This window comes from Platalea leucorodia (assembly GCF_965183815.1).
Source record: "Platalea leucorodia genome assembly, chromosome: 21".
Lineage (NCBI taxonomy): Eukaryota > Metazoa > Chordata > Aves > Pelecaniformes > Threskiornithidae > Platalea > Platalea leucorodia.
Window position 1 is genome coordinate 6811850 of NC_138843.1, and position 142998 is coordinate 6954847.

Genomic DNA, 142998 nt, shown 5'->3' on the forward strand with positions numbered 1-142998 from the left:
TGGATGGCCTGGGGATGGAACCGCTGTTCCTGGTATCCAGCCTTGCACATTAACAGAAAATTTGAAAACGCCATGGGCAAATTTTAAGTATTTTGCGGAGAATCCAGCTCAAGACGGAAGCTGTGCGCAGCAATCTTTTAAATCGCAAAAGACATTTTATCACAACCTGGTGCAAACAATGAGAAGTAAACAACTGGATCTCAAATGTAAAGGTGATACAAAATAGCAAAATTCAGTTCAAAAATTAAGTATCTTTATTTTACAGTTTTAGAAAATTTTTACAGTTTTAAATGAAAACAGGCTAAAGGAAAGTAAATTCCAGTGTTTTTTTAAAAGCAAAACAAAAGGAAAAAAAGAAAACACTGCAATTTCAGTTCACCAGTCATTTTCAAGTCTGTTTTCTTTCACCGTATTTGTGTGTGCCTGAACAGGCTTCATTACTCCATGGAAAATTCACTCTGCAGAAACCCTTGGGATAATTCTCATCTCTTGTCCTAAAATTCTGTTCCCTCCACTGTTAATTTAGAAATCGGGTTTTTCCCCATGTTACATCACAGAAGGAAGAAGCAAATCTACATTTAGTCACTGGAAATGTATTACAATGTATTTACATATATAAAAATATATATATTATGATATGCTGTGCAATCGGGTACAAGGCTATAATTCAGTCAGAAGGAGGCCTGATCTCAGAACCGTGAAAAGCTGTATGGACATAGGGGGGAACGAACCCACCCAGACTGAACTGAAAATCTGACGCATGTATTACAGGAAGACCTACAGTTTTGGAAAACCAGAAATGTTTACCAAAAATGTCTTTTGCTACTTGGAAACAACATTGCTTTTTCTCTTGGTCTTTGCCATGGCTCTATCCTATTGTCAGCACAGGAAGATAGTAGCGAGGTGACATGTTCACTTTGTGGTTGTTACTTGCAAACAATAACAACAACAAAATAATCTTACTTGTACCATAGATATAAGATACTTATATCATAGATAAAGTCACAAAATTACTGATTTCTCTATCCTTGTAGATACCATGCACCATTTTGCAAGTCATCACCTAGCAGATACTACACCTTCTACACTGTGAGTTACCCTCTTCACACAAGGGGGTCTACAGTTCAGCAGTCCGGTGAACTACAACTATGAAACCAATAGGCATCGTGTATGTGATTAACTGACTAAGTGACAGGGTAAATGAGATGCAAGATAGAAATCAGGGAAGGATATTAACTTTATCAGCACCCCTGACACAGCTGTTGATGACCGACTACATCCTTGCAGAGAACTGAGCCCCTCGTGCTTTACATCCCATCTGCGCTGCATTCCCACAGCTTCAGTTCGTTTGGCCATTGCGGCCCCTGCGCAGGAGAAATACTTGAACTGAGTTTTCACAGCAATCTTCCTACGCTGGCCAACTCTTAGCTGGTGGTTTTGGGGGTTTGTTTTGTGGTTGTTTTTTGGTTGTTTTTGTTTTAAATTAAGGGGCCAAACTGCATAGAAGATCTTAAAACAGCAAAACTATATCATAGGGTTTGGACCACAAGAAAATCCTTCCTTCAGCACCCTATGAAATGAACTTAAAAAGTTTATTCCTCATGCGTACATATGCAGAGTTAAACGTATGCATTCGCAAGCGCTAAAATTAACAACCTTTAGAGTTTGCACTCTTCCTAACACTAGCCTATATACTATTCTTGAACATTATTACAAAGTCCTTCCACAAAGACATCAGACAAAACTGTTCTACTTACAATGCTACCTCCCAAGAATAAGCTTCCTCACTAAAAGCAGCTACCATCTAGCATCCCAGAAACCAGCATTAAGCAAATAGGTACCTTATTCTCATCTCAAAAATCCTTTTTATTGCTCTAAATTTTCACCTCCAGCCTCCCATCTGATCCACATACAAAGCACCACTAATTCAGTTTTAGTTAAGTAACCCTAGCGTTGTTCAAACGGGACTCGCACATTGCTAGGGCGTTATAGAGCCCCAGTTCCTCCAGTGCTGGGCTGGATGGAGAAACTGGAGGAACATGGTTTAAAATAACGAGCAGACCATCCACAGTCAGGGCTGTAAATCCCTATTTTTCTTTAAGCAGTTAGGTTTTGCTTTCATATGTAGCTAGGCTGAAAGCATCAGAGCTCATACTTACTGTCAGTGACTTCTATGATCAAAAAGGTTAATTTTTAGCATTAAAACGTGACACCCCCCCGTGATGAATGCAACACGCGGTCCAGGCATCCAGCTGGGCTATGGGGACCGATTCCCAGTTGCATGTGTTTCGGACAGCACTAGGAGCGCACTGTGAAACAGAGATTTCTGTTTGCTCTCCCACAGCCTCTGCTGGCTCTGCGAAAGGTTGAGAATCCAAAGGTTGTGGGAGAGGACAAGCGACAACGCACGAGTTGAAGACAAACAGGCAATAGATGTTCACACCAGCGCACGCAGACCATTGCCATTAACTGGCAATTAGAGCAAAATTAAGGCTATCTCCCCACACAGGCTTGCTGCCACGTGAGTGTCTGTGGTAACATCTGTGACATGCTCTTTTTTTTTTTTTTTTTTGTTGTCCGCTACAGAAAAAAACAGATTCTGACCCAAACCAGACTGAACTGCACCACTGTGGGTTTTTTCGCCACGCTAAACCTGAACCACTTTTTTGCAGTTTTTGTTCAATGTGAATTGGAACAACTTCAGTAGGAGCAGAGTAATAAAAAAAACCCAAAAAACTAGTGGTTTCTTGCTGTGGCAAACACATGCCAAGGATTGTGCTCCCCCCAGCCATCACCAGCTTCCCACCATCCCAGCCATTTAAAGCTTGGATCCACAACGGAGCAGTGGCAGGTTTATGGCATTTTCCTGACTACAGCTACACCTTTAAGATGAAAAGAGCTATTTTATCCTTTACAAACTTCTGGCTTCAGGAGAAGGTTATTGCATTGGAAACAGTATCGCTAGGAGTTTTGGGTACCATCCAAGGCTGAAGGGTTGCTCTCCTGGAAGCACCACTGACCCAACTGCGCAGACTGGCCAGGGCGTTGCTGTTCGTGAAGAGCACCACGCTCTCCGTACGGATCTTTCAGCAGTACCTGACTATGAGGTGTGTTTTATCCGGTACTGCAGGGCACCCTCCCAGCGTAAGTCACTAATTTTTTTGTTAGGAGCTATAATGAGCTTGCTTAATTTGAGACCATGTCTCTGCATTTTTTCAGCTAACCAATGTTTACATTAAACACCCAAAGAAGGTTCACAACACACAGTGCACGTGTGTCAGCAGTGAGCAGTTCTCAACCAAAAATTTCTAGCCTGCAGATCATCTCAAAGATTTCTCAGAGATAGATACCTGGATGAAGTTTGCCATCTGGAGCTAAACTTGCATGCTAACATACAGGAAAATACTGTGAGAAACTTGATAAACTGTAATGCCACCTTCAGCTAAGGAAGAAAATTCAGAAAATCCAATTTAAGCACATTATTTATCATCTATCACTAATCTACAGATGGCAAAACCTCATCTTTACTCCACATAATTTGAATATTTACCTATAAAACTGGACGGGGAAAAGGCAAAGGTGAAACACAGGAGAGCACGTAACTGATAAATGCAGAAGACACAGAGGATCAGCAAAGACACAATTCTCTTGTGCCAGTGCCAAAGGAAGCTTCTGGTCGCACACAGGGCTGTCCTGTTCCAGAAACGTTCCAGGGTGCCAGAAACATTCAATGGAGTTCAACAAATTAGACATACATTTAAAAAAAAATTTCTTATCTCAGTAGAAAGAGCACTGCATCTATTTAACAGGTGCTTTAATGTGGTTTCTTTCCAGAGGATTTATCATCTTTAGATTAGCAAAACAAAACCAAAAGTCTTTGTAATACAAGATCTGAATTGTCAGTCACAATGCTTGTAAAGCACTCAAACTGACAGGTACGCGATGAAGTTGGCACTGAATTACAGAAAGCCCAGCCCTCAGACTGCACCTGGACTGAGGCGGGCCAGGGCTTGTTCGCTGGCCCCCGACACAAGTGGCACGATGTGGCTCTTGTCTATGTGGTTACATTCTTTGCTCTCAGAACCAGATGAGCTCAGCAATGGCCTGCATTGGAAATAGCCCTACCCCACAGAGCTTTCATATGCTTCCCATGGCTAACCACGCAAGTTGTCAGCCGTTCTTAGAGATTTTTCTACCACCAGCCCCCCGATTCCCGTACTGTAATTTAAGTCTATTAATTCTAATGCCATCCCTCCTTGAAAAACAAAAAAATAATTTGTTTTTCCAATCTGCAGTAGCATTTCAGACTTTTGGATACGTGCCCTTAGGTCTTTTCTTTAGTAGTTTTAGACCTCTCTGGAGTAAACGCTTCCACTGCCATTCTTTTTCAGTGTCTCCTCATGCTTTCTGAACCACCTTCACTTTTGTCTTATCCCTTCCCTCTCCATCCTACCCGGCACCATCGGCACAGAGCCTAAATGGAAAAGCCAAAGAGCTTGTTAGTGCGACTGTGCTTCACATCCTGCTGCCAGCTGGGAAACCACACTCGAGATAAAATACCTAAAAATTCATCTTTCCTTGTTGCTGATAGTTTCTGGACCTCTGATTGTAATTCCTGTTCTCTTCTGGACTCTCTAATAATAATGTCCTCGTTTTCCTGAGCACACAGCCCTTACAGAGATTTTATTTTAAAACATCAGAGATCATATTTGTCATGGAAAAAGGCACCACCTCTGCAGGCTTTGGACAAATATTTGGATCTGCTGGTATGTCCACATTTCAAACACTTACTTGTGTCAATGTTATGTGTGTCAAGTGTCAGTACGCACTGGTTGCACATTACTGCTTAGCCAGCTTATTTACCCATGAATGTACTACAAGTAACAGGCCAAATGATGAAAGCATATACAAAATACTCTGTTTTGTTAATTGATAATCAACAAAGCTGCCATTAAAAAGAAATATCACAGGGGTTTACATCCTAAACAGCCAGTGTAGTGCAAGAAACCAGCAATATACGCACTACCCAACCACAGGGCTAAAGAGAAGACAGACAAGAACAAAACTGCAGGATCTTGCACTAAAATAGCCACATGTTAAGCATTTACTTCAAGGCAACACCCAATATAGGCTGCTGCTTTTTTTTTTTTTGTAATTGTCTAGCCAGGAAAAGTTCTACAAACGGTAGGGCGAGATATCCAGGAGACACGGAGCATATATGTGGACCCAAGTATTGTGTTTTGAAAGAGCTTTCAAAGTAAGAACTTTATAGGAGAACGTGGTTTGTGGTTAAGTAGAAATCTTTAGAAACCTTTAAAATCTCTAAGCACTCTTTTGCCCATCAGATACCAGAGAACAAAGTAAGAGCTGCAGGTAAATACACAGCATCTCCCAAACGGCGTATTAATTCATTAATGAATGTAGCCACATTCTTACAGCTTAAAATAGTGTTCTTTCAGTACTGTTTACGAGCTAGTTTCTTTCTGGCTCCACAGGCAGTGCTACTTCCCAGCATAGTGAGAAATCTACAGGCAGGAGGATTACAGTCACGAGATGTTCTCGGTCTGAGCAATGAATCGTGGATGCAAACCCCAAATCTGAAACACAGAAACGGGCACGTCTGAAAAACACTATCAAGACTTGCAAGGCATTCTTAACAAAAGACATACTGAGGGCTACCGTAAGAAAAGAGTAGCTTCTGAAGGAAAAGTTTGATTATCTGAGATCAACATCACATAAAAAGTTCAAGAAATTTGGTACGGTTAATATAAAAGAAGGGAAAAAAATGAAACCAACAGTTTTCTAAACAAAGCCTTCTATTAGACATGGTAATAAACCTATCGGAAAATATGCTGTGCTGCAGATTTTCTGTCTTCTGGCATTTGTCTGAGTTTAGAGAAAACATTAAATATTGTCATAATTCTTACATATTTGGTTGTGCTGGTTTTTACTGCCACTGGTAAAAACAGAATATATTTTTGAATATATTTTTTCTGTTTCTTTTTTATATATTTCATTTAAAGTGCTCTTCATTTGTGACAAGAAAAAAAAAATCCCCCAAATTAAAAGCGGGTTTGGGATACGTCTCCCTTAGTTGTCACCCTTCATAAAGGCTTTCAGGTTACACTCTACCTTCAGCTGCGTTTGCGCAGCCCTTCAGGAGGGCACAGTCAAAACCAAACACTTGGTCCAACACACTGATATTTAGTAATTTCAGACCCAGGAAAGAATCTGATCCTCTCTCCTGTGATCCAAAGAGGTTGGTTTTTTTTATTATTATTTTTTAATGGGTCTTACAGTGGGGTTGATTGTTGTTGTTTTGGGTTGGTTGGGGGTTTTTTTGTTTGTTTGTTTGTTTTTGTTTTATTTATTTATTTATTTATTTTTTAACTAAAACAAGTACTTCCCCTGAACACATACAAGTTTTCAGAAATAGAATCCTTATGATTGAATTTTCAGATCGTTAGCTAAAGGCTTAGTATGTGAAAGACGTAAACAAGAAGCACATCAACATTACTTTTAACATTAACATTACTTTCCTTACTTTGAGCATTTTAACTCAAGTTTGGTGTGGGATGCGTATCTGCAGTCATCACATAAAATCAGTCAGCTACACTGAACATATCTTCACATTTTGCTATACAACATTAAGTCCTACGTTAAGCGAGTCAGGGAGATTTTTGAAAGACAAAAAAGCACAGCCTTGGTTTGCGATGGAAGTGATTGAACTGCCCGGGATCAGGGTCCGAACAGTCGCAGCCAAACTGGTGCACCAGGGTTACCTGATTTGTACAGTACTGGACTCGTCAAGGTATGTAACTCATTGCCAGTTTACATACTTGAACTGGAGATATTGCATTGAGTAGCTATTGGGGTTTTCCTGCATTGATCTTTGTAGCTTGAAAAACAAACAAAAACCCCAACAAACAACCCTCCCCCCTAAAACCAGATGGAAACCCCCAGAAAGAGAAGGCGAAGCAGGTGCTCCAGGCAGACCTGGCTAGAATGCCGTGTGAACAAAGCAACTGCTAAATGCCTACAAGCTCAGTGTTATGAATTCTTCCATTTTAATTGAGTTATAAACAATTTGAGAAAGAAACTGTTTCCTAACCCACAACATAAGAGAACAAATATTAAAATACACTTTCAAGTAGGTGATAAAACTTAATGCTTCATCATCAGACAGCTACTGGCTTTTAAGTATATAAAAAGCTATTCCAAATAACATTATGACAGAAAGACAATCAAGGCAAAAAACCATAGAACTTTGAGTCAGTCTCCAAACTTGCTTCCTTGCTATTTGTCAAGTTCATTATTTAAACACAAGATTGTTTTCTTAATTTAATATACGTACGTATACAATGGCTTAAATTAAGGCATAATCCAGCCGGCTGAAGTTTTCAGTAAAATGTCTCTGTTGCTTTTTATTAGTAATAATTGGTTCAGATTACTGCTGGCAAAAGTAACGTAGTCCATTAAAGAAGAGATTGAAAAACAGATCTCTCTAGTTCTACTATCTTCCATTAGGGTGATTTGTAAATTAAATGTAGCCGAGGCCTTTGGACTCAGGAAGCCTTTCAAGAAACTCACCATTAAATCAACTTATCAGACAGGGCTTGAGGCTTTAAGCAGAAGCTGGTAAAACTCTGAAGCTTGGTGTGGTTTTACAGAAAGCCTTTCACATTCTAGAGAAAGAATCCTATCCACCCAATGTGAAACAGATACGAACAGAAGTTATCATCCAAAAAGCACAGGGCAAACTTTTGGAAGACCTAGCCAGAAAGACAACGGCTGAAATTTAACAGGCAAACATTAAACGAGAGCCCTTCAGAACCCAACTCAACATGCCAACTGGAGACCCTTAATTTAAAGGCATTGCCTCTGATCGTGTCACTGTGATACTTTTGTACCTGACATTTGGGGCTCTCAGATACTCTGCAGACTATGTGTTCCATGCAATTTGGAATCATATTCTAGGCTCCTAGAATACTTCCATTTTCTATTTCAGTTTTAATGTGAAGTCTTGGAGGCTTTCTGGGATTGCAATTTAAGTGTAGAACAGACACCATTGATAAAGCCAAATGTTCTTAGATGGAATAAATAATATGCACATCACATCATCCCTCTATGTGTACTCAAGTTGATGCATAGAAGACTCAATCACGTTATACAGGAAAACACACAATTCCAGGGACATACAGTAAGACCAGCTGCACCCCAAAAAGTTTTAAATTCACAAATTTAGTCCTTCACAACGTCATATAGCAAGAGGTGCAAAATAACAGGCTAGATCACAGCCTCATTCCAGAACCTGGCAGGCCATGCTATGGCTCCTTTTGGGACAAAGACAAAACGTGACTGAGGCAGTTGATTAGTTACTGAGCAGCAAGTAGCTTTAAATCGCACCTGATTATAGCACCATATGTGCTCCTTGGGAATGAAAACACCAGATTATTTTCTTCGGAATTAGAAATTGCAATTATATTCCTTAAACAAGCAACAAGTAGAAGCTCAACCCCCCAAACATATGAACTTCTACTGCATTACTTTAACATTTTCCCAATGAAAATCCTGCCTATTAAGCTTAGTATAGTGCTACTACCTATTTTCTTACCTATTTGGCTTGTATTTTATGCTAAAACATTAAACATTCTTAATATGCTTTTGTTTCCAGACAGCATTCTGTGACAAACACTGCTTATTTTCAGAGACAGTCCCTAGAGTTCATACACGAGTGCTTAGAAAGCTTCCTGTAGCTCCATTCATCCTGCCTTTTAAACTAGACTAGTAGCCAACCCAGGTACCTGGAAGTAAAAACAAAAACAGAAAAAGTTAAGAGATGCATTTAATGCACCATGGTAGTATAAATCCTTTCAGATGCTGGTAATTTAACCACTCTCTGCATTTCCTGAATGTCAGTTTATACTAAAGCATTCTCTTGTATCAATGGCTTTGACAAGTAGGGAAAAGTAAAGTAAAAGGTGACAACAGGGAAAGTGCTAAAAACTCTATCATGTTTCTCTCAACTAAGCATTGTAGCAGACTTGTTCAATGCTTTTCCTCCATGTTAACCTACGCTATGCTAAAGCAGCAAAATAGCCACACAAGCACAGAGTACTGTGTAAATAAAGACTCTTAATACTACCCTGGTATAATGAAAATGGAACGGTCAAAGGCATTCACTAATAAAATGATCATTGAAATCCATACATCAGAACCCTTGTAGAGCACCATATTTCAGAAAGATGTTTGAAGTGTATAGCTGTACCGAAGCCGGAGGCAGAACATTCGTTGTTGGATTTGATGATCAGACTCCCAAGTGAGGTTCCTCAATGAACGCAAACACTACTAAACCAGTCCTAAATACATACTGGTTTTATATGGATATGTTTGTGAGGGAAAATAAGGAGTTCTTATCACATCGTTTATTCCAGCTGTTTTTGCTCTGCATTTAAGCATTTGCTTTCAAGGTCGTCCTTATTCTGACCAGCTGGTTCCTCGCTCTGTGCAATAGAAATTTCTGACTGGTCCGTCTTTGTGTCCGTATCAGCCAGCTCCTCTGCAGCTGAGGTGGGGCCATGCAGCTCCTTCACGTGGAGGGTAGGACTGGTCGTTTGCTCTGTGGCTTGGTGAGAGGCTGGTACACTGCTATCTTTGGGAAGCTCAGGGCAGTTGACAGGAGCTATCACCAAGGGAGGCTGAGGTAGGTCTTTCTGCAAATGGAAGATCACAGTCAGAATGACGGAAAGCAGGACTTACTGCGTCCAGTTATCAGGAGTGATGGTCATACAAGATGAAGAAGTCCATCATCTCCATTATCATTCTCCAGTAGTGGACACATGCATACGCAGTTACCCTGTCTTTGCGTTTTATAGTACACAAGGGGATTTTTCTTCCAGAAATGTGTTTAACTGCTTTCTGCCTGATAGTTCCTTGCTGATTTCAGATGTGCTCTGCTGATTACGCAGGAACAGGCAAATAGCACTTTCGCACTTCATCGTTCTCTGGTTTTGCCCACCTCTGCTACCAGTGTACAACAGCTAGCAACTTTTCCATCACATTTCAGATGATCTCAAATATTTTTCCAACAATTAAATTCAGTTATCTACAGGAAAGTTGTGAAGGTTATCACAAATAGTGGAATAACAAAATAAAACTTGTTGAGGGGAACCTCTAGCTTGATAGATTTGCCCTTCAAGTAATTATTCAAAATCTATAATCATGCATCACAATAGATATTATTCCTTTTGGAATAAAATTAATTTCACTTGTACCACCATGAAACAAAGTGATAATTTACTATAGTTAACTAGATTTCAACCTTTATAAGCAGTAGGCTGTGAAAAAATAGGAAGAAAAATATTTTAAGGATATATTATATAAAATATAATGTTTTATAATATTATATAAAATATTTTAATATTTTACTACTACTACTGCTATACTTTCAGAGATCAAACCAGTAAAATTACAGCAGAATCAAGAAGGATAGACAAGGTCTACTTTATTTTTCACTAGCCAGTTTAAGTGTCCATAAACATTAAAAAAAGAAAACCTTACTGAGGCAAAACAAGAATGTAAAAAAAACAAACAATCAAGCAAAACAAAAATCTTTGGTTTTGTTTGATAATACTGCAATATTTTACTCAACTTTAATTCTAGTTAGGTTTTTATAATATTAGTATTTCTTGAAGACACTCATATCAAACTGGTATTCACCGCAAAGCCGCTGCCCGTCCAGAACATTGCGAGCTCCTTTCTCCAAAGAGCCACGGCAAAGCTTGTGAGGAGAGTACAGGGCACCAGGTAGAGGAGAGCGGGCTGGCCCATCTGCATCAGTGCCAAGGCAACAAAGGTCACAAGAAGGCCTATGCCGTATGCTGGAAGGAAACAAAACCAACAAACCCCAATTATTCAGATATAGCTCTGCTCAAGAACACCTAAGTAATTAGCTAGATGAGTATTCTAACAGGAACTATTTTCAAGTAATATGTAAACAACATCTCCAGAATTTTTTCAGGCCTCTTCACACAAAAGCATAATATACACAATGTAAACTTGGAATAGTGCTTTACTTAACGGAGATACTACAGTCTTTGTTGATGATAACATGTTGTGAAAGTAGTGGGATCGGCCTGGTCCATACTGTGCAAATAAATCATTACCTTAGGCAGTCTGAGAAAGGCAAAATAAACAAATGTTGTGCCTCATACTGTATTTATGAATTCAAGAGATACAGACAATTATTTTGACCATTATAACATGTACTTCTTCTTTGGCTTGGCTTTAGCTGTTTCTTACTATCCTGCAACACCATTAAAAAAACCAAACCAAACCAAGCCAAGCCAGCCGTATAACTTGTTATTACTTTCTATTTAATTTCTGCATATATTCTGCAAAAATTCTTAAGCAGAACAGAAGCAGCTAGGATCTCACATACTTATTTTCAATTACATTTTCAGAATGATGAAGGTAAATCCAACTGATTTTTATTCAGGAACCAGATGAAGAAAGATATTGAGGCGCCGGAGCGTGTCCCAAGAAGGGCAGCGAGGCTGGGGAAGGGTGTGGAGCACAAGGCTGGGGAGGAGCGGCTGGGGGAGCTGAGGTTATTTAGCCTGGAGAAAAGGAGGCTGAGGGGAGACCTTATCGCTCCCTACAACTGCCTGAAAGGAGGCTGTAGTGAGATAGGTGTTGATCTCTTTTCCCAAGTAACAAGCAATAGGATGAGAGAAAATGGCCTCAAGCTGTGCCAGGGGAGGTTTAGGCTGGATACTAGGAAAAATGTATTCTCTGAAAGGGCTGTCAGGCTGAACAGGCTGCCCAGGGAAGTGGTTGAGTCCCCATCCTTGGAGGAATTTAAAAGACGGGTAGATGTGGTACTTAGGGGCGTAGTTTAGTGGTGGACTTGGCAGTGTTAGGTTTATGGTTGGACTCGACGATCTTAAGGGTCTTTTCCAACCTAAATGATTCTAATCAATACTCAATAAATTTTTACAGTTCTTAAAAAAATTTTTTTTCATGGCACATTATGTTCTTAGTGAGAGTTCCTTATATCTAGTTGAAATATTTCTTCTTGTGGCTTAAATCTATTGCCTCACGTCCCTGCACACCTGTAAGAAAAGTCTGTCTGTCTTCTCTGCATCCTCACATTAGGCAGCTGCGGAGAGCAGCAGAATCTCCTCTTTGCCTTCTCTTCTTTTAAAATCATGTGCTCCAGCCCTCAGCCATCTTGATAGCCTCCACTGGCTTTACTCCAGTATGTCAATGTCTGTCTTGCACCAGGGATCCCCAGGCTAGACACAGCATTCCAGACTCAGTCGTCTTAACTGCCAAATGGAGGGGAACAACCACTTCTCTCACACCGCTGACTCAATCTTGCTAACATAGCCCTGTACGTGGTTAGTTTTCATTGCTGCAATAGTACGCTGCTGACTCTTCATTGATAGAACATTTTCCTATCGATTTCTGTAAATGTGTTTTGAAAGTAAGACAACAAAAGGTAAGACAACAGTTTCGTTTAAGTATATATGAGAGGAAATTATTTAAGATTCAGTACATTGAAATAAAGGCATCTCTCTAACCCTGTTATAAGTGTCCAAGAACCTAGCTATTTTTTCAAAAGAATTTCTAAAGCAGTTCTTCATGAAAATTTTTCACAACATTAATTGCAAGCATCTTAAGTCTTTGCTAGCATAAATGGTTTGTAACAAAGCCAACAGAAATCTGTAAGGTCCTATTCATCAGTCGTCTTTAAGTCCATGGCATGTAACTCTGGATTCGACAGACTAAAGAAGAAAACTAATTTGGAGGTGTTACAGCCATCATAACGTAATTCGTTGCACCATAGGTCACAGATTTTTAGAATACACAAGAAGTTAAGAACAAAGTCAAAGGAAAATATCCCTGAACCTGAATTTTCATATGCAATAAAGTCAAAGATTCATGAATCAAAAAACCAGAATGAGTAGCTAAGCATGTATAAAGATGGAGTAGATGTAATGGTTATAGTGAGACAAACCATGATAAGAAGAAACTCCCCTTATATAGGCAGAAAAAACAGCTCAGGAAAATGACATCAGATAACTTGGTGATGGAAGGCCTAGCCTCAAAAGTACTTTGCTAAAATATTTCTGTTTTATAATAAAAGGAAGCGAAGAATAAAAAAACCAAACTAGGTAATATGAGATTGATGGTATGCTTTTAAAGGGAGCAACTGCTGTAGGTACTGTGTTCAAGCGTCACTGTTATACATACCTATTGTGCAGGCCACAAAATAAACTCTGGACGACTGCACCTGAATATCAAATCTATGGCAATAGGCCACCAGTAAGCCTAGGAAAGGAAAGAAAAATTACAACATGCTTTCAACCCATTCATGCATTAAGATACACAAAACCATCAAATTATCTAGGAACTTTTAAGATTTTTTTTTTTTCACCCCAACACTTATGTGGGCACCCCCAGTGCTTACGTACTATGACAGCGTCATTCAGGAAGCCGCACAGTGCACAAAAACAGTTATATGGTAACACAAGCCCAGTACAACAGAAGCACTTATAATAAAATTACCATCTACAAATACTCAGGTCCTAGATACAAAACGTCATCCCATCCCTAATAAACAGTTGTAAAAATACAGTGTTCACAACAAGAATATGGGTGAGTTCATCCCTTCCAGCTCCTAGTAAAGAATTTATGGTTAATGACTATACCTATTATAGGTCGGGGGACAGGGAGGGGACACAGAGAGGGATGACAGTTCATATTTCCCAAAAGACAAGAAAACAAATGATTTCTCAGAAGAAATCTGAAAGCCAGAAGATACATATTGTTTTCGTAGTATATATAAACAAAGTGATATTGTTTTCACCTGCAGTGCTGCCAGCCATACTTCTACATAATACCTAACATCAAATTTGAAAGTGTGGTAGAAACACTGGATGTTGTGTGACTAACGGAATTATGAAGTTTTGAGTGGTCAGGTACGTGTGTACTCAAATCATGTGCAAATGGACAAATAATTTCCTCTATCACTATTAATGATGTTTTATACTATAAAATTAGTTGCTAAATCAGCTCTTGAGATTCCTCTACATTTCTTGACATCACTGCATGTGAAACTGAACCATAAGATTAATGTGCATTTAATTTCTTATGGAAAAAGTGAATAGTGCAGAAGAAAAGAACATAAAAGATATACTTACAGATTTATCAGGTTTACAGAAGTCAAATCAAACTTCCCACTTGAAGCAGAAGCACAAGAGGAATAAACTAATATGACAGCGTGACAAGTAAAATTCTTAACACGCCAAACAAGAAATACCTGGAACTAAAATGTCTCCAAATCCTAGGAGAGAAAAAGGCCGGTCACACAGAGCCAACGGCGAGGAGTTCAGCCGTGGAACCTTCAGGACCATTGGGAGCTGCGAATGAGACATGTATGCCTTATGCAAAGCTGTTTTCTCTACATACTGACACCATCTACCAGAACGTGTGCCTGTTGTACTGCAACTGAAGACTTCAAACAGAGCAAATGTATCTTTTTTTTACATTATAGATCCTTATATTTGAAATCTTTTTTTAATATTGCTGATAACTAACAAAACGTATTTAAGATAGGAGTGATGAAATACTTTCTCAAGACAAACAGCCAAGACAACTCCACGTGACAGACATCTCAAAACACTGTATTAATATCAAAGTCCTCACGTGCAATAGGATATGAACTCTGCTTTAAGTGCAGGAATGTAAAAAATTGAGGTAAGCTGCCACATGCATAAGAAATAACAATTTATATTTCATTCTACTGGTTGCAATAAAAGTCTCAAAAGAGTAAAGACTTGAATAATTTTTAAAAGTGATTTGAAAAAATCACTTTAAAGACTTCCCCCCCAAGTTCCTATTTATTACATAGCTTGCAACGTTGAGACACAGTACGGCAAAGTCCATTGCAAACACTTACTGTCTTTAATACTGTAAAAACTTTATTTTCTTTTTTTTCTTTTGTTAGTGCCAGAATAATTTCATCTACTTATACAATCGTTATTGTTTTATACAATTCATTCTGTGCATAAAACTGAAACTAAAGGGGTACTAAAGGAGTACAAAAGACAAGAACGTAAGACGTTAAAGAAATCAGTATGGATTGATCCACTCGTAGTTCATCCTGCAAACAACTATTTTCTTTACTATACTTCCCCATGCGACAGTATTACATCCATTGCTGAAGAGACCCAACATCCTTAAATTAACAAAACCAGTTTTCCTATAGATTAATTTCTTATTTGTCTTGCACACCGTATCTCACTGTCTCCTACATCTCACGTACTTTCCGCCCCAAGTCAGCCACATCATGTTGTACAGCTCTGTGCACGCAGCTGGCTGCTGTCAAATGGTCCAGAACCACTGAATACTGACCTCTGTTTTCTTTCTGTCTCCAATTCGTGGTTCTCTCCTTTGCCTATAGCCTCAGCTTTTCATAAAGCAAATCTCAGAACAGGGGAGGAGGGGGAAGAGAGACTGATCATGTAAGTTTTATCTCTTTAGGTAAAAATGTATATGCTTCATTAGCAGTAAGTTATACTTACAGATGTGGTCACAGGTTTTTGTGAAGCTGAGCTAACCAGCTTCCTTATACTGAAACCCTTTTAAAGCAAGATAAAGGAAGACCAAAGCTGTTGTGATGAACCACTATAGTCTGCTTTGCTCCCTGTATTTAGTATAGATTTCCAGAGAGCTCAGGAGTGCTTATTTCCACATTTAATTCTTTTCAGACTGGCATCTCCATTTCAGCTTTGTGGTCTTTGAATTTCAGAGAAGTTGAAAGTGTAGTAGCTGAAAGTTAGTGCCATATTTTCAGACCATATACAGTACCTTTTCATGAGTGGCAGAATCAGACGGGCCTGCAGCCACCTCCACCATTATACTCTCCCCAGTCTAAAGAAAAAAGGAGAAAATTGTAAATCACTTCACTCAGCAGGTCTGGGATCATTTAGGAACACACAGATAAACAGGGGTCATCACACTTTGCTCTGTGAGCAGCAGGCACTAGATAAGTACTTCACTTACCTTTGTTAGAAAAGGTGTGATAAATACAAAGAATACATCATACACAAAAAGAACCAGGAGGAGCAAGGTACAACCCTGAAGGAAGAGACAAGATACTTGGTATTTACATACTATGCATTAGTAAACAGCAAAGAATTCATAATTAGCAACTTAAAACTATTCAAGGCAAACACTAACAAGGACTAACACAAGTCACCCATGTATTTTCCTTAATTCCTAAATATTTTCGATGGAGGAATTGGGTCTCACATGCACCATATAAAGGAAATCTGTGTATAATTCTTATACACAAAATTACATGTTAGTCCCTAAAATTCTTTATCTTGTAAAATCTGGAGATGGTGCTGTTTCAGTTTGTTAGGAAATATTAAGAGGGTTTGTATTTTCTCTGGAGGATGCCAGGCATAGCCAGAAACAGTATCCACATTACTTTGGACAGTCTGTACAGGGAAACAAATTTATAGGTGAAGATAACTTGAAACAGAGTTTGAAGAGCTGCCTAAGGAGCAACTAAATGACTAATACTGATTTTTATCTTAGGATACTGAATAAGTTCTGGAAAATTTGAAAAAACACCACAATGATGCATCAATTGTGTGTTAAATTTGGAAAAAAAACCAAAACAAACAAAAACCAAAAACCAACCCCAAACAAACAAAAAACAAAACCCACAAGTGAGTGTGTGGCGTGTGATTTACTAGCAGTCAACACTCTACAGAACCAAACACCATGCATAACAATCACATGCCACTTATTGGTCTATATTATACTCATTAGATCACTCTTTTCCAAGCTACATATGAACGGACGTGCATTTCCAAGCCAATGTACTCCATTATAAGTGGCTCCTCTGTTCAATCACATACTGGCAAACATCCTCTTTTCACATCTGTTTAACGTTCATACCTTAAATGTAGGCAGGCGAATTGTTTTCAACATGTAAAGACAGAAAGCGATTCCTAAAGCATCTTGCAGAACCCAGGCCCACCTAAACAGAGAGGAGAGTAACATTTTTGCAGGAAAGAGTAGGAAAGCCAGACCAAGCCTTGCCCTCACAGGGACCTGCTTGGGACAAAAAACTTTATTAGAAGTATTTGCTTGAAATCAACATTGTTGTCAGCACGGATTCGCAAATGGGAAGTTGTGCTTGATCAACCTGATAACCTTCTACAAGGAAATGACTGGTGTGGTAGATGAGGGAAGAGCAGTGGGGGGTATGGTCTACCTAGACTTCAGTTAGGCTTTCCACTGCCAATCTCCCATAAGATCCTCATAGAGAAACTGGGGAAGTATAGGCTGCCCGAGCAGCCAGTGAGGTGGATTGAAAACTGGCTGAACAAGGTCAGCAGGCACCAAACCGGGAAGTGCTGGGCTCCTCTGGCTTGTGTATGTGTGTACACCCTTGTGTGCTGAGGGAAACCTATAGCTGGGGCTGTTTCGCAATTGGGTTTTGCAAGTTTGGTAAAGCAAGGGCTCTTTCCTTTACTCTTGATTGCTAGGATCAAACAGAAGTAGGATTTGAGATACAAAATACTAAGGTTTCCCTAAAATCGCTAAGGTCTAGATGCAGATGAGAGATTATGCTGTTGAGATCAATACCTGAGCACTTGCTGATGGAGCTTTGTGCAGGGGGACACTTGGGTCCACTCCAGCTTTGAGGCAGCAAATGGATTTCCTAGTCTTAAATATCCCAGTTTGGAATAGCTCTATACTACTTCTGCACTCCTCAGTCTGATACTTGTTTCTCTAAAAGGTGTTTCACAGTTGATGCTTCCTGGATTTATGAGTTCTGTCAGTGAATGATCCACAGCCTTAACACAGAAAATGGAGCCCACCAAGGCAATAACAGGCATTCAAGGCACAAGCAAGACATCTTTGGTACCATCAGCAGAAACACAAGCCAGCATTTCAGATCCAACACAGAACCCCTGATAGAGGGACCAAGAAGATGAACACATCATGTATATATGGGGAAACTGGAGCATCTGGGAGTGAGGTAAGGGGTTAAAAAAAAAAAATCTCTAACAAAAGTGGTAAGAAGAACATGCTATAATTAGGTACCACAGCAATACTGGACACAGATAATTATTTGCTCATACCAGACAGTTGAGAGAAACTAAAGATCTGACAATCTTCACAGCTCTTATTCCCTCTGAGCAAATGCACATGCAGACCATCACCTGAAGAAATAAGTTAGACAACTTGTGTCCAACTTTCCATACCACTTCTGAAAAGCTGTCTTAAGCCAAAGAGATCAGAATATGGACTGGGACTCAGAGAAACTCAAGCCTAACAACAGACAGTTGTCTGTAACTTAAACCAACAAGACAAAGATGAAGTACACAAGGAACAACTAAGAATTTCTGCCCAAGTCTCTAGTTTCTTTCCTGTCAGTCCTAAATTCTGGATAAGTTTAGGTTTCTACGAATGTCAGTTACTTATAGTTACAAAGCATATTACAATTTCTAGCAGAGAAACTAAAATACACACTTACTGATCTTCGTTTCTGAAGATTCCCCAGACTACACTGACAGAGATACAAAATACCGCCAACAGCAACATCCGGACCTGTGGACGCTTGTGAAAATAAGGCAAGTTGTTGTCTGGGATTCTGAAAATGAAACACACCAAAGCTACAGTTGTCTATGTAGTTACCCTCCTCCTTTATAAACATTTTGAAGTATGAAACCACCTTGTAAATCCCACACCTACCCAACATTATAAAAAATTAATTTTGCCTATTAAAAATTTAGAAGTCGCCACATACCTACACTTTCCCAAGGGGAATCTTCTTACAAAGGGAGACAGACAACTGTAAAGACCAATTGAGGCAGCGAGGCAGAATATTCCTATGATAACATAGACTGAGAAAGAAAAAGTAGTAAGTCCAAGCAGGATAAGGTAAGAGATGCTTTTTTTCATATCCCAGCTGAATACACACCAGACAATCAAAAAGCCCAAATGACAAATAAGGCTTACATTTCACCAGTGAAAGGTAAATTCAGAGACTTCAAAGGATTGTTCATTAGATTTACGCTCTTTAAGTATCTAATTCTAGCTCATTTTACTCAGGTGTACTTTATGCAATAGCTACTTCAATAAATCAAAACCTCTGTACTAATATTCTTAAAGTAAGTCATTAAATCATAAGCCTAAAAGGCAATTTACGGTGAAGTGTTTATCTTCTCATTATGAGTATATGTGAGCATTATACGGGGACTATTAAAATCACTCAGCAAAATGAATTAATGGAGATGGGATGCATCTTTCATAACTTCGCCAGAAATATGAGGATGGAAGTTCCAGTGCATTAGGCTCTCATGTTCTTTTGTCAATCAATTTGATAAGAGATCAGTAGAAACTTATCTTTATAAAGATAAAAAAAAAAATTTATCCCAGATCCCATAACCTAACTTCAAATTGAACAACAACAGAAAGACAAGTACAGGGTTGAGAACGCCTTTGACAAAAATAAAAGGTAGAAGATGTTAAGTCTGTGACTACTTAATAGGCTTTAACATTTGAAAGAAGCTCTATGCAACCTCACTAAAAGTATATCTAGAAATCTACTCAGTGGGTTTTCTTACAGGATTTTAAACCATTTTGGGATGAAGAAACATGGCAGAAGACAGCTGTTTCATAATTATTTTCACAGTAAAAATGTTCTTTAAATGATGGCAGCCTTGTGATATCGAAGATTTATCAATACAAAGACAATTTTAAGAGTACCTAAGTGGTCATAGAAGAAATAAAGGAGGACCAGCATTGAGCAGCACATCACTACAAATACACAGATCATTATTGGAGTCACATCAACTGTTTCATCATCATGTTTCTCTGCCCCATCATCACGTTTGTGCTTCATGTACCGCCTGAAAGAGTAACAGAGCTATAATCAGTCCATTCCTGCTACAACAAAATATAAAAGGGCACTGAATCTTCAGCGAGAATGACATGGGGTTGGACAACACGACACGACACCAATACCTGTGTTGATTTCCACTCAAGTCAGTGGAACTCCTCATTTTACATGATGTATGAACATCAGATATAACCCAATGCATAAACCAGCGATCGCTGCATTAGTTTATCAAGAGTACTATTTTTCATTCACTAACGACTCAACAGAAGCCTCAAAATTACCACAGAATAATTTGCTGACTTCAGAAGAAATCCTAAAGTCAGGTTGTGTATATAAAGTAAATGTTAGAAATAAGTGTGGCACAGATGACCTCCTTCCCCCAACTCCACTCACTGGCAAAAAGTAACCACAAAATTTCAATAGAAGATTCACAATAAACATGGTATATGTTAGCCATCTAATCAGTTTGTTTTGCACTATACTAGTAAAACCAATTTTAATTATTTTTTTACAAAAGATTTTTACAGTGAATTTTTGCAAAGTCCAAATAGGAAGCCTACTACTACCCAATTTTCCTCCTGAGCTTTTCAAATGTTTGGCTTTTTGACAAACAAAGGCAAAATACTATAATACTCTGCATGCAAATTATACTCTAATAGACAAAGCCAATACAAGGCTCAGGGCCTGTCAAATGTCACATCAGCATTTTCCTATCCTGGTTATACAGACAGTCTCCAAACCTCATTAGCAGAGCTACCAGGTAATCTTTAAATAAATACCAGGTATTTTTTTTCTGTGAAAAATACAAACTGACATACTACATTTCAGGTACTCACTTTTTCACATCTCTGCTTCCTGCCCAGTAGCCTCCAATTGCAACAGTCCCCACAGCCATGACAAATATAATCACCATGTTATAGTCTAGCACAGGCTCATTTGGTGCATACATCGCCCCTTTCACCGAGCTGCCGAAACTCTGCGGAGGTAAGTACAAGTTATGAAGAACTTCCAAAAAGCTACCTTAGCAAAGGTTCAGTTACTTAGTTTTCACTAAGCAACCTTAGAATCAAGCTTTATTATAAATACTTAGGAGCAATCTATTGGCTCTACTATTACTGGTATTTATTTCCAGCACCCAGCTCCATTTTGATTTTATTCTGAAGATGAGAAAAAACCTCCCAAGAGATTTGCAATTTTTTTTCAAAACATAATAACGCACTCTTAGTAAGAGTACAACAACCGTTTCAAAGCTCCTAAGATGGACTTCAAATACTGTTGAGCAATGACTCATTTAAATGAGATAATACAAATCAGAGCATTTAGTATCGCGTTTACCTTGCCAATATCTAACATATCAGTATAGCTGAGCAGAGCCACAGGAATATCAATTTCTTCATATTGACTCCTGTTGCCCCCAGGAGGAACCTGAAAGACAGTTCAGACCAGGTAAGAATATATTCATTTCTGCAAATACTTCTACTACTTCAAAAGGGTTAAAATTGCAAGCTCTGTTGCTGTTAATTTGGAAAATATTCTAGAAAGGAACATAATGACAGCAAAAACTCAAAGTCAAAATGCATGCCCGTTTCCAGTAAAACATAAGTCATCGAAGACTGTAACAGCAAAATGCATCAACCAAACTTCAAGCAGTATCTTTTGCACATCAGGGTCACGGTTTTATGACTGATGTGTGCTTCTAGTATTGACTGCAGTATTCCAAACTACTAATTTTACAAAACATGCACTGGCGATGCTCCAGCTGAATCTAAAGCACTAGATTCACTGTGCTCTAGATCTCACTGAAGGTAGTAGTATGAGCCAAGAAACCAACCTCCTCCTTTGACTGCAGTATTTCATAAGGATAATTCTGAGCCCTTGACTGGAATGTTACATGGGCTTTATGCAGCACTCTTCCTACTTAAATGAGTACCTCCTCTTGTTTCATTAATCCTTCCTTCAGCTGTATTATTTCCACACATAGCTATGCAATGTATGTACATGCATAAGCACACACACACACACACGTTATTTATTTTGAAGAGGAGCATCAAATACCAGCAATAAGCACTGAAAACATGACAATATCTAACATCAGAGGAGTATCAGCAATATAGAAAGACAGAATGAGACTTACCAGTCTCTCTCTACTAACGATGAGCAGCCCACGAGCTCCGTTTATCTGAGCAAGCCTCACTTTCTCATAGAAGGTGCAATTCCCTCGCATCACCATGGGGATTTGATTATTAAATCCTCCATCGGGTACATCAGAAGGAGAACACAAAACAGATGCTGTCTGATCCTGCAGTTGCAAGAGCGACTGAAAAGAAAGAAATTAGTTAGATATATATATATATATATATATAAAAAATAAAATCATAAAAGAAGACAAGAGCAGAAACCACAGAGTTTCTAAAGGGTAATTGAGAACTTTCAAGTCATGAAGTGATAGAGTATTCTCAGAGAAACTTGAAAGCTGAAACAGTGCTGCCCCCTCTCTGTTACACAGGGTTGTGCCTTGCTTCACTCATTGTACGGAATTCTGCTGGTAATAAAAGTTGGGTTATGATCTGCACTTGCATTTGTTTTCTTCGGCACTGTTGCTGTTCTGATGCACACATCCAGGATGCAGGAGTACAGCAAAGTGTCATGATTGCTAAGGTGGCACAGAGTGGCAGGCTGAGATGATGTAGGGTATGAACAGCTAGAAACACAAACACAGGCTGGGATGAAGTACAAAAGCATAGGCAACAAAAATAAGCTTCCATTTTGAAACCAACCATACCCAGTTAGCTGAGATTTTGGATCCTAAGCACCTGGATACTGGATTCTAAGCTGCTTCTCTCACTGCTTGCAATGCAGAGATGTTGCAGGCCTGCCCCAGTTCCTTAGTTTTGGCACTCCTCAGACCCAAAGACATCTGCTCTGGTGTGTTTACACAGGAACAGCCCAAAGACACTTCAAGGTTTTAGAAATAACACCGGCATAAATTGTTCCTTGCAAAATCCAAACAACAACAACCATCTTTGCCCAGTTCTGTTTGAAAGTCACCTGAAAAATGCAATTATCTACCAAATCAGTGATTCTTGGTGTGAACTGTGCTAACAGAAGCAGGTCACAGCCCCACTCTTGCTAGGAGTTGAGCTGTTAGGTTTGAGAAGTGTCAGGGTAAAGCTTTAACCTGAAAAGCTGACACATCTAACACTTTGTATTTGAAATCCACAGATACGTGACACAATACCAAACACCCGTATAACTGACTCTACCGTTTTAGGAGGGAAAGGTAAGAGTCAAGCTGTTAGGAGCTCCAAGCTTATTCAGAAAACTGCTGTCTCCAGCCTGGCTCCTACTTTAGAGACAGTAAGATGTCTCTACACAGACTTCCTGGTGGTCCAGGTTTCAGGAAAGCTTATCAGCTCTATCGGAGCACAACACAAACGCAGAGTGAGCTCAGGCTGGTGCACTGCATCACCTCAGTTAATAAATCGTACTGCTGGAGTACTGGAGGGAAGGAGAAGAAGGGAGAATGTGAAAGAAGGGAAAGGCAGAGGGAGAGCTGAGGAAGGAAACGGGGACAGGCAAGGGATACAGCACAGGCAACCCACGTGCTCTGTGGAAGGCAGGTCAGAACCTGTTGAGGGCTTCAGTTTCAGTCCAGTGCAAGCTATTCTGCACTACATTAGCTCCTGCAGAGCTACTGAAATATGTCTCCAGTGAATTTTTACGAGACTGGTTGAAACAACATGTCTACAGTACAGTCCTGAGCTCTCACAAATCCTAGAGTCTAGAATGCTAGAGACTCCATGGGAAGTCCGCCTGGCCCCAGCCAAAAGAGACCCTAAGCCTCTCAGACCAGCTTCGTGCGCTTCTGCTATTGATGCAAAGGGATACAGTGCGTATGCGTGCCGACTTCATGTTACACAGAGTCAGGGCAAGTGCAAGAGTTTATTAGCTGGGTCCACACAAGGCAAAGGCAGCTGCAGCATCTGAGCTATCTATGTATGCAGGGAGTAATCTGCGGTTGTGAGAAACCCGCTGTGGGTAATTAAGACTCAATTATACATTGATAAGGAACATTAATAATTCTGTGTAGCACTCAACTGGTAGATTAAGGAATGAATAAAACGAACAGAGAGCTACTCCAAATCTTGCCCAATTAGTAGCTCATTCAAAGTGCATTTGCTGATTTCATCATTCATGACAGTAACTTCTTCTCATGGAATAGAGTGAAGAGTTGACTCAACTGTCAGCTCAGATGCCTTTGGATAATGCAGCAAAAGCTTGACACAGTTTGTGACTACTTATTCTTACACTTGACAGAACTATGGACCACTGAGAAAGCACTAAAGGTCACCGGTCAGTATACTGGCAAGGCCACATTGTATCTTTTTGTATCGTACTGACATATAAAAACTCCTTTCCAACTACAGGTAAGTGCCATTTTCATTTAATTCATCACGTTGGGCAAAAGGAAGATTTTTGTTTTGAACCAGAAATAGTCATTACCTCTGCATGCTGCTTGGAAAAGAATATTACCATCATAGCACTGCCTAGGGTGATCTTCACAGATAAAAATATTTTCTGTAGAGCAAACAAAGTAGTTGCTTCAAATTCTACTAATCCAAGTTAGAAATTAGAAGGTTCCCTGTAACAAAGGCATTTTTTAATACATTCTTCTGTCATTGCTTGGCTAGGTACTTACAGCTTTTCCTAGATCGTGTGGCAAATGGGCCCACTGAGAGTTGAAGAGGATACAGTAGTCTTTTCCTTTGCTGCTCCCCTTCTCTGAAAGGACATGTACCATCCCATACTCGCAGTACACCTGAAAAGGTAGCAAAAATTTCACTACAAGAATTTTGGGGCGCATGAAATAGCAGAATGATGGGCGTAAGTTGCTGTTGACTAGCCTGCTTTGTATTTTAAGGAAAAACAAAAGATTCTGCAAAGTTTCAGCATCTGTGCAGGGAGTACAGTGGAATTTGTTATTGTTTCCGGCATACTTCAAACAAAGACTCAGATACATTAGGCAGATTCCCTCCTACACAGCAACCAGTCAAAGAATCAAATGAAACCTTACTGAATGTTACTGGATGTGTTTAAAAAAAAAAAAATCCAAACCCCAAACAACACAGCCAGAATGGTGCATATATGTATATAACCAGAGCAACAGAAAGAAGCTGGACTAACGCAGAACAGATGAGAGACCTGGAATAAGAGGCCTGGCCCCTACCAAATCCTGAAAGTACAGCCTGAAGTAATGATCAATTCCAGATGCACATTGCTCCAAAACTCAGCCCTGGGCACCTTTGCTGTAGGTCTGACAAGCCCCACCGCATCATCGGCTCTCTTTTATGTCTTAGGTAGCACATGTAGATTCTCAAGACTACATACTGCGTATACTTGTCACTGCTTCAGTGACCGGCAGTCACTGCTGTCAGACTCCAACAGTATTTGCTACAAGTAGTGAAGGTTACACATCTAAGTGTTAGAATTACAGGCCTGTACTGGGTCTGGCTGGGTGGAGCTAATTTTCTTCAGAGCAGCTGATGTGGTGCTGTATTTTAGATTTGTGACCAAAACAATGCTGATAAACTAATGTTTTAGCTGTTGCTGAACAGTGTTTGCACGGTGTCAAGGCCTGCTCTGTTTCTCACTCTGTCCCCCCAGTGAATAGGTTGGGGGGTGCACAAGAGGTTGGGAGGGGACACCACCAGGCAGATGACTAAACAAAGAGATATTCCATGCCATATAACGTCATGCTCAGCAATGAAAAGTGAGAAGAGGTTTTTTTTTAAGGAGGTTAGCCATCTTTTCTTCACGAAGTGGCTGGGCATTGGTCTACCTGTGGGAGGCGGTTATTGCCTTTGCATCACTTGTTTTGTTTTCTTGCTTTCTTTCTTCTTCTACATCTCCTTTGCTTATTAAACAATTTCTATCCCAACCCACAAGTTTTCTGGCTTTTACTCTTCCTTTCTTCTTCCCTGTCTCACTGGGGCTGGGAGGTCTGCCGGTGAGCCAGCAGCTGCATAGTGCTTAGCTGCCTACCAGGCTTAACCTACAACAAGGTCATAGAGGCAGAACACGGCAGCTTCATGCCAGTTGTTTATGGGTGAAATCCCTTAACTTGAATAATGAATCATGAGCTTTGGCCACCTTTAACTTGATGTTCAGCCGCTGGAACAGAGCGGAGTTGCAGTGGAAGGACCACCTGAACCCTACACCCAAGTACAGCCCAGGCTGCAGTCCCGAGCTGAAGAACGAGGAACACCATGCTCAAAGCTGTGTGTACGCCTCATGCACAGGTAGCCACAAACTGCGTTTCAAACAACAGCGTGGCCTACCATTCTTCGCTCGTAGCTCTCTTAAAACTATTACTAATTGCTCAAAACTTCAAAAGGTACAAGAAAAACCCAAATCAAAACAAAAAAACGCCAGAAAACTCCACATAAAGCCCGAGTCTTCACCTAATCGAGGCATGCTTGTGGTATAAGTTAATTCCAGCTGATAGACAGCCTGGCTTCAGGTTGGAGCTACATCAGCCTTTACTGCAGCTGCCTCCACACGGGGAGCAGCCCATGGTAGCAAGAATAACCCTAGTTGGCTTAATCATGGAAATGTCACAATTCTCCTGAAGAACTCCAGGAAACCGAAGTAACAGAACGCAGATCCTGTAGGAATTTGGAGAAAGAGAAGAAGGGCTGCAGAGAAAAGTAAACATAGTAACACGCAGCAAATACACCAGTTTAAGGCATCTTCTCAATTGTGATACACTGTATGAAGTCTGTTTATTCAGCTAAGTGTTCTAACCACATCTAACCGCAAGAAATGCTCCTCTTAGAATCACAGAATGCTTTGGGATGGAAGGGACCTTTAAAGCCCACCCAGTCCAACCCCCTGCAATTGGCAGGGACATCTTCAACCAGATCAGGGTGCTCAGAGCCCCATCCAGCCTGGCCTTGAATGTGTCCAAGGATGGGGCATCTCCCACCTCTCTGGGCAACCCCTTCCAGTGTTTCACCACCCTCACCATGAAAAATTTCTTCCTTGTGTTCAGTCTAAAAATGCCCTCTTTTAGTTTAAAACCATCACCCCTTGTCCTGTCGCAGCAGGCCTTGCTAAAAAGACTATCACCATCTTTCTTGTAGGCCCCCTTCAAGTATTGAAAGGCTGCAATAAGGTCTCCCCGCAGCCTTCCCTTCTCCAGGCTGAAAAACACAAAACCACAAATATTTTCAACTTCCCATCCCTACAAAATAATACATAGCGAACATAGTAATTCCTTCGGCTGGGGCTGCACGGCTAGAAGGCACGTCCCCTGGGTGGTGGATAGGGGATCCCTCTCTGGAGGGTGCACCGGATAAAATTGAAGAAGGTGCCGTGAACCAACGCAGCCTAAGGGAAGGCCACCCTGACAGAAAAACCACTGGCCCTCCAAGTCATGGGGGTTGGGCAGGAGGCCAACTACCTCCTCCCGGAAAAAAAAAAAAAAAGTTGCAGAAACGACGAGCATCAGAAATGGCGGGGATGGAGAAAATCGGTAACGAAGTGAGGAGGAGGAGATGGAGCTGGATCGGTCGTGTCCTGAGGGGGAAACCGACGGAAGACTGCGCTGTGGCCCTTGACTCCAGAGCACGCAGCCGCGGACCGATCGAAGTGGAAGAACGATGTTCGCGCCTTGTGTGCCTCCTGGCACTGAGAGAATTCAGATTCAGATTCAGAACATAGTAATTTCCTCATTATTTTGATTATGTCAGATTGTATCAGGCCATTTTCCAGCAAAATTGAAAGACCTAGGGGCTACACAAGGTGACTGGTCATCACAAGAATTACTTAAATTTAATTGTTTTTTTTTTCCCCTGCTACAGCAGGTAATAGCAAACACTTCCTTATTACAGAGTTATTCACCAATCTTCTTATTCTTCATGATGAGCGCTGTTCTTTTAAATGTTTCCTTCCCTGCGTACAGTGACACAATTTTGTGAGTAGCAGATATATTCCTCATCTTCCACCCAAATAACCAGACCAAAAATGCCTACAAGACCATATATAGAACCTGCAAAAGTAAATATTTTTGTGGAGTTGATGCAGTTGCTTGTACACCAAGTCCTAGCAGGTATTTACGCAGGCAACCAGAAATCAGGGAGACAAACCAAGCAACCGTGGAAATATGTGCAACTTCCCTACCACTAGTGGTGGTTTTATTTAACTTTAATTAGTGGTGACTTCATTCTCATATTAACTGAATGAAAAGAACTGTAAATTCTCCCTGCCCTCAGAAACTGTTGAAGAAGCACAAAGTCTATTACGCTGTCTACTGTTACGGTTCTTGCAGTCTAAGGGCTCTGATACAAGTCCTCCATCCTTTTTCCTCCCGTTTCTGAGTGACAAATGGGTACCTCATTTTGCTTCGCTCTCTGACAATAGGGTCTTTTCCTTGCTGGAACCAGAAGGCATGCAGAATTTAATTTTAACATCATCCAAGTCACTATTAAGCTCTATGGGATACTTCTATGGTCTTCAGGGCAGCAACAAAGGGGTTGCAGGCACTGCCTTGGGCGTAGTGTCTGTCAGGCACCATCTCCACTAACTGTAGAAGTGTAAAGTTTAAGAACGCTTTCCTTTATGCAAAATACTGAACGTCAGCTCCTTGGTACCAAGCCTGCTCACGTGCATTCTGCAACCCATCTGGTAAGGTTTGAACACCACCACATTAAGAATTCAATTTAAGATTAAGTTTTGACCATTGCACAGTTGCTGCAGGAAGCTTTAAATGCTCCAGATAAAAAAATGTTCAGATACAAAAGAAATGCTCAGAAAGTAGGACAAAAACTAACTTTTGAGGGTTGGTTTTGGGGTTGGTTCCCCCCCCCCCCCCCCTTCCTTTTTAAATTCAATTATACAAATCCAGATCAATACTTCTTTTTGAAGAACGAGTGTCTTGCTGATCTTCAATTACTGCTTCAGAGCCTCACAGACCTCTTACAGAGCAACTTCAATGTTTAAGTAGTGCTGTCTGATAATAGACTATAAAAAGACGATGCTGAGAGCAAATGCAAATTATATCTGCCCATTCATCAGTGAACCCAGGACCCAGGATGAGCAGAGGCCGTCAGTTCACCACCAGCAGCAGGTTCAGGGAAAAAAACAAAAACAAAAAAACACCACCACCTCCAAAAAAAACCCCAAAACAAAGGGGAAAAAACCCTATCTTGTCTTTCTACCACCCCTCTTCATGTCCAACTGTCCTCTAGCCACAGATCCAACTCCTCCCTTCCCATTCTTCCTTGTCTCTTCCTCCTGTCCAGCACTCTTCAACAAAACTGAAGTCATTGACTGAAGACTGGTTTAATTGCTCTATTGCTCAGATTTAGTTTTCCCCAAGCAAATCACTTTGTGCCTACCAGAACTGATGAAACCTTGCTCTGGAGAGAAACACAACGTAATATCCCTAACCATCGCTGCTACTGAATTAGACAGAAAGTTGTGACAGACTAATCTGTCAACATCTAGTTTAACATTCATAAGCTAAACAGACTAATGATTTGACAATTATACAGTCACACTCTTACAAATACATCTTACACATTTGTTTCTCCAGGTAGCAGCTGAGAAACAAGATGCTAAAGATGACTGGAAGCAGCAGCAAAGTTGCGTCTTAACACCTTTGTTCAAAAATCCACTAAAAGAATCCATCACTCTCACTTCTCCCTCTTTACTTCAAAGCCCACCACACAGAAGTTACCCTGCACGCCCAGGAGACACCCAGGGTAAAAAGATGCTTTTAAACATAAAGAATCTCCACACTGCCTGGAGGATAAATGATGCCATTCCACTGCAAGTTGTCAGCAAAGCAGTAAAGAAACATCATCCTAAAAATATACAGGAGGCAGAGATTTTTATATTTAGCTCTTTTGTATATAATTGGTCTTCGGTAACTCATGCAGCAACTTTTTCCTTTTTTTATAACATTAGCGTTCATTAAGTGCTCTAAAATCTATTACATTTGTCCTGAAGTGTGCTGGGCATGGCAGGTTACACCGTTTATTTCAGTGCAGACTAAAGCCACTTGAGCAAAGTGCAAGCCTACAAGACACAGCTATTTCTGGAGGAAAGGAGACACTGTTGTGCATATGCAGTGAGGAAAAAATGTGTTTAGCAAAAAACTCCAACTATTTGCCATGGTGGACTTTTAAAGTCACATCTGAGCTATCCAACCATAACGCCTAAACCCCTTTCAACAAAAGGAAGTAATATTGAAAAAGAATCCATTATCATCATCATCATTATTATTATCTTGAATCCTACTTTCAAGAGTAACAAGCCACAGAGACCCAAATACAGACAAAAGACCAGAACGAAAGTGTTTCCTGCTTATTGTTACAGGATCTGACTGGGCTTAAAAAACCCCAAACTACAGAGTAGCTCAGTTTTGAATATTACATGTACAACTGCCTCCAAAAGCATCAGGCAGTTTTGCAGGAGCTAGCTACCTGTAACTGAACAGCTTTATGCATTTGAGAAACAATCAACCTGTAGAGCTAAAAGTTTTACATTTACAAGATATAAGCTACACATCTTTAAAACAAGAGATTAAGTATAGGGTGTGTTGCTACATCTCCATTTAGATAACCATTACTGGAACTCAAATGGCACACTGAAGACACTACCACACAATTATGCTTTCTGTGCAACTTAATGGATGTTCTTTAAAGAAATATTAAGAGAATAAAAGGTTCCTAATGTGAAGTGCTCAAAACATTTTAGAAGCTATGTGGTTTTGTGTGCCAAAAGCCAAGTAAAAATCAAGGATGAGAGGAATTAAAGAGAATATGAGCAGTGCTAACAGCAGAAGAGGGTGTACAGAGTTTTAGAAAGTCCATGGAGGATGCGGATTAACGGACGTTTTTACAAAGCAATTATCCCTTAGCGTCAAAGCACAGTTCTGAAGTCTGTTAACAGCCACTACAAGTTTGTTCTTATCCTCCCACCTAAACAGAGCCACAGGCATCAGTTTCTTGTTTCAGTACCACAGGGCTTTGATGCTTCCCGTTTTGTTTTTATTTATGTCACTAGGTATCAGACAACAAAACTAAGTTCAAAGCAGTGCAGCTGATGCGCTGGGATGGTGGCAACATTTATGATGGTTCTTAGTTCCTAGAGATCACTCTGTATCCTAGATTAACCCATGAGAAAATGTAATCTCCTGTGCAGATCCTATACAATGTTCCCACAGCCCCCAAGGGCTCTTTTCCAAGTGTTTGGATATCAAGCCCAGCCTTCTGCAAACACTGACAGAAAAACAACAGCTGTCGTGACAATATGGTGTTTTATGATACTTACTTCTTACAGTACATATCATTTAGAAAACACTACAACAAGCTTCAATAGGAACAGGCTTCCTAGCCTCAAACAGCAGAAGTAACTTCTCCCAGTTAAGCAGGGAATTACCTATTTTCCATAAGGAGAGAATATTTGTATTTAAACATTGTTACCAATCAGGCATCCATATTCAACAACAGTGCCATGTCACAAGCAAGACCTCTGTAAAGCTGGAAATCTGCTAGAATCACAGCTTTATGAAGATTGTTGTATAATTAACACAAAGCAAAGTGTTTTATATACAGCTACAAAACAAGGCAAAGGTTTTCACGCAACAGAAGAGTAAAGTCTGAGGGCACAACTTAACAGGCAGCTGAGCCAATCTAATTGTGGCATTCGAAGAGCTCTGAACCTCATCAGACCCTTCCCTGGTTTATTTAATGCATTAAAAGACCAGAACACTCCCAAGTTTTTTGCTGAGTTAAGTTTTTTTTGTCAGGTTCAGAGCCAAGCACTGGGGCTTGCAAGTTAAATGATGGAAGAAGGCGGAGAGGAGCAATTCAGCTCACCCGTATTTGAAGAAACTGCAGCGTGAGTGACTGAGCCAACCTAGTGGCTCATTCTTTTTTGTTCCTCCCTGCCTCTGTCCCCAAACTCACCTGGATGCCCCATACACTGTTTCCACTTTCATCGTTGGTGAAACACTGGAAGGGGTTGCCCAGAGAGGTGGGAGATGCCCCATCCCTGGAAACACTCAAGGCCAGGCTGGACGGGGCCCTGAGCAACCGGATCTGGTTGAAGATGTCCCTGCCCATGGCAGGGGGATGGACTGGATGGGCTTTAAAGGTCCCTTCCATCCCAAAGCATTCTGTGATTCTGTCTCAGACAGATTGGTTTAACAGACACTAGGAGCTGTGTTCCTTGAAGAAGGAATGAACGAGCTACGCCTACTCCTACAGCACGTATCATGCAAGACATGTAGCGGAGTTCCCAAGAGCTGCGGTGTGTTCTTTCCCATGAACTGCACTGATCAACTTAGACAATCGATAGCAGACAGCAAAGTTGCACACAAAGAAAACACTCCTTCAACAAGCACTGTACAGCGGAGGGAGTTTCATATTGACAATGAAACAACTCCATGAGACTAAATTGTCAACCACCATCTTAATCCAGAATTTCAGTCTTTTCGACTCTTCGGACCTACATCATAGAGTGCTCTGATTTTAAATACAGAAACCATCACCTCAACTCAATATTCTCCTGAAAGCTAGTGTAGTGAAGGCCAGCTAGATTCAACATGCTCACTGCAGATCATGTTACTATATTCTTCGTTAGTCACAGGCTCATGTCTATCTGCTACTGTTACAGGACAACTGAGAGGTAGCAATGCCATGAAGGAATGGTTAGAATGAGAGGGAAGTTACATGAGAAGCAAGGACTCAGATTCCAAAGCGAGATCTAAGCGCAGATTGTACTTGGATCTCTAGGATCACACCCCTCTTCAAGTGTTCCCAGATGAGGGCCCAGATTTGAGAGAGCCATGCTTCGGCAGCCAAGCTGTTCCTTCTCCCTATATAACTCAAGAGTTTAGAAGCAAATGTGGACACTACCTCCCCCTGTCCCGGGGGAAAAAAAAAAAATCCTAATATCCTATCTCAAGGAGGGAGACAAAGATATATTCCAAATATGCCCAACAGCACGAAGACAAGAGTAAGCCATTGATGATGAGTACAGCTGGTGCACAGCAAATGCACACAACAGCTCATTGCGAGAGTTGTCAGCTTTGTCCCCCAGAATAACCCCATCCATCAGTCACTGGTGTACCACGATAGTACAGGTGCATCAGAGCACTCCTCTCTGCCTGAAGCAGAGGATGATGTACTGCCTAAAACCATACCAACAAGTGCAAGTACAAGAGATGTAGAAGTATTGCAAAATACGAGGTATTAAAACAATTTTAAATGAGCCAGCTTGGCTAACAGAAACATATTAGCAGCATACAGTAAATTCGCTTTTTGCTGCTGCAGCAGGACTGTTTCAGCACTCTGGCCAGCCTGTTCAAGGCTTGCTCAAGCACGTTAACGCTATTCCGCTGCACAAACATACTAAATGACCTGCTTACAGAAAGGAAGGATGCTGCAATGCATGAAGCTAAAGCCAAGATCCCCCAGCATCCACCAGTGGACCATCTCGCCTGCTGTCTTTCCACACTGTGATGTGCTCACCTTTTCCAGACTGATGGATCAAACTGACTCCCTGCCAGTCCTTTACCTGTTCTTATATCTTATTAATTTGTGAGGCCTATGCTGGTACTACCAGTCCACTTGAAACATTAACAGAGATGCCAAAATGCACAGGGCATGTGAGGAATAAGGAAAGGATGATGCAGGAAAAGACGATGGAGGAAAAGAAAAAAAGGGGATGATGCAGAAATAACAAAGTTAACTGCCAGCCAGACCATTCTGTAACTAAAGATCACTGGCAAGGAATCAGTAAGGAGACAGGTATGGAAGAGGGAAAAATTAGACTGTCGTGTTAAAATGTTACACCAATAATGCTCAAGAAGACACACTACCCTCCAAATTACCTAATAAACAGTTAAGAACTTTAAATGACAATTCAACGTTTTCAGAACACAAAACACCTGAACTTAAAATACAAAAGCTGTGTACCATGCAATACAATAACTAAAGAAACACTGTCTCCTGGATCAGGATTACATGCCTAGTTTGTCACACCCTTAAAAATTTATCCCACAAAACTTATCAGTATTGTAAGCAATGAGAACGCAAGACCCAAGACAGGCTACGGGGTCAGGTTCAGCAGAAATCCCCTTTCTTTTCTGCTGGCTGCTTTCTCTGAGCGAGTCTGGCAGTCGGGATGAACCCAAAGCCAGGAGCCGTCCCTGCTGCGAGGATCCCAGCCCCAACCCTAGCTGCTGGCCTGCACACTCTTCCTGAAGGACTGCCAGAAGGGTGCTGGTCCCACGGGGCCTTGATGTTTTAAGAACTATGAGGAATATGCTGTTAACCATGGAAAGAAGAAGAAAAAAAAAAAAAAAACCGAACAAACCCCAATATACATCTATACAAATACTGCTGCACGGCGGAGGACACACGCCACAGAGGTGGGGCGCAGCCCGGGGTACGAACGATGCCGCCTTCCTTCCCCCAGAAGCAGCGGGCCACAGCTCGGTCGTTAACGCCCCGCGGGCCCCCCGCTCTGAGGGCAGCGGCCCCCTGCTGCTGCTGCCGGGCAGCCCGGGGCCTGCTCTGCCCCGGCACCAGCCGCGAAAGGCGACTCTCAGACCGAGAAACACCGTCCGGCCAAGCGAGGCCACCAGCACCATCGGCCCCGCCGGGGCCCCGGGACCAGCGTCAGGCCGGCGCCCGGCTTTGCCCGCGATCGCTCTCTGCCCGGTTGCTGCCCCCATCCCAGCAGAGCTCCCCCCGCGGCGTGGGGCCCAAGGAGCTCCCCGGGCCGGCGCAGCCGCTCACCTGCGGCAGAAAATGCAGGAGCAGCCAGACGCGGAGCCGGGCCCACCGCGCCGCCATACCGGGCCCGCTGCGCCGCCCTCCGCTTTGTTTCCGACCGGGCCGGGTCGGGCCCTTCCGCACCGCGTAACCCAGCAACCCGCCCCGGAAGTCCCGCCCCGCGCCCGTCAGCCGCTAATGTGCTTCGCCGGGGTACGACGTCACTTCTGGCAGCGGCGAATGAAATGGCGAGCGTCGGCGGAGGCGGTGGTGGCGCGGGCAAGATGGCGGTAAGGAGCGGGCTTTCCGCGGGCGCGCGGCCTCGTGTGAGGCGGCGGTCGGGGCCCGGACGCGATCGTGGCCGCTCAGGGGTGAGCCCGGCCCGGCCCGGCCCGGCCCGGGGCGGTTTGTGGCCGCGGGGGTCGTGGCGGTGCTGCGCAGGCCCGCCCGTCCCCTGGTGGCGGGCCGCCACCGTGCCGGTCAGCCCGGTCCTTCTGCTCGTCCTTCCCGTGGAACTGTGTCCTGGGGCGGTTTCCGCGGCCGCGTTGCAAACAGCGTTATAAAAAGAAGCGTTATGGGGTATATGTACCTATGTAACTGGGGGGAAGAGCGGGGCAGGGGAGGGTTCTTTTTAATTCAGGTTGCCTTTGCTCCTCTCGTTTAGGATAAGGAGAAGAAGAAGAAGGAGAGTATCTTGGACCTGTCCAAATACATCGACAAAACAATCCGAGTGAAATTCCAGGGTGGGAGAGAAGGTGAGCCGGTGCTCGGCCCCGGGCTGGGGACGAGGCGCCTGCCTCGGCAGCACGAAGCTTACGCTGCGTTTTGGTGTTTTTCCTTGCTCTTTGCTTGTCGGCTTTTGCCTCCTCTGGTCACCTTGCTTGCTTTCAAGGAAAGATGATGAGTAGTGGGTGCTTTTATTTATTGCTCTTTGCTGTTACCAGTGTGAAGCTTATCTTCTTTAGCTTTTCCATTAATCCCCTAGCTGCAGTTTTATCCTTATGTTTCATCCGTGCACCTTTCTTTCATCTTCTTTTATTAGTTGTTTTCAACTGTCTTGTTTCTTTTGGCTGTTTTTCACATTGAAAGGGTGCACTTAAGGCAGCAAAGAAACATTTATGGGTGTTATGATTAATACACCTGTCATCCCTTTCATCTCTTAACATGCTAAATGTGCCTGGAGTTCATAAATTGTTTCAATATGTTTCACCATGTCTTTTCATCACTTTCAAGGCTCTTACGTCGTCGTTTCCCCACCCTTACGTGCTCCCTTGCTGTATCTACAGCTATCCATCCCGGTGCAGCTGATCGTGCCGCTTGCATACTGCTTGGTTGTCTGATAGTTAACAGCATGCCGTGTGGGAGATGCTTGGCAGAAGCTTTTGCTAAAGCAACTAGGTTTGCTTTTAAAAATCTCTTAAAACCCCACTGGGACCTGATGCTTATGAGGTTTTGGAAGTTGCTTGGACTCCTTACTGATAAATGTGGGTTTTGGGTGGGTTTGGTTTTGGTAGGTTTTTTTGTTTGTTTGTTTTCCAGTTTTTGGGCAGTTGACAATTCCATTGAATCTGTTGGTTTAGATTTTCTTCTCAAAAAATTTCACACCAAGTTCCTTTATGATCTTCATATAACGCTTGGGATTGTAAGAGTCTCTTCTTTGATTTGGGCTGTTAGCAATGATAGTAATGCTGGTAATCCACAAGTATTTTTCAAACTGGGAGATCATTCTGTGTGGTCTTGCGATTTATTTAATGATCAGTCTTCTGGAATCATGTTCTGTTTTAGGACAATGTGCTTGTCTGTCTGCAGTGCATTTCTGTGAAGGCAGCACTTATGCTAAAGAGATTGTGTTCCAAGAGGACACCTGGAAGATGGGTTTTCTGAGGAAAACACTTCAAAATATTACAGTCTTGCCTCATTTTTTTGCCATACCCCTTTGCTAAGGGTGTTTATTTGGTTTTGGGGTTGTGGTGGTTTGTGTGGGGTTTTTTTGTGTGGGGGTTTTTTTTTTTTGTGGTGTGATTTGTACTGATTTGTTATGCTGACGTGTTCTTAAAATGCTGCTGAAAACACAAATGTTAACATCTTGAAGAGGATCTTTAAGAATTAGTTGAAAAACCTGTAAGTTTCAGTTGGCACAACACAAACCAGGTTCTCGTGCATTTGCACTTTGATAAAGAGGGCGCTGTTTAATATCTGTGGTCTTATTTGCTTGATAGCCTTGCTTGAAGGAGGGAACAGAGCTGGAGAGCTGGATGTGTCCTTTGCGTGGGCTTGTGTTGCTGTATACCTGGTTTTGGTCTCTAATCATTGTTTTGTGTGTGGTCTTCAATAGCAAGCGGTGTCTTGAAAGGATTTGACCCTCTTCTGAACCTTGTGCTTGATGGTACCATTGAATATATGCGAGGTAAGTAATATGCTATCTGTGTAAAGCCCCCTTCCCCAATAATTGTCTTAACAGAAATCTTACAGCTCTGTGAGTGAATAACCAGGAACTGCAGGTTGACATCATCCGAACTGAGACATCTTTATGATAACTACGTTGTAAAGAAAGGGATAAGATAACAGATTAAGCACATTTCCTGTGGTAGAATGTTCTTGGTAGTCCTTACTTGAGCTCCTCTAACTCATTTGGCGCTCTTGTCCTCTAAAGCTTGAATAAACCAGTGTCTCTCTTCAGATGAGGCAATTGTCCTTGCCTGTGTTTATACTGCTGGAGGGTTGCCGGTTAGCTCAAACCAGGAAAAGCATCTCGGCAAGAACTAGTATCTTACTGTCTTAAACTCTACTGTAAATGCAGTCTTTGCATTTCTGTGGAACGAAAGCCTTCTATAGCTTCTTGGAGCTAATAGAACTGTAGGGCTTTTTTCTGATTATTTGTTTCTTTTTCCCATCTGAGGATAAATACTCCTATTTCCCTTTCTCCTTTCTGAAACAAAATTTATTGTATGATAGAACAGCGTTTTTGAAGAGTATTCTCTTGCCTGCTTACAAGGAAGCACCTGAAGCTTTAATTTTGCTCTTGGAACGGAGTTTTAAAAGATGAATGTAGTGCATATTTATTGAATATATTGACATCTGAAGGAGGGTAGAATTAGTTATTGCTGTGTTCAGTGTTTGTCTGTCCCCATCCACAGCCTTGCTTGGCTTGGTCTGGGAATGGACCAGTGCATTCTGAAGTCAGGGTCTTTTTCTGATTTGCATTGATCCAAAAGCGTTTGTCTATAATGGCATTTGAAATGGGATCGGGAGCTTTTTTTAATCACTTGTATGTATGCTTGCGGTTAGATGAATGAAAGGGCCTTTAAATTCTTTAAAAGATATGTGTTCAGCTTTGCATACAAAGCGAGGTTCTTTTATTGCTCACTGTGGCATGTGCTACTTTGAAAATTAGTAAATGGGTAATGTCTTGAAGACATCAGATATTACTGCTGATTCACTTTTATAGTCCACGTGTTCAATAAAACAATGCAGAGATGCCTGGGAAAAAAGCGAATGTCTGTGCCTTTTGAAGTTGATGGAATTTGGTTTGTTTTCCTTATGTTGCCATTGTAACTGTGGATCTCTGCTTTTCAGATCCAGATGATCAATACAAATTAACAGAAGACACACGTCAGCTGGGACTTGTGGTCTGCAGAGGGACTTCTGTGGTTCTTATTTGTCCGCAGGATGGAATGGAAGCTATTCCAAACCCTTTCATTCAGCAGCAAGATGGCTAATGCTTTCTTTGGGTTGTCTCTGAAGACTTTCAAGGGTACAAATCGTCGGAGAAAACTGTCATTGTGTGAGAAGCTTCCTGTTTTGGGGGGGAGTTTGAATGTGTATTCGTTAGTGTGAAAGAATGGTCAGCTTTTATTTTTGTGGCTTTCCCTAAATGATGAGAGGATGGGGTATGGTGTGTAAGAAATAAGTTCTGATTTCTGCCCCCCCCCCCCCATAAATGTGTAACTACATTGTTTAGAGCGGACAGGAGAGAATATATTGTCATGGAATTGTCTGAGACCCTCTTGATCTTGTGGGTTTTGAAACAACCACATAAAATTAGTAAAGAATGCCCTGAATATTGGTTATATTATTTACATTTTTAAATACATTAAAAAATGTATTTAATCTAAATGAATCTAAAGCCTAAATACATTAGAACATGTTTTTCTTCCTCATAGATGTCCAGACTCAGCTGGGAAGCATTGTGTTGTAGTCTTCCTGCTGTTGAGTTCAGCTTCTTTTCCCTGCTTGCTCCAGCACATGCAGGAAAATTACTTTCCTTGTGTAGTAACTTGTCATCACCTGTACAAGCGGTGTAGCTAAGAAGGTCTTTTCTAGCACTTGTTCCAGATCTTGTGCGCTGTGATCTGTGTATCGGAAGGCTCCCACATTTCTACAGAAGGACTGGACTAACTTCTAGGATGATTCTTGGCTGAGTGACATGAACCTTATGGAAGTATGTGTTCGATACTTGGAATTTTAGGGGAAGAATATTTAAGATCGTAATGTTCAATTGTAGGCAGTGTCTGGAAATACTGCATATTTTTATATTGTAGGTATCCACTTGTGGTTCTGCTTGTTATAACTTGATTTGTAAGTAAACATTTTTATTTCTTTTATACTGCAGAAATAGCAAGATTTGAGGAGTTTCGAGTGAATAAATACAAATTAATCTGTTCCTAAATGTCTGGTTTTTAGTCTGGAAAAGTGCTCTACAGCTGACATTGCAGTTCTCCACATCTGTAAATCTAAATTAAATTTGTTCAGGAGGTGCCTAAACACAGCAGAATCAGGAGGGACCAGATCAGAAGCCATGCTCCACTCTAAGGCAGGAAATGGAAGAGAAATGATTGAGAGCATCTGGTCCCTTTTCTGAGGACTCGTGCATTTCTGTTGGGCATTTTAAAGACTGCCCAGTAAAGGATATGTGCCTGTAGGCTGTATCTAACCTGCTTCTGCCACCTGCTTTTCCTGAGGACCCTTTATGAGGAGGCTGTGGCAGAGTAAGTTGTTTTGGTGGCAGCAGCAGTCTTGTTCCTAGAGGTTGTCAAGAAAACCTGCCAAGGACAGGTTGTATTGGCCGTTCGTTTTGGCAACAGCACGGTACTCCCATTCGTAGCCTTTCTGGGGCCAGCTCTAAAATAGATGGGACCTTGAAGTAAATAAATTCTAGTTCAGTGTATCTGACTTTTCCAGGAGGCTATGAAACTAGGGGCCAGTTGTCTTGGGTGGCATATTGCCTGTGTAAACTTGAGTGCTTCTGGATTTTCATCTCCTAGGCGTTCATTCTTTGGGTGCTTCACAGAACTGTCTGTAGAGTCATGCTCTTTCCAACAGTTTTTTTTTTCTAACACTACAAAGCTTGTTCTTCATGCAATTGCACAATTCAAAAGACACTCCTTATTTAGAGTGTTTGGAGCAGAATTTGCTTGCCATCAGCCTGAGTAGAGTCTTGAACCCTCCCTTAGGTGGGAGAGAGATTGCTGGTTGTTGATCCAATAACGTGCTGCACCATCTCTGCGCTCTTGTGGAGCATCTGAAACAGACCTGTTGAAGCTCTCTTGAGTGGATTCCAGGCTCTAGATGCAGAGGGTACAGAGAGATCTGCTTGGAGATCTGTCTGAAGTCATGTGTCAAGTGCACAAACTCTGGAGAAGGGCATGTTCCCAGCATTCCCTGCTCAGTTCATAGGTTGCTCAGTCTGCATTGCAAGATGCATGGCGGTCCTTTTCTGCAGGGCAGACTTCTGGGTTATATTTGGGAGTCAAGTACCTGAAAATAATATGAAAACGATAGCTGAATTTTAAATGTGTGTATGCTTTTCTATTGGATTCATTCCTAAATGTGACTCTTTATAAAACCATTTGTAACAGCAGTTTTGCAGAAGCCTCTTCCAGAAGTGCAGGAGGGAACCTCCAGGGAAAAAAGGTGCTCTTGATGCAGATAGCACTATTCTGCTTGCTGAACTCCACCAAGAAATGGGACTGAGCCTTGCTGGGATTGGCTCTTTGGAATAAGGGGCACTAGTTCAGGGTCACTATGCAAATCTCTCCACTTGATAGCTCGGTCTAAACACTTTGGAAGAATTCATGGTGTGGAACCAGTGAGCTGTTGCTTGTGCTGTGACTATATTTGGTGCATTGAGATTGAGGATGACTGAATGTGTGGCAGCCATCGGGGTCTGAATGGGGGCTCATTCCTTCCCCCCATCCCTTACTAAAGTATAAAGTTAAATATATACTAAACACTGAAAGCAATCTGGAATTTGATATTAAACTTGAACTGATGAAGGATTTGGCTTTGGGGAAATCAGTGTTTTTTCCCAGGAAGTCTTAAAGCTTTCCTATGTTTTTGATTTGCAGAAGTGAAAAGTGTTGTAATGGGTACTCTTTTCCAAATGGGTTCAATGTTCTACAACTTCTTGCTATTTAGTCAGTACTTAGGAAGGTTTTTGTTTTCTCCGCTTTCCTCCTTGTAGTTCAGGCTCTTTGCTTGGCTAACAGCTCCCCTGATTTGCTGCGGTCTTACATGGCTAAGGTAGATGCCAATTAAATCTGCGGGTTTTTTTGGTTATACAGCTCTCCTGCTATTGCTGCTCTGAAAGCAGGAGGAAAGCCTGAAGAGCAAAGCAGGAGGGTAGAAAACATTCTATTTTTAGGACAAGATTGGCTTATCTTGTATTTATCCTAGCTAGGGGGATAATGTTTCCAGAGACCTCACATGAGTAAGGGCTGCATAAAGGCTGAGTTAATTTTAACTGCCTGGCAGTCAACAAGCATGGAGTCTGCAGAAGAACCAGAGGAGCTGGGACCTCAGACAGAAGTGATTGCAGACACAGTTCTTGAGGTTGGAGAGAGACTCTTTCAGGTCAGCCGTAGGGCACTGTCAGTACACAGTCGCTATTTCGAAGCCATGTTTTTTGGGGGGGCAAGAGAGAGCTCTGAACACCACATAGTGATCAGAGGGATTGATGCGGTGCCTTTTCAGGCGCTGCTTGAGTTCACTCGCACAGCCCGAGTGCTTATAGGTCAAGAAAATGTGACCAGCTTACTGGAAACAGCTGATTTTTTTCAGTTTGACAGGGTGAAACTGTTGTGTGAGAAATTTCTGGAGAGAGAGCTGCATGTTTCCAACTGCCTGGGCCTGATGACCTACTCACAGCAATTTGCCTTTATAGAGCTGTATGTGTCTGCTATGAATGTGGCTCTCACTCACTGGGGGGATGTGATGTGCCAGGAAGAATTTAAGGCACTACCCAAAGAAATGCTGATGCAGCTCCTAAAAAGCGATGACCTCTTCGTTTCGCGAGAAGATGTGGTTTTTGACAGTATTATGAGGTGGATAATGGAGGACCCAGCAACGAGAGAGGAAGACTTTCTGGATTTGGTGGGCGAAGTCAGGGTCACTTTTCTGAGTTTGTCCTTCCTCGATATCTTGGTGAAACGCAGCAAGCGCCCCGGAGAGACAGATACCTTTTCCAGATTAATAAAGAAGTTAGACAGCTGTCCTCCACCCAGCTGGCAAAATACGGAACTGTGTCCTTACGCTAGTCGGAGCTATGACACCTTATATGTCCTGGGAGGAAAGCATGACAAGGAACAGCAAGAATTATTTCTCTTTCAACCTAAAACAGGGACCTGGCAGGCTTGTTCTCCACTGCAGCGCAGGAACCTCACCCAGTATGCAGTGGCAGCAGTAGGTAACTTACAGAGAAGTGGGACTGAGCAAACGCAAACAGAATTTGAGGCCGAGAGACCCAAATGCAGGGAGTTCAGCTGCTTCTCCTGTAAAACTGCATTGTTCAGCATTGCTAAAACCTCGTTTGTGTTCATATTTGTTCAAAGAATGGTTTTAGTTTCCTTAGTCCTGGCAGAATGTTAGACAAGGCTGAATATTTCTTTTCATATAGCAGAAACTGCTGAACGCCTTACATTAGCTTTGTCTGGAGTGTGTCTAATGACTTCACTCCGAGCAGCATATTTTTTTGGCCTTCTCTTTCATGGTGGTTTTGACAGATGGTGACTTCTGATTTATAGTTGCCATTAAGTTAAACTTACCCACGGATGTTCTGAAACCTTCATGCTTGGAGACTTTCAAGACAGCTCAATACCATGGCTTCCCTTATTTAGTGTTGGTGATAGTCGCGTTTCAAGTGGGAGTTTGGACATGGGATCCCCAGAGGTTCTTTCCAACCAGTGTTTCTGTGATTCTGTTCGAGAGTGGGAGCACTTACTGGAAGGACTTACTGCATCCCGTAGGCCCAGCATATCTGGGCAGATGAGGAATCAAATACTGCAAACTGATAGAAAGAGCAGTAATTTTCTCTGCTCATTTTGCACCTCATTGGCACGGCCTAGGGAGAAATGAGAACCTTAGTTCTCAGGAGCAATTTTCAGCCTTCACGTAACTGATACTTTTCTCTGTCTTTCCAGGGAGCTTCCTTTTTGTGACAGGAGGATATTTTCGGGATGAGTTTGTGTGGTATAGTGTGGATTGGGTGCTTATCTACAATTGCTTGGACAATAGCTGGCTGGAAGGGCCTGCCATGAAGAAGTCCCGCAATAGCCATTGTGCAGTAGGAGCAGGGCTCTACCTGTACGTACTTGGAGGGAACACAGATGAAGGGATAATCCCTGCAGTGGAGCGCATGGCTTTGACAGAGTCAGAGTGGGAAAGCATGAGTCCTATGGCTCAACCTGTGGAGAGAGGAGATGCGGTCAGTGTGGGAACCAGGATCTATGTGGTCTGTGGCCTGGATGAAAATGGACATGTATATGATGGAGTGCAAAGGCTGAACACAGAGACGGACAGCTGGGATGTCATCTCATTCTCCCCACTTCCAAGGTAAGAAATAATCTTCTGGGACCTGGCAGGAGAAGAAAGGTTCTAGTGTTGGTCCTGCTCCAAGAAGAGGTTGGACTGGAGAAATCCAGAAGTCCTGTCCCACCAACACTTCTGTGATTCGCTGTTTAAACAGGACTCTTGAGAGGAGGACCAAAGTCGCACTGAATATTTCAGAGGCCAGATCTTTCTGTTGATTCTGATCAAGGGTTTCTTCCCTCCCAGGTATGACCTCTGCATCACATCACTGAATGGTGCTCTGTACACCATAGGAGGAGGAGCTTTTCGATTTGATGTGGAGACAGATGAATGGACCCAGGTGGATGAGGAGTGCTTGGCCCAGAAGTTCTTCATGGGATGCAGCACTGTGAATGGACAAATTTATCTCCTTGGACAGAGGAAGGGGAACGGTGCCCTCCCCGTTGTAGTCCTCTTTGATCCCTACATTGATATGTGCCAGGTCATAGATTACAAACTCCCTTGCCCCCTTCCTATTCGTGGGTGTGTCTCTGTGCGAAGATTTGATACATGGGCATGAGCGATGCCAGATCCAGCATAACCAGAAAGTCATGTGCTTTACAGCTGATAGGATTTAGATTGCATCAAGTTTGGTCTGTGAAATTTTTTAATTTTGAAAATAAATCTGTTCCTTGGTAACTTTGTCCTTTTTTTCTACCTGGCAAATGAACTTGAAGCAAAAGCCAGTGAAACCTTTGTGTCTACACAAAGGTTGCAGGTCATTATTGGAAACAGCGGTCAGCGTTATCGCGCTGGCATAAACTCCTCAGGGTTGATGTTAAATAAAGGGCTGCTCTGACCTTAAGCCTCTGTGGTCTTTGTCCTTTGAACAGCTGGGAGAGACAGGAAAGTCATTGCATCAATATTGTAGGAGTAAAATAATAAATTAAATGTGGCCTTAATTAAAGACTGCATATGAGGGTTTGATGGGCAGGACTATGGAGTTAACACAGCAGTAGGGGAGAGATCTCCAAGGGCGCTGAGGCCTCCTGAGGATGGAGGAGCTGAGGGAATGGCTGCCACATGAGTCTGCTTGACTGGATGAGAAGGGGAGAGTGCAACAGCACTGACCCAGGAGGTTGCACTACAGCAACATTGAAAGGAAAATGTACTTAAAGAGTTCCTGAGCTGAATGATTATCATCTCCGGAGACTGGGAGAGGCCTTAAAAACTGAGAGGTGTTGGTTAAAAGCAACCCAGCCACTGTTAGAACTATGGCAGGATGGCAGGAGCTATTCTGTTTGGGCCTGCAAATGTGGAGCCCTCTCAATCCAGGCTGGCTTCCGCTCCTCAGCTCTAGTCCATCTCTCGGCCTCCGGTCAGGCTGCAGCACAGCCCGCTCCATGAGCTGAGGGTTGGTGCTTCCCTGGTGATGAGGCTGGCAGCAACGGAAGGCTGGGCCTGTTCTTTGAGTCTGATGGCTGGTCATACTCCTGTGCCTTGGAGGTTATATAAATCTTTTAAAAGCTGAGATTCATGTATCATTTGGGGCTTTAAAAAAAAACATCATCCTTGATAGACAGGGTGAAATAATTCCTGGGCAAACCCTTACACCAGGTATCCTAATGCCAGCAAAGAACAGCTAGTCCAGGCTGGGCGACATCCCTCTCACGGCCCAGGTCCCACAGAGACGGGTGGCTGCCTTTCAGCATTGCTTCCTGCAGCTGGGAATGTCAAAATCCTTCAAGGGAATGCTGCTGGCTCAGTTCCTTCTGCCTTTCTCCTGCACGTCTTTCCTGACTTTATTTATATTTTGCCTGGCATAGGTCTGGGAGATGGACCATGGTTCTTCACAGCAGCGTGTTTTAGTTACCCCATCCTTCGTTCTCCACCTCTTTGCGTTTCTCAGGAACAATTTCCCCTGGTATATGTGTAAAAGGTGTCAGACTCCTTGGAAGCGTACTCAAAGCCTGAATAGAAAACATGTTTTAAAGACAGTATTTGCAAGTTTCTGGGTATTGTTTATGGATGTATAGATGTAGATTTATCCGTCCTCTCTGTTTTCTGACCCTTTGAGTTAGCAGTGATGTCAGACCTCCAGTAAGTTTCTAAGATTTTCCTGCTGACATAAGATCTGATATTCTAAAAAGCTTCTGCAACATGCAGAATCTAGGTGAACCAGACTCTTTGGTTTAGGTGTAATTCATTTTTACATTGACTTTAAATTTTATGTTCTACTATAAATTCTGAAAATGACATCAGACCCAATATATTACAAGGTGAAAAGTCATCCAACCCCTAAACTATCCCATTAAAATGTTAGTATTGTAACACTCCTATTTTCCAATTTGAAAAGGAAACCTCAACAAAATTAATCCATCCCTATAGAAAGTTTCCATTTAGACTAAATTATTATTTCTGGTGGAAAAGTGTTCATTTGGAAGAGTTTCAGTTGCTTTCAATTTTAGGAGCCTTCTTCCTGAGCAGACATTCAGTTAGCAAAATCTTTTCTAAAATCTTTTCTAAAGTCTTGTTTCTGGGAAGCCAGGCAAGTGCAACGTCTTTGAGTGGAGACCTGATGACCCTGAAATTAATTTTGGCTCTTCCTACAGCCCATCTGCTACAGCTTCCCTCACGGCTGTGCACAGCAAACAGGAGCCAGCTCTCCAGGGAGATGGGCCAGCGCTCCCCCAGCTCGTCCGGCCACAGGAGAAAGCCCACGTCCCAGCTGAGGGCAGGTTTGCTGAGCACAGCCTTGCTCCTTCATGTCCCTCCCACCCAAAGTCCTGCTCTGCCTGGCAGGGGAGCGTCGCGGCAGCTCTGCCCACACTCGCGCACTGCCCTGCTTTAACTGATCAGCTCCCGATGTCCTGCGCACGAAGGTGGGTCTGTCCCTCCCCATGTGTCGGCCTCTGTGCTCCTAGAAAAGGGGCCCAAAGCCCAGTCTGAATCCATCTCCCGTGCTGAGCCGTGTGGACCTGCCTTGTTTCCACCTGTGAGTCCTGGGGAGATGCTGGCCGGTCCTCGGGCTCCCCTGGGGAGCACCATTTCCCTCAGCCAGGTGAGTGCCCACAGCTTGGGCATTGGGGTGCATTGATCAATCATCCCTGATTGAACTGGGGATCTCTGGTGCCAGGAGGGGAGAACAGGGCAGAACTGGGCAAGGAGTGGTGCGAGCAAAGTAGTCCCACAATGAGCTCCAGGACCCATGGTCCTCCCCTCGTTCTGCCTCTGTGCTGAGAGTCGGGGCTCACATAACCTTTGAGAGCATCCCCTAGGATCAGGCTGAACCCTGGCTCAGCTGGGGGCTCCAATGCTGATGTGCCCAGCAAATCCCTTCTCTGTTGCAAGCTCCCACCTGGACTCTCTCCAGAGGGACCCTCCACCCACAGCTGAGGTGTGACCGAGGAACGGACTTGTCTTTTCACACCTGCTGGTACAGGTTATGGTACAGGTACAGGAGAGGGAGGGCAGGGCAATGAGCTGCCACACAGATACCACATGCCACAAAGAGCAGAAAGATTCAGTGTTCTTGGGGACAATCCCCTGTCCACTTTGTAGTGGTCAGAAAGCAGGTAAGGATTAGTCTGGAGCAACCCTGCAAGATGCTGGTGGCAACCAGCACAGGAGAAACTGGATTTGCTGCACTCACCTTTCGAAGATGAAAGGACATCTTGGACAATGACCAAGAGCAGGGCACTGGGGATGCACAGCAAGAGGTCCTGAGGCTGTGGGCAGCGTACATCTGCAGGCTCCTTTGTGTCTTCCCAGGTAGCAGCCAGTATTCATGGTGCCAGAATCCCTCTGACGGTCCCATCCTGGTCAAGATGGTGGGCAGAGAAAGCAGGGGCTCCGGGACTCAGCAAGCAGGTAGCAGCAAGGCATAAAACTCACTCCTAAATCAGGATTCCCAGCTCAACAGCTCATCATTCACGCTCCCCACCTCTCCCTCGATCCCACGAACGTGATTTCAGACTAGTTGAAATAGCATCACTTGTTCTGACCTGCCCGTGAACTTGGAGGTGGGGTAGGATGTCCTAGTACAAGAAAGTAATTCAGTGGGTGTCAAGGAGGCGGCTAACTTCAATTACACCCTGCTGCAGAGGTGACTGAAGTCCCTCCCTGGTGACAATAACAGCAGAGCCTTCTCTCTTGCCCCCTCTTTCTTCCAGCCTTTTCCTTCCCAGGCTGCAAAGCCTCACCCATTAATCAGCTCTGACACCTGGCAGAGGGTGTGGATGGAGGTCCCAGCTGGGACTGGCCACAGCCACTGAGATCTTCTGGCACCCTTAGAGCCCCAACAGTCTCAGGTTTGGTTCCTCCCTCTTGCCCAGCAACCTCCCATATCCTCTTTGCATTTTGAACCATCCCATACTGAGCACCAAGTTGATATACTGCTTCCCAAAACTATTCTGAAGTGCTAACGCTCAGCCCAGCGCTTCAGGAGACCTACTCATGTGCACCCCATTGCTCTCCTCCATATCCAATTTCATTTGTGTTTTAGCGCTTGGTCCCTCAGAACTGTAAACCCTTCTGCAACTGCTTGCAGTCAGTCTGCGTTATCACGAGTAACTTTCATTATCAGCCAATTTTGCCGCCTGCCTTTCCCTCCCCCTTTTTGGGCCACCTGCAACAATACACAGCTGCAAAAAATCCTTGTTGGTCTCATGGTAACCTCAGGCAACTTAAAAGTTTGTGGTGAGGGACCTTTCTGAATGCCTTTGCAAAGCTGAGTAGGCAGCAGGTTCCCTCCTCTGCGTGTGCTCACTGACTCTGGGATAACTCCAGCAGAGTGAGACGTAACTTCCTCAGATGCGGCCCCTGGGGACTCCTTCCTATAATATTATCTTCATATGTGTTTCCACAAATTCCATCATTTATGACACTTTCTACCAGTCTGGCTGTCAGGCTACAGATGGCTGTAGCTCCTCACATTCCCACTTGGAACCTTCTTAAATTTTTCTGATAACAAGATTGGAAACAAAAAACGGCATTCCACAATTGGTAGTTTAACTTCTAGTATGAGCTTCCTCTTGACACTTAAGTGAATACCACCCAGGTCTGAAGGTTTGCTGTTCAAGTAGCCTTTTTGCTCTATGACATCTTCTCACCCATCAGCCTGAGATGGATCCTCGGGGGATGTAGCTTCAGCAAGACGGCAGGTATCGGCCCCTCTCCGAGCTTCTAAGCGGGGAAGGCATTTGCAGGCAGCTCACTGCATTTTTTGGCTGTAGCCTGACCTCGTCTCGGTGTATATGCCTCGATTATCTGTGACTCCTGCAGTCTTTCCAATGTTTCAGAGATTGGTGTTGCCTTTCAAGTTGTTTCTCAAGATATTTCTTGGCCTGCTTTCTTGTAGGCTCACATTAATCTGCCGAAGTTACAGGCCTTGTTTAGACATGACTTCAGCTTTGTGAACAATGCCTTGCTCTTTCTTAGGGGCGCCCTTACCTGCAGGCACCGTCTGTCATACGCGTGTAAGTGAGAAAAGCAATGCCTTTCAGAGCATAGCCAGCCAAGCAAAGGTTCCCTTGGGCGTACAGGTCTAAATGAAAAAAATGTGGTAGATGCACATCTCTGCTGTTTCCCAAGTGCGTGCAGGGGGAAGAGAGCAACTGTGCCAAACTGCTCTTAAAGCAAGATCCAAACCAGCACTAGATGTCCACGTCTACGGGAGTCAGCAGATTCAGGTCAGCCATAATTTTGGGCCAGGATGGCCAGATGCCAGCCTGGGGGCCATGCTTTGCCAGTCCTCGCCTCACCAACCACACAGCAGCATGGGAGCACCAGTAAATGTTCTTTTTCTTACGGTTCACCTGGAGCTGGACACCTCATCTACAGCTGCCTGACAACATCACGTGCTGCAGGCGCGGTGTGGTGCACGCCTCCCCATGCACAGGGGGTGATAACGATACCGGGGAAACAGATTCAGTTTCTGCTGTGGTGGCCAGTGCTCCATCAGCTCTGCTGGGTTTTTCAGCTAAGCGGCAGTCTTGCTGCAGGTTTTCTGCAACAGCGTCTCTGTGTTGATACCCTAAATTCATAAATAATATCACAGCACTCACAAGGTTCCCAACACTGGAGCAGACGTAAAGAGAGAAGACAGAGCAATGTGGGGAGGAAGCTGGTTACTCACAGAGCTTCTTTAAGCCTTAGCAAGTTGATGGCAAGAAAACAAATTTGGCACTTGATTTGCCCCAGTGACTCATCACTGCCAGGTTCAGTTCCTCAGCTAAAAGCAGCACTCTGATCTGAATCTGAATTCTCTCAGTGCCAGGAGGCACACAAGGCGCGAACGTCGTTCTTCCACTTTGGTCGGTCTGCGGCTGCGTGCTCTGGAGTCCCAAGGGCCACATCGCAGTCTTCTGTTGGTTTTTTCCTCCAGACATGACCGATCCAGTTCCATCTCCTCCTCCTCACTTCATTACTGATTTTGTCCATCTCCGAGTTGATGCTCGTCGTTTCTGCAACTTTTTATTTTTTTTTTTTTTCCAGGAGGAGGTAGTTGGCCTCCTGCCCAACCCCCATGACTTGGAGGGCCAGTGGTTTTTCTGTCAGGGTGGCCTTCCCTTAGGCTGCGTTGGTTCACGGCACCTTCTTCAATTTTATCCGGTGCACCCTCCAGAGAGGGATCCCCTATCCACCACCCAGGGGACGCGCCTTCTAGCCGTGCAGCCCCAGCCGAAGGAAAAGCAGCACTCAGTAGTTCTTAATCAAGTTCAACAGCTCTCCTGAATCCTTGATGGACCCTTTCACAAGAACCAGATTTGCCTCCTAATGAGCTTATCTCAGTCTTCAGGGGGACAGCAAAGCCCCGAGGATAAAATTCAGCAGGCACCAACGTACGTCTGCACTGGCTCCACAGCGCACTGCGCAGCCGCTGGGAAGCATTCTGCTCCTCACGTGAGAGGTGGTGTGATTTTACAACAGGGATCTTCCCTAGCCTTCTAAAACCTCATGAAAAAGAAGAATAGACATTCTTTTCTCTCCTACCCTTGCAAGTCCAAAGCAGCTCCCCAGTGCTGCAATCTTGGACTTGCCTCGACCCTGGCAGTACCAAGTAACCTGGCCTGCCCCTAGGTCTAGTGTAGGGGTGCCCCAAACTGTCCCTTGTTCCAGGGCCAAACGCAGCTTTACCAAGTAGGAGACAAATCAGGCAGCTGCAGTTCTCTACTGGCATGGCCCGGTATGGTGCATGTCCTGGGTATGCAACACCCTCGCCATGTGCGCTGCGCGTGTATCAACCTTGGCAACGGCACCCACACGTGTCTCCCTCGTCACACATCCACCTCTAAGGTGCAACTAGCCAGGCCACCTCCTCCTAGCTACAGAAGTAGAAAAGAGCCCAGACAATCAAGCCTTTCAAAAGTAATTTATAAAGAACGTTTACATCCAGTAGTACAAAACGATACATAACCATGCCTCCTGAACACATCACCCGCGGAGGAGTGACAAGACTGTATGCTCAAAGGAACATGACAGTATACAGAACATGTACTTCAAACTTCAAATTAGCTCAAGGTTTCAGAGACAAACTATCTTCAGCAAATACAAATTTAAATGATGATGTAGGAACAGATGCTCCCCTCCAGGAGCATGCTACTGCCCTGGAATCATCTGCACTGGAACCACTTTTCCCCCTCTGAAATTATCCAGTGTATTTTGACTGAAACCTAAGAGGAGCACATACAAGCTCAGCTCAAAGCTCTCAGTCACATCTCGGGTGAACGGAGTGGATTGCTGAAAACCCTCTTGTCCATCTATGCTGTCACTTGCTTTTTAATTTTAAACATGTGCACCACCTCCTCAAATCAGGCATTTCCTTGGTCCATGTCCCCCCCCCAGGTAGCACTGGCCCTTACGGGGCACATACAGGGAAGTGTCTGCATGGCCTTGGCAGTCTAAGTCCCTGCACTCATTACAGTGAATCTGTTAATACTTTGGTTTCATAGATTAATTGATCTATAAAACAGAAATTCATGTCATACTAATTTAACTCTTTTAAGGGATTACAGAATCCAAAGTCTAAGACTACACAGGATATCAAATACAGGACATCTAAACAGACTGAATCAGAACTGCATCATGACTTCATGGACTACTGCTTTAAACTTGCTGTTCTTGATACATCTAGGCAAAGGCTCTAGAGTTAGGAGGCCCTGTTAAAGCATTATTCCATAAGGTTCAGCAGATCTTCTCTGGATCCTTTTTCCTCTGAGGATAGGGGGAACGTATTCCCTTCGTGCCACAGGCTGACTCTGTGGACATTTCCCACTGTGCCAATCACACTAGGTGAAAACATGAGCACCTAATCAGCGGTGTCGTCTAGATTATCTAGTTTCTTGTCACCTCCCTTCTGACTGCATTTCCTTCCAAGACAGGTTTAAAGATTGAGACACAGCTGCCTGGATTTCCCAGGTCTTCCAGCTGTGATTTGGGTGGGTACCTCTCCAGTCTGGGCTTTGGAGGTCCCACTTTTATGGCAATAATACTGACAACAGAAGGGACTGAGATCCAAACTGTTACAGAACTGGTCATATGGCACACAGCAACATTTCCTTTGAGACGAAAACGTTTTCTCCTATGTCTTTCCAAAGCTTTCATTCCTCTATGCTCAGTTTTAATTTTCTGAGTGTGTATGGGGCACCTGCCTTCTCAAAAGAGGTGTCCCTGTATTAAGATTTAGAGTCTGACACTTACTTGTTAGCCATAATCATTAGTGGCAATGTGCCAGGGCCTCCAGAGGCTGATCAAGGCTAAACAGGTTCCTACCAAACAACATTAGGTGGTTAAGACTTGACATTGCCAGAGTTTATCCACCTTTTTTTTTTTTTTTAAAGTATTTTTCAAGATTAACACATTTAACAACAACTATGGTACAGTCTAATATAAGTCAAAGCACTTTGATCCCTTTCTATCATCTGCTTCAAGGCTACAACCTATAGTAAGCTTTTATTGAAGAAAGACCAAAAACTTCCTTCAAGTATCACTGACTATAAACACTTCTGTTTACGGGAAGCAGGAATTCAGCTATGATACGGCAATTGCACTCCATTTTATCTACACAATGAGCAAAACTGTTTCTAAAGACGGTGGACTGGATCCATTAAAGAGCAGATCAGAAGCACGTGAACAGTAGCTATCTTTCTTTGACATGGCCGTTGGTGAGGTGGGTTCTGTTGTTCAGTGGCTCAGTCCCATTCCTCTGGATATAATTGTTGCTTGTGACGTTGCTGAAATATGTGATCCCGTTTTTCTCCTTTTCCCTAATCTTTTCTCTTTCTTCATCCTTGTCACTTTCTTCTGTGTCACTTCTCATGTCCTTTTCCATCTACAGAAAAATATAAGTGAGAAGCAATACAAACACAGAAGTCTGCAGAAGCAGCACTAGCTGAGCCACAGGCTAAACATTCATCTGCTACTTCAGCTACTTGCCTTTGGCACACAGCTCTACCATGTCCCTTCAGCTTTTACATCACCTTTACAAACAGATTCTCTCCATCTCTTTGATTTCAGCCTCAGTGGCATCCTAGCTGCGATCCTGATAACCATTAGGAATTACTGTACAGGTTTGAGAAGCAGCACCAAACCACAGATGCCCAGGGCTGAGGACAACCGTGTAAGACTGAGGAGATCCACGTTGCTGCTTTGGGCATCAGCATGTGGAAGAAGGATGGAGGGAGGCCGTTAATCAAGCTCTTTTTTACATTTTCCAAAAGGGACAAGGAGATGGCTTCTGACCACGCTTGGCCTGGGTGGATGCAGGTTGAGCACACTGCTTTGGACAGTTTGAAAGGATATGCTTTCAAACGAATCAATAGCTCAACACAAAGCCGCTCAACTCTGATTACATTCAGTTTTACGTTCAGGTTTTTCCTCTTCCTATTGACTGAGAGATCTGTAACCCACTTTTGTAAATATTTAATTCATTGCTTTAGAAGGAAGACAAAGAAGAAACAATGTGATAAAATGACAGTTTAGAAAAAGCAGCCTAGCACTTGCTGGCTTCCCAGGCTTCTACTCTGCAATACGAGATGCCAAAATTGGGGACAAATTCATGGTGTCACACTCCCTTGTTGGAAAGAGCGCTCTGAGGGAAAGCAGCAAACCCCTTCTGTGACCTGAGCTTTGGAAACTGCTCAGGGGCACGCCAGTTGCTGCATGGACACCTGCAGCCTCCATTTACTCTGTTCTTCTGGGGATATCTTCTTGGGGATATCTATCACATTAAGAAGTCTATTTGGTCTGATGCTCTTTCTAGAGAGCACTAGACTACACCTAAATGCAGACAGCATTTGTAAGAATCTGAACTTGCACTGAATTCAAACTGCCTCCATGGACAACATGGGTAGGAGATGCCATCTTCTGTGAACAACCTGGACCTCATGTCATTCTGCAATTGGCAGTTCAGAACTATGCAGGACTCTCGATCTGCAGCATAAGGACAAACAGTAATCAACATTCCTAAGTTTATCCATTCATGGCCATAGAATGTGGCTGAGACCTTAAACCTAGCAAGATTCACAAAGGAACTATAGAGCTCCGTGAGTTACAACGATGTATCACAGGTTGCCTGTACGAGGGAATGAAACTCGTACTTCAGATCTAGGCTGAGTTGTAATCACCGGGGCTTAGGGGACATCATGTGAGAGGGTGGTGCAGATAATCCTGGAGCCAGAGAGGAAAACTGGGGAGATCAGAAAGGCCCAGGAGAAAATGTGAACTTCTGACTGGAGCGAGAATTTCATGGCTCTCAAAACGGGAGAATGTCCTGTATTCTTGCTGATACTGCTTTGGGCTACTAAATATCATCACTGAAACAGATGTGTTTAGGATGATTTTTCTTTGCTATTCACTGTTCAATATGGAAAGCTCTCAAATGTATTTTTGCATCAAATGTGGCAGATGATTTTTAGATAAAATAGGAAAAATTCTGGATATGCTTCTGTATTTTTCTCCCTGATGGTTTGTATCTTTCTGGTAAGGCTATTTATTACCTCATCATTTTACACTGTAATAACCGTAATGGTAATTCAGCCTACACTAGAATTAGGAAAACAATAAAAGGGCGTCTTCAGTTGCATCTTCATTTTCTGCCCTGTGTAAAGTTTCTACTTCCTAATTTGCAAGTAATTTGCTCTGTGCTACCTTAAGGGAAGGCAGATAAAGAAAATGGGGACAATATGGATTAAGATGAGCCTTTAATGCTTGTTGTCAGTAAGACAGAATTCCCCAGTTGGATACTAATAAAACAACTCATCCTGGGCTATGAGGTCAACTCCCACAAGGCACTGACTTGTTACTCCTGGACTGTGTCCTTGGCATGTGGCCAACCTAATGCCATTAGGTCACGTCTTTGATTTTGGGAAGAATTTCATGCTGAGCAGCAGTTTGGTCTCACAGCAAATACTCCCAGCTATGGTCAGGAAGAGTGGGATGCATTTCACTGAAGTTTATACAGCTGCATCTCAGACATTTGTCTAGGGTTGCTCTATGACTGCTAGAGACGAACAGCACTACCTGGGTGCAATCTTGAATGGATTATGCTTTGGGCATGCCTGTTTACCTCTACTGCTATGAAAAGAGTCCAGACAGCTAGTTTAGACAGAAATATCTACTCTGTAGACATCTACAGCACCGTAAGACAATCCATACGAAACATGTATTAATGAGCTGGATGATGGGGCAGAGTGTACCCTAATCAAGTTTGTGAAGACACAAAACTGGGAGGAGTGGCTGTGAACTTCTGATTGGGGTGAGAATTTCATGGCTCTCAAGGGGAGAATGTCCTGTATTCTTGCTGATACTGATTTGGGCTAATAAATATCATCATTGAAACAGATCTGTTCACCAGAGGATCGTGCTGCCATCCAGAGGGACCCTGACAGGCCAGAAAGTGGGCTGACAGGAACCTCATGAATTTCAACAAGGGGAAGTGCAAAGTCCTGCACCTAGAGAGGAACAACCCCAGGCACCAGTACATGCTGGGGGCTGAGCAGCTTTTCTAAGAAAAACCTGGAGGTCCTGGCAAACACCACACTGGACATGAGCCAGCAATGTGCCCTTGCCCTTCCTGGCCAGCATTAGGAGGAGCGTTGCCAGCAGGTCAAGGGAGGTGATCCCTCCCCTCTACTCAGCACTGGTGAGGCCACACCTGGCGTGCAGTGTCCAGTTCTGGGCTCCCCAGTACAAGAGAGGCATGCACGTACTGGAGAGTGCAACAAAGGACCACGGAGATGATGAATGGACTGGAGCACCTCACATATGAAGAAAGGCTGAGAGAGCTGGGACTGCTCAGTCTGGAGAAGGGAAGGCTCGGGGGATGTTATCAATGTATATTAACACCCGAAGGGAGGGTGTAAAGAAGACAGAGCCAGGCTCTTCTCAGCAGTGCCCCGTGACAGGACAAGAGGCAAAGGGCACAAACTGAAACACAGGAGGCTCCCGCTGAACATCAGGAAACACTGTTTTTACTGAGAGGGTGACCAAGCACTGGCACAGGGGAGAGGTTGTGGAGTCTCCGTCCTTGGAGATATTCAAAAGCTGTCTGGACATGGTCCTGGGCAACCTACTCTAGCTCACCTTGCTTGAGCCAGGGAATATGGACAAGATTTCCAGAGGTACCTTCCAATCTCAGCCATTCTGTGATTCTGCGATCTCAGTAACACTGTAATTAAAAATCCTGTACTATAAGGGAAGCACTTTTGCACTGGCCTCACCAATCATAACAACTTTCCCTGCCTTGATTTCTTAGTTTTGTTACAAATGCAAATCATACTGGACCAAATGTTGGGATCCTTACTCAGATGTCACTGGCTTTGTTCATGGAAATCTCCCCTGGAGTCCAATTCACATTTTTCTTGAATACAAGCATCAGAAGTGGACACAATATTGTAGTGACTCATAAAAATTTTACTTTCTTTTGGTCAACTTTCCCTAATAATACTGAGTGTTCCTTTCACCTCACTGTTAGCAATGTACGTGTATAATTTCACTAGGGCAAGAAGGAATCCATCCCAATAACCCCCTGTGCTCCCAAGCAGTCTAGGTGGACCCTCCCTCCCCATGTGATGTACAAGGGACTACAAACTGATCCATACCGTGCCCTGGAGGATGAACTTGTAGACCATGTGAATAATTAGGCAGGACCAGAAGACATGGAGCAGCTGCAGAATTATCAGGAGAGCGTTCACGAAGTAGTATCCAAAGAAGGGCTGGAATATCTCCATGGAGTAATAGTAGGTGTTATAGAGCACTCTGCAAGAGAGAGGGAATTGCAGTGGAGGGGAAGTGTGTTGTTAGCAGGGCTGTAATTAAGCCCCAGAAAGCTCTAGCCACAGAGGAAGCTTCAGGTCAGTCACCTGCTTCTTATATATATATATATATATAAAACATGTGAGCCAACTCTCAGCTCCCCACCAGAAACAAGCAGGGCAGACCCACAGGCCAAGGACTCCTCCTCTGCAGTGTACTTCAGGCCTTTAAGACTACACTGTGAACTCCAAGGCAGAGCACCCCAGTTTACCCCAAGGCAGGTGCAACAGCCATGTGGCACAGCAGCCTATGCAAAGGGCAGGGACGTATGCTCAAGGATTGAGAAGCAAAGGCTGCAGCAAAAGATTCAGCACCCAGCTGAATTATCCTGTCTCTCAGAAGGCAGCTTTTCCAGTTCCCTTGACTGCAGCAGACTCACGTGTAGGGGAAAATGACCAGGCGGCTGATGAGGAAAACAGCTGAGAAGATCATAAAGAGGCTGTCACAAGTTTTTTTCCACTTCATGTAATTGAATATCTTAGTTGGCTGAAAGAAGAAAGAACAATAAAACAGCAGGCCAAGACAGTGCATCTGCACATGCTCCAGGTGGCTAACGAGCCAGATACGATACAATCTGCATGCAGGTAATCGTGCCTCTTCCTGGCTCTCTGCAGGGCACCCTAGGCCGGGTCAGGAGATGGGTACTGAGTTATTTGTGAAACACCATAATGCTTGGCCCATACTGTGCTGATCAAAAGACACCCCTTGGCTGAAGAGCACCATTGCTAACTAGGCTTTGCCTGATGTGTAAGTTGTGGAGCTCACCTCCAGGAAGCAATCAGAAGCATCGTGAATCACCATCACCAGTGTCCCAATGCGGATGTAATTGGCACAGTATGAGAAGCTGATCAGGAAGATGGTTGCAGCGTGATGGACTATCTGCTCCTTGAAGTCCTGATGGGAAAGGGGACAGCAGAGAATAAAATACATAACGCACCTTCTGCCCTGGTTAAAGCATGCCTCCTGCAGGTAGCAATGAAATCTCTCTACCCAATGACTAAGAAACCTCCCACTCTAAGGTCTTACCCATATAATTCTTTTACCAAACACATTCCAGAAATGTAGGCAACCAAGAGACCCAGGAATGAAGAGTTTATGGTGTAAACTGAGGATCTCACAACAAAGAACACTCTCTCCCTCTGCCAGTAATGGTCCGACAATGGTGCAAATCAGAAGACAGAGGAGCCAATGATTCAGAACAGAAAAATTCAACATAAAGAGAGCTCCCTTTCTGTCCCAAAGCAGTGCCCATATCATCTCTGCTCTGTGCCTCTGCGCACGCCTACCTGTTTGTACAATCATGTCATACCCCCAGGCTCGCTGGTGGTGACTCCCAACCACCCTTTACTCGTAAGGGTGTATCTGCAGCCTCAATGCACATGTATGCCTACGTAACCATGCAGCACCCCGTCTGTTGGGGCACTGGCACCTAGGAACACATGCAGCTTAACTGGCAGAGAATCATCTCTTTTCCTATCTCTACAATCGATGCAGCTTAGAAGAGACCCAGAAGAGCAATTTTTAAGTTTGGATTTTAAGTTTGGACTGAGAACTCTGCAGTAGTTTCTACCTTTCTATCTCAGGGTTTGTGTTCTCCACTTCCAGAGGAGAGGGAAGCCAGTGACTGGGAATGGAAATTCCTGGGAATGAGCAAGGACAGAGTCCCCCCAAACCTCAGACTAGCACTATACACGTGCTCCGGGAGATCACTCTTCTGAAAGTTCAGCTTGGGTCCTGTTTGTGCTTGATTCTTCCCCAAGGCTGGCACTCACCTTCCTCTTCACATCAAAGGGCAGGGTGAAGACCAGTGACCAGTAGAAGGAGAGCTCCAGCAGGTAGTACCAGAACAGGGAGGGTTGGAGAGGCTGTGAGAGAGGGAGAGACCCATCAGATAAAGTAGAGGAAGGGCTGGAAGTGAAGACTCCTTCCTCGGCAAAAGAATATCAGACAACCAAACCAACGAAACTCGTTCTTGCAGCTTCAGGGGGAAATACTTCAATGGAACAACATGGTTACTTACTAAATGTCATCTGTGCTGAGGCGAAAGCAAATAGCAGGGGGAATTCCACTTTGCTGCACCATGTGGAACATTTAGGGAACCACCAAGAAGATCCCTAATATTTTTAGGAATTCTTCAGCACTGTGCAGATTCCTGAGCAGTCAGTACAGAGCTTTAAAAACTATGTGAAATTTCACTATGGTGAAATAGATAAGTAGTAGCTGAATAAATCATTCCCTTTTTACGATTCAAGGAGATGCTTCAGATACCTCGTACTCTGTCACAGATTTATCCGTTTAATCAAACTAATAGGGGGAAAGTGCAATCCCAGTGCGAACAGTAATCTGCATTCTGCTGGGTAATTTTTCTGGGGTTTTACAACTGGAAAACTAAAAGCTTAGACCCACTCAGCAAGATATGTGCTACTTAACAAGTAATTTTTCACTGTTGTGGCACTATATGGCCTTTATAAACCTAACCTATTTGATAAAAAAGCTGGTATAACTAAAGGGGCTTTGCAACTAGCATTTCCAAAGAATCATGGAGTATGGTGCTCCCAAATATCGATTTATTTGGGCTTTCTCTACCCAAAGTGTTGATTTACGGCCTTCATAGATTTTAGTTTGTTTTCTTTGTAGCAGCAGTGACTGGCCACAAGAGGAAGCACAGCTGGATGCACTGGTGCTACCGGTGGGATATCCGTATCTCCCAGGCTGGCATGCGCTGTTCACATTCTGGTTATCCAAACAGGAGCTCTGCATCAGAAGGGATTTTTTCCCCCAAAGATAAGATTACTTGGGAGAATTGGTGTTTCTTTTGTCATTGTCTGTAGCACAGGGCATGATCTGTTTAGTAGAAATTGTATTGAATACATTCTTTATTCCTGCTAATACACAGGTTTGTCCTTGACCTTTCTTGCTCTTTGCCAGTGGGACTTTATGAGCTCTGGTTTTTGCCTTTTCTGTTTGTTACAGGTGTTGGGAAGTGTGTGTATCAGGTTTATGTGGCAAGACTTTGGTAGCAGGGGGGGCTGCAGGGGTGGCTTCTGTGAGAAGCTGCCAGAAGCTGCCCCATGTCCAACAGAGCCAGTTCCAGACAGCTCCAAGACAGACCCACCATCAGTCTCCCTCTTGCATGACTCACCTGTTGTGGATATCCTGTCCAGCACTCTCTATGGTCCCAAAGCCAAGGCTTCTGGAAAGAAAATGCAACATCGATGTGAGACTGCCAGAGGAATTCTTCTCTTATCAACTCTCTAACTCCTTTAGTTTGTTACTGCTACAGACTTTGTTGTGTTTTATTACAGGCAGAGCTGGTCACACTGTCTGGAATTCAGTTGCCAAGAGATTTCCACTACAAGAACTTGCAGTTGCTTGTGACATTGCCAATTTGTGGCTCTCGCACTGAAATTTCACATGCTGTTTAGCCCAGTTCCAAATAACATAGCTCAGGGAAGATTTCTACCAACTTGGTGCAGCCTTCTACAAGTTTGAGTGGTGGTGGTTATGTTTTGAATATATTAAAATATTCTTACAACTATTGCATTAAGAATCTCTGGGGTTTGGACAACAACACTTAAACATGTTAAGAAGGTTGAAAACTTCTGTGTCAGGAACATGGTTTTTCTTCTGATGGTGAGGATCGTGCTGCAGTCTGTTAAGTAATGAATGTCTGAAAAGATCCTACTTTGCTCATACTTCATAGAAAATTGGTAGTTTAGAACTTGGCAGCTTAGAAACTTTCTTTGAAACACGGCAACTGAAGTCCCCAAACGTCCTTTCTGCATGGAGCATGCTCTGCCCCTTCGCTGTGCCCCGGTTTGATCAGAGCGAGCATGTCCCAGAGCACACAGTGATGGAACACATCCTATGCCACATCTGTAAGGGTAATTTTCTGTAACAGTTCTACAAGGCTCCAGATAGTGGAGCTAAGAGCAAGAAGGCAACATTCCTTGTTCTCTCACTGGGCACCTGCTGGTGCATGAGCGATGCAGAAGGGAAGCAGGACACAGTGGTTTTTACGAGCGGTGGTAACTGGGAGCAGACACAGCCTCCTCCTGGCTGGCAGTGGGCTTGGGAGCAGGATTTACAGCAAACACAGGTACAGAACCAGGAGAGATGTGCGATATAGAATCAGAGAGGACAAAGCAAAAACTCCAAAACCACTATGGTACACCGTGTTACCTAAACTAGAAGGGAACCCCAGATCCCTGAATTTCATCATTCCTCTACTCTCAGCAATTAAGGCTGTTTTCAGTGGCCTGCTGTGAGATAACTTTCCATTGCTACGTGCTATTTCACTTGACGCACGGGGCAGAGGTTTTTCCTGTCAGTCTAAAGCTACTAATACAGAATTTGAACATTTGCTTTTTTCTAAAGAAAGAAGGGTGTTTCACAAAAACAAATGTATGTTAAAATACTACTCAGATTACAAAGTAAACATGCAAAAGTCAGGAAATGCCACATGCAAATAGGCCCTGTCACTTTAATTCTTTGTCCTCCTTTTTAATGTAGTCATTTTGGTACAATTTTAGATACCAGAATAACATGGTATGTGCTACGGGATCTAGAGGTGCTGTCCATAGGACAGATGCCTCCTATGTTTGTGAAAATTGGAAGATGTGTACTGAATAAAGAAAAGACTTTCACGAAAAGTCAAGATGATCCTTCATTCCTAGAATGGTCAGATAACATGCAGCAGAACGGGATTTTGCCCCTTCTGTTGCCACAGGGCTCTTGTACTATGCTAAGCAGGTCATCCATACCAAACTTTCATAGCTGGCCTCAAAGAACAGCCTTCTGTTTTGATGTACAGATCCACGAAACACTGCAGTTGGGATGTAGATACCTTCACTCCTCTGCTAGCTCATCCTGTAATCCTCATACTCCTAGAGTACCTTAAATTCTGACTTGAAAGTCAGTCTAAGTTCAAAATTTCTTCACTTGTTACAATAGTGAGCAGTTACCACCATAGTTTGTGCCTGCTGTCTTGGGATCTGCAGGTTTTCCATTACTTAACCCCTCAGAAGGTGCCAGCATAGAAGACTTTTGCAAAGCTCACCTAGGGAATTGGATTCAGTAAAAGAGCCAGGGGAACCTTTAAAACACAGCCAGAGGATGACCGGTGCCCCTAGTCCCAGCTTAATGACCACAGCTCAGTGACCAGAGCACATGCGTGGCTTCTATTACCTCTTCTGCCTGTTGAGGCAGTTCAATTTGTATCAAGAGAACTCATTATTTATCAAATCAGAGAAAAGGCAGAGGCATGAGCCTGAACCAATCACACCTTGGGTAAGGAAAAGAAAATGAATAACTATAATTATTAAATCACAGTCCATGCTCCAAAGGAAGCCTGAGTTTTTTACCTTAAAAAGGTATTGGATACAACACACAAACAGGCCCTGCAGCTTCCATCTCAGGTAAGTGTTCCATCTCCCACCCCACAGAAATGTATTTTTACACAGTCCCAGTTGTCTTCTGCTTTGCCAGAAGAAGAGGAAACCTCTTGGTTCTGAGCCGGAGCTTTTAAAATAAGCACGGTCCAATATGTTTGTGGTCTTGTAAGTGTGCTGTGAGGAGGATACGCACTGACCTGGTGGGAAACCCACTCTAAGAAGGTCTGAAAGGACATGTTTGACAACAAAATCTGCCACTCTTGCAGGCACTCTGGCTAGGTGGAACAGCAGGTGGCACTGCTTGTGTACTCACATCGTACAGGACAGCCAGTCCAGTGAAGAAAGAGATGATGTAAAATGTAAACCTCCAGCTACAAACAAAACAAAGTACATTAGAATCCATTGATTAATCACCAAGCTGCAATTCTGTGTATCAATCACACTCATTCCAAGAATGACACTATTAAGGCAAACCCATACATTAATGTGTTCAAGGTTTGCCCAGACAGTAACAGGAGTGGCTCTTTGCATGCCACTAGCACATTCGACAGACTTCACAAAGAGCAATTATTCTGCTTTAGACATGGCAGAAAATACAAGAATCCCGCTGACTAAAATCACCCAGCTAATCATCCCAAACCTTCCCAGCACTAGCAGATGCATGGTTACAAGTCAAACGATGCCAGTCTCTCTCTGAGGCTTTTGGAGATTAGGCATGCTAAATTCATTATCATGTAAAATACTGAATTACTGTCACATTTGGTCTCGGTTGGGAGCTGGTAATGATTTACCCGCATTAAACCCACGCAGAAGTACATATGACCTGTTTGCCAAGTTCACTGGACAGAGGCAGGTCACACTGAATATACACACATATAGTAAGGAATGAGGGGAATTTCACCCCAACAGAATTAACAATTTGTTAATAAACTAAACACAGGAAATCTTCAAAGGAGTAAAACTGTCTAAACCAGTCCTTTAATTACCAAAAATCACCATAACAGATCAGAAGTAACTATATTTTGAGAGAGAGAGACTCCACCTGTCCCTGAAACCCCCAGGAGCTCCAAGACAGACATAACCTGTACAAAGCCACTCCGTCACATCGGGAAGACGTTCTTTCTACAGACTGCAAATGGTGACAGAGGGCAGGTGGAAGGACACCATCCTCGGTGAGTTGAGTCAGAAAAGTATTTACTGGTTACTATTTACTGTTACTATTTACTGCAAGTCAGCTGAGTGCAGGGAGAACTTAGATTTCATCTTGATGGAAGCAGATTAAGCATGGTTGCTTTGCAACTCTTTGTCCACAGATTTTGTAAATATTTCTAACTGCAACTATCTAGAATATTATAAATAAATAATACACATCCTTTTTTCTTTTTCAATTAGGGTTTTTAGGCAGGGGTTTTGAATTACAGGTTGAGTGCTAAATGGAGCACGAGGTGATTAGCTCAGAATTGATGCCTACCCTATGGATACACATTTTTAGTCAGATGAATAGCACTGCAGGTATTTAATGATTTCTTTCATCTCTGCGGCTTTCCTCAACCTACTTCCTTGCACAAACAGCAGAGCAGCCACTCATAAGTAAGGCATTTCAACCAAGCTCAGGAGAATCCTCCTTTTCTGTGGGAAGCTTAGCCAGGACTAATGTTCACAGAACCGGCTGACATGAGATTTATTTTGTGCCTCCACATTGTAAGGAGGATTTCCACACAGCTGTTTCCAAGAAGAGTTTTGTTATTTGGAGAACACGAGCTTTCACACAGGCCTCTTTTCTGCCTCTATAAAAGGGTGCTGGTTTTTGACTTTCAGGATGCTGAAGTCAACTGACAGCAGAATACAACCCAGCCCGCTCCCTGCGACTTTGGAAAGCAACAGTGTGCAGAACAGTTGCAGAAAAGATGCAGCAGAAGGAATCAGCTTGCAGTGAGGCAAAGGGAAATCATGGGAAAGGCAACAGAAAGGCTGACTATTTTGGAGGCACCGAAACAGCAGCAAAGCAGCAAGAAGCAGTAAGATGCAAAACAGCAGGGAGTTTTTCAGGTACAACTGTGTTTCAAAGCAGAATGCCAGTCAAGTCAGAAACAGAGGTCCTATAAGGAATAAAGGTGAGACAGGAGTAAAAGGAGACTTAGGAGTGAAAATAAAGAGGAAAAGCAAGGAATGTTTTAGTAACAGAGAAGCAGCAGAGAGTTGCAGAAGAACCAGGTGGGGCAGGGAAAACCCAGGATGCTCTTTGTAGGGGCGGAGGGTTTGTCCTCAATGTCTGAAGATCCCAGGCTGGGAGGCAGCGGAGCTGGGATGCAATCTGTGCAGGGGCGGAGCGCAGGCTGGGAGGCAGTGAGCCGCCTGCGGAGCTCAGCTCCAGTGAAAGGCCCTTGCTGCTCATGGCTTCTGCTCCCGCTCACCAGGCCTCGCAAAACTTCTTTGACAAGCTGGGTCGGTCTGTGTTCCTCCGGCGTCGGAACCACCTCTCCACCTTCCTCACCGGCAGATCGCACTGTTTGGCTAAACTGATCAGCTCACCCTGGAAAACAGGTGAGGAAGCAGGGTTCAGATCCAGGTTTCAAGGTCAGAAGGGGCAATATGGGCATCTCGTCTGACCCACCACAGAGCCCAGCTGGAGGCTCCTGGCAAGCCCAAATCTGTTCAAGCTAAGGCATCTTTCAGAAAGCTGTCCATTCTTAGTGTAAAGACCTCAGATAGTAGAAAATCTTTCCATTCCCCCTGTAAGCAACTGGTTATTAACGCTAAATGTTGAAACTTTACATTTTTTATGTGAACTTCTCCAGTTTCAAGTTTCAAACTCTGGTCTTGTTTCCTCACAGGAGTTTGTTGTCAAATCACTTCCTCACCCTGTCTTCGGAGACCAAGTCCCTTAAATCTGTCACTCCAAGAAAGATTTACTGAAGCTTAAATAATTTTTAAAGTTCTGCACCGAATCTTGTCATGCCTTTCAGCATTCGGATGTGGTATCAGCCAATAACCTGACTGATGTCATGAGAGGCAATGCCATTTTCCTACCGGATAGTCTCCCGTTGTGGTAAACCTGTTAGGGATAATTTTTCAATAGATTACCCACAGAAATACTGCAATTACCTTCCTTCTTGTCCTTAGGCTCTTAAAGTGTTTGGTATGTGACATGAAAAAAGCTTGTCATGTTTTATATTCCTTCTGGCAGTATCACCACGGATAGCCTTACTTAAGTAAAGCAATAGTTCCTCACGGAATGCACTTACCTGATACCATTAGTATCACGCGAGACTGACACAGTCCGAGTATGCTGTACAAACGTATGTCCATTACCAATTTTCAGATGTGCTTCTTTCCAGTCTTACTTAGTGACTTCTGTTGTTGTGGTGGAGACAAATGGAGACACTGATTTATGTTCTCCAACTGCTCCATAATGTGGAATTCCTCCCAAGGAGAAGGCTGCTGAGAGCAGCAAAATCTCATCCTGTATTGGACAAGTAAAAGCTGACTCATAAGCAGGTGTCTGAGAGCTCATGGGAGAGGGAGGAAGCTAGGAGACTGGCTGAGGTGTAACCGGTGAACAGAGAGAGCAAGGCAGCAGCCAGCTGCACCGCTCCTGCTCCGTGGCACACTGCTGTCAGGAGTCTTGTGGGGAGGACGTGCTCCGGTATCACAAATTCTCTGGGATAAAACTGCTGGCTTCAGTGCAATGTGGGTGCAAGGAGAGCTGTGATGAAATCCTGCGCAAAGCTAGGCCTTGAGTTACATCTCTGCGACAGTAGTTTCACTGAGAAATGTGTGGATTTTGCAGACAGGCAGGCAAGAGGAAGGTTAGGGACCACCAAACTGGCAAGTGTTCCTGAGAACACTGCTTCCCATTGCCGGGGAGAAAGGCTGGCTGCGCAACCCAGATGAATGCCTGCATTTTTATTTTAGCCTCCATTCTTTTACTTTTAACCTGGTACTGAATGTCCTGAGGCTCACATGCCCCACTGCAGTATGAACCATGCCGCAACAGCCTTGTCAAGGCAGCAACGTGTTTGCGCTAGGACGACCCCGTGGGACTAGCACCACAGCCCCCTGCTCACACATCCTGGGTAAGGGTTAACAGCTATTGCTTCAAGGCCAAGAAAGCCTGCAAAAAGGAGCTGAAAGAAAATCCGATTCCTTTCCCTACCACACAGGTCACATCCAGGGACTTCACTGACAAGGTTAAATCCTAATACTGCCTGACAATTCACAATCCTGCCAATGCTTTTTCCCTCAGCAGCAGCCATTATAACGCTGGATTATCCTGCCAAGTTCTTCAAGATCACTCTTTTTATCTCTCATGGGGAAGCTACCCATCGTTGGTGTTTGCAGTTTTCTGATGCTCCTTACAATCTCTGTGATGACGACCAAGACTTTAGTTGGCTTCCTGAAAGGCCAATCTCAAACTCATGGATTGCACAGCAACAGAATGACCCACCCCAGAACTAGGAGCACCAAGCGATCCACGCCTGCTGAGCTGCAAGGACTGACAACTTGGAAGTCAGTTCAAGGCAGCTGATGTGACAGGGATTTGCTGATATATGGAAAGAAGCTGTCACAGAATCACAGAATGGCTGGGGTTGGAAGGGACGTCCGGAGGTCATCTGGTCCGACCCCCCTGCTCAAGGAGAGCTACCTAGAGGTGGTTGCCCAGGACCATGTCCAAGGATGGAGATTCCACAACCTCTCTGGGCACCCTGTGCCAGTGCCTGGTCACCCTCACAGTAAGAAACTGTTTCCTGATGTTCAGAGAGAGCCTCCTGTGTTTCAGTTTGTGCCATGTGTAAGGCAAACGCAAGAGGGAACAGGAGTTGTTGTTATTTCCTTTGGGAGAACAGCTTCCTGTCCATAGAAGTTTGGGATTTAAATTTTTTGAATGCTACCTGTAGAAAGCTGCTACTCCCACATGTTCAGAAGCAGAACTGATAGCTGATGGCACGTGCAGAAGGACCCCTGTGGCTGGCTGGTGCCAGGCGGCCAGTGCTATAGTGGTTCCTGCTGCTTTGTTGAGCTTCCAAATATGAGTGGCATTACCAAACTTCAGGATTCCAAATGTGATTTGATTTAGCTAAAGACACAAGGGCTAAATCTAGAGGAAAGCAAAGGAAGAAAGGACTCACCTCTTCAGGGTTCTTGCAGCGCCTACTGTAGAATGCTTCCAGCATGGGGTTGGGCTGAGCTTTTGGTCTCTGCTTGTCTCTCACACCCAGTTTGCTGCTGAGGGGCAGGGCTATGGCTCTGCAAAAGAAAAGATAAAGCTTCAGCTAAAAATAGAACAGTGATTTCTTATATTGCAGCACTGTTAAAACACGATGTAGTACATAACAGCTGCCTCCCACATTTTGAATATAAGCACAAGTATCATGGCAAGCAGGTAAGACAGATAAAGAAACTGAGAAGGAAAAAAACCACAATTTACAGCAGAAACAGTGGGACTTGTATTCTACTGTCCTGAGCTCTGTGCTGTAATATCCAAACTTACATGAGGTTGGGAACTTCTGAATCCGCTGTGCTTGGGTGTCCAGGATTATGGCATGAAGCCCTGGCTTGCAGATAGCCATGATACCTATCACTGGTCTTTGGCTTGCTTGCAGCTTATGCAGAGTACCACATTGATGATAAGGCTTAAATGTTCACTGCTCAATCTAGAATACTGAACATACCTGGCATCCACTTGAACCAAGAACTTGGCTCAGGATCAAGAGGGAGGCTCTATCAGATGCATGGTATTAATGCAGAAGAAATGTCATAGAATCATAGAATCGTTAAGGTTGGAAAAGACCCTTAAGATCATTGAGTCCAACCGTTAACCTATCACTGCCACCACTAAACCATGTCCTCAAGCACCACGTCTACCCGTCTTTTAAATCCCTCCAGGGATGGAGACTCAGCCCCTGCCCTGGGCAGCCTGGGCCAGTGCCTGACAGCCCTTTTGGTGAAGAAGTTTTTCCTAATATCCAACCCAAACCTGCCCTGGCGCAGCTTGAGGCCGTTCCCCCTTGTCCCATCGCTTGTTCCTGGGGAGAAGAGACCAACCCCCCCTGGCTCCAGCCTCCTCTCAGGCCGTTGCAGAGAGCGATGAGGGCTCCCCTCAGCCTCCTCTTCTCCAAACGAAACAACTCCAGCGCCCTCAGCCGCTCCTCGTAAGACTTGTTCTCTAGACCCTTCACCAATTTCGTTGCCCTGCTCTGGCCACGCTCCAGCACCTCGATGTCCTTGTAGTGAGGGGCCCAACACTGAACACAGTGCTCGAGGTGTGGCCTCACCAGTGCTGAGTACAGGGGCACTATCACCTCCCTCGTCCTGCTGGCCACACTATTGCTGATACAAGCCAGGATGCCATTGGCCCTCTTGGCCACCTGAGCACACTGCTGGCTCATGTTCAGGAGGCTGTCAACCAACACCCCCAGGTCCTTTTCAGCCAGGCAGCTCTCCAGCCACTGAAACAGGAGGCCACTTGGTCTTTACTGGAGTAACTTACCTCCGTTTTTCCTAACGCAAGTCAAACATCAGTTGTAAAATAGGACATAGCAACTAGAAACCTAGTCACAAGGAACAGATGCTTATGCTAGCTGTGCATCTTCAGTCTTTCAGTGAAACAATGCAAAGAAAAAAACTGCATATATAGAAAAAAGTTATCAAGGGGTAACAAAACTGGGCACAGAATTGCTGTGCTCAACAATTCAACTCCTCCACTACAAACACTCTTCTCCCCCTTGGCAGTAGGAAACAGCCTCACCAACGGTGTGAAGTGAGGTCCTGCACGAACACCGCACAAACAGGAAACCTGGCAAATCAATGTTTAAAAAAAGGCCCAAATTAACTGCATCCTCCTTGAATTTCTGGTGAATTAGTTGTTCCTTATAGATTGCTACATTTTACACACTGCCACTGGCATGCAATTAGTCTCATTAGAAAAAAGAGCAGACTGTCTGCCTAGAAGCATTTTTCAGCACTGTTGCTAAACATCGAACATGCAAGATGTCTGGAAAACCTTATCTCTGCATTTTGGAGTACACGTTTTTTGCTTAGGGTGCTAACAGCTTGCCTGAACAGTTATTGGGTTATCAACCGTAAACTGGTGTTGAGGGTGGTTACGAGGTGACGAATGCCACGCAGAGGAAGCGAGTGCTGAGACCCAGGACTGCTCTGCCTGGTCAGTCCTCCTGCCAAGCAGAGGCAGGTCCTCCGATCAGTTATCCCTCCTGATTCAGACACGGAACAAGATTCCTTTTGGTTTTTTTTTTTTCTTTTTTTACTTTGCAGCAAAAAACCTGCAGAAGCTACTTCACTATGTAGGTGTTTAAAGATGTTTAACTTAAAAATAGCATGGGATATATTTATGACTGTGATTATATGGTGTGGTTGCCTGGCGTCTCCTCTAGCCACTGCGTATACTCCATATGCACATGTCCTTGGGGGCTACTGTAGTTCAAGCATCCTTCCAGAAGGGTCTTTTGGAGGTTTTTTTTTTCAAGAACCTATTTCTTAATTTAATTAACAGGTATCAAAAGCAGTTTTATAAACAGACCATGTACCGAAGGAATGTTGTAGCTTCTATTACATTAAGGCATAAACCACAGAATGGTTACACATTTTGCTCACTCATGGAACAGCTGATCTCCACCTTCCCTTGGCACAGCCAGCCCACTGGCCTGTGTACCAGTTGTTCTTTTTCATCATCTCTGGGAAATTCCTTTGGCATCACCGGCTACAGGACCAGTCAAGGATGTACCAAGACCAATGAAAAAGATATTTCTACCATGAGAGAAGGGCCAGGGGTAAGTGTGCTTGCTAGCTACTTTCCAACAGACACGTAGTTATCGCAAAAGCTATGTGTAAGTGTTGACTAGTTTCAGTGAAATTCAGCAGCCCCTTGGCATTGCTGCAACCGGCAGACTGCTGGATGGCAGAGGAATATAGCCATCACTGGGAATTTTGGTTTTTAGCTCTGATTGCTCTTAAGAAATGTTTCAATTATATGTTATATTTGTTTAATACCAAAGGGGTTAACAGTGACATTGGACCAGCAGGTCCTGTGCTAAGAACAATGACACAGTATTTCAATGATATCCCTAACTACACCGAAATTGAGAAAACATTTACCTTAAGCTCTGCTCGAGGTCTTGGTTCTTAGATTAAGTGGTTCCTTGAAGTGGGCCTGATCTCTCTTTTTTAAAGGTAAGTCATTCGACACAAGCTCCTCTGAAGAGGAAGAGGTAATCAAGTTCTGTTGTTGAAGACAACTTCTTATCAGCTTCTTATCAGTCCACATTGGGAACTGAAAGGTCTGAAATTTTCCAGACACATTAAAAGGAAAGGGATGTTTCTGCCAGGTGTCAGGGCAGCCTGCCAACAAGTTTTTACTGAAAAATTTGAAATTATCCTGACTGATTTCTTAGTTTTGTTTAATCCCTGTCTGCTCTCTCTTTCCTGCTGATTTGTTATGGTCATGGCATAAAATCTTACTATAACAGAAACAAGCCAGTTGCAGTTGATGAGGACAGGGTGTAATTAACCACAGTTACAATTACTTTGTTGTTGAGGTTTTGAGTTTAACCATGAATTATGGGACCAATCCTACTTTTATGAACATCATTGGGAAATCGAGGCCTGAAATTCTTCCTAAGGGATGTTAGTACATGTTGGATGTATGCTCTGACTCAGTTTTCAGTTGAATCTTGTTCCAAGCACAGCCCTAAGAGGATGATGCTTGTACTGATTTCAACATCAAAGATTCATCATCTCAGTTGCAGGGATGGTCTCATCACGACAGTTTATCTGCTGTCTGCAAGACAGAAGGAGAAAGTCTGAGGACTAAACTGTACCATTCTCCACAGCTAATAAGGCAAGGTACAGTCAGTGAGATGATTCTCATCTCAAGCCTACTTCATCAGTGAGCTTCTCTCACTTCACGGTTCACATGGGAGAGTTCACACGAAGGCATTTTACTCAGTAATCGTCAAAGAACAAACTGTCTTGTGCAAAACCTGCTGAAGTTGAAACTAAACGGATTAACCACGAAGGGGCATAAATTGATACTCCCCCACCTTGCAAAAGTAGGCTACACACCTTCTGTGGAGGCTTTCAGCGCTAGCGTGAGATACAAGAAATAATTTAACTTTGGGGGGGGTTGGGTTTTTTTTCCTCCCACAAATGTTTTTGAATTTATACGGGGGCCACTCTGCAAATATCTTCTAGTACTAAGAAATGCAGAACCAGTGACAGCAGCAACCTGAACTTCTGTTCTTTGAACTGCACAATCTCTTTTAGCCTCATGCTTTCCTCTGGCAGAGGGTTATCCCTGTGCTCCTGGAACAGTCTCTGCCTTCTCTTGCTTACAGGAGAACGCTTCACATCAAAGTTAAACTGACTGTTCCATTTGATGCAAGATCTCAAGTCACTACAGTGCTACTGTCCAAATTGAGTCAAGTTCAGTTCACAGTTTTCAGTTAAATACTGCAACATGTCCTGCATCTTTGCCCCAAAATCCTGCCTATCGGACCTAACAGGAAGGTGTTTTCAGATCCTTCCTGACTATTGATCAACAACAAAAGTCTCTGTGCAAAATGAATTTCAGAAAGACACATTTCAAAATAAAATACTTGAAAAGGCTGTCCTCTTCTATCTTTCTTCTGGTTCCGAGTTCAAGTATCTGTTCCCTGCAGATCAACAGTATCCCCTCCTTTTAACGTACAACACGCGGCTCCCGTACTGTCACAACCCTCCTAAGAAGAGACCGAACCTTTCTGACTAAAATCTTCCTCTAGTACAATTTGGGAACTATTTGGATTCAAATTCACTGACGTTGGCTTTCAGTTTCCCAGCATCCAAAAATCACTGGTGAAGTCCAAAACTGGACGATTTCATTAGATGTAAATTCCGGTTTTCAACTTTCTGCTTTACTATCCCCTCAAAGCACTTCAGCTTCCACATCTTCCTAACCATACAGCCAAGAAACACATCGCAACAGAAGCTGTGATTCCTTCATAGTCATAGTGCTCCAAGAATTTGATTTTTACGGAAAAGGGTCTCAAACATTATAGAACTAGAACAGAATCCGACATCTCTGCTTGCAGGCATATGTCAAGGGAAAAGTTCTGCTAAGGTATACAGGTACTTAAAATCAGGCTCCCAAGTTATGGGTGCAGGACATATCTCCTACTCACAAGCACAATCTGGAAACATCAAAGGAAGGGGAAAGGTTCCCCACTTCTAGGTCCTCTCTTTTGTCAGGACATCATTACCTACCTCCGCCAGCACCTGCTTTAGTACTGGGGCAAAGACTAGGAGCGCTGCAGCAGTAACAAGCTTTCTGCCCTCCACCTTTTCCCACCTTCCCCAGAGCAAAGTGCCTCACAGAAGAGTTGCTTCACCGAAGCGTGAGCTGTTTCTTCTCCCCCAGGGCTGCACCCACAACCTCCTCAGCTCTCCCAGGCCCCACCCAGCTACTGCATGTCCTCTTCCCACAGCCACCACCTAATCCACAGAATAACTGGTTGTTAAAGGGATGTCGCTGTCTCAGTTTTTCCCAGTTCAGCCAGCAGGTGCCAAGGAGAGGAAAATCCAGGCTCGAGGAAGCGGGGTCTTTCCCAGGTTTAATCTCCAAACCAAGAAGATGGAACCATGGGCCAAGCATGGTGGCTGATGCAGTTGCTGAACGAGGGATTGCAGAAAATCCTCTGGGCTTCTCCTGCCTCTTAGTATTTTCCTGGAGTTCTGACACAGCTAAATGACATGAACACATTACAGCATTTCTCAAATCCCAGAGCAGGCACCACCAGATGTACAGAGCCTATCTAGCGAAAAAAACTCTTTGCACCTAATGCACAGTTGCAAGTAATAGGTGAGGGTAGAATAAATTGCCAGAGGCCAAGCTAAAGCCACCAAAATCAAACTTCTATACTAGTCACACACACTCATTTTGACCCACAGACCAGATGCACAAAGCTACAAAGTCAAGGCTATCTACATGGACAATGAGATATCACACATACACCCTTTCAGTCTGTAATTCTCAAACTTTGTGCAAATTATTTTAAACAGGGCTACCACCACTGTAATGATGGTAATGAAGCAACAGAGGACTTGATTCATACCTCCCATTCACTAGGGGAAGCTTTCTACTCCAGGATGAACTGACTGTGAAAGAGTAATGATTGAGAATGAGAAAATGTCATGCTGAAATAAATGACTGCAGAGAGTTAGGACAAACAAGAACGCAGCTCAGAACACTGGCTTGTAATTGGCATAGGTAAAGTAAAGGTATGATTATAGGTTTCTTGGACCTGCACAATGGGCTTGTGATATTATCTTTTTTTAAGGGTGTGACAAGAAGCTTTTATGTAATGAAGTTTGTGAATCAAAACAGCTTTAAAGTTAATGAGTAGGACCAGGCCTGTGGAAACTCCCCCAGCTGAGGCAGTGCTTGGATGGGAAAGAAAAAAATCTTTTTACCTGGCCACCGGCATCTTAAAGCAGATGGAGAAGACATTTAGATTGAGTAGGAGCAGCGTGGCAGGAGGAAGGGGAATAAAGGGACAGAGTCAGAGAAGCATGGAATTGATGCTGAAAGGGACCTCTGGAGGTCTTCCAGCCCACCTCTGCGGCTCAGGCAGGGCCAGCTACAGCAGGCTGTGGAGGGCTGTGTCCAGCTGGGTTTCGAGCATCTCCACAGATGGAGACTCCACTCCCCCTCTGGGGAACCTGTTCCAACATTTGACCACCCTCACAGTAAAAAAGCATTTTCTTATGCTCAGATGGAGCACCATGCGTTTCCGTTTGTGCCCACTGCCTCTTGTCCTGTCACTAGGCACCACGGAGGAGAGTTTGGCTCCTTCTTCTTCCTCTTCATGTCTTGTACTGGGGAGCCCAGAACTGGACAGCCCTAGGCAATGCAGGACATCGGGGCTAATCTCCAGCTTCACACTGGAAGTGTGTCCAAGTCACCGACTGACAGTGCCTACCTGAAGGAGTCCTGTATCCAGCCATGTCTTGCAGATCAGCAAGGAAGAAATGCGAGTCACTTGTGTTTTAATGGTTACCTACAGTGCCTTGTTTCCCACGTCAGTGGAAGTAACAGAGACACCTATGTCCCCAGGAAAGTGCAGGATAAAATCCATGGCATTTATGGAATGCACATTAAACATATTGTTTACAAAGAAGAGATTTGGATTCCAATTTTGTATCATCATAAAATGATTATTTAAAGAATTATTCGTGCATCTGTGTTTACGTAAAAATACTGGCTATAATTTGGGTTTTTTTATTAAAAACATTCTCACAGCAGAGCTCTGAATCATTTCAATTTCTATAAACTTTTCCAAGCTGTCCTTGTATCACAGAGAATCTGGGGAAGAAAACATCTTTCCAGCCTACAGAGGTCTGCTTCCATTTTCTTGTGCAGCCACTTTTTAGAAAAAGATGACAAAAACATTTTAATTGTCTTTTTTCCCTCTTTCTAAGCTTAAAGCCACTGTAGATTTGACTAAACTATCTCAAAAGATTAGCTCTTCGATCAGCAACTAGGAATAGGGATTTTTCAATCCAGTGAAGACCACTTTGAAGAGTATTCAAAATCACGAAAGGGGACTTATTCCGAAGTCTTGACAATGGCTGACACTATGGCAAATATCAGTTATCCACCAGCAAATCATGCCGTGTTGCAGACCACACTATTGACTAAATGGCATAAAGCAACAGCACCAGCTCAGGACCTTTACGGAGCTCAATGAAGCCTGCAGGACTTCTAGCTATGCCTTTGCCATAATCCCCCAAATTTTCTGTGCTGAAGAGTAATATGCAAAACACTTAAAGGGCTCTGGCCAGAAAGAAGCAGGTACAAGTGTCTCTACATGGCACTCCCAAGGCAATGACACTCCTGAGCCCAGAGCAGTGGTCAGTGAGGCACACGTTCGTGTGGCTACGCAGTGCTGATTCTGAGGTCAGATAACTCAGCCCAATCTAATGCATCTTATTCAGGCTTGTCTGTCAGGTGTGATACCTCAGATCCCCATTACCCAAGATAAAGGAGACTTAACCGTATTTGGGTAGTCTAAACATCATTTCCACTGCACTCGACCCAGAAACAGCAAGTAATGTGCAACAGAACACAAAACAGCGTGTCTGCCTTCTAAAACACAAGCATAGACCTCATCTAGGGCCTACCTGTTTTAAGTGTAAGAAGTCACATTGCTTAGAATTAGACCTTAAGGGTAGCGTTTTTGTTCTATATTCAACACACTTATTTTGCCAGCACACAGGGCTGGAAAGAAAGAGCTGAAAAATGTAGCCCAGAAGACGTTATGACTTGGAGTTTCTGTGGACCTCTTCAGTCATACATTGGCATGGACAATAAAGCCAGCTTTTGGACTCAAACAGCTGGTATTATCCCTAAATAACCCCAAACAGTACTAAATAACTTACCTTTCAAAGGCACATCGAATGACAACCAAGGTTAAAGCAAAAGGGATACTGAGCAGGAGATCACGAGGCTGAGGGTAATGCACGTCTTCAGACTCTTGCATGTCCTCCCAGGTGATTCCTGGGGGCAGCCAGAACTCGTGCTGCCACAGCCACTCGTTCAGAGAGCGTGCCATCCTGGAAAGAAGAGAGACCAAAATAAACTGAGGACAGCCTCGCACACAGCAAACCTGTCAGCGCAAGCCAGTGAAGCAGAGGAAGGATTACACCCTCGCTGAGGTTGCGTCTGGCTGTGAAAGCAGAAGAGGTGTGGAACACATCAGTGCCCAGGGAACTGATAACCGGCTTGCAGATTTTTATCGGGCGCTCGGTGACTGCTGACTCCTGGCACAGAACCAAAAAAGGGCGAAAATGGAGATAAGTGCCTCAGAATTCAACAGAACATTACTGTCATTCTCAGCAAAATGTATCGGAAAGTTTTAAGCTTAATACTGCAGCTTCTCAGGTTCATAGGTTCCTTTGCACAGGACTGACAGCTTGGTATCACAGGGATGTGGCAAGTCTGCTCCAGGGCTGGCTGCCAGCTGTCCTTTTATATGTACATATCCTTATTTTTTGGTCTTTGATATTTTGCATTTATTTGTTTCTATTTACACATTGTAATTCCACGGTGCGCATGTGTGCGTGTATGCATTATAATCGATATTATACTGAGACTTCACCTTAAAAAAAAAAAAAAGAAAAGAAAAAAAGATCTATCTTCTGCTTTCAATGATTAAGGAAAGTACTTCCAGGTAAGAATTTTTGTGCTAAGTGGTAAGCTGGATTCTTAATGTAATTTTAAAGACCACGCCTGAAGGTGGGATTTACCTACATGATCAGAATTCAGCAGCATAAAAGACAGCGGAATGGGTGTAACAAAGCATTAACATGAAAATACTGTTGCTAGATAATTCTAGCTCATACACAAATATGAGCCGCGCTGCCCTCCAATACAGGCTGCTCATTCGAGCTGGTAACAACAAATATCCCAAACCCAAGCTCTGAACAGCAGTCAAACAGACCCTGCGCAGGCCCAGGCTAAGGGAAGGGGAAGCGTGGGAATGAGATGCCCACTGACATCATCCGAGCAGCACACGGGAAATGCCATCTTACGAAACCAAGGGAAAAAGCATATAATTTAAGTGTCTGACCCGAGTATCATAAAGCATCTCACCCAGCGGAGGCCCAAACCCTGGCCCATTTGTTGCAAGGAGAACTGCCTAACAAATCAAAAATGAATCATACATTTGATTTTGAAGATATCTTTAATTCAGAAGTAGTTTCTTTGTTAGTTAAACTGAAGATCTGCCTTATTCCAGAATTTTGCAGAGTCTGAGGGATATTGTCTGAATCATAACGTCTTTTCTTGATTTGGACATTATTATTCATCTCAGTGTGTCTTTTGATCTGAGTACAACAGGGAAGAACAGGACCCTATTTCTGCAAATTTGACTGTCATTTCTCCTGGAGCATGCACAGCCAATTCAGTACGATGACAAATATATGTGTAACTGATACCAAGTGGATGCAAACTTTCTGACCGTTTAAGATCTACAAATCAGGAAAACACTTTCCCCTTTTCCCCAAAGAAAAAGGAAAACCATCTTACTAAAAATGCATTCTTCTCCTCCTCCCTGCATTCCCTGATCTCAGCTTTTGATACCAAAACCCACAACACAAAAATACCTCCTAAAAATCAAGACCCTGATATACTGCAGAACTGCAAACAAAAGCAGTGGCAGTAAGGCTAATATCCAACTTCACTAGCACCAAAAAGAACATCCAGGTCTTTTACCAGCTTTCAGTTTGACAATAATCACAGTATTTTCTGTCTGGTGCAGCTTCTGGGACTCTGGAAACTGCGGTTTTGCTCCCACGTCCAGGCTGTTCTCCATTCCTTCTGCTAGCTCTCCTTCCAGTGCAATGGCTGGACAAAAGTCATTGGCACATAAAATGAAGATAAACAGAATTTTTCTTCAAATTCTGTTTTAAGAGCCTGACAATCAAGATGCAACAGTGTTTAAGTTGCCTGCCAAATCTCAAGGCTCTACAACTCTCTGGGGACTAGAGTATAACCTAACTTCCCCCATCAAGGCTGTTTCAACGTGGGAACATCTGCTGCCCGCTCTCTGTCCCCTTCTCCTCTGGCAGGGCTGTAGGATCCTTTAGCGCTGGTTCCCTCTCCATCTTGCCTTTGGTGATTCAGCAAGGGCACCTGAAGCCAGGACCATGGGAGAGCGGTAACAGGGCTCGTTTTGCATTAAAAAGAGAGAAGCTAGCTGAAGCACACATACATACATGCTAGAGAAAGCTTTTCAGACTACTCAATAAACATGCTACTCATAAAACCAGTAGAGCTCCAGGACAGGCTGGCTACCGTGCTGAACCTCAGAGCCTCGTCGAACCACGTTTTCAGGACATCCCCGAGTCTCCTGTAGACTGTGTGAACACAGGTTTCTGCACAAAACTCTACCGTTATAGAGCAGAAAGTGTCTATGTAGAAGCAAACTGTATGAGTATGGGCTTAGCCTACGATGAATTCAACATGCTCTCACTATGAAGAGTGGTGACAGTGTTCCAGAACAGCTTGTGCACTTCAGATAAGTACTGGATACCAGCTTAGAAAAGTCAGGTAACCTAAGTGAGGCGTCTGAATTACAAAGAGCTTCACAAGGCATGCAAGACACCAACCTCAAAAGTGTTGGCAAACTTTCTCAGCTGTTAAAAATCTCAGCTCTAGTCAGTAAAAGCATGAGGACATCAGGGACACCTAGGAGAACGATAGAGAGAAGTGACGCTTGCTCCCTGCCTCAGCTCCTCAGAAAACCCTTCTTCAGTACCGCAGGCTTATCCCGCAGCGCAGAGGCGCCGGCGCACTGGGGAAAGCTGCCACGGTAGTCAGCTTTGCAATTACACAGCCAAGGATTCTCCCTTCAGAACTCTACGTATCTGGCAGCAACACAAAACGATGAAACACGCTTGGTAGAGGACAGCAGCTGAACTCTCTGTGGCGAGTATGTAAAAGAAGTCTTCCACTTTGCTTAGGGGGAATATTCTTAGATTCAAAGTGCTAAGGAAGTAAACAGTCATTATCTAATCTACTCTCATGTGCAAACTATATATAGTCAGGATCACCTTCCTGGAAGATTTCTTTATCTCTGCAGCTAGCTTTACACATTGCAAAAATATAGAAACGAGTACAGTATTTATCTTTTGCAATTTACACAGGCCAAGTTCCCAAGTCGAAGCAGCTGGAAAGCTGAAGACAACGGTGTGTCTAAAATGCCCTTTGAGGACCCACAGAAAAGCATAAATGGGCCCACTTCTTTCTCAAAAGTCCTTCATGCCTCTCAGAGCACCCTGTGTTATTAGTTGTAGCTTTGTAATAGTATACAGCTCTGAATACCAGGGTACCAGAGAGGCAGCCTCTCACACAAAGAAGAGTTTGGTAAGAACAAAGGAAAACCAACGCTGCACAACACTCTCCCATACCTGACACTAAACAGATCAGCATTAGGATTACACAAACAGTGAGCAAAATAGTAAATGCTGGAAAAACAGCATTAAGTTTGTCATAGAATATACATGTTGAGCATGAAATCAGGAACAGCGAAGTATCACAGCTATGCCATGGGGTCAGGGAGGACAAGGCTGCGGCACTCGCCGAGCCCATACTGTGACACGATCGGGCACTCACTATCTAACCCAGCAAAGCTCCTTTAAGTTGACACAGCCAGAAGGTCTTGAAGCAACTGGCCTTGCTGCAGCCCAGCAGCCCTGTCCATTATATTTACTTTGTTAAATCTTGCCTTTCCTGATTTTTTTTTTTTTTTAATAAACTTGTTGGTTTTATCTGAATCCTTAGAGTTACAAAGGTCTCTGCTGTCAGGCTGCCCTAGGCTGCTCCGAGGAAGGCAGAAATTGCTGTGCAATGTCCCAATATTGGCACGCTGCAGCAGAGAGCAGCACTGCAGGGCTCCCTGAACCCTCAGCCACAGATGCTTAACCCCCTTAGGCACATATTTATATACAGTTTCACTTTCAAAGCAGAACTGTTTGAGAAGAAGCACGGAATCTAGCTAGAAAGGTTACTCCGTGTCTCACAGGTAAATGGCTAAGCAGGTTTACCCAGAAAATGTAACTGCTGCTTACACCTTCAAAGAGTTTTTCTGCTGCTTCATGTACAGCATCTATTCCCAAGCTAAACATTAATATATAGGTACATGAATAGTCATGTAAATTTACACAGGTGAATGCAGGAGATAAGGGTGGAGGAGAAACAGAGGGAAAAGACTTACGAGCCTTTGTAAAAAAACTGGGCAACCACCCTCTCACGCTGAAGAGGACGAGGTGCAGGTATCCGCCCCGCAGCTTACAGCTACGGCGCTACGCTGGACATTATCGCATGAGCCACTGCCCACTGCTTATACTGGTAAGGTGATACAAACATCCGTCATAAAAGAAAAGATTATACTGGTGTTTCCAATTTGCTTTTAAAACAAGAAAAAGATCCATAATTTTTTTTTTTAAAAAGCTTATCCTGGAGTTTTTAATTTGCCTTTTGACTAACCAATATTTCTTCCCCCAAGCCCTGCCTTAAGCTTAGCACAGCAGACCCTGGTAACACTGATGTGATGGTAATTTTGGTCTTTGCTGTAGGAATTCTGAACCCAAGAGCACAGAACTTACAGCTTCTTTCCAAATTCCAACATACAGCTTGCTAATTGTTTCCTCCTCCTTTCTGCCTCAGGAAGCCATTAATTTTAGGACTGGCCAAGACTTCACTGGGCCACTTTCAGCTTTTTGCTATGACAGGCAACACTAATCCCTTCAATCAGGGTACCAAACCATATTAGAGGCATCTCAATGTTTTTACATCAATTGCTCATAGTAGAAAGCTGTTCCTAAACCCTCTGGTGGGTACAAAATAACCACAATAAAGAATTTAAATGCCATTTGCTTTTGCATTAACACTGGGTGCGCTGGTTTTGGCTGGGATAAAGTTAATTTTCTCTGTAGTAGCTAGTATGGGGCTATGTTTTGGATTTGTGCTGGAAACAAGTGTTGATAACACAGGGATGTTTTAGTTATAGCTGAGCAGGGCTTACACAGAGTCAAGGCCTTTTCTGCTTCTCACCCCACCCCACCAGCGAGGAGGCTGGGGGGCACAAGGAGCTGGGAGGGGACACAGCTGGGACAGCTGACCCCAACTGACCCAAGGGCTATCCCACACCATATGGCGTCATGCTCAGCATGTAGAGCTGAGGGAAGAACAAGGAAAGGGGGGACATTCGGAGTAACGGCATTTGTCTTCCCAAATAACCATTACACATGACGGAGCTCTGCTTTCCTGGGGATGGCTGAACACCTGCCTGCCAATGGGAAGTACTGAATGAATTCCTTGCTTTGCTGGCACGCACGGCTTTTGCTTTCCCTATTAAACTGTCTTTATCTCAACCCACGAGTTTTCTCACTTTCACTCTTCCAATTCTCTCCCCCATCCCACCGGGGGGGCAGTGAGTGAGCGGCTGCGTGGGGCTTAGGTGCTGGCTGGGGTCAAACCATGCCAGTCCTTTTTGGTGCCCAACGTGGGGCTTGAAGGGTTTGAGATAATGACAGATTTGATTGGAATGTGCTAGATTGAATTTATAGCTGTTATTGCTGTTTAGCTGTTAATTGACAGGCTTCTGTGCTTGCCATGGGGCTTGCTTGCCTTACTGTATGTTAGAGTCTCGTGCTCGTTAGGGGCTGCTTTTTGCTTTTGCTGCCTGCTGTGCTGCTGATAGTCTTACTCTGCTGTGCCTGGGAACAGCTGGATAACAGCAATGGCCGTGCGCCTAGGCTGGCAGATGGCCAGGGCATCGCTGCTGTCTCTGTGCTGCTGTACTGGACAGGCTGGAACTCCAGTGTGAACTTGAGTTGAAGGGACTGTGACCACGTGGGAGCAGGACACCCTGAGGCGTCTGTGGCCATGAATAAGTTCACACCAGAGCAGGTACATCTTGAAACGTCTGTGGCCATGGTTATGTCTGTGCCGCAGCAGGTATACCTCTTGAAGGGATTGTGGCCCAAGGATAAGTCCATGCTGGAGAAGGTACACCTCGAAGCATCTGTGGCTGTGGATAAGTCCACACTGCAGCAGGTACACCCTGAAGCATCAGTGGCTGTGCATGAGGTCATGCTGGAGCACCTCAAAGCATCTGTGGCTGTGGATAAGTCCACACTGCGGCAGGTACACCCTGAAGCATCCATGGCTGTGCATGAAGTCATGCTGGAGCACTTCAAAGCATGTGGCCATGGACAAGCCCACGACAGAGCAGGTACACCCCTGGAGGGACTGCAGCCATGGGTAAGGCCATGTTGGAGCAGGTTTACTTCTGAAGGGACTGTGGCTGTGGGTAAGGCCACGCTGGAGCAGGTCTATCTCTGAAGGCATTGTGGCCCATGGAGAAGGCCACGCTGGAACAGGTGCACCTCAAAGCGACTGTGGCTGTGGTAAGTCTATGCCGCAGCAGGTACACCCCTGGAGAGACTGTGGCTCATAGATGAGGCTCCACTTGGATCAGGTAAAGCCCTAAGGGACTGCAGTCTGTGGATAAGTCCAAGCTGGAGCCAAGAAAAGGAGAGGAGTCCATTGCAGTGTTAAACCCTATAACCTGGCCCAAAGGGACCAGGGGTGGAGACTGTAATGGAAATACCTTTAAATTGTTGTAATCCATGATCTGAGTTGCCTATTATAGGAATTATCATAGCAGGAACCACCTGAACCAATGGAGGACAAGCCTTACAAGAAGCAGTGCAAGTGCAGCAGTGACCTGACCGGAGCTGGCTTTGGTGCCCAATAACTCCACGCAACACACCACCGCTCCTGTCCTGAGCGACCACCATCACAGATGGAGCCCAAAGTCATGGACTAAATGAACTCAATGGACATTTTGTGGACATTTGTGGACATTTTAAAGACATTTTATAGGGGTGGTCCATAGACTAAGGGAATGATAGCTGTGTATTGTATCAAAGGATGGGATGGGGGGTGAGGTTAATGGGGTTGTAGTGGATGGTGTGGGACCTGTTCAGCTTGGTTGCTGGCTGGGGTTAAACCACAACACTGGGTTTCACCACAAACAAGTTGTTATTACTGTTTATAGAACAATACTTTTCTCTCATAGTTCATTGTCTAGGCTAAACAAGTCCACTGCTTCTAATCCTCTCTACATTGCATGTAGCTAATACAGCTAGCTATAGCCAGAGGAATGGAAATCCTTTCTTTGCACATTCCTCTGTTTCTGAACAGGATTTCTGAGAGATGTGTCTAGCATTAACATCTCCATTTCTTAATACAAATTTCTGCTGTTAGTCCCCAAATATGCATATTGTGCTATTCAAGGTCACCTCATTCCTCTTACTCTGGCTACAAAGGCCTTCCAGTTCTTGATTATACCAGAGACGGTCCATTGTCTGCAGGTGGTTTATACAGGTTTGTGGGTGAACAATGCCACAGGTACAAACATCCCCGAAGTGGCTCTGGGCCAAGCCGTTTAGGTCTGCCAAGTGGTACTAGCTGAAGTGCAGCATCATGCTAATGACATTGCTGCCAGAACCTGCACAGGTATTCCTGCAGAAGACTTCCTGGTATAGCCAGTTTTCCAAGGACTTAATTAACCACCGGCAGCACAGTACCGCCACAGGGGAAATTGTTAGCTCATGTGGAAGCACACCACCGTAAGGATGCAGTTACGTTGCTTCTTCATTCCAGGTGCTTTATTTTTGACATGGGGCTATGGCTGAAATAATGACAATCAAAAAAGCCTCTTAAATCTTGATATGCTGGAGGTCAAAATGGTGAGGCTTGTCCTATCTTTCTGAGAAGCAGCTGGGGTCAAGAAACAGAGTCCTCTGCATATTTATACAGGTCCCCTGTTATTCCAAATGGGAAAAGCCATTGTATTCTAGTCCTACTCTGGTCCATACTTCCTGAATTTGGGTTACCACTGCATATTATGCATTTGAACCTTTAACTAATTAGAAAACTAAGTAACCAGAAGTCAATTATTCAAGAATTCCATGGGTAAATTCTCTCCTGATAGCTCTTCTAGGCAGTTTTTTACCTTTTTGATACTTCCCATAATCCTGATGTCTTCCATGTTAACTAAAACTACCTGCTACAGCTGCACAAGACAAGGTACAAGTTCAGACATGAAGTTTACTGCACCTCTCTTATGCAGAAATAAATAATTTTAACAAAGAAAGCTCAGATTAACAAGACATAGGCTATCTTTTGAACACCCATATTATATTTAATCTCTTAATCTCAGTCTCCAGGTGTTTTTTTTTCTTTTTTTTTTTCTTTTTTTTTTTTTTTGGTAAAACGTTCACACTGAAGATCACAATACTGGGATTATAGTTGCTGGGATAATTTTTTCTTAATGTATTTTTTCTAACATTTTTTCATACATTTTTTCTAACATATATGAAGTATTGTCACTAAAGATTTGGTAAAATTTACAGATAAAAAAATCTTTGCTCCAAAATTCTTAATTACATGTACCATTATTTTCAGCACGCTGAGACGGAGATTACCTAGTTCCAGTCTCCTGCCTGAAGGGAATACATTAACCTTTTCAAATTTCACTTCACCTTTGATATGTTCATTTCCATTTCCTCATCCCTGTTAGCTATCATACCTGCTTTCTGATATAGCCTTAGCTGTAACAACATTTCCTTTGCCTGAGATCCCTCTCTTGTCCTATCCCTCTGTTGGCTCTTCACTGTTTTAAGGCTTTTCTTATTATCAAGCAAATTTAACCACGGATGGACAGTGTCCGAGGGACTCAGCTGAAATTTATCAGTTAAGAAAAATGCCTTTCTAAGAATGTCCTCCCATGGCAAAAAAAAAAAAAAAAAAAAAAAAAAAAAAAAATCCAAATCTTTCCTTATAGTTCCAGTCCATGAACCACCTGTTGACCTTCATTCTCTTGGCATGCCTTCTCCTCACTCTCTTTGTCAAAGTAACTTTCCTACAATCTCCCCCTCCCCCCATCTCCATTTCTTTGAACTTCTTTTGGAGATTATTATAAGCCTGCTTGCTCTGGCCATAACTGATGCAGAATCTCCAATCACATGGACGGATTCTGGTATGAACCTTGGGTACGAATCTCTTTTCACCTGCAGTTAATTCTACTTTATTTCTCCTCTGTTCCCCAGCTTTCTCATCTCTTTTTCTTGTGATTCTGAACACCCTTGTCTTTTCCCTAAACCTGCAACTTCTGGCAGAATCTCCCCTTTGCTTTCGCATGAAATAAAACTGTTTTTCAACTCTGACCAGTAGTGAAAGGAACAAAATCACAATCTCTTTCCCTTTGTAAACATCAACACTATGGTCCCCAGGCTCACTCTCCTCATCCAGACTTTGTTCTCTGCATCCTCTTCTTTGGAAGCTGGCTGAAAATTAGAAATTATTTGTGCAGCCTTGTTCCTGCACCACTGACCAGTTATCCTCAGCTTCCTGGCTTTCAGATGTTCTCCTCACTTATATCTACCAGCTGACATTTCCTATCAAATTATTTCATGCCTGCTGCCCACCCACGAATAAATTCATTTTGCAATTCTTCATCTTTTTCAAGGAACTTTTCACTATTTGTTTACTTCCACTACTAGTCCAACACAAGCTTGATTCTTCACTCCTAACTTTAAAAGCAGAAAGGCAAAATTCACCTCCACAACTCCAACATCTCTTTTCAGCCCACTGAGAGAACGGGGTTGCTCTGCCTTGGTTCCTACACTCTCCAGTTTTTCACCAACATTAGCCCTATATCATACTTTGGTGCAGGCTGGCATGACCTGCCCTGTTCAAAGGCCACAGTTTTCACATACACTCTCTTTTGGGAGACCTCTGTCCCAGAAAAAGCATAAAATGCCCAAACAATCGTTAGAAGCCGCAAATAGAAGTCCAGCAAGCAGACAAACTTGCTTACCTAGCTCTCCAGTGAATATCTTCCTTACCCAGCATAAATCACTCACTCACTTCCATACCTTGTGCTCCGCTTGCCAGCTCCTTCGTTGCTAGGCTGCTCCGACTGTCGAGTGTTTGGCTCCCAAGCCGACTGCCAGGTATGACCCACAGGACAAGTTCAGGCTGATGTCACTCATCCACGTCAGAATGCAAATCAGACAGCTCTTCTCACTTGATCATCCCTCATTGAGGGGGATGAGTACAACTCCGTGGTTTTGCTCAGTAAAAAACAAGTACTGGTTTAACCAGTTAAAAACAAGGCCAGAAAAGGCACTGAGTACCTCCAGCTTCACCATGGTGAAGGTACTCAGAGCAGTGGGCCCAAATTTTTCTCAGCCTTCCTCTTGCTGCAAATGTACTTACAGAAGCCCTTCTGGTTGCCCTTCACATCCCCCGCTCCAGCTGAGCTTTGGCTTTCCTACCTCCATTCTTGTACGCTCAGGTAACTCTTCTATATTCCTTCTGGCCATCCACCCATACTTCCACCTTCCTGATACTTCCATTCTGTGTTTGAGCTCAATCAACAGTTCCATGTTCATCCCTGCTGGCCTCCTACCATTTTTGTTTGCCTTCTTGTACGTTGGGATGGACTACACTTGTGCTTGGAGGGGGATGTCCTGGAAGATCAACCAGCTACCTGGGCCCCTTTGCCTGCCAGGACAGTCTCCCATGAGATCCTGCCAAGCAGATCCCTGAACAGGCCAAAACCTACCCTCCTGAAATTTAAGAAAAACCCAAGAACTTACATGCACATTTTGAAATACCACGGCTGTTTCTGCTGTATTCTTCCTCCAGGAAGCTGGAAATGCTTCCCTACTAAGGCTGAAGAAACCCGGGTTGAACTGCACCCGTTGTCAAACTAGTCTCAAAAATCACCGAATGGTTTGGGTTGGAAGGGACCTTACAGATCATCTGGTTCCAACCCGCCTGCCATGGGTGGGGACACCTTCCACTAGACCAGGTTGCTCAAAGCCCCATTCAACCTGGCCTTGAACACTTCCAGCGATAGGGCATCCACAACTTCTCTGGGCAACCTGTTCCAGTGTCTCACCACCCTCATAGTGAAAAATTTCTTCCTTATATCTAATCTAAATTTGTCAGGCATGATTTGCCCTTAGTGAAGCCATGTTGGCTGTCATCAGTCACCTTCTTGTTTTCCATGTGCCTAACATAGTTTCCAGGAGGATCTGCTCCATGATCTTGCCAGGCACAGAGGTGAGACTTCCTGGCCTGTAGTTCCCCAGGTATTCCTTTTTTCCTTTTTTAAAAATGGGGGTCATGTTTCCCCTTTTCCAGTCAGTGGGAACTTCACCGGACTGCCATGACTTCTCAAATATGATGGATAGTGGCTTAGCAACTTCATTCGCCAGTTCCCTCAGGACCCACGGATGCATCTCATCAGGTGATAAAATAAAGTGCTGTGTTAAGTTACCAGTGTAAAAAGCAGCAGAGACAAAAGCTGAAGACCTTTGCAGGCTTTGTCTGGCACTTACCCCATGGCTGTATTATTAAATGAAGTAACATTCCTTTATTACTTCCAGGGCAGGGTGAGGTAACATAAACCTCGTTGTCCTGACACTTGGGAACAATCAGTATTCTGCTACTGAACGCTAACTCTACAAACAAAAAAGTTTTCAACAAAAAACCACTGGAGACCGCATGCTGATTGTTTCGGTAAGGCACAAGAACACCATGTTCTACCATCACTGTGTAAAAAACTATAGACCACACTACATCTTAGTAAGAACATCAGACATGACTAGCGTCCAAGTCAGGCAACTGAGGCATCCCAAGTACCAGCTAGAATATCTCCACAAAATACATAAATCCACATATTCCCAGATCTACGTGTGTTTCTTGAGAGAGTACAAATGTAAAATGCAAGAAGGAGGCATCTAGAATATCCAAATGAGCTACTCAGCAATTTCTTTGGATTTTTTCCTTCATTCTTTCTTCTAATGCCTGCTATTTCCTCCAGTCTTGCTGTAGAAATAGTAGTCACTGGCTGACATCACTTGATAGAACCGAGGAAGAAAATCAAGTTATTGGCCTCAGGCCACAGTGAGCTAAGAATTCAGGCTGGAAGATCACACAAAGAAACCAAGAGGGAGCTTACTTCCACCTGAACTGCTCATCTGTCCTTCCTCTGAATTCATCAGTACCAAACAAAGCACGAGTCGGGCAGTCTTAGTGAGACCTTCTTCAAACTGAGTTAAGAGACAGTAAAAACTGCCAAAAAGCCCTCTAAGCAGAAATGCTACATATCCCTGAAGACTGTACCAACAAGCAATTTGTACACCAACAGAAGCATTTTCACAGATTTTGGAAGGAGAAAGGGACAAAAAGGAATCACACACTATGAAAATACACACTGAGTAAGGCTCAAAACTTTTAAGCATGAGTAGCAATAACTTTGCGAGATCCTCGAAACTCTTCCAAAGGCAAGTTCTGGCCTTACAACCTGTGCATGGAGGTTCAGACGCTGGAGAAACAGCAAATATTTGCCCAAACCTTTCGATACAATACATACCCCAGACAGCTTTTCTACTGCCAACTGAAATTTTTCAACTGATCATCACTACTGCTGTTACTCAACAATCACATATCAGGCCTCAAAAAAGTTTAATTCTAACTTAAAAACTGGGAAAAATAAAAAGCAGGTAGTAGATTCAAGTTTCCAAGCCATACTCAAGTCACATTAAAACACTGCAGAGCTCTCAATAAAACCGCTTTCATATAAGCTCACGGGACAGTGCAATGCTTGTCCAATGCATTACCTGATTCTTCAACCCTTTCACAGCATAAATATTCCTAAAGTTGTACGGTTCTTGCCTGATGGCCCTCTCCTAATCTGTCCTCTAAGAATCACCCTTGGCAAGCAGAACAGAAACTGTTCCGTGCCAGGAGAGCTCTTCCTCTTCTGCCCTGCCACCTCTGGCCACGCGCTTAATTCTGCAGTTTGCAGCAGCCCTCAGAAGCTCTTCATCCCCAGTTTCATCTAAAATTCCTACTTACCTGCAGTCCAAAGCTTCACTATTGCTCCTTATTTGTAGTCAATCCCTACAGTGAGTCAAGCACTCTTATCCTTCTCTCTCCCACAAACGAGCCATTTCCCCAAAGACGTGTCTTCTACTTCATCACACCAGCAGCCACGAGCATTCAGCTAAGTGAAGGAATGAACTCCTGAACTGCTAATCTTAGGTCAAAATGAGAGAATCAGTTGTGATAAAATAGGGAGACAAAGGGACAGATGTGCGTGACTTTTCTGCCACAAATCTAGCAAAGATAAAACATCAAAGTGGAACTGGATCATCTTGAATGCCAACGCAGATTAGAAAAGCGCCTTTCTATCAGCTGGGATGAATTTGTTTGTACGAAGTTGAGGGAGACATCCTATATTACGACCTAATACACCTACGAGATGCGGAGCATGACATTTCACACAATCCTCGTTCTCCTCCCTCATGCAGGAAGCACACAGGCTTTAATTGCTCTGTGTGAGCTGGCTTCGAATTTCACTATCAACAGTTCCATCGGTTTCCCAAGTATTTGCTCCCACAAACTCCCCAGGCTGTTCCAAAGCTTAGAGAAAAAAAAAAAAGAAATTTAATTAGTCTAAAATTAAGAGTGTTTTTAAACGATACTCTTACACTTCTGAAACTAGTATGTGTTTTCATTATTTTTCATTTCAAACCACAAAACTTCAAATCTTATCCGAGAATAACATCTACATTCCCAAAATTATCGCAAAAGCAAAGCACATGAAAAACATTGAGAAAGAAACAGCAACTGATAGATTTATCTTTCTCCAAGATTAAAAGAATCGTGACTCACTTTTCACAATCATTACTGCTTAATGAGTAATGCAATCTATCATATGATGATAGTTATTTAAAAAAAAATTTGAATATGAATTATTCTTGATTAGAACAGATAACTTAAAAACCCTGTAATACACATAGCTTATAAAGCAGAATGTAAAACTCAAGTGCTTTCAAGAGGCCCTGCCCTTCTCTGTTCTTTGCTGGAACGGTATCTAACATCAAGAGAACCTGTCTCCAACTGAGACGTATTTGCCTATTACATAAACAAATCATATGGGACAGTATATCATTTGTCATGATACCGAAGGCTGCAACCACACCGTGATATTTATCCAGCAATTCTGGTGTTACGGGATGGTTTCTGAATTTGACGTGCAATGGGCCCATTTTAATGAGCAATCCTGCCGAACGCAGGCAGAGCTTTGGTTTCAGACTGCTTAGCCCAGGTGGTCGTCTCGGTCTTCTCGGTCTTCTCCTTATTAACACGGTCATTCCTTAAGCTGCAGATTCCACCTCCTGCTCTGCTGACACGAGTCCCTGCGTTACACTGCAGGCGTCAGGGGACTGTGACAGAGAACTCAAACACCGCGTTTATTCCAGTATCTCTACAACACATCTATTAATTTATCTTCACTGCAGCCAGTCGTTCTGCCCTGCGTGAGCTGAGGCAATCACGCCTACACCAGCTGTAGAGGGGGAGTACGCCAGCCCTGAGCCCAGGCCAGAGTGACAGCCACAGCCATTTGGATCCCCCGGCACCAAGTCAGCATCTCTGGCTCTCGCAGCACAGCCCTGATTCATGCTGGCTGAGCTCAGCGTTTATTTTTAAAATACAGATACTAAGGGTCACTTTCTCCTTGCTTCAATTCACCACAAATAACTTCACAAGAAAAATCACATAGAAATTATTATTTTGGGAATTCTGCCTTCATGCTTTTACTTTCAGCATCATCTCTAAACAGAAAGATTCCTCTGATCTTTTCTTGGAAAACATTAAACACAAACTCTGACATACCACCATTCAAATCCTCCAGAAAGAGGCTATCTTTCATATACGTATGGAGAAAGACAGATGAACAACAAGGAAGCAGTTGCCCAAAAAGCTTTGATAGTAGCCCAGGGGTAAAAATAACACTGCTTATTAAAAAAAAACCAACCTGAATACAGCCTGTAGTTTAGCTCTTTCGAGATTTTTTTTTGGCTTTACCTATTTCAATTCAAAGCCTTGGCACTTCTTGGGTTGGAAGGCAGATGCCATACCCATGTCTGTGGCCATCTGTGCAGCAACCTCACAAAGCAAAATATTTGAAGAATTTCTTGATTTTTGGAACTGACTATTGAAACAAATAAATTAGTTGTTATCAAAACCGATTTTGGTAAAAGCTGAATCAATCTTCAAGTTAATGGAGTTACTGTAGTTGGTCCTCTTTGAGCATACTTCCTATTTTTTCAAATGAAAGCTACTCTTGAATTAATCAAAACTAAAGCATATTGGAAAAAGGAGGGGGAACATGCACTGGATTCTTGACATTGCTGTGTAATTATGGACAAACATGCTGAGGTGTCCTCCTCAGTAAACATAATACACCACAGAAATTACCCCCAACAGAACAAAGAGCCTTCAGTGGGTTTTCAAAACCGGGAGAACAACGACATTTGATTTCTCTTTACTTAAGAAGAACCTGTCATGGAATGCCAGTGGAATTAAATATTAAACCTTCAATACAGATATACTAAAGGTTAATACATGCATATGATAGAGACCCACAATAAAATGAAAACCTTTATTTGAAAGAGGAGGGCGGTCAAGGACACGGAACAAGGACTTGCAATACATTTCAGCAATCTGTGGAAAACAGCCTACAGCTAGAAGGTCAGTGCGCGAGACCGGGACCACCACGGAGTCACACCATGAGTGCATAGCACGACCAAGGAGCGTAGCTCTGTCTTATTCCTTTGATGGCAGGGATGCAACTGGTGGAGAGCAACGCTTTGCACACCTCAGCCCTTTATGGTAGCTTTGCACCAGGCATCAGCAATGGCTCCTGGAACTGATCTCCCTGACATAACGAAACAAGAGCCTGCGCTGCGTATGCCGGAGCTTTCTACCCTGCTGGGCAAGGATGCCGTGCCCCAGCTCTTGGCAGAGTTTCCTATATACCTCTTTATCAGATGTACTCCAGGTCTAGAGACTCTGTTAGCTGGAGCTTTTACAGCACAACCCACAGTGTGTTGCACTGCAATGAAAATGGTGGTATAAATTCTAAACCTGTGACATAGTCCATTGAAGTGTTCAAGTACTCTCTTAATATTAACTAGAATGAGGATAATTAATTTTACTAGTAGGAAATAATTACATGATTTTGGCTTTCTAAAGAGCAATCTATTTTTAAGTAAGTTCTTGTATTAGATAAAGTCTCTTGGCTTCCCCTTTCCCTTGAGGTGAAAGCATGGGTTTTCTCCTACAGGGAAAAACAGACATTAGAAATACAAGCCGGAGATAAAACACAGAGCACAATAAGCAATCCTGACTCTGGAAATCTTATTACACTTTCGTTCTTATCAACAGGCTCTAAATTCACAGCTAAAGTAGAGTCAGTTCAAAACTGCACTCCCCTCTTTAAATTGTATTTTAGTGTGTGCTTGTTATGTCACAGCAATGTTTGGATGCATCCAGAGGCCAAATTTTAAAAAATGTGGTTTTCCAGATAGTGCTGTGAGATACAGACTCAATTTTCAGCATTTCAGAGAACAAATCCATGTTAATTACAGCCCACAGTACAGAAAATCAAGACAGACTATTTGTTTTGACTTGTGGATGTTAGTCCTTTGAGATTCTATAATCTCATTTCTTCTAAGTTTGCTTTCACCTGAACAAAGCCAAAGACCGGAGCACAGGCGACCACACTGAGGGAAGAAACAGATGCGTTTCCTTTAAGATTATATCAATAGGTGGAGAGATCCACTACAATCCTTAAATGAAACTGCTGCTCTTTCCAGTGTGAAAAGATTCCCCTGCTGAGACAGGTTCTTTATAACTTAGAGCCAGTGTAAACCAACACGGCCATCAAAGGCTAGACCCTGGCCTCCACCCGTTCCTGACCAGCACTCCCACTTCACTGCCATTACCTCCCCATACTACAGAAGTTTGTGAGGCTTCACAGAGAACCAGGCTGAAAAAAAGATTTGGGTTAAAACTTAAACTTTTTTTCTTTTTATTTGGGGTTGATTTTACCCCACACCGGTTCCTCAGTGCAATTCACTACCTGGTTTCAAAATCATTGGTGCAGGCTCAATGCAAGGCACAAGAGAAGAGCACAAGTGGCTTGGGGCAGGCAAAGGTGTTACTGCTTCTCTCTGCAGAAATGCAGCTCAAGCTGATCAGACTGTACCATTGCAGAAAACACCTCCACTGAGCTCCAATTGTCCAACTGCCCCGCCATACCTGGAAATATTTGGATTCATGTCATCAAGTCCTTACTGGCTTCTGCAAAAGGAACCTGAAAAAAAAAAAATCAAACCACAAAATTAAGCCTAAATATATCATATATGCAGCCCAAAGCAACTTCTGAGTGTACATATGCAACTAACTTGCAGGGACCCTCAGCATCACATAAAACACTCTGTTCCTGTGTTCTCCCATATTTCTCTTAAGGGTGAGTAGCAAGCTTGTAAACCCTTCCCCTATTCACCTTAGACCTGAAATAGTAGTGCACGATAAGATTCTAGCTGCGTTTTACTCTCTTGCAGAGAAATTGGCTATGAATTAAGATCTGAGGATTCCCTGAGAGATCATTCGTTCAAAACAACTGCTTCCGAAGTCTTGACAAATCACCATAACCTGGATACGTGGCAACTCAGCTGCTACAGAACAGATGTTAGATTACTCCACCTGCTGCAAGCAGTGGTCACAAACCAAACTCTTTTATACTGGTTCTGTGTGCAGTGCTCTCCAGAAAGAGAGGTCCCATGGTTGCAAACTACCTTGGAAGAAAATGAGGCAAAGCTCAGAAGTATGCCTAGATGGCCACAGCCTTACCGCTTGCAGACTAAACGCTCATATATCATCATCACTATTCACAAGCAGAAATAACTGGCTTGCAGTTTGGTTTTTGTGTATCGAGCCCATATATGCTGCTTCCTAGAATCAGAGAATGCTAAAATGCATGATCTACAGAGGCCTGCAGTTCCTTCCCCGGCCTGTCAAGTATTATTCTCTGCCATAAACATTTAGACAAGTTTTTCTTTTCTGAAATCTATGAACCCAAAAGCAATTTTTTCTCCCAAAAGCTCTGCAGGGAAGAGTTTAGAATAATATAGAAGCTGGTGTTATAATACAGAATAAAAATTTAGAAAAACAATATTCATTTTCTTGATATATGTCTCAAAGGACAGAAAATAATCGAACTTTCCTGATGCTTTTTTGCTTCTTGAGCCCTCTTGGGCTCATGAATAGAATCAAAGATCCTCATCAGCTGCCTTTCAGAAAAATTCTCAATGGCAGGAATGACTGATATAGCTGGTTTTGTGTTTACTGGACACTGCTGGCTCTATTAAAAATTGGCTGTTGTTGTGATATTGACTCTTCAGAGCTCATGCTCTCCTTCAGACCAGGCACCATTTAAGTTCTGCACTCAAAAGGATGTCAAAAAACCATAAGTAGCCTTCAAAAACCACAATAAAAATGCCTTCTATCAAGCTGGTGACCTCATGAAGAGAAGAAAAGGAACTCCCTCAAGTGGAGAAGTTTTAAAAAGAAGCCTTCTTTAGCTCTATTTCTGCCAAAAAAGTGCATACTAGGCAACTGAACTTCTAAGGCTGTGATGATGTCTGAACAAGTACACAGCCCCAGGGCTTCAGAGTTCAGACAGGTCGGTGTCCCCAGGTAGACTTGGGAGGCAAGAGCAGACAGTTTAGGCATCCCCAAGCACCATCATCTGCTCTTTCTTGGCAGAGTAGGGTCTCCCCAGACGCCGTCTGAGAACATGGGAAAAGGGCACCAACTCAGAAGAGACACTGTTCTTTTGATCAGAGCTGAGATACAGCATTAGCTCCTCAAGCATAGCCTGCAGAGCTGGCAGCAGGAATCTGATCTTTGCCACACGGCAACGGAGAAGCCGAGCCCCTCTGAATTACCTGTGTGACAGGCTGCAAAACCAAACCCAGCTTCTGCGGATTTCGGTGGACTACAACAGAAGGACAATGTAATAATTCACTTTTCATTGCAGGTATTTGTTCTCCTTCCTGACTGGAAGCAGCTATCAATCTGAGAAATCTCTACTCTCTCCTTTATCTCCTTAATATAACTCTAACATGAGACAGGAATTAGATTAAGAAAATTAATATTTTATATGAATTTCACCAGTTTGTAACAGCTAATAACCCAGAACAGGTATTCCTCACTCAGCAGCATCGATTCTAGGTAAAAAGCACTTTTGGCTTAACATCAGATGCACTTTTCAATTTTGCCAGCTTCTTTGCTGCTCTGAACATAAGTATCTCACAAAGTTCGTTATCTTCCAACATACCACCATAGGTTAACAACATAAAAGCTTCTTCCCTTTTTTTTTTTAAACAGAAATGAGGAAAACGCTCCTATGCATTTTTAAGTCTCCATAAGTCTCCTGATTATCTTGATAAACCTCAGCTTGGAGACACATCAATCACCAGCGCAGTCTCACATCCCACAACCAGTTGTCCCAGTTGGCCAAATGGGAGACCGGCTCCTTTGGAGGACAAACAGCACCACGCTTGTCCTCTCCAACACACCTTCCATCTGGCTTTGCAAAACTCTCATAAAACTTCACATTGCATTTGCAAAACAAGGCATTACCTTTCCATGCTGATAAATGATGTAGGTAAATAAGCATTTTCAAATCTGGCTAGCCAAAATTCAGATGCCTGGCTTCACGTTGCGCATCGTTATCTATCCCTGAAACACTCACCGCACGCTCTGATACCTGACTTCAGTCTCGCTCAACTGCTGGTGCTTCCTAAAACCTCCCATCCGCTTCTGGCGTTAAACAATTCCAGAAGTGGAATTGACCATCAAGCATTTGGTTTGGGTTTTTGGCATCTTTAACCTAAGATGAATTCCTTTTGTCCTTGTACTACTTGAATTTTGACCATTACACAAATCTTTTTAAAAATCATCATCATCACAAACACGTTCTTCCAGCCTCGCAGCCAGCTTTGCCATCCTTTTCTCTGGGAACAGTTTTCAGTGCCAGCACGAAAATCTCCCCTCGGTTTCATCAGTTTTCATACAAAGGGCTAAGAGGGAAGCACCGAAGACTCAGCTACGAGCTACCCACGGGAGGACGGAACGGCTTCGCACAAAGCACCGCTACGATCGCCTGCTCTGACCTTCCCGGCCGCAAAGCCAGCTCCGTGCAACCCCTTATTTCTGCACGGATCCCACGCGATCCGGCTGCGCGGGACCAGCGGCGCGGAAACTCCTCCGGGAGAGCTGCGCCAAGGATCCTTCCTCTCCTCCCGGTCGCCGCGGCCACCAGGAGCCCACCCGGCCCCTCCCCAGCCCCCCAGCCCCTCCGGCTCTGCCCTGAGAACTCGGCTCCGCCGGGGCGTGAGGCGCCGCTCCCCAAAACCCCCCTCCCCCCGCGGCTCCTGCAGGCCGAGCGGCAGCCCCCGCCCCTCGGCACCGCTCGCAGCCCAGGCGCCACGAGCCCCCGGCCCCGCCACCCCCGCCCTCCTCGGGCGCTGCCGCCCCCCCGCCACCTCCCGGGCTCTGCCCGCCTCCCCGTGCGCCTCGCAGGCAGCCCCCGCCAGCGCCCCCGGGCTCCCCCCACCCTCCCGCCGCCGCCGCCGCCGCCGCCGCCAGCCCCACGGGCTCCCGCCCTTACTTCGCCCGCCGCAGGCGGCCCGCTCACCTCCAGCCTCCCCGGCCGGGGCGGCGCCGACCCGGTCTCCGCGGAGACCCGCGCCGCCTCCGGCCTCTGCGCGCCCCGGGCGGAGCCGGGAGGAGGCGGCGGCCGCGGGGCGGAGCCGGCCCGGGCGCTGCTCTGTTCCCCCCCGGCGCCGGCCCGGCCTCTCCTCGCTCAGCCCGGCCCGCCGCCTTCCCGCCCCGGCCCCCCGGCCTCAGGGCGGCCGCCGCGGCTGGGAGGGTCCCGAGCCGAGGGCCCTGCGGCCCCGGGCGGGGTCCCCCTCGGGCGGGAGGGCTTCGATGGGCACCCAAAGCCGGGGGCCATGAGCAGGGGCACCCAGGCCTGCGGGGGACGGGGCACGCAGGGGGCTCGGGAGGACGGGCAGGTGCTGGTGGCCCTGGAGCGCTGCACCCTGGCTCAGCCTTGCCAGGAGCGATGGAGAAGCGTGTGATGACATTAAAGGAAAACTTTGCCTGTTCGCCTTCCCCCAGAGGGTATGAACGTCTCCAGAAGAGCAGGGCTGGAAGGGACAGCCGTGCTAGGACATGGATGAGGCGACATAAATGACATGGCAGCCCTAATGCAGATGGAGTCCTGGCAAAACAACCTCACCAAAGACCCAATTTTCTGTCATACGGCACTGCAAGGTAATACTGTCATTTGCACGTGCCATTTATAGCTGCCGAAGTGAGAATGAAATGCTAATGAACTAGCCTAATGGTTATTTTATATGCACCTTTCATGAGTGCAAATGAAAAGATAAAGATGGTGACTCTTCATCACAAGACCCTTGCTCCTGTTGCAGTCTGCTGGAAGAGACAGCCTGCAGCCACCCTGCCACTGCCCCGTGGAACCAGCTTCTGCTCCTTGGCTTGTCGTGCATGCTTCCCCCACCTTTTCTTCTGCCTCTAACCTCTTCTTTTACCTCCATTGCTCTCCTAAAGCTCTTTACAACAAATCTGCTCGTTTCATGCCCGAGTACCTGCTCTATCACTTGTGTAAAAATAAATTTTAAATACACGTAGGAAGGCATGCACACACAATTCTAAAATCCGAACATCGTGCATCAAACAGGACACAGAGCAGCCTAGAAACACTTGCGTGGATGATGCTGGAACCCATTTCTGCAGTGCCACATTTCATCTTTTGCCAACAATGAATGGGTTTAGTTTAACCCATTTTTAACCCATAAGGTCCTTCAGCAAATTGCAACTGCTCTTTATATGGAAAAACAGTGGTTAAAATACTGCATATTATTTCAGCCAAAACAAGGAGAAAGAGCTAAGACTGTGGATCACAGCTTTGGAATCACTGCAGTACAGCTGTGTAGATTTTAAGGCCAGAAAAAAACCCCTGAAGATGATCTATTCTGTCCTCCCGTGTTACATAGGCCAAAAAAAATTCCACCCCATCATTCTTGCTTTCAAGCCTCGGGAGTACAGATCATGTGTACTATTATTGTTTGTCAGTGTGCTGTAATGCATTCTTGGAGCACTTAAGGCTGTTCTCTCATCTTACTAAAATGCTGTCTATCAGCTCTTTATTTGCAGGCTTTTCTAAAGCTGTAGTCAGCACGGTTACGATGAGCATGGTTATAATACCTGTGCAGATAGAAATGTTAATTTTAAAACAAATACAGGGACTTGTTACAGTTTTCTCGCTTCCACATTTTAGTCCACCTGCTCCGTTCCAATCAAGCAATACACAATCAAGCTCGTAGCAGACCGATGGCTTGAAAACAGTTTCTGCTCTAGTAGCCAGGTTGCCGCAAACAGGTTAGTATCTGGGCAAATGTATCAGTGAGTATATTTGCACGAGGTAGTAGGGCCCTGGAGTTACAATCACATCAGGAATCTCTGGCCATATCAGAGCCCCTTGGGGGGACCCCAGTGCTCCTGCGTGCAGGTCGTGGTCCTGGAGCTCGTCGTGTGGTATCACCGAAACCAGCTTAAACCAGTGTTTGACCTGCAGCGCCTGTATTTATAAAGCCAGCTTTTCTGGGTCTGATCCAAAGCCCACTGACGTCAATGAAAAACTCCCACTGACTTCCAAAGGATTGGGATTCGGCCTTCCACAAGCCAAAATCTGCTCATTTCAGTGTGTCCAGAGGGTGAAACAAAACCATCTAAGACCACTGGAGCGAAGGGGCTGTGTTCAGGGTGTTATTTGTCTTTTTTTCCTTGGGTTAGCTGCGACTCTCTGGGTTACAGAGGTGGAATATGAGGAGCAGCCTCTGCGTAACCACCAGAGGCACCAGCACAGACCCGCAGCATCCTCAAAGCACAGCACGAACCCGCAAGGCTCCACACAGCAAAGCGGATACGACCCGTGTGTGCCTCGGCAGTTGTATAAATCATAGTCATGGTATAAATCATAAATTTTATAAATTTATACATCAATCGTATAAATCATAAGTCATTTTGAACTATGACTGTGAGTGCTGAGCACTGCCCCTCACTCCCACTGTAGAGAGTGCTCCCTTGAAGCCGTACAAGTTACCGGTCTTTTGGGGATATGTAACTCGAGACATCCAAAGGGGTCTGAAACACAACGATGGACAAAGGGGCTCTAAATATCAGGCTTCTTCAAGTGGTTTCATGAAATAATCAGGATTTGAGGTACTTAAAACTCACTTATCATTTCAGAACATAGGCTGCTGAAGCCCTGACGGGTTAGTATTTATATTACAATATGAATAAGAAAAATGTTTTTTTTAACTGTAATCATTTATTCCCCAGCTGCCTGCTGTGAACAAGACAATACTGTGTTCAAATGTCCAACAAGTCCTCTAGTTATAGCCTATGAAAGAGTCACCCTCCGAAATCCCGTCCAACAAGTCCAAATAACGCTCTGACCGGGCCTGAGGGTCAGTTTGGCCATGACCTCTCTGATGCGATGCTGGGTTATGATGTGCTCGATGGAAAGCCCCAAGTGTGGCCTTTGCCAACGTGGAGAGCACCCTCGTGTGGAAAACCAAGGTCCCTGCACACGCAGCCTGTCTTGGTATCGGCAAACCCCGAACATCAACGGATGCTACGAGCGTGCGGTTGGGCGTGCGCCAGGGTGGGTGATGGCGAGGAGGGCACAACTGCGTGATGTGGCACACGGTGTGGGACAGAGCTGCTGGGGACTGCAGCCTCACTAGTCCATCTTCCCCCAACACATCTCACCTTGGTTATAGCGTGGAAAATAGTTGGATCCTTTCTTACATTTAAGTTCAAGTCACTGAGTCCCGACTCTCTCATGACACCTCATCCTACCATCCTCTTCATGCACCTCTCAATCCTAAGGATCCCCAAGCCATTATACTTCCAGACCAGAACAGAGCATATCCATGGGACTGGTTCATCTACTCCTGAAATAGATTCTGTTTATGAAGAAAGGGGGAGGCTGTCTTCAGTAGACATTGCAATTCCTCAGATCTTAAGAGAGGATGCTGTGAGACGGTGCCTAACTGGAACTGCACAGATAGTTCAGGGAAGAGCATGCAATTATATACACCTGAAATCTGACAAGATGCCGTTGCTAACACAACTGTCCTTTTGGACATGCCTTTCTGATTGTCACTTCGTGCCTCTTTGTCAAAGCAGAGTAAGTGGGGAAGTTGGAAGGAGTCATCAGGAGCAGACAAACTCAGAAATCTGCTTTCCTGTAGGTTATGGGCAGGCATGTGGTTATGGGCAGGCAATGAGGCTGACAGTGGACAGGTACCGTGCTTCTCAAGAGGAGGCCCAACCATTATTAACTGCACCAAACCTCCCTTCTAGTAATGCTCTTGTTCTAAATCGGTGACATTACTCATGCCAACACTCCTAACCCTAGCAGGCTAAGGAGTCTTAAAGTCTTTATGTAATCAGCTAAGCTAGGTCATTCAAAATAAATCCTCAGGTGTCTTCACAGAAAGCAGATAACTGTTCCAAGTCTGCTGGCCACCCCTTCGTTAGAGACTATGAAGTTGAGCTCCACTTGGGTGCCTCCACATCTGCCCGCTCGCTACACCTGGCTCAGCACATTTCAGCATTGGCTGGGATCAACAGGGGAATGGGCATTTACATGATTAAGGCGTCCCAGGAGTCCAGCTCCATTTGCAGTTCAGCAAAATATAATGCAATAATATAATGCACTGCACACATAAATGTCTCAGATCCTGTTTCTCTGAAGGCCATCGGAGCCTGCACATCACAACAGCAAGAGCTTAGTTTTACATACAGCACCTTTACAAATGGCAAGGCACAGGTTGTTCTGACAGTGCAGTTGGTTTTACCAGCTCCTGGGTGTTCGCCATGCTGTCTTACACTGGAAGTACCCACTTATATGCAGCATGTGTTGTGCTTACACTGAAAAATCTTTGATTCAGCGACTTATACCCAGATCCTTGACTTATTTTTATATTCTCACAAAGTATAATAAGCAACATGAATACACCAAGAAAACCTGTTTCATATACCCTCCTAGGTATAATGTGCTCAGAGTGCTTTGAGTAGGTCTCTGCCATCTTAGTTACCCTGAAACACAGAAGAGCTAGTGGGATTTCAAGAATGTCTCGATTAGGAAGAGATTATATACATTTGCAAACCTTCTAGGTCCCTTTCTCTCTCCATCCACCAACGGCTATTCCTGTAAAAGCAGTGTCTTCTATGAATTTCTCGGAATAACAGCTCCCTTTTCAGGGTCAGCGCCATCCCAAGAGATTCCAGTACTGTTGATCACACTATTCCCTAGGAAGATAATGTGCAGCTCCCTGTTACTACCATTGCATGGGTATTTTTGTTAATCTGCTTTCCTTTTTCCCACTTAGATCATCCTTAACTCTTGGTGCTGTTCAGTTTCTTCACTTGTTTCAAGCAGACAGAGGGGCCTCAGACACACCGTGCAGAGCCAGCACGTCCCAGTGCTTATTGCAGTCTGCTTACCCACTTCTGCTGCCGGCATCCACTGCACGGCCTCACTCACACGTTTTTCTTGCCATGTATCAGCCCGACGTGGTTGTCCTTGGGAGTCCTTACAATCTCGGGTATCTGGAGAAGGTGGTTTATTGCCTGGTGCCAAAGTTCAGTAGCTTGAGCCAAAGTTACGGCTTTGTAAGTGTAACAGAAAGAAGAGATGCAGACACCATGAGCACTCTCAGATGCCATGCACCTCCCCTCACCCCCCTCCCGCCCTGATCCCAGGCCCTGTGGGGAGGCACATGGGAGCAGCTTTGTTCCTATTTTAAGTACAGACCAGAGTAGCCAAGAGCCATTTTGTCTCCCCTGTGCAGCCTGGCAGGATTTGTGTTACGGACCTCAAAGGACTGCTACTGCGTGTGCTGCTCCAGGGATTACAGACAGGAAAGCTGTCCCTCGATCTCTGTCCTTCTTGAAAGGGCTTCTAAAGTATACGACCTGTGGCTAATATTAGACACCGCAACTTCAGCAAGCAATCCAACGCCCTTTCTGTACCGCTTGGCTCTGCCCACTCCCGCTGCAATCTCAGCCTGCAGCACCATTTTCAGGGTGAAGGTCAGGACCCCAGGACTCCCGTCACGAGGCACTTAAGGGTCCCTTGCTGGGGTCCCTGCTCCTCCAGCCCCCTGCTCTGCACACCTTGAAGAGAGGGAAGTGTCTTGAGAGAGCCCAGCAGAGCATCAGAGCATCCCCCCCTCCCCTTGCACAGCCAGGGCAGCAAACCTCAGGGTGATACATGGAATAGGTGACTTTTATTTTAAACAAAACTGATATCATTCACACTCATTCTCTCTTGAATTTCATTCACTGGTTCTCTGATACTCACATACAAGTACTGCGATGGATGCATGCAAGTGGTTCGGCTAGGGTCACTTACGCTAACACTGAGTACAGACAACACATACCGGCTGCTGAGTCCTCATCACGTCTCTCAGTTCTTCATGAATTGGTGGCCATGTGCCGGGGAAAAGCCTCCCTCATCTCGCCAGGGAGCTGCTTGCCTACCTCAGGGTACAAGAGGTGGCAGCTGCCTGGCCCCAAGCACAACTGCCCTGAGGGGTCTTGCAGAGGAGACGGGGTCATTCAGCCTGTCTGAGTGCCTCAGCCTTTTTCTCAGGAGTGTTTAACCTGTGTTGCAGGGTGTGACAGGTAATGTGAAGACGGCCGCTAGCAATGTCCTGCTGGCACTGGCCTGCTCCCACTTCCACTTTGTCATGTCCGAGCTCCAGAGTCACCTAAAGGCCATGAGGAAGGTCCCTGATGAGATTGCGCTCCTCATCTTGGGCAAAATGGTCTGCAGCTACGGTACGGCACCCTCAGCCTCCTGGTTGGGTAGGGGTCTGTGACAACAGGGAGAAGGGATCCTCTCCCTAAATGCTCTGTGTTGAACTGGGGGGTATGGAGTTGTCGTGCCTCCTTGCTCTGTGCCAGGGCCAGCTGGCAGCTCTGCCTTACCAGCCTGATCCCAGTTCCTGAAGGGTGGGAACCCATTGGAGACAAACCCATGGGGTGTCTGCCCCACACTGTCCTCCCCATTTCCCCAAAGGGCTTCTCTTTGTCCCTCTTGGGGAAGGCAGCCCTCCCCATGCCGTCTGGCATGTCCTGCATGGCCCACCAGCCCCAGCCCTGCCAGGGATGGACCCCAGTCTCCTGTGTCTCTCACTGACCCTCTCGGTTCCTCTGTCCTGTGCCTTCTCTGCAGCCCTGCTGTGTATTCCCTTTGTGGGAATGACGCTGCTCGCCCTGCGCGCCATGCTGCGCCGGGTGGGGAGTGGCCATATCCTGCGTGCCATCTGCAGTGGTGACTGTGGGCTCCTTGGCTGGGTCCCAGGGGCAGGGGCTGGGGTGGTCTTCGATGCCTCCATGTGATCTCAGAGGGAACATGGTGGATATCAGCCCGCAGTGAGGTCAGGTCTTGGTGATTTCAAACTGCTGTGAGTGTGTAGAAGGAGCAGGGGAAGCCCGGGAGGTTTTTGCGGGCAGGATGTGGCGGTGCTGCACAGAGGAACTCCTGGGTCCCTTCCCAAGGCTTCTGTTCCCCTGCTTGCCTCTGGGATTAAAATCCCTGCTCTGAAAGGGTGTGTATGTGGGAAGGGAAGGGGCTGCCGTGAGAAATGCTGGAGGGGAACAACACGCCATTGAGGAGGAGAAGGTGCGATGGGGAGAAGGAGAGAAACAATGGGGTATTTGAATCCAGATGCCTCAAGAGCACAGATTGCCCTCGGATCCAGATCTGGTCCTGGGCTGAGCCCTGCCAAGCCTGGGACTGTCCTTAAAGCAGGCTCGGGGGAGTGTGCAAGGTACCGTTCCTGCTGCAGACTCTCATATGCTCCCTTTTCCTTTCTCCTGATGCAGTTCTGGAGCAATGGTCGAAAGGACTCAATACGTACTTCAGCAACCGGGAGCAACGCCCCTTCCCTTGCAAGGGGGTAGCAGAGTTCTGTGAAGCCATTTACCCGGCCTTCCGCGATGCGGTGGTAAATTGGCTGGACTGCAAGGAGGAAGAGGTAAGAAGTGCTGCTTTCCATGCCTGGGGCCGCAGCGGGGATGTCCGTGTCGGTGCATCCATCTGTGCCCAGTGGGGTGCGAGCAGAAGGGTAAGGGGAGGGAGGCTCTCCATCAGGAAGCAGCTGAGTCCTGGAGCCTTTCTGCAGGGAGGGCTGGGGTACCAGCATGGGGAAATGCCCTCTCCCCTCTGGAGTGAGCCCTTCTCCTGCAGGGCAGAAGGGAAAGGGAAACCTCTCCCAGTGGGAAGGGCAGACTGGTGCCCAGAGGATGCAGAGAGCTAGGCAGACCAGAGGGCAGTCTGCCTTGGCTACCTTCTCCAAATGCAAGGTGAGGAGAGCAGGTGCTTCCCAGCCTTGCTCAGCCTGATCCTCCCCCTTTCCTGGCCTGGCACCACCAGTGCTCCTCCTCTGCTCACGCTCTGCTGTGCTCCACTTGGGCTTTAGGGCCACCAGCAGCTCGCTCAGCCCAGACTAACTCAGTGGCTGTCTGCTGCTGCCAGAGGTCGGTCACAGTGACGTCAACCACAGGTGGCAGCCCACAGGATTGCGTCCAGCTGAGCTAAAGCTCACCCAGCTGTTAAGCTGCTGCTGTTACAGCCAGGGCAGGGTGTCCCTGTGCCGTCCCTGCAGAGCCCGCAGCAGAGCCCCTTGGGAAAGGAGGGTAGAGGCAAGGAAAAGTGTCCCTGGAGAACTGGTTCCTCTGGAAGGAGTCACGTGCCCTTGCAGAGGCTGTGCCAGGCATCTTCAGGATCTCGAAGAGTGTGTTTGGTCTTGCTCTTGCATTGCTACAGACATATGGGGAGAGTTATTCAGGTGTTGGGTGTGAAAGATGTCCATGTCCTCTGTGTGCACACAAGGCACACAGCTGCTCATACGGCTGGGCCCAGGCACATGCAGTGACTGAGACTCTGCGTGTGAGTGTGTGCACGCATGCGTGTCTGCGCATGTGTGCGCACAACTGCCAAGAGCAGACTCAGCTCCAGATGTGAGCCAGGGTCAGGCAGGGTGGAAGGGGTGAGGTTTTGAGCTAGATCTGGACTCTGTGTCAGGGGAGTAGGCATTGCTCATGTGCTGAATGACTGTGTCTGCGCCCCATGGGAGGGGGTAACGGATGCACCGAGCCCTTCTTTCTCCTCTTCTTCCATTCAGGTGCCAAAAATCCTGAACACCCTTTACACCTACATGCAGCAGAGCACCCACAGGCCCTTCCTGCTCCGTGTGGTGTTTCTCCTCACCAGCTTTCACCAGGAGCCCGTGATCAGCAGTCTCCTCCAGAAAGGTCTGCCCATGGACAGGTACGTACACTACCTGTTTCCCCCCATTGTAGTCAAATAGAGACCCTGCAGCTTGCTTGTACTGGGGAGTCTGGTTAAGAAGCAGGTCTTTTTTTCTGCCTGAGCAGTCTTGAGTGTTGCAAGACTGTGTGCTTGTGTCTCTGCCGTGAGTGGGGCGTTGTAAGCCCCATTGCTGGTGACAAGGTTTGAGGGCACTGCAGGACTGTGAGGGTATGGGCTCAGGGGTGAACATCTCTTCCCTTGCAGTGACACGGTGGAGATGTGGAGGAGCCTGGGGAGAAGCATCTCTGGGATTCAGATCCTGAGGTGCTTAGTGGAGAAACTAAACGGAGCAAGAAACAACCACCTGGGGACTGACTCCTCCGCTTGTGAGCGGCACACCTGTCAGACTCCTCTGGAGACTCTGATGGTATATTCTACAGCAGACACGTTTCTGCAGCTTTGCATCTGCTTTCTAACTCATGCTTCAGCATGAGGGAGTCAGGTGCCCTTTGCAGATGCCTGTGGAGGCTCCCAGGGTGCTGTGCTGGGCCGGTCTCAAGGAGTGTGAGGAGCTGGGACAGTTTTGTGCTCCTGAGCCACAAGGCTGTTGCAGAAGTGACAGTAACCCCCACCCCAGGCAGGCGGGGGAACCAGGCTGGTGGGAAAAGGCCTTGCCTGAACAGATGGTTCTTGGTCATGTTTCTCTGCAGATCACCCGTGCCATCTCCGAGGTGGTGCTTACCCTGAGGAGCTCAGACAAATGCTTCCCCACCTCCTTCCCAGCCTCCTGAGGTGGGCCAGTGAGACGCTGGGCGAGGAGAGGCTGCTTTCCCCCCCGAGCAGCTGGAGACAACTGTTCCTCGAGGGCCAGGTGCTTGAGGAGAAGCTGTGCAGGTAAGGAGCTGAAGGGGCAGATGGAGGGGCTGGCTTCAGTTCCCCTCACCAAGGCATGTGCCTTTGTGGGGCTGAGGGAGTGCTTTGCCTGCCCCGCTTCCTAAATGTGGAAACCGGTCATCATGGTTGGTTTTACTTCTGTTCCTTCATGGAGAAATTCCAGCTCCCAGGCAGGAAGGTCTTACACAGCTCATACTGTGGACAGCTGTCATCTTGCTTCCTGCATGCCCTTGCATGCACAATAGCATTGCACTCCCTCAACAGCCCCCCGCTGGGAGCAGTGACTCTCGTGGACATTGGTGTCATTCTTTGCAAAATGCTGGTGGGAAGAGGTGTTGCCTTGGTAGGTATTTAGCATGGAGTCAGTGTAGGGGGTATTCTTCAGCTTCAGTGGTTTTGGGGCATGACAAAGATGCCAGTGTCATTAGCTGCAGTCTTGAAGGCTATGAAGCATCATTTGAGGGATATTTAGCTCTGTTACAGATAAGTATTCCCCTGACCTGCCGTGATTTGAGATTTCTTTGGGTTTGTGGTGTTGTTATTTTGTTTTGTTTTGTTTGTGTTTATTTATTTTGTGTTTTGTTTCTTCTGCCAGGATTTTCCTTTCAGCTATAGAGTTGGTGCTAGGCATATGCATGGCACAGAAATGGATGCGGCTGCTCATGAACTGGGCAGTGTGGGCTCTCCTGGAAGCCCCCCTGGCTCACCCCAAGGGGGTGCGTCTCCTGAGCAGGTAAGAGCCCGAGGGATGCATCTGGCCGCCTCCTGCAGAGCTGTGTGCAGGGAAATGGCTGCTGGGACCCTTCCAGCATGCCTGGGAAGCCGTCCTGAGCTAAAGAGTAGTGTATGCACCAGCGCAAGTGAATTTTGGAGACCTGGCCTGTGGCCTTCCTGGGTAACTGTGTGTCCCTCTCTTGCGTCCCCTGTGCAGCGTCCTGCTCCACGGTGGGCTTGTCTCCCGCTGTCTGGTGAAGAACCTCTTGCCACGGCTGGATTCCTGCTCAGTTAAGCTGCAGGTGAGAGCTACAGCTTTCTTTGCTGAGGTAAGGCAGGGGTGGGGAAGGAAGGATTCAGAGGGGTTTTACTGAGATACTGCTGCTTGGGACGTCTAGCTCACTAGACTCACTAGTGTGAGTGGCAGAGGAGCGAGATTCTGCCACCCAAACGAACATCTGTCTTCAAACCCAGCTGGACGAGGCAGAGCGCGAACTGAAAGCCATGAGAGAAATGGCAGAAAGAAGTCAGCAGCTGGAGAAGGAACATGAGGAGACAAAGTTAGCGCTCCAGAGGAAAGATGAGGAAGGCGAGTGTTTGCAGAGGGCTCAGACAGAAGTACACAGGGAATGCAAAGAAACCCTGCAACTGTTTTGAGCCCAGGTGATTGAACTGAATGATTGGTGTCAGAAGCTAAATGAACAATGCTAGCAGCTATTTCAGGAACTTGAATGGCTGGAAAGAGAAAGATCCAAGTGTATCATTTCCAAGCCGTGCCAGGCTAACCTGGTACCAGACAAGGAGTCCATCCTCCTGGAGGCTATGAGACAACAACCGGCCGAGCTTCGAGCATTCATAGCTCGGTACAGCTATGATCCTTTCAATGGTCCCAGTGAGCAGCCTGAACTAGAGCTTCCTCTGGTTGCTGGACAATGTGTTTACATCTTTGGAGACGTGGATGAAGATGGCTGGTATGTGGGAGAACTGACCGACAGCACAAGAGGATTTGTCCCTTCTTCCAGGGAGGGCTGTAAGAGTGTGAGTCTAGGTGTGCACCCAGAGATGCCCAGGGCCGTCCTTCAGAGCAGGGTCCCCGCACCTCGGGGGGCTGTGTGCTGGGGCAGGGGCTCTGCCGCCTGCCAGCGGCAGCACTCAGCCTGCCCGGGGAGCTCCTCACAGTGCTGTGATGAGAAGCTGTGGGTGGAAGGAGCGACCCCTGACAGGGCAGGGTCCTTCTGCTCTCGAGAGGGTGCTGTGTGGGTCAGGGCTGCTCACAGCTCCACACGGCCCCCAGGACATTTCTGAGGGCAGTTTTAAAGAGGAAGTTCAAGGTGGGGGTTACCTGAAAGGGAAGGTTTTTGTGCTTAGAGTTTTCTCCTCTTGGTTGTCTGGGGGGACAGCTGGTGATGGGAATTTATTTCTCTGTTCTGGAGAAGGCACTGAGGCCCCAGCTCCCATTAGGACTTGTCTGAGCTGCTCCTTCACCCCTGCACACACAGAGATGCCCCTGGGCAGTGCCCTGCTGCCAGGAGGTGTCTGCAGGGCAGAGCTGAGCACACAGTGAGTGGGATGGGGTCTGTGAGCATGGAAAAGGAGGAGACCCAGGGATATCGAAACAACTCTGTTAGGGAAGCTCCAGGCAGCAGAGACATGGGCAGGGAATGAGCAATCAGTGCTTACAGAATAATCTGGCAGGGCAATGGGAGAAGTTCCTTGTCAGCCCTCAAAGGTATGGTTTTGAAGGACATCAGTCAACTCCTTGGAAGCCAGACCTCCAGCAGAGCAGACTCTCCTGAGTGTCCATCTTTCCCTCCCTGGCTTTGCCTCCCCTGGCAGAATCATTGTGGTATTTTCTTGTGTCTTCACCTGCCCATGCTGTTCTATTTGAGGCTCTCTGGGGATGGGAGTTTCAGCTGCAGCTCAGACACTCACCCTGTGGATCCCGCCATGCAGATGTCTCCATGGTAGGAAGATGTCCAAGCTCCCTTCTAACCAGTGGGGCTCTGGGCAATGTAGTGCATGGGGTGGGAAAAAGCTAACTCTCCCTTCAGGACACCCCACCTTTAGAATATCCTCATGGAAATGCACAGCTCTCCATCAAGGTCGTTGTCATACATGGGAGCCCAACAGAGAAGACAGGGCAGTTGCATGTGGGCAACTGGAATGAGCCCGAGTCTGAGATCAGGACTGATGGACAGACTGGCTGTTCTCACTCCACACTAAGGGACAGTCCCTTTGTCTCCCAGGACTCTCAAGATTTCACTTGGAGTGCAGTACAAATGCCAGGGTTGTCTACCTTCAGTAAGTGCTCCCAGGAGTGACATAGGCAGCTAGAACAAAATAAACAGCCAACACTGTTCTGCAGTCAAGTGAATTGAGAGTGAATATGCTGTAAAGTCCACCATGAGTTGATTTAATCACAGGTCATGCCTGATTCCTATTTACCTATTAGGGCAGGACTAACTCCTCCAGAGCCCGCTGCAGAGTCCCCTCCTCCCAGTGGCACCCTCAGCCACGACAAGCCAGCACTAAGGTAAGGAAGCTGCACAAAGGTCTCTGAAAGGGGAGAGGCAGGTTTGCGGGGTTTATATGAGAAATGACGGATTTTGCTCAGAGAAATCACCCCTAACTTGTCACTGCCAAGAGCACACCCCAGGTGAGATGGGGGGGAGCTGTAAAAATACCCACTCCCTCTGAAAATGTTTTCTGCCATTCCTGTTCCTTAACACTGGGAGTGCGGATGCTGTCAAGCCCGTCTGAATTAGGAGTGGTTTGATCTGACAAATTCAAAGACCAAGTCTGGCTCCTGCCCCTACCATTCCCGTGAACCCACTGCTGCTCCCAGGGCTGACTCCTGGGTAGCCAATGAGCAGAAGCTCTGCTCCTTACAGGACACTAAGCCAGCACAATCCAGAGCTCCATCTCTACAGCACTGATGTATCCACCTCTCTTGTGTGATCCAGAGACTTTGTGTAAATGAGGAGCCAGGCTCTCTATGTATTTAAGCAAAATAAATGGACCTGCAGCAACATCTTTGTCTAAGATCCGTCCTCAGTGGAGCAGGATTGAATGGGAAATGAAAACCTCTCTCTGGCTGCACCAGCTCAGGGCAGGCTGCTCTGTCCCAGCAGGGGCAGCCTGAGGACCCCCAGAGCCAGGGCTGTTGTGCTGGTCTGGGGAGAGGGAAAGGCAAGGAGAGGCTGCAGCCCTCTTAGAATCTCCTGGAGAGAAGAGCAGGGGACACAGGGTGTCATTGACCTCTGTTTCCTTGTGCTATGGATGTTCCATTTCTGGGGCTGACCCCCAGCAGCTGCTGTGCCCTGCAGAGGGGCTGAGGCTGTGGTGGGAGTGCCCAGAGGTCTGCAGCACCCTGAGGTGGGCAGTGCCGTGGGGCCGGATGAGTGCGCTGAGCAGAGGGCAGGGGAGGTGGAGAGAGGACAGGGCAGGTGGGAGAGCTTGGACACAGCTGGGCTTGGCTAGACTGTGCCCAGGAGAGAAAAACATCAGTGTACAGCTTGTGACCGTGCAGGGTGAGGGCACACCCCATTGGGTTTGTGCTGCAGAGCCTGGTCTCACGGGGGGGGGGATCGAAGCCATGCAGGTTCAGGAGAAAGGAGACTAGTCTGTGCCCTTGGTGGCATGGACAGACCAGGAAGGTGGCCCAGGGCACTTGTCACCCCCCAGCCTCTCTCATCGGCCTTTTCCATACTGACCCTTGTGAGGTTTAGTTATTGCTTGTCAGAGACCAAGGCTGAACAAAGAAAACGCAGGGCTGCTGCTGAATGGGGAAGGTGATTTAGTAACAGCAGCCACAGATGGGGCTGGGGGACTCAATGCCTTCTTTGCCTTAGTCTTTACTGAAAAGGTCTCCAGGACTCTGTGCTTAGGGAAAAGGTTCAAAAAGGAGGAGAGCATGTATTGGCAGGAACCTCATGACATCCCACAAGGAGAAATGCCAGATTTTGCCGCTGCGTGGGACTAACCTTGGCAATGGCACAGGCTGGGGGCTGCCTGGCTGGCGAGCAGCCCTGTGGAGAAGGTCTTGGTGGTCAGTGATCTGGACAGGAACCAGCCGTGTGCCCTGAAGCAAGGGAGGCCAACAGTGTCCTGGGCTGTATGACCAGGAGCATGTCCAGGAGATCAAGGGAAGGGATTATCCAGAATACTGCATCTAGATTTGGGAACCCCAATACAGGTAAAATGTTGGCAAGCTGGAGGAGCTTTAGAAAAGGGCCCCTGAGATGGCCAGGGGCTGGAGAACTTTCCCTTTGAGCAGAGGCTGATCAAGCTGGATTTTTTCAGTCTGGAGAACGGAAGGCTGAGGGGGACCTCATCACAGCCTACCAATACCTACGAGGAGGTTATGGAGAATACAGAGCCAGGTTCTCCACCATGGTGTATGGTGGGAGGATGAAAGACAATGGGTGTGGGGTGGAACAGGAGATATTCAGTCTAGAGATAAGGAAAAGATGTTTCACCAAGCTCAGGGCTAGTCCTGGGCAGGGTGGCCATGAGCCCTGCCTGCTCTCCTGTCTGGCATGGGTGGCTGTAACAGAGGTGCCCCCAGAATCAGCACCCAGGCGGGTCTCCTTCTCCTGCATCACCCCACATTGGACCCCACATTCAACAGCCAAATACACCCCCTTTATTGGCATCTCCATCCACTGTTCCATGGGATGCCAGAGCCACAGTGGGACATGTTACATTGTACTTGTACAACAATGTGGGTGCTGAGATTGGACACTGTGGAGTGGAGCTGACCCCACTGAGACAATATGTTGTTAAACAGCAGATTTGCAGTGGTGGCCACCGTGTCGGTTTTGCAAGGGAGGGCTTCTGCCCATTTACTAAAAGGGTCTACTCCTACCACGATGCATGTGGTGTTTCAAGCTGTAACTGCAGAGGTTCTTCAAAGTCCATCTGTGGTTGTGTCCATGGGCCTTCAATACATTGGTGCTGGACGGGGACTTTTATTCCAGCATAATCTGTGTTGGTCATGGCATAAGAAAGATGGTTCTTACACCAGCAATCTACACCCTTCTTCATGTTAGGCCACCACTCAGTGACCTTCACTGTGCTCGGAGTGTTTGCCTTAGCTCGTGGATAAACCAGATTAGATCTCCTCAAGTATTCTGAGGAACAATCCAATGCTTATTTCCTTTTGCATCTATGGCATAATAAATATTACTTTTCCTTAATAGGCAGATTGACCTGATGGGTCTTTCACATTACTCCCTTTCATTTGCCTTGTTTGAAGGGGATGTTTTCCCAAACTGGGGCAAGCTGATGAGCTCCACCACAGCCACCTGAAATGACTTGCTCTTCAATTTTTCAGCCTGAGTTGGCCACATATGTCCCAAGAGTGTTCATGGATGCTCATGTGTCTACTAATAATCAAGTCAAGTTTCTTGGGTTCCCAATGGCCATTTCAACTCTTTCTCCAAGAATCCACTGGCAAGGGTGCCAGGATCTGTGTCCCCAGCCCACAGGAACTTGGACTTCCCCAGCAGAACATACAGACCTTCTCCAGGGCTTACTCTTGAGTTCCCAGACTTCAGTGATTGCATTGCATTGATTGTGTCTTATGTTAGTGACTTGACTTTGCTCTGCTAGAAACTGAGTTGCTGTTCTAGCTTCCTCTAATGCACTTCCTAAAACCTTTACTTCTGTTTCTAAATCTTGTACTTTTCCAACTTGTAACTCTAGGTGTGTAATTTTTAACCAGACACTATACCTGTGGTCTCTAAGATCTTCCTCTCTTCTGATTAAGGTTGTTCTTTTAATTTGGGAATTTCCTTCTTCACTTTCTGGATGTCCTTTTTTTACGTTCTTCACCTTCTCATCTGCTTCTCTCAGGAGATCCCGTGAATCACATCAGGGTTCAAATGTCACCAGCTTCCTTTTTACTGTTTTCCAGTTTTAAATGACTAATGTATGCTTCACAGACTGCAGAGGTGGAATCCGCTACTTTAAAACAGTTGCTCCTCCAAGGGCATTTTCCTTGTTTAATCACTCACTTATGGAGTTTTGTAATATTCTTTTCCTTCTTAACATATTTTCTAGCTCAAGCTGCATGGTCTGTTTGATCCAGTACATTTCCCATGCTGCCATTACACAAGCAAACACTAACAAGAAATTTGCTGCCTACCAGGGTTAAATCACTACACACCCTCACTCACAAGCCTTCCGCTTTCACGGCAGTGCTTCTCTCTGAGTTTATGGACCATGGAATGAAATTGGGATGAGGCTGTTCCTTAAGATGGCATCCCAGGAAAAATGCTGTTTGAGTCCAGCCAATGGTGTGTCAGCACCTATTCCTGAAGTCAGACAACTAAATATTAAATGAACAAAGAGTTATTTGTCAAGGGATGTCTGTGTGTGAGACTAAAAGCTTCCTTCCATCCAACAACACAGCATCTTTACACTACAGGGGTGGGACACCTTAAAAGAGAAATTCTACACTACTGATTTACTGCAATACATCCAGGAGCTTAAAACCAACCAATGACTTAGACCCTCATGCTGGGATAACATATTTGGGATGAGTCTTGAGGAAACCAGAGGGTGAAGGGTTAAGATAAATATTCAAAACCACAGGTCTAGCACAGTAATTATCAGTTTTCCTGGCACACAAATAATACTTGAGACATATATCCAATGATCCGGCCAATCCTGGATCAGTCTGAACCAACATACAAAGAAAACCATTTTCCATTCTGTGAAGCAAGCGGCAGTATGAAAACTCTCAAAAAGGAGAATTTTTACTCCAGCACTGCAGTACTGTACATAGGTGTGCTGGGTTGACCCCAGCAGGCACCTAAGCACCCCCACAGCTCCTTGCTCACTCTCTTCCAGAGGGATGGTGGAGAGAATCAGAAGAGCAAAACTGAGAAAACTCATGGGTTGAGATAAAGACAATTTGCTAAGTGAAGCAAATCTATGCACACAAGCAAAACAAAATAAGGAATTTATTCCCTGCTTCCCATCAGCAGACAAATGTTTATCCATCTCCAGGAAAGCAGGGCCTCAGCATGTGTAACAATTACTTGGAAAGACAAACACCATGATCACAAACAACTACCCCTTCCTCGTCCTTTCCCTGAGCTCTAATTACTGAACATGACATCATACGATAGGGAATATCCTCTTGGTCGTTTGGGGTCAGCTGTCCCAGCTCTGTCCCCTCCCAACTTCTTGCCCACCTCAAGTCCAACTCACTGTTAGCAGAGAGTGGTAAAAAGGGACAACCTCAGTGCTGTGCAAGCACTGCTCAGCAGTACTCAAATTGCTCAAATTGCTCAGAAACGTCAAAAAGCTCCTGCCAGGAGCCTGCTCCAGCATAGGCTTTCTATGGTCTGCAGTTTCCTTCAGGGCACATCCACCTGCTCCACAGTGGACCTCCATGGGCTGCAGGGGGACAACATGCTTCACCATGATCTTCACCATGGGCTGCAGGGGAATCTCTGCTCCAGCGCTTGGAGCACCTCCTCCTCCTCCTTCTTCACTGACCTTGGTGTCTGCAGAGTTGTTTCTCTCACATATTCTCACTCTTCAGCTGCAGTTGCACAGATTTTTTTCCCCCTTCTTAAATATGTTATCACAGAGATGCTACCAACATCATTGATGGGCTCAGCTTTGGCCAGCAGCAGGTCCATCTTGGAGCTGGCTGGAACTGGCTCTCTCCAACACTGGGGCAGCTTCTTGTGCCTTCTCACAGAAGTTGCCCCTGCAGCCCCTCTGCTACCAAAACCTTGTCACGTAAACCCAATACGGCTGCATTATAAACAGTATTCATTTTGAAGTGCATTATGAAGGCTCAGGATAGGGATCTTGTCGTCTATAAATACCTGACGAGAGGGAGTGAAGAAGAGGGAGCCAGGCTCTTCTCAGGAGTGCCCAGTAATAGAACAAGAGGTTAAAAAACATGAAATTCCACCTCAACATGAGAAAACACTTGTTGAATGTGAGGGAGGTCATGGACTGGACACGGTTGCCCAGAGACGTTGTGGAGCCTCCATCCATGGAGATACTCAAAATCCAACTGGAAATGTTTCTCAGCAACCTGCTGTAGCTGACCCTCCTTTGTATTTGGACTAGGTGATCTCCAAAGGTCCCCAACTATTTTGTGATTCTGTGATTCAGTAATGTCTGCCAGTGTTTCTGAGAACTTTTCTGTGGTATCTCCAGATCAGTTTTAGTCCTGGTGTCCATGGAGCAGAGCCTCCTTTTGAGGATGAACTTGTTCACTATGTAACCCTGAGGACTCAGTGAACCAGGGATTACAAATGCCAGCAAATTCTCAACACACAGCAGTGTTCACTACCCTCACCTTCGCTGTCCAGCCCCTCCCTCTACAGGGATTTGGGTCAGAAGGGACCTCTGAACATCTCTAGCACCATGGTCTGCTCTGAGCAGGGATAACTTTACAGTTAGATCAGATTGGTCAGTGCTTTCTCCTGATGCAGTGCTGATCCACTATTATATGAATTTTTTCCCCCTTAAACTCATTAGAAATCAGAGTTTTGAAAGTCACTGGCCCCTGATCCAGTGCTGGTCCACTGCCATCATGGGTTTGGGTTTTTTTTTCTTTCCTTAACCTCATTTGAAATTTCCCCTACTGCTTCTTGTCCTCGTGATCTCGTGCCCTTTCCTTCCCTTCATGATGATCACCCAGATCACCACACCTACTCAGACCAACGATAATCACAACCTTCTCTCCAAGCATGACCTCACTGGGATCCTCTAGGACCATGCAGGCACGCTTTGTGGCCAGCTCCACGCTGGAGGACAACAGCACTAAGAGACTCGGGGGCACCAGTCCTTCTTCAGCCACTTCCCAGGCCTGGTGGAGCACCAGGGCAGCAAGGACTTGTGGCTCTGCACCGTGAGCATGCTGTAGGCTACCAACAGACCCAGAGTCTGGACATTGCCTTGGGTTAGCTGAACACCAGAATTTTTCTATTTGAGGCAATTTCCCAGCCCAGGTCACCTCCCTTCTGATCTCTCCCCATCCTGACTCTGACTGGGCAGCCTCTCCTGGTCCCCTCCTTGCGCTCTTCATATGGCCCCGAGCTGTATAGGGATCACTTCTGCAAATCCCCCTCCCTAAGAGTCTGTGGATGTGGCAGCTGCCTGAAAGGACTACGGTGCATTTCCAAGGAGAGCAGATGTGTTTGGTTGTCCCTGAGGGTGAGAAAAATCACTCTCTAGACTCCTTTCCTTGTGCCTGCTGGGTCCCCATGGCTTCCTCTGGGATTGCAGATTCCTTGTTTTCCTGAAGATACCTGGATTTAGCGCTTTCCCTTTGCGTGACTCCACCTTGGGTGATCTTTTTGTGACGGTCCAGTCACTGCCCGCTCTAGACACATGCTGTCCATGGAAATACCCCGTGCTCTTCAGGCAGCTCCAGATTCCCCTCCTTAAAGACATCATCTGCATGTCACATGTGGGACATTCATGGAAATGTAATTCAGTGACCATTTACCATCTCCAGTCACTAGACACCGATGCGTTAGTCTTAAATCCAACCTTCGGTCTCTAACAGGCCATAACATGGCATTGACCTCTTGGCTCCTGAATCCATGGAGCAACAGGCCTTTTTGGGAAGCAGTTGCTTATGCCTATTCCTGGCACCAACTTTGGAAGAAGAGCCCAACCTTCTGGCAGTGCACTGGGGAGATCCCATTTTATTATAGACATCCTATGAGAGAGTCACCTCTGACCTAGTGTTAAACATACCTTCATACAGGCTCCAGGATGCAGAGCAGACTCATTTCTCAGTAGAACTGAGTTGAATCTAAACATTTGTGTAGGAACAGAATAACCACAGATTACCAGGGAATGATAATGATATGATAGTGATAGTGATAATGATAACAATAATGTTGATGATAATTCTAATGATGATAATTATAATAATAAAAAAGACAAAAGTACAGGCCTGGAATGAGATACTCTGGGACTCATTTCTGCAGAGACAAGGGAAGCTTATCACTATTGGGAAACATCCATAAAATCACTTCCCTAATGGCATCCTTGATCTCCTTGTTCCTCATGCTGTAGATGAGGGGGTTCAGTGCCGGGGGCACCACTGCCTACAGAACTGCCAAGACCAGGGTCTGGCCTCTGGGTCAAGGGGCAGCTCAGATGGATGGAGCTCCTCTATGGGATGGGTGTCGTGGTTTAACCCCAGCCAGCAACTAAGCCCCACACTCGCTCACTCCCCTCCCGCTGGGATGGGGGAGAGAACTGGAAGGGTAAAAGTGTGAAAACTCATGGGCTGACGTAAATACAGTCTAATAGGTAAAGCAAAAGCCATGCGTGCAAGCAAAGCAAAATAAGGGATTCCTTCACTACTTTGCATCGGCAGGCAGGTGTTCAGCCCATCTCCAGGAAAGCAGGGCTCCATCATGCATAACGGTAACTTGGGAAGACAAACGCCATAGCTCCAAATGTCCCCCCCTTCCTTCTTCTTCCCCCAGCTTTTATTTCTGAGCATGATGTCATATGGTATGCAATATCCCTTTGGTCATTTGGGGTCAGCTGACCCGGCTGTATCCCCTCCCAACTTGTTGTGCACCCCCAGCCTACTCACTGGTGGGGTGGTGTGAGAAGCAGAAAAGGCCTTGACTCTGTGTAAGCACTGCTCAGCAGTAACTAAAACATCCCTGTATCAACACTGTTTTCAGTACAAATCCAAAATGTAGCCCCATACTAGCTACTACAGAGAAAACTAACTCTATCCCAGCCAAAACCAGCACAATGGGCCACTGGTGTGGTTTCTTCCTGTGAGTCTTGCCCATTGACTTCATTCACTGCCAAGACTTCATATCTGTTGCTGGTTTGTACATATGAGGAAATGGGGGGGATGTGATATCCTGTTGCCATGCCTCACGAGAGACCATGGTGCCTTTCTCCAAGGTGCTGTCTGTCTGCTGTTGACACTCCTTGTCTGGTTGTCCCTTGGGGGTCAGTTCCATGGGGCCTAATATTTCTTCTTGCAACGCCTTGAATAATACTCTACCTGTTTCTTGTTCCCTGTCTCTAATACAGCGTCACCTGCTGACTTCCTCCTACAGCTCCTCCACCTGCTGCCTGAGGTACTCCACCAGAGCACACCTTGCACAAGTGGAGCTTGCACCCTCCTCCACCCTTCAACTTTACAGCCCTCCACCTGTACAGCAGCTTCCCTGAGAGGAAGCCCTGTCTGGGTGGCTGCCTCTTGGGTTAGTCTGGCTAGGTAGATAGTGCCCAGCTGCTGCAGAGCACAGCCCTCTCCTGGTCTCTGCCACCATGCTGCCGAAGATCTCAAAGCACTGCCTAAAAGAGACCTGTCTAATCCCTAGGAGACCTCAAGCTGCTGGGTAGATTTGCACTGCCAGCAGCTAGCTGGCGTGACCGTCGGGGCTGCAGCCTAAGTCTGCAGGTGAGCAGGCAGCAACCCTACGACTGGAAAAGTGTGCTGCCCTTCTCACGCGTCATCCCATGCAAAGTGCTGTGCAAACTGCTGCGCAAACTGCTGCTTGCAGTGCTCCTGGTCACTGGTGCTCCCGGGGGCTGATTATGTGCGGCTTCATGGAGGAGGAATCAGCAGTGTCCATGCCACCTGAAGACTCACGGGGTGAGTTTTGCAAGATCACCCTCTGTCTGATCCATTTTAGATGTGCGCTTTAGGATGGGAAATCATGCCTGGTGTTGATCATATTGATTGCACTGAAAAGATGCCTGGTAGGACTAACGGAGATGCAGCTTGCTATTTTACAAAGATATGTCTTAAGGCAGATTAAGACTTGTCTAACGCAAACTATACAGACACCCCAACAATTACAGTCTGGAGCTCTAACAGATGTGCTTCCCAGGGAATGGTATGGCAGAGAGGTAAAAAGGGATGGCTTGGCAACCACCCTGGGATTTGGGAAACTAAAGAATGCTCTCCTCTTTCCCACCACTGCTTTCCTCAGTGAGATGTTTAAGAAAATTCTACCAGCTAGGTGTGAATTCACAGTAGCGTCAGGTAACCCGTGTCTAATTGCAGCCAGTGTAGTGGTGCTAGTTCAAATTTGGAGCGTCCATTGGAGCCCAAGGCATTTCCTCCACTCAAACTATCTGCAACCCCACCTGACTCTGTCTATCATACGAAACAAGTGTCTTGGCCCTCCAGGCACGATGGGGAAAAGCTTGAAATTGTCCCTCATCCTGCACCATGCACCATACAATCATAGAATTGTTAAGGTTGGAAAAGACCCTTAAGATCACCGAGTCCAACCATTAACCTATCACTGCCAAGTTCACCACTAAACCATGTCCTCAAGCACCATGTCTACCCGTCTTTTAAATCCCTCCAGGGATGGAGACTCAACCACTTCCCTGGGCAGCCTGTTCCAATGCTTGACCACCCTTTAGGTGAAGAAGATTTTCCTAATATCCAACCTAAACCTGCCCTGGCGCAGCTTGAGACCGTTCCCTCTCGTCCCATCGCTTGTTACTGGGGAGAAGAGACCGACCCCCACCTTGCTACAACCTCCTTTCAGGTAGCTGCAGAGAGCAATAAGGTCTCCCCTCAGACTCCTCTTCTCCAGACTACACAACCCCCGTTCCTTCAGCCGCTCCTCATAAGACTTGTGCTCCAGACCCTTCACCAACTTCGTTGCCCTTCTTTGGACACGCTCCAGCACCTCGATGTCCTTCTTGTAGTGAGGGGCCCAAAACTGAACACAGTGCTCGAGGTGCGGCCTCACCAGTGCCGAGTACAGGGGCACTATCACCTCCCTGGTCCTGCTGGCCACACTATTGCTGATACAAGCCAGGATGCCATTGGCCCTCTTGGCCACCTGAGCACACTGCTGGCTCATGTTCAGGCTGCTGTCAACCAACACCCCCAGGTACTTTTCTGCCAGGCAGCTCCCAGCCACTCCTCCCCATGCCTGCAGCGTTCCCTGGGGTTATTGTGCCCCAAGTGCAGGACCCGGCACTGAGCCTTGTTGACCCTCACCCAGTGGCCTTGGCCCATCAACCCAGCCTGGCCAGGTCCCTCTGTAGGGCCTTCCTACCCTCCAGCAGATTGACACTTCCACCCAACTTGATGTCATCTGCAAACTTACTGAGGGTGCACTCAAACCCCTTATCCAGATCATCAATGAAGATGTTGAACAGGACCGGCCCAAACACTGAGCCCTGGGGAACACCACTGGTGACTGGCCGCCAACTGGATTTGACTCCATTCACCACCACCCTCTGGGCTCGGCCGTCCAGCCAGTTTTTAACCCAGCTCAGAGTGCACTTACCTAAGCCGTGAGCAGCCAGCTTCTCCAGCAGGATGCTGTGGGAGACAGTGTCAAAGGCTTTACTAAAGTCCAAGTAGACAACATCCACAGCCTTCCCCTCCTCCACTAAGCGGGTCACCTTTTCATAGAAGGAGACCAGGTTAGCGAAGCAGGACCTGCCTTTCATAAACCCATGCTGGCTGAGCCTGATCCCCTGGTTGTCACACACGTGCCATGTTATGGTACTCAAGATGATCTGCTCCATGACCTTTCCCGGCACCAAGGTGGAGGAGCAGGTCGGTGACTGCCACCTCTTTGACAACTGGGACTTCATTCTGCATCCCATCTCCATCTCCCAGCACAGGGGCCTGAAAACCCTGAGGATGACCAGTCTGACTATTAAAAACTGAGGCAAAGAAGGCATTAAGTACCTCCGCCTTCTCCTCATCCTTCGTGGCAATGTTTCCCTCCGCATCCAACAAAGGAGGGAGATTCTCCCGGGCCCTTCTTTTGTCACTGATAGATTTGTAGGAACATTTTTTGTTATCTTTAATGGTGGTGGCCAGTTTAAGTTCTAGCTGGGCCTTTGCCTTTCTAATCTCCCTGCATAACCTCACAACATCCTTGTAATCCTCCTGAGTCGCCTGCCCCTTCTTCCAAAGGTGGTAAGCTCTCCTTTTTTTCCTGAGTTCTAGCCAAAGCTCCCTGTTCAGCCAGGCTGGTCTTCTCCCCCGCCTGCTCGACTTATGGCACATGGGGACGGCCTGCTCCTGCGCCTTTGAGATTTCCTTCTTGAATAACGTCCAGCCTTCCTGGACTCCTTTGCCCTTCAGGACTGCCTCCCAAGGGACTTTGTTAACCAGACTCCTAAACAATCCAAAGTCTGCCCTTCTAAAGTTCAGGGTAGTGGTTCTGCTGACCCCCTTCCTTACTTCTCCAAGAATTGAAAACTCTATCATTTCATGGTCGCTGTGCCGAAGACAGCCTCCGACCACCACATCACCCACCAGGCCTGCTCCGTTCATAAACAGCAGGTCCAGTGGGGCACCTCCCCTGGTTGGCTCGCTTACCAGCTGCATCAGGAAGTTATCTTATCTTCCACACACTCCAGGAACCTCTGAGACTGCTTTCTCTGCTGTGTTGTATTTCCAGCAGATATCTGGTAAGTTGAAGTCTCCCACGAGAACAAGGGCTAGAGATTGTGAGACTTCAGCCAACTGCTTGTAGAATACTTCATCTGTTTCCTCATTCTGGTTGGGTGGTCTGTAACAGACTCCCACCAGGATATCTGCCTTATTAGCCTTCCCTCTGATCTTTACCCATAAGCACTCAACATTATCATTACTTTCATTGAGCTCTAGACAATCAAAACACTCTCTAACGTACAAGGCTACCCCACCACCTCTCCTTCCTTGCCTATCCCTTCTAAAGAGCTTGTAGCCATCCATTGCAGCACTCTAGTTGTGTGAGTCATCCCACCATGTTTCCACGATGGCGACCACATCATAGTTTTCCTGCCGTGCAATGGCTTCCAGCTCCTCCTGTTTATTGCCCATGCTGTGTGCATTGGTGTAAATGCCCTTCAGTTGGGCTATTGATCTCTTCTCCAACACAGGCATGCATGATGAAGAGTCTGGCTCTGTCTGCTACAAAGATGCAGGCATTCAAAAGCCACAGGCTGCTATGAGGTGACCCTGAAGCCTCCCCTTCCAAAGGTTGAACAAGCTCAGCTCCCTCAGCCCCTTCTCAGAAGGCAAGTGTTCCAGCCCTAGACCATCTTGGTGACCCTCTGCTGAACTCACTCCAGTTTCCTGATCCCTCTCTCTCTTTTATTGAGGGCCACAAAACTGGATGCAGTACCTAGATGTAGTCGAATGAGTCCTGAGTAGAGGAGGATCAACAAGTAAATCCCAAGTATCCTGCCTATGCTTCTCTTCATATAGCCCACCATGCTGCTGGCCTTCTGTGCTGCTGCCTTGTGTTTTGCCTAATGGCACTCAGTAGCTCCAGAACCTTTTCCGCAGAGCTTGCTCCCAAGCAAGGTAGTCTCCAGCAGTCACTTAGTCCATCCTGGGTGCAGGACTGTGCATTTGTCCTTGCTGGCTTTCATGAAGTTCCCATAGGCCCATTCTTTCAAGCCTACCTAGGTCCCTCTGGATGGCAGCCTTGCCCTTGTGTGTCAACCAGTCCCACCAACTGGGTATCATCTGCAAACTTCACAACCAAGACCTCCACTGGCTCTCCCAGGACATTAGAAAGATGTTAAACAGGACAGGTCCCAGGACCGTTCAGGACTCCTCCTGTCACCGGCCTCAAGGGGGAATATTTCCCATTAACTGACTCTCTGAGTGTGACTCTCTAACCACTTTTTACCAATGTACATATTCACCAACCCAGCCCAATATGTGCTACCTTGAAGACAAGAATATTGTGGGGGATGGTGTTGAAAGCCGTGCTAAAGGCAAAGGAAATGACATCTACTGCTCTTCCCTGATCCAGAAATCCAGTCCTTTCATCATAGAAGGCATAGAGGTAGCTTGGGTGTGATCTACGCTACATAAAACTGTGCTGGCGATTCTCCATGACTTTGTCCTTTGTGGACCCAGAATGTGATCCAGGAGGACATGCTCTGGAGAAAATCTCCTCACCAAAGTGAGGTTAAACAGCACTTCATTCCCCAGCTCTGTCTTTGGGCCCTCTTGAAGATGCAAGCAACATTTGCTTTTTGCCAATGATCAGATGGTTCTCTTCATCTCCACGACTGTTCCAGGATGATACAGAATGGCCTCACTGTGACATTGGCCTCTTCTCTCAGCACTCTTGGTTGTAGTTCCTCCAGTACCATGGTCAATCATAGAATGGTTTGTGTTGGAAAGGAACCTTTAAAGATCATCTAGTCCAACCCCCTGCCATTGTCCAGGGACACCTTTCACTAGATCATGCTACTCAAAGCCCTGTCCACCTGGATGAAGGGGGCTTTTTCACTTTTCTCCCATCCCGCTGGGGAAGGGGGGAAAGGAGCAAGTGAATGAATGGGTGGGTGCTTAGTGGCTGGCCAGGGTCAACCCACCAAACCCCAGAAATGTCACTAAGTGGTTTTGTGTGAGCAACTGACTCCCTCCCTCCATCTCCATTGACTAGTGGGAGCTTAGTCAAGGAGCTTCCATGCAGACACCTATTTTATGTGCACCTGAACTGAAGAAAAGGGAATCACAACTCCTGTGGGTTTGTGGCATGAACTGGAGGGAGATGAATCACCTGAGAGCCTGGAAACCTGTAACCAAAGTTTGACTTCTGCATTGACTCATTTGCATCATTTTGTTCCATGGGGAAACAAACCCCTCCTTCTCACTGCCTAGTGTTTGGGGAGGAATAGGGTTCTCAAATGGAGCACCCATTGCCTCTCTTAGCCAACCAAGCCCTGGTAGGACAAATCACGTGGCTGGACTCCATCACTCTCCCCACAGATTAGAAAGATGATGTAGGTGTTTACTTCAGTCTCCTTCCAAGAAGGTTCCCCAGGAGGGACCCTGCTGCTTTGTCAGCACTGGAGACCAGGGAACATCTCGAGGGAGTCTGTGGGGCAGAGAAAGTCACACCTTCAGCTGCACTTGTGCTCCTGGGACTGAGAGAGCTCATGGCAATGGATGCATGGCACCTGCAGAAAGACAGCTCAGTCCAGGAGCAGGTCCTCTGCAAAGAGCAGCAGGGCTCAGGGCACTGCCTGTAGGCAACAAGACAGGATGGGCAACTCAGAGAAATAAAAGGCAGCCTGGAGTGGGAGGACAGAGGAGGGCTCATAGCAGGGGAGATCTTCCCAGTCCTTGGCACAGTAAGTCTCTGGCTGCAGGGCAGTGCAGCTGATGTTCCCAGAGAGGTCTTCCAAAGCTGCCACATCTGATGGCCAATGGGATCTATCAGGATGGCTCTCACAGCTTCTCAGGGGTGCAGGAGAAGGAGGTGCTCTGGAGCAAGACTTCCTTCCCCACCATCAGAGGGACAGGGCATCACTGCCACCTCTCCTAGGGATGGTTGCAGGGGTGTGCAGGTAGGGTGTGCACCCAGGTCTGCACAGGGCTGTAATTCAGAATGATTCCTCCCTTCTCCAGAGATGCTCTGTGCTCGGGACAGTGACTGTGCCTCATGCCGTGTCAGCACTTGTCCTGCCCTGGGAACTCCCCACAGCGCTGCAGGGAGAAGGTCTGGGTGGAAGGAGCAACCTCTGGCAGGGCAGGGTCATTACTCCATCTGGAGGGTGTTATGTGGGATGGGGATGCTTACAGTTCTACCTCACCATGGGGACATTTCGAGATAGGGTTTTCATAGGGAAAGGTAAAATCAGCAGGTAGATGAAAGGTCTTTCCTGACTCTGAGTTGTTTTGTGGTTTGTTTGTTTTTTTTTTTTTCCCCCAAGTTTTCCCACATTGGCAATAGGGAGATGGAAACAGTTCTGGGGGTTTAGATTTGGGGGTGAGACCCCTAAAATGTTACTCTGAAAGATCAAGAGGTGTGTGAGGAACCTCAGGAATTCCATTCACCCTCCCCTGCCCCCCGCCCCCCTCGCCTACAGGCAGCACCAACATCTCCTTGGCAGTTGCCATCATTCTCATCAGGGCATTTCTGAATTGTTCCTTAGCAGCTGCAAACACAGAGATGCTCCTGAAAATTGTCCAGCCCTGGGAGGTTTCTGGAGGGCAGAACTGAGCACGCAGAGGGTGGGATGGCGTCTGTGAGCATGGCCAAGGAAAAGGCACAGAGGCAGGCTCTGCTTCTCTGTTGTGGGAGATGGGGTCCAGACGATTCCCTTTCAGACTCTCCAGTGCAGATGCCTGCCTCTAAGCATGCCTCCCTTGTCTCCTCTCCTACTTGTTGTGGTTTAACCCAGCAGGCAGCTGAACACCACACAGCCATTCACGCACTCCCTCCCTGCCCCAGTGGGATGGGGGAGAGAGTCAGGGGGAAAAAAAAAAGTAGAATTCATGGGTTGAGATAAAGACAATTTAATAGGACAGAAAAGGAAGGGAAATAATAGTAATACTAACAATAACAACAACAATAATAATAATAAAGATGATGATGATGATAAAAGAATATACAAAATAAGTGAGTCAGTATAGACTATACCATATGTATATATATATATATATACACATCCATGAGTCAGTATAGAGATACAGTACCAGCCATTTTTCTTGTTCAGTAAGCTGGATGGCTTCAGCCTCTGCAAACTGACTCGATTCACCTTCTCCTTCAGCAGTTTCTGTGACCTGTCGTATAGGACTCCATACAGCAGCCTTCCACCTCTGATGCTTTCCCACAAGATGGCAGGACCCATCAGTGAATAGGGCATATTGCTTCTCATTTTCTGGTAGTTTATTATACAGTGAGGCCTCTTCAGCACGCATTACCTCCTCCTCTGGTAATATTCTGAAATCTTTGCCTTCTGGACAGTCCATGATCACTTCCAACATTCCTGGGCAAGTGGGGTTTCCTATTTGGGCCCGTTGTGTGATCAGTATGACCCACTTACTCCACGTAGCCTACGTTGCATGATGTGTAGAGGGAATCCTCCCTTTGAACATCCAGCCCAGCACTGGCAGTCAGGATACCAGGAGGACCTGTGCTTCAGTACCACCCACTTCCAAAGTGGCTTGAACCCCTTCATACACTGCCAATATCTCTTTCTCCGCTGGACTATAGTGGACCTCAGATCCTTTGTATCCCCGACTCCAAAACCCCAGGGGCTGACCTCAAGTGTCCCCTGGTGCTTTCTGCCAGGGGCTCCAGATAGGGCCATTCTTCCCGGCTGCAGTGTAGAGCACATTTTTTACATCTTCCCCTGCCCGGACTGGTCTAAGCACTACTACATGGACTATCTCCTGTTTAATTTGTTCAAAGGCTTGGTGTTGCTCAGGGCCCCATTTGAAAACATTCTTCATCCAGGTCAATTGATAGAGAGGGTTTACAATCAGACTGTAATTTGGAATATGCATTCTCCAAAAACCCACAGTGCCTAAGAAAGCCTGTGTGTCCTTTTTATTAGTTGGTGGAGGCATAGCTGTTATTTTGTTGATCACATCCATTGGGATCTGATGACATCCATTTTGCCATTTTATTCCTAAAAACTGGATGTCTTGTGCAGGTCCCTTGACCTTACTTTGTTTTATGGCAAGACCGGCTTTCCGGAGGATTTGGACTATTTTCATCCCTTTCTCAAAATACTTCTTCTGCTGTGTTGCCCCATACAATGGTGTCATGGCTGAGATACTGGTCCATACAGGTGTGAAGTAGGACCTATCCTCTTTGAGTTGCTGGAATTCCCAGAACAGTTTTTTGGACAGTATTTCCACAGCTGAGATGCAGGCCCATAGGGCGGAAGAAAGACTTTCTTCATATTGCTGGAGTTGGCCAGCCAGTTCATCCACCCGTGGTTCCTCTCCGTCTTTCCAGGTCATTACTGCCAATGAGGTTGCATGCGACGATGGTGCGCTCTGTACAAACTTCTGCCACATGGGTCATGTGCACCTGACTTCGTCTGGATCTTGGGATAACTGTTGTAACAACTGTCATTGTTACGGTCATCATAAATTACCTCCAGCACAACTAATTCCCTGATACTGGGTACCTCTCTCCATGGTGGTCCATTTGCCTGGGCGATATATAACATCTTCCTTGAAGGGATACCTTTCTTTCATACCTGACAGTAATCACCACCAGAGGCTGAGTGTTTGTGCCCCTTTACCAATCACTTTGTCAATGTCCCCTTCCCTAGAAAGGGATCCTAGTTGCTTGGTTTCCCTACCCTCTAATTCCAGGCTACTGGCCCTGTTATCCCAGCATCGAGCAGCCAGGTGATGATGTGCTCGCGTGGACGATGACTCAAATCTCACATACGTTCCAGCTCACTCAGGGATAGGGATCGGGTGATTACCATCTCATTTATGGGTTCTGCCTCTTCCTCCTCCTGTTCTCGTGATGGCCCTGGTTCATCTTCATCCCTTACTAAATGAGCTGAATTTCTTGTGTATTTCTTCTTGTGTATAGGGGTGACTGATACCGGCATGGGTTGGTTCTCTGGTTCAGCTGCAGTGCGTGTCGCTGGGGTTTGAGTAGCTGCAGTGTGTGTTGCGGGGGTGAAAGGAGAAAGGGAAGGTGAAGGAGCAGGGGAAAGTGTCCCTTCCTGCCTCCCCCATATATTGGTTCTCTGAGGAGAAGAGGTAAAAAGTGTAATTATTAATAGTTTCCAAGAGATGGCTCCCGAAGTATGGGAATGACGGCAGTGCTGAGTACAACCACATGATTGATAATTTTACCATACCATAAGCCAGTGTAACACAGTACAGCAAAGTGATAACTTTAATCCAACTCCCACAGGTGATACACAGCACCACAGGGAGTGCAAATGGCAAATAAAGTGTTAATAACTGTCCTGGTTTCAGCTGGGATAGAGTTAATTTTCTTCCTAGTAGCTGGTACAGTGCTGTGTTTGGATTTAGGATGAGAATAACGTTGATACCACACTGATGTTTCAGTTGTGGCTGAGCAGCGCTCACATGGGTCAAGGGCTTTTCAGCTTCCTGTGCTCTGCCCGGTGCCCAAGGAGCTGGGAGGGGGCACAGCCAGGGGGGCTGCTGATGTGCGGAAACAGACTCCACAACCCGTAAGGTTGTAAAGTAGGTATGTTTATTCAGTGCTGGGCAGCACGGGGGTCATCCCGCCAAAGTCGTGCGCGCCCACGTGGTGGCTTGTCCTGGATCTATACGACAAAGTATTACATATACATAAGGTTTCCCAATACGCCTATACATATGCATTACCTGTCCCCGCTTTGTATTAAAATTAGCCCCAAGAGGTCGTTTCCATAAACCCCTCCCAACTGCGCTTGCGCGGTGCCTCCTGGTGGTGGTCGCAGGGGGTCGTGGGGATGAAGGCTGATGACTCTTCTTCGTCACCGCTGGTAACCCCTTGTTCTTGCGCAGACTCAGTTGCTCCTTGACTCTTGTCCAAACTGCAGGGTCGGTTTCAGCTGGTTTTCAAGACAAGTTGCTGTTCTTATCAGGAACTGTCCTTCGCTGAGAGATTACAAGACTCCTTACTTCAATCATTTTGTACAATAGTTAAACTTTTATAGTTACACTCTAAAGCCCCTTTTCAGTCTCCCCTTTTCTATACAGTTAGTAAATTCTTTTACATATCTTATTTTAATATAATGTTTCTTTATCTAACATCTTCTCAAAATATTTGTTAGATTCAAGTTTTTGTCGAAGTTGGTTCTTCTTCCATTCGCTGTAGGAATCCCCTGTGCTCTGGAAATGCCACCAAGCACACCGAATTATTACACACAGGGCCACAGACAGAATTGCAACTATAATTGTCACAATAAACAATTGTTCCAACCATGCCAAGTTTGGTAACCAAGATGTTAGTTTTTCTATTAAGTCACTAAATCCCCAAGATGTATTATCTTGGGCCGCTTCATGCAAGATTTTGGTTTTTTCCCAAATTTGAGATAAATCTTTTTCAATCCTCTTGTCTTGGTGAACACAGGTACAGCAATGTTCACCAATAACTGTACAGAAACCTCCTTCTTTAGCAAAAAGCAAATCCAGCCCTAGCCTGTTTTGAAGTGTTACTTGTTTTAAGGAAGAAATTTTTTTCTGTAGAGCCGTGAGCGCATCAGCTGTAGCATTATTAATAATTTCCGTTGTAGCTGAAATGTTAACTAAGGCCTTTTCTAATTCACTAACTCCTAACCATGGAAGAAACCACCTCGCAAAGCTATGAAACCTGGTTGGCCTCATCATTAAAGGGTTTAGTTTTCTCTTGATTGGATGGGTTACAGGTTTCATATAGGTTCGTAATAGGCCAAGTGTGCGTAAACTGGTTAAGTCTTGTGCAATAGTAATGTTAGGAACTATAGTCCCTACAGCACATTGGCCCTTCCACCCTAAAGGCAATACCTTATATCACCACTTCCCACAGACCCAATACCATCCCTGACCTACAGGAGTTGGCCAGCCTTTGGGGATATTGCTGGCATTTTTCTGAGTCTGCTTGCTATTCCACATATTTGTACCTCCATACTTGATGTAACTAGTGCAATTGCAGTAGGCCCCAATAAAACTCGAAATTCCACAATGTCTGTCTGTGCTATTCCCTCCCGTATTCTGGGTGGTGTTTTCTAGGTAGCACCTCTGGACACAAGGTACTCTTTCAATCTTGTTCCAGAGTAGGCTTAAATCTATCATCTGCCATTTGAGATTCCTTTTTGGTATCTCTGCGTGCTTGGGGAGGGATATATTGTTAAAGGCATTAGCTATCTCCGAAAAATTGGGAAAAATGGTAGTGACCACGGGGTGGCCATGTCTTGCGTTTGTGGGCAAGTGTGAGCAAATCCAGCAGTTTATGGCACTAGCAATTTTGTCATGTAGCTGCAAAAAGATATTACTCTCCCATGCCCCCAGTCTTCTTATTAGGTTTACAATCAGCGTCGTGACAAGGTAAGCTTTCCTTGCTGTACTTGCACGAGGTAAGGAGCACCTGGGAAGATCCTTCCCACTGTGGCTCCAAGTTTCTTTCTGCAAGAGACCTTATATAGACATAAACTCCAGGTTGGATGTTATGTACAGGTCCATCTAAACACCTACTTCGAGTCCCGACCACGTGTTTCTCAATTTTGTTGAGTTGTTTGCTGAATACTACCATGTAAGAGGTTATAATTTCATCCCCAGCCTGTGTGGACATCCCTTTCTGTATTCCATAGGGTCGTCCATATAAGATTTCAAAAGGGCTCAGTCCTTCTTTTGCTCTTGGCCTAGTTCGTATGAGCAAGAGAGCCAAAGGGAAAGACTGAGGCCAAGCTAAGTTATTCTCCTGTCCCAATTTCACAATCTGCTGTTTGATTAAGTGGTTCATTTTTCTACTTGGCCACTCGACTGAGGGCGATATGGGGTATGAAGCTGCCAATCTATACCCAAATAGCGGCTAATTTGTTGTACTACCTTTGAGATAAAATGTCGTCCTCTGTCAGAGGGTACAGTTGCTGAAACCCCAAAACGTGGTATTATCTCTTGCATTAATATTCTAGTTACCTCCCAGTCCTTGGCTGTCCTGGTAGGGAATGCTTCTGGCCAACCTGAAAAAGTGTCAGTTAATACTAGCAAATACCTATAACCCCCTTATCTGGGGAGTTTCAAGAAATCTATCTGCCAATTTTAACCTGGAACATTTCCTTTGCTGATATTTCCAAATTTCACATGGTTTTCTACTTTTGGGTTGTTCTTTAAGCATACTTCACATCTATTAACTACAGTCTTTGGAGTCCGATATAAATTTCTAGCTACTATTTGAGAGTTGTATAAGGCTTCAGTTCCCCAGTGAGTTTTGTTGTGCTCTGTTTTCATAAGTTACCATAATATGCTGAAGAGAACTATTATTTTGTTATCTGATGGACTGATTTCAGCTCCTAAGTTAATGATCAGCTTTTGATCCTTTTCATCATATTCAATTGTTTCAGGTAGTGGCAAAGATTTTTCAGGATTTATACTTAATACCTCACCTTGTTCCGCAGCTCGCCTTGCCTCGTAATCAGCCAATTTATTTCCCACTTCCCTGTCAGTGTTACCTTTCTGTTGGCCTTTGCAGTGCATAATTGCCACTGCTGATGGAAGTTGTACAGCATAAATTATATCAGCATGTTTTATACTTTTCCCTTGAGCAGTCAAGAGTCCTCATTCCTTCCAAATTGCTCCATGGGCGTGGACTACACCAAAGGCATATTTTGAATCCGTCCATTTACTCGCAGCCCTTTGGCCAGCTCAAACGCTCTCGCTAGGGCAATTATTTCAGGTCGTTGTGCAGATGTGCCCTTAGGGAGTGACTTTGCTTCCACCAGTTGGTCTGTGGTGGTTACAGCATATCCTGCCATTCGAACTCCATTCTTTACGAAACTGCTCCCATCAGTATACCACGTTCAGTCAGCTTCCTCCAGTGGCTCCTCCTTCAAGTTTGGTCTGCTTGCATATACAGTTTCAATAGTTTCTATACAATCATGCACGACAGTCTCCATTTCCTGTTTATCGCTTAAAAAGGAAGCAGGGTTGATAATTGTAGATGTGTCTATATCATCCTGTTCCATCAAAACTGCTTGGTATTTCAAGAATCTTGATGTTGAAAGCCAGTGTCCCCCTTTTTGTTCTAAAACAGAGGTTACACAATCATCTTTTGTCCCAAAGTAAATTTTCGAGTTTCTTGGATAATCAAAACAATGGCGGCCACTGCCCGAAGGCATCCCGGCCATCCTTTGCTTACTTCATCCAATTGTTTAAAGTATGCTACAGCTCATTTATAAGGACCCAGCTTCTGGGCCAGAATTCCCAGAGCCACCCCTTGCCTTTACATCTGGTAGGTCCAAAGCTGGAGCCTTCATTAGCTCCAGTTTCAGTTCCTTGCAACCATAATCAGCACCAACCTGTCATTCCCAAAAAGGTTCGAGGCTCTTTTACTATGGTCGGTCCTGGAGTCCTGCAGATATAGCTTCCTTTCGGTCATTCCCGAGCTGTCTTTGTCCCTTAAAAATCACGAATCCCAGGTATATCACTTCCTTCTTCAGAATTTGGGCTTTCTGTAATGAGACTCGATAACCACTTAATCCCAGAAAATTCAACAAGCTCACAGTCCGTTCCTTACACTTTTCATCCTTTTCTGCGGTTATTAAGATATCATCCACATATTGCAAAAGAATCCCATTTCCTGGGGGCCTCTCCCAGGTCTCCAATTCCTTAGCTAATTGATTTCTAATAATGGTAGGGCTATTTTTAAATCCTTGGGGTAGCACTGTCCATGTCAGTTGGGTTTTTCAGCCTGTATCAGGGTTTTCCCATTCAAAGGCAAATAAATTGTGGCTTTCTGGAGCCAAGGTAAGGCAAAAGAATGCATCCTTTAAATCTAATACAGTAAACCATTCATAGGTCAGCAGAGTATATGGGTTTGCCACTACCGGATACAAATCTTCACCTATTTGATTTATTGCCCGCAAATCTTGCGCCAATCGATAAGTTTTGCCATCAGGCTTTTTGAGAGGCAGAATGGGAGTGTTATATTCTGAAGAGCATTCAATTAATAGTCCAAATTTTATAAACTCTTCTATAATACTTTTTACCCCTCGCCTATCTTCCAATTTCAAGGGGTATTGCTTTAACCAAACTTAAAATTTCAATGTGATTTTCATCTGGTATTTTAAATTCAATTTCCCCATTTCTAAATTTTTTTTTGGCATTTAGTTGTTCTAACAGGTCCCTCCCCAGTAATGGTCTAGGAGCCTCAGGCAGGTAGAGAAATTTGTGAATCCCCACACTCTTCCCAATTCTAAATTTTAATGGTCTCAAGAAAGCCTTTTCAACCTGTCCAGTTGCTCTCACATCATTAACATTTTGTTTAACACGGTTTGATTCAATACAGAGAATGTGGCACCTGTGTCTATTAAAAATTCTACAGGTTTCTCTTCTTTCCCTAGCCGAACTTTTACCAAGGGTTCCGCTAGGGAGGATTCCCCTGGTCCCCGTCAATCATTCTCTTGTACTTCTGCCACAGTCTTCAAATTACGTGTCTGCTGGGGGCATTCTTTTTCCAGTGTCTGAACCCTTTACAATAAGCACATTGATTATATCTCAAACTACCCCTTCCTCTACTGTTCATTCCTCTCCCTATTTGCCCAGTTCCTCCTGTTTGCATTCTTTCCAAATTTTGCTGAGCTAACGCAACCACTATCTCCTTTCCTAGTTTCCTTCTGTCCTCCCCCTCCCCATTCCGATATACTCTCCATGCTTCCTCCAGCAACTTTCTAAATTCCTTAGATCTGGTTCCTTGTTTCTGAAGTGTCTTTCTGATATCATTAGTGGATTGTCCCAAAAACGGATACACCAGCTGCTGTGTGGCAGCTTCTGACTCTGGTTCCATAGTAATAAATCTTCTCACAGCAGCCCGTAAGCGATCTAAAAGCTCTGTGGGCGTTTCAGTCTGCCCCTGCTTGATAGCATACAGAGCAAGGCCAGTTAACTGCCTTTGGGCTACGTGAGCTCGGGCTGCCTTTAATACAAGCTGCTTCTCAGTTTCAGTCATAGCATCTAATATAAGATCCACATCTTTCCAATCCGGGTCTAAATTCTTAGTAATCCACTCAAACCTTTTCGCAATCCCACTTGGCTCCTCCCTGTACCTCTTAACTGCATCCTTCCACTTCTCCACATCATCCATCTGGAAAGGCACTTTTCTTCCACCTTTCTAGGTTTCTCTTTCACCTTCAAACACCTCTGTCCAATACTACATGCTGAACAACATCGCTTCAACTTCCCTAACTCTTTCTGATTTTCCTTTTCCAAAGCCAACACCATGGTATCTTGGGGAGCAAAATTAAAACCACAATCTTTCTGCCACTCAGGGTGATTTCGGAGGGTGAAAAACATATCTGCATACATAGCTTCGTCTCATTTTCCCTCCCTCCTTAAAAATAAGAGGAGTTGCAGCAAGACATTATACTTCATCATCTAATTTATACAATGGACATCACTGATTACAATACTTAATTAGAGTTTTCTTATTCACATTTCCTCCAGGAGGACCCCCTATGTCCTTCCAGCGATATAAAATACAACCTAATGGAGATTTCTTTGGTATCTTTTTACTTTGCTGGGACCCTCCCATTTTATTGGTCCCAGTTTTCTCCTGTATTCCCACAGTATCTTAACACTTAGTTCCACAGTCCACACGTTACCACTTAGAGGGTTACAGAATTACTGTTTTACATCCTTACAACCTTTTTCTTTTGCTTCATCCGTCTCCGGCCATTTCCCTCGCGGGACAACGAAACCGCGGATCAGGACTCCGCACTCATTTCACAGTGATGCTGTATCTCAAACACACATACACACAAATTTTCATGCCATACATACAATACATACAATACATACATATAATATGTGCAATAGCCGGGTAAATGAATGATTGCTCCAGTTGATATCCCTTCAGCAGCTGCAAAGATTTAAATAATTTTTGTGAGAGGTCTGCTTACCCTTCTCCTGCTTCTTATACAGTCATTAGCAGGTCCGTCCTGGCTCCCGACACCGGGATGCAGCGGTGACCTCAGATTTGCTCGATCCACCCCCAAGATCGCTAGCGGCCGCTCTATCAGTCAGCAAATGTCCTTGGCCGCTCTCTCAGCCAGCAAATTTCTTTGGCCACTCTCTCGGCCAGGGTACCCTCCTCCCCTACGGGGACTATGCTGCATGCCAGACGTCTCTGCGCGGTTTACCAGCAGCCCCGGCCAAGAGTACGACTTACTGGCCCTTCTTGTTAAACATACCGTTTAATCCACAGCTTCAGGAGGTTGTTGTCTGCTCCCACGGTGAGTGGCTGGCAGCAGAGGCTCCTCCGAGGAAGGTACTTGGGGCGCGCCTAGGAGCGTCCGCTCCGCAGTCGGTCCCGCGGTTGAGCAGAGACTCTCCTGGGTGGCTCGTCAAACTGATGTGCGGAAACAGACTCCACAACCCGTAAAGTTGTAAAGTAGGTATGTTTATTCAGTGCTGGGCAGCACGGGGGTCATCCCGCCAAAGTCGTGTGCGCCCACGTGGTGGCTTGTCGTGGATTTATACAACAAAGTATTACATATACATAAGGTTTCCCAATACGCCTATACATATGCATTACCTGTCCCCGCTTTGTATTAAAATTAGCCCCAAGAGGTCGTTTCCATAAACCCCTCCCAACTGCGCTTGCGCGGTGCCTCCTGGTGGTGGTCGCAGGGGGTCGTGGGGATGAAGGCTGATGACTCTTCTTCGTCACCGCTGGTAACCCCTTGTTCTTGCGCAGACTCAGTTGCTCCTTGACTCTTGTCCAAACTGCAGGGTCGGTTTCAGCTGGTTTTCAAGACAAGTTGCTGTTCTTATCAGGAACTGTCCTTCGCTGAGAGATTACAAGACTCCTTACTTCAATCATTTTGTACAATAGTTAAACTTTTATAGTTACACTCTAAAGCCCCTTTTCACTGCCCCCAACTGGCCCAAGGGCTATTCCATACCCTGTGGCGTCATGCCCAGTGTCGAAACTGGGGGGAGTTGGCCAGGGGGCAGCGATTGCTGCTCAGGGAAGGGATGGACATCAATCAGTGGGTGGTGAGCAATTGCATTGTGCATCACTTGTTTTGTATATTCTTTTATCATCATTATTATTCTTACTTTTTTTTCAGCCTCTGCTGTCCTATTTAAGTGTCTTTATCTCAACCCGTGGGTTTTACTTTTTTTTTTTCAGATTCTCTCCCCCATCCCACGGCAGGGGGGGTGGGAGGAGGGTGAATGAGTGGCTGCGTGGTGCCTAGTTGCTGACTGGGGTTAAAACACGACAATAACACAACTCAGAGAACAAGCACAAAACCACTGAGAGCAAATGAATCAACAGTGTGACCAGTGGCTATCAAAATAATATAATGAATGCTTATCACAGATTTGTTTTAACACACTCTGGTCAGATCTGTCATTATCTCGAACCATTGAGGCCCACATTGGGCACCAAAAAGGACTGTTGTGGTTTAACCCCGTGAACACCTTTTACCCTCTTTTCCCCTCCAGACTGGCTGGAGTGGGCTCCCACCCCCTCCTCAACATGAGAAAGCTGGGGGATGTCCAGGGCACAAATAGCAGTTGGGGCCTGCGGGGGGGCTGCCTGTGGGGGTCGGCCTAGGAGCTGCCCTGGGCCAGCCACAGCCGGTTCCAGCTGGCTGAGCACAAGACACTCCACGTCAGAGCTGCGGCCAATCGGAGAAGCTCATGGCACAAGAGCTGCGACCAATCAGAGGAGCGCATGGCTCTGCTGCACCAGCCTATGTGGAGCTGCTGGGGCAGGAGGCGGGAGCAGACCTGAGGGGGCTGACGGCCTGTGAGCACACGTGAGGAGAGAGATGCAGGAGGGGCCAGAGACGAAGACATGGGAGGAGGCCCATGGAAGGGGACACTGTTGGGGACGTGCTCTGGAACAGGGGCCCTCCAAGGTGTCGGCAGCAGTACCTCTGTGGTCCACAGCCTGCGGCCTGTGGAAGAGTCCTGCCGGAGCAGAAGGAAGAGGTGAGGGGGAAGGGGGAGGAGAGGGGCAGAGGGGAAGGCAAAGAGTGCAGAGAGAAACCATCCTGCGCTGATGCCGCATGTCCTGCGCCGCCCGTTGCCTACCAGGAGGAACTGGGAGGGAGCGAGGGTGCCGCACAGCAGAAAGGAGGTTGGGGGAGACGGGGAAGGGGCCAGAGAGGTGTGTGGGTTGAAGGGGAGCCTGAGGAAAGGGGAGGAGAGGGGTTGCCTGCGTTCTTTGTGTGTCTCAATAATAGAGGGAAATCGAGCTGACAACCAGTTCCACCATTCTCTTCCTTTTGGGTCCCATCTTATGCTTTGTACTAAAGCTTTCCAGTTTTTCCATTGGGCTTCTGCTGGTTTCTTGTTATCTGTGAGCCTGAACCAACAAAGTCCTTGCAAATCTTCACAGCCGTGGGTGGCCCTAAGTAGCAAGCAATCTATAGCTGCTCTGTTTTGTAGGATGGTTTGAATTTGGTTGAATGTTGTTCCTCTTGGAGGAAGGCAGTGCAAGTGGAGGTGGCCTTCAGAGTTTTTGCTGGTGTACAGGCCGCCTTTGTCAGTTGGAGGTTGGCACGTAGTGCTAGTGCAGGGCCTGCCACTAATGCCAGGCTTAAGGCTACTGCTTCCGCCTTGCTCCAAAGATGTACCTTTGAGTGAGAATCCGGTGGCAGAGCCTGAGACAGGCTCCTTCTGCTTGTTTTTTGCTTGGCTGAGGTATTTCTTTTTAGTAGGGAGCCTGTGAGTCTTCCAAGTGTGCACGGGCCTCCGGCTGCGTTTTTGGGTATCTAATTACATAGGGGTAGGGGTAGGGGTAGGGCTAGGGGTCAGGGTTAGGGTTGGGGCGGGGGTTAGATCCTTTTTCCAGGGCTCTTTCTCCTTAGACCCAGAAGCCCTGCAGGAAGACTTGTTCTGGCTGCTCGTGGGAGAGAGAGTGGTGTCTCCGCCTGGGAACCGCTCTGCCACATGTTGTTTGGGTGTCGTCTGTCTGGTGGCGGGAGACTTGTATATTGTGGAGGCCCAGAATGGTGCCCGTCAGCAGGTTCAAGCCGCTTGTTCCAGGGCTCAGGGCAAGGGGAGCTGTGGGAGCAATTGCCTGTCTTTCCCGCGAAGTCAGTACCCTGCAGTGGCCCTTGACCCTCTGCCATGCAGCATCCCCTGGGGAAGGGTGGCCTTCAGTCCCTCAAGGAGACAAGTCAAGTAGTTGGCGGGCTGCAGAGCCCTCCCTCTGCCTTTCTCTATGGCCAGGGAACTCCTTTTATCCTCCTTTCCCCTCCAGACTGGCTGGAGTGGCCTCCCACGCTGTCCTCTAGAGGTGAAAGCTGGGGGAGGTACAGGGCAGAAAGGGTGGTTTGGGTCTGGGGGGCCAAGTCAGTGCAATTCCCCGAGTGGAGGCTGCTTTGGCCGTGAGAGGGCAATGGTCTGAAAAGGGTCTCCCAAAGGCAGGATGCCGGCGAACTGCTGGGAGGGACTGATGTTTCTCGCCTGCGAGAGTGGCTGCTGCAGGAGCAAAGAAAGAGTTTGCCAGGTGGCGAGAGGCAGAGGAGGCAGAGGTAAGCAAAGGCCAAGCAACGGTTGCTCTTGAAGGGGGCGCGTGGTCCCTGAGAGAAGTCCTGGAGCCTCCTGTTGCAGTAAACGACCAAAGCCCGGCGGTGGAAGGGAGGCGGTGGCGGCTGCGAACACGTTGGCGCAGTCTGCGTTTGGAGGCTTGGCCAGGCATCTGGAAGCTGCTGCGGGGTCTAGTGGAGCAAAGCAAGCCGGAGCAGGCTGATGGGAGTGTCTGAGCGGAAAATGGCTCCTTCTCAGCTGCCTTCTTTCTCTCGACAGGCATCTGACTGGGATCAAGAAGCGGCTTGAAAGACTGGAGGCTCTTGAAAAAGAGCAACGCCTCCTCCGGCAGGCCGAGTGCCAGCAGCAGCAGCAGCTGGGAGAGAGGAGAGAGCCAGGCACCCGGAGCAGCTCTGAAAAGTCCGCTGTGAAAGGGAAGCCGGTGAGTAGGAGCCGGGTGGATGCAGGGGGCCGCCTCTGCTGTGCGGCAGCTCGTTGGTCCCCGGGCCTCAGGAGAGGGTGCTGCCCCCCCACAGGATCCCAAAAGGATTGTTTCCTTTTCTGCTCTGAAAAGAACCGTTTTTGGCGTTTGGCCTCGAAAAGGGGCAAACGGGCCACCCTCATACAGGGCAGCAGTTTCCCAGGAGTGCCTGGGACCCGTGGCAGAAGAGACTGGAGCCAAGAGCCTGGTCCAGTACCTTCCACGGCTTTCCCTCCGCTATTCAACTCTGCCCAGCGTCTCCCGTGGCTGGAGCCAAGGAGCCCATTGGAAGTAGCGGCTCCTGGGGGGGCCTGCTGTGCCCTGGGGCCTGTCCTCTGGATACAATCAGCGGTAGCCAGGCAGGCAGTAGCTTGCAGTTCAGGGCACACGGCAGCTGGTTGACTGTGCTGAGGTCCGGGCGGAAGGGGCTAGAGCACCCTTTGCTCTAAGGAAAATGTGACGTGCTTGATTCTGAGAAGTGCCCACAGCACTTGGCTCCTAGCCGCGGGAGACCCACAACCTCCGTGTGCCAGGTGGCCTACAGAGAAGGCAGAGTTTTTCAGGCTTGACTGCTAGGGACTCGTCTGGGCAGGCGTCTTGTGAGGAGGAAGAGGAAAGCAAACAGAGGTGAAGGGACACATTGACTCATCAAGTGCTCCTCATTTTAGTGTCCAAAGCGTGCCGGAGAAGAAGCGCCTAACAGCATACAGGCTGTGCTGCTGCGGGCTGCGCTGGCAGAAGACCAGAAGCTTAAAGAGGTGGCTGAGACCGTGGTCCAGGAAGTGCTGGAGCGGGTGAAGGCGCTGGCTCAGTCCGTCCACGTCTTAAGGAGGGCTCCCCGTGAGGTCAGCGGAAGGTTGTTTGGCAGTGCCAGAGAGGCAGAGCCTTTGGACGCTTGTCTCGTGGATCGCCGGGACAAAATTAGACTGGTGGCTGGAGAGATTGTGGCGACCGTGCTGGAGAGGTTTGGGGAGCTTTTGGCATCCTGGACGTGTGCTGCAGCTGAGGCAGGGCCGGCAGCCAGGCGGGGGGAGGCGGAAGTAGCAGCTTCCGAGAGAGCATCTTGGCGGTCTTCTATTGAGCAAAGGACCAAAGAGGCCATTGAAAGTGTTAGTTCCACCTTGTTTGTAGCTTCTCAGTTTGAAGAGGACTTTTGCTGTCAGTTTTCGGAGATCCTGAAGCTTCAGGGCGTGAGAGAAGGACAAGGATCAGGCAGAGGCTGGGAAGAGCAGATGCCCCAGCAAGGTCTTCCGTGCCTGCGTGTGAAACTGCAAATCCTGAGGCCAGGGAGCACCGCAGGCAGAGGAGGCATGTGGCTCCAGGGCCAGAGAGCGCCCGGGCAGCTCCCCCAGGCAGAGAATAAAGAGCTTTCTCCCAGGGGCTTGCTTGTGCCTCTCTTTATTCATGCCAGGCCATACTGCCTCTGGGCATTTTCCCGGCCATGTTTTCCCTCGCCTGCCTCCCTCCTACAGCCTCGGTCAGGCGAAGACGCAGTTTTACAGGGCATCTGAAGTAGGGAAGAGAAAAGCAGGCGGCGCTTTTGCCTTGTTTAGAAAGCTTGCTTTGTGGCCGGGCTAGCTGAGGGGCTGGTGAAGCTCTGTAAAGCTATACTCATGCCTTCTGTGAGTCCCATCTGTAGGTGCTGTTGAAGGCTGGCGCCTTGTTCTGGGCATTTCTTCTCTCGTCCCATCAAGTCCTCCTTGATGGGCCTTTGGGTTGCCACCCAGGGCCCGCTTTTGGTGTCCCATCAAGGGACCGCCCTTCAGCTTTTCATCTTGCCTAGCCCACTGCTCTTCTCCTCTTGTCTCCTCAAGGCGTCTCTGTTTGCCTTTCCATGGGCCCTAGGGCCCAGCGTGGGCCTTTTGGGGCAAGCGAGGGGCCACCAAACGGCCTTGCGCTGCCTCCTCCCAAGGCCTTCCATTTCCGTTTGCCCTTTGGTGCGGCCTGGAGCTCTAGATGTGGTGCGGCCCAGAGCCCTGGGTGTGCCTTTGGGTGGCCAGGCCGAGCCCTTTGCATGCCTCTGGGTACCCACCAGGGCCCTCCGTCTGCCTTGCTCTCTGCCCTTGTATCCTGTTTTCCCCTCCAGACTGGCTGGAGTGGCCTCTCAGCCCGTCCTCTACAGGAGAAAGGTGGGGGATGTCTGGGGCACAAATGGCGGTTGGGGGGGCGGGGCGGGGCGGGGGGCGGCCTGTGGAGGTCGGCCTAGGAGGTGCCGTGGGCCAGTCGCAGCCGGTTCCAGCTGGCTCAGCAAGGGCCATTAGGCAGCAGAGCTGGAGCCAGCCGCGCTCTAGGCCGGTGGCCGTCCACGGTGGCGGCGGCGGTACCTCTGCGGTCCACAGCCTGCAGCCTGTGGAAGAGTCCTGCCGGAGCAGAAGGAAGAGGTGAGGGGGAAGGGGGAGGAGAGGGGCAGAGGGGAAGGCAAAGAGTGCAGAGAGAAACCATCCCGCACTGATGCCGCATGTCCTGCGCCGCCCGTCGCCTCCTGGGAGGAACTGGGAGGGAGCGAGGGTGCCGCGCAGCAGAAAGGAGGTTGGGGGAGACGGGGAAGGGGCCAGAGAGGTGTGTGGGTTGAAGGGGAGCCTGAGGAAAGGGGAGGAGAGGGGTTGCCTGCGTCCTTTGTTTGTGTTCCTGAAGCCGCAAGTCAGGAATTAGGCGTTGAGAGCAAGGGGCCAAAACTCGAATTCAGGGCTGTTCCCCGAGTGGAGGCTGCTTTGGCCGTGACAGGGCCCAGCTCCATCCCTGCCCTCCGAAGGCCAAGGCTGGGAAGAAGAGGTACGAGGAGGAAGAAGGGGCAGCAGGTCAGCACCTAGTCAAGGGCCCCTGCTCAAAGCAGGGGGAGCGAGAGCGGGTGGCCCACGTGCGTGTCCAGACGGGCCTGCAGGGCTGTGTGGGCAGCAGCCCGTGTTAGCAAAATGGATTTGTTTGCATTTTCTTTTCTTGCAGTTCGTGCTTGGGCAGCGGAAAGAAGGCAGCAGAAGCACACGCTAGCTAAAACCCCTTGATTGTCAGCGATAAAGGTGCCTTTCAGCTGGGAGCCCGAGAAGGACCCCGAGTTACACTCTTGATTCCTTCTAATGCAATTTGAAGACCTCTCACGCATTCCTTTTTCCAATTTAGTGAGCCTGTTGGCTTTGGCCGTGACATGCCTTGTTAGCATTCGCCTTTGGGTATTTGTTCACACAGCCCCCCCTGTGCAAGTGCACTTCATGCTTATTTAGTAGCTGAGTTGGCACTGTTTTGTTGCTGCTATGCTGCTTTCGGCCAATTTGGTGTGGCTTCTTCTAACAGCAGACCCTCTTGTACAGGCAAGGTCGCTGTTGGTCAGACTCTGGTTCGCGTGTCTTGGAAGGTCTCTGTGTTGACACTGTAGCTTTTTCTTAAGTAACATTCCCTCCTTTTGTTTAGCACATACCTGCGCGCTTTAAATCGGAGCAGGGTAGTATTTGTCTGCACGAATTTGAGCCAGATGGGTTGGGCATAGTTGAGCAAAAGGGCAGACTCTGACCTCCACAAGGAGTAAAACTGCTCCTACCAAACAGATAAATTGTTTCAATATTGGGGTAATAGAAGGAAATCGAGCTGACAACCAGTTCCACCATTCTCTTCCTTTTGGGTCCCATCTTATGCTTTGTACTAAAGCTTTCCAGTTTTTCCATTGGGCTTCTGCTGGTTTCTTGTTATCTGTGAGCCTGAACCAACAAAGTCCTTGCAAATCTTCACAGCCGTGGGTGGCCCTAAGTAGCAAGCAATCTATAGCTGCTCTGTTTTGTAGGATGGTTTGAATTTGGTTGAATGTTGTTCCTCTTGGAGGAAGGCAGTGCAAGTGGAGGTGGCCTTCAGAGTTTTTGCTGGTGTACAGGCCGCCTTTGTCAGTTGGAGGTTGGCACGTAGTGCTAGTGCAGGGCCTGCCACTAATGCCAGGCTTAAGGCTACTGCTTCCGCCTTGCTCCAAAGATGTACCTTTGAGTGAGAATCCGGTGGCAGAGCCTGAGACAGGCTCCTTCTGCTTGTTTTTTGCTTGGCTGAGGTATTTCTTTTTAGTAGGGAGCCTGTGAGTCTTCCAAGTGTGCACGGGCCTCCGGCTGCGTTTTTGGGTATCTAATTACATAGGGGTAGGGGTAGGGGTAGGGCTAGGGGTCAGGGTTAGGGTTGGGGCGGGGGTTAGATCCTTTTTCCAGGGCTCTTTCTCCTTAGACCCAGAAGCCCTGCAGGAAGACTTGTTCTGGCTGCTCGTGGGAGAGAGAGTGGTGTCTCCGCCTGGGAACCGCTCTGCCACATGTTGTTTGGGTGTCGTCTGTCTGGTGGCGGGAGACTTGTATATTGTGGAGGCCCAGAATGGTGCCCGTCAGCAGGTTCAAGCCGCTTGTTCCAGGGCTCAGGGCAAGGGGAGCTGTGGGAGCAATTGCCTGTCTTTCCCGCGAAGTCAGTACCCTGCAGTGGCCCTTGACCCTCTGCCATGCAGCATCCCCTGGGGAAGGGTGGCCTTCAGTCCCTCAAGGAGACAAGTCAAGTAGTTGGCGGGCTGCAGAGCCCTCCCTCTGCCTTTCTCTATGGCCAGGGAACTCCTTTTATCCTCCTTTCCCCTCCAGACTGGCTGGAGTGGCCTCCCACGCTGTCCTCTAGAGGTGAAAGCTGGGGGAGGTACAGGGCAGAAAGGGTGGTTTGGGTCTGGGGGGCCAAGTCAGTGCAATTCCCCGAGTGGAGGCTGCTTTGGCCGTGAGAGGGCAATGGTCTGAAAAAGGTCTCCCAAAGGCAGTGCAGCAGCAGCACCAGCCCGTTAGTGGCCCAGCTCCAGCCCTGCCCTCTGAAGGCCAAAGCTGGGAAGAAGAGGTACGAGGAGGAAGAAGGGGCAGC

The 142998-nt window shown here is 46.0% G+C and overlaps 4 protein-coding genes across 12 annotated transcripts; 2 read left to right on the forward strand and 2 right to left on the reverse strand.

The window, feature by feature from the left end:
- Positions 1 to 337: 337 nt before the first annotated feature.
- Positions 338 to 34874, reverse strand: SPPL2B (signal peptide peptidase like 2B). Of its 5 annotated transcripts, none has more exons than XR_014230290.1 (16): positions 34747 to 34874; positions 24633 to 24752; positions 22068 to 22250; positions 21269 to 21358; positions 20770 to 20909; positions 19801 to 19943; positions 18839 to 18935; positions 18566 to 18682; positions 16978 to 17059; positions 16072 to 16146; positions 15877 to 15939; positions 14327 to 14426; positions 13258 to 13335; positions 10720 to 10880; positions 8615 to 9713; positions 338 to 5597 (listed from the first exon to the last, which is right to left on the reverse strand). XR_014230290.1 is itself a non-coding variant. In XM_082331062.1 (15 exons), exons 1-15 carry the CDS (start codon positions 34801 to 34803, stop codon positions 9426 to 9428), a joined length of 1794 nt encoding a protein of 597 aa, XP_082187188.1. In that variant the 5' UTR covers positions 34804 to 34874; the 3' UTR covers positions 5605 to 9425. The 5 variants fall into 5 exon arrangements, 2 of the variants coding, with proteins under 2 accessions (XP_082187188.1, XP_082187189.1); XR_014230291.1 differs by lacking the exon at positions 338 to 5597 and having other exon boundaries at positions 5605 to 8804; positions 9211 to 9713; XR_014230292.1 differs by lacking the exon at positions 338 to 5597 and having other exon boundaries at positions 5605 to 8804; positions 9146 to 9713.
- A 37-nt stretch (positions 34875 to 34911) lies between these two features.
- LSM7 (LSM7 homolog, U6 small nuclear RNA and mRNA degradation associated) lies at positions 34912 to 39385 on the forward strand. 5 transcript variants are annotated; one of them, XR_014230293.1, is made up of 5 exons: positions 34912 to 35012; positions 35387 to 35477; positions 37058 to 37129; positions 38299 to 38504; positions 38886 to 39385. XR_014230293.1 is itself a non-coding variant. In XM_082331066.1 (5 exons), the coding sequence occupies exons 1-4, from the start codon at positions 34968 to 34970 to the stop codon at positions 38439 to 38441; spliced, it is 351 nt and encodes a 116-aa protein (XP_082187192.1). In that variant the 5' UTR covers positions 34912 to 34967; the 3' UTR covers positions 38442 to 38476; positions 38886 to 39385. The 5 variants fall into 5 exon arrangements, 3 of the variants coding, with proteins under 3 accessions (XP_082187192.1, XP_082187193.1, XP_082187191.1); XR_014230294.1 differs by having other exon boundaries at positions 39046 to 39385; XM_082331066.1 differs by having other exon boundaries at positions 38299 to 38476.
- Positions 39386 to 39541: 156 nt separating this feature from the next.
- LOC309599536 (kelch-like protein 23) lies at positions 39542 to 44365 on the forward strand. Its single transcript, XM_082331064.1, has 3 exons — positions 39542 to 42406; positions 43140 to 43551; positions 43774 to 44365. The coding sequence occupies exons 1-3, from the start codon at positions 41428 to 41430 to the stop codon at positions 44084 to 44086; spliced, it is 1704 nt and encodes a 567-aa protein (XP_082187190.1). The 5' UTR covers positions 39542 to 41427; the 3' UTR covers positions 44087 to 44365.
- Positions 44366 to 52645: 8280 nt separating this feature from the next.
- On the reverse strand, positions 52646 to 85835 carry LOC309599482 (ceramide synthase 4-like; the record flags this gene model as incomplete). Its single annotated transcript, XM_082330980.1, is given in 13 exon segments — positions 52646 to 52837; positions 56607 to 56763; positions 57200 to 57306; positions 57586 to 57714; positions 58593 to 58685; positions 59963 to 60013; positions 62527 to 62584; positions 64628 to 64746; positions 67343 to 67460; positions 75648 to 75821; positions 76861 to 76906; positions 85719 to 85814; positions 85817 to 85835. Coding segments are annotated over 13 exon segments (1359 nt in total).
- Between the last annotated feature and the right edge of the window lie 57163 nt (positions 85836 to 142998).

What these genes read in the sequence shown, in the direction of transcription:
- SPPL2B (XM_082331062.1), bottom strand. Translation starts at nt 34,803, where the DNA reads ATGGCGGCGCGGTGGGCCCGGCTCCGCGTCTGGCTGCTCCTGCATTTT. An exon ending in ATCTTCAGAAACGAAGATCA is followed by an intron (nt 17,060 to 18,565) that starts GTAAGTGTGTAT and finishes CTCTCTGTTTAG; the next exon opens with GTGGGCCTGGGTTCTGCAAG. An exon ending in TTCGCCTGCCTACATTTAAG is followed by an intron (nt 16,147 to 16,977) that starts GTATGAACGTTA and finishes CTCTTCCTTCAG; the next exon opens with GGTTGTACCTTGCTCCTCCT.
- LOC309599536 (XM_082331064.1), top strand. Translation starts at nt 41,428, where the DNA reads ATGAGTAAGGGCTGCATAAAGGCTGAGTTAATTTTAACTGCCTGGCAG. An exon ending in GTATGCAGTGGCAGCAGTAG is followed by an intron (nt 42,407 to 43,139) that starts GTAACTTACAGA and finishes CTGTCTTTCCAG; the next exon opens with GGAGCTTCCTTTTTGTGACA. An exon ending in TCATTCTCCCCACTTCCAAG is followed by an intron (nt 43,552 to 43,773) that starts GTAAGAAATAAT and finishes CTTCCCTCCCAG; the next exon opens with GTATGACCTCTGCATCACAT.
- LSM7 (XM_082331066.1), top strand. Translation starts at nt 34,968, where the DNA reads ATGGCGAGCGTCGGCGGAGGCGGTGGTGGCGCGGGCAAGATGGCG. An exon ending in ATTCCAGGGTGGGAGAGAAG is followed by an intron (nt 35,478 to 37,057) that starts GTGAGCCGGTGC and finishes GGTCTTCAATAG; the next exon opens with CAAGCGGTGTCTTGAAAGGA. An exon ending in TACCATTGAATATATGCGAG is followed by an intron (nt 37,130 to 38,298) that starts GTAAGTAATATG and finishes TCTGCTTTTCAG; the next exon opens with ATCCAGATGATCAATACAAA.